The sequence below is a fragment of the Podarcis liolepis genome (genome assembly GCF_965112155.1).
Source record: "Podarcis liolepis genome assembly, chromosome: 14".
Lineage (NCBI taxonomy): Eukaryota > Metazoa > Chordata > Lepidosauria > Squamata > Lacertidae > Podarcis > Podarcis liolepis.
This window is the reverse complement of record NC_139569.1, coordinates 25,746,077-25,889,540: the sequence shown is the minus strand read 5'-3', so window position 1 is coordinate 25,889,540 and position 143,464 is coordinate 25,746,077. Positions and strand designations below refer to the sequence as shown.

Genomic DNA, 143,464 nt, shown 5'->3' with positions numbered 1-143,464 from the left:
ATTTGGAAGCGGAGGCAGAAAATCTCCCAAAGTCCACCCACTCTCTCTCTTGTGTGAATTCCAAAAGCAGCATCAGCAAACACTCTAGACAGCAAGGGGAGGAAGGGAAAGCTCAAATGAGGCACCTTGTGTTTGTGCCTTTTGAGAGAAGTAGGCTGCCAAGTTTTCCTTATCCATAAATTGCCAGGTAGAGTCTCCATTCCAGACCAGGACCCTTGCACCAGGAGTAGGTAGACTATGGTCCCAGACCACATCAGCCCCTTCCCTGCAATTTGCATAGGAAAAGATGACGCGAATGTACCATTTGGCCCTAAGTCAGTGCAAAGAGATGGCAGCCCCTCCCCTCCCCAATCTCCTTTGCGGCCCTCATAGGCTCTCGTGTCTTCAGCCCCTCTTATCTTTGGCAAGGGTCTTTCCCTCCAGTCTCTGCCTTCAGAGGCGTGCGTGCCAGGGCTTGGCATCCAAAGTGAGAGCAATGCCATGTGGTGCTTGTATATACATTGTGAGAGACACGACAACATATGGACCTCCCTACACATTGCAGGCAAGCGGGGGGAGGAGCAGGCACCAGCTGGGGAGAGAGACGCTGCCTGCACAACATCCAAATTGCAGGGAGAAAGGAAAGAAACCAGAATCCTCAGGTCGAGAAAAACGAGCTGCCTTTCAGGGGCAGAGGAAGGGGGTGCGGTGGGTGGGGGCTGCCCCGGGTGTCACCACTGAGGGGGCTGACAAAATGCCAGGCAGCACTGACCGTGGGGCCTGCAGTGCACCCAAGCCATGCGTCTCTCCTGGGAGAGGGCACACGCAGGCTTCGTGCTGCCCAAATGGTCCGCCCACTGCCTCTCCCCCCGCTGTAGGGTGGCTGAGTGGTAGGAGACAGGCAGGCTCCGGAGGCCCCACCCGAGCCCTGCCCCTATGGGTGGCTCGCCCCTCCCCTGCGTGCACTGCCCCAGGCGCCCTAGCGGCTTCCTCCACCGCTGCATCGAGGGTCCCCCTAAATCCATTCCCTTCACTGACCTTCACTCAGAGGCACCTGCTTTAGTCAGGGGAGTCTGTTTTGTTACCTTTTCTTGCTGGGTGCCCATTGCTGATGGGCTTCATGACTGGAAACCTCTCCCCAGCCCTTAGGATGGCACAGCCTTCTGGTGGAGGGAGTGAAAGAATTTGTAGCAGTTTGAAATTGGGCACAGAGGGAAGGATGGAGAGGAGTAGTGAGTCTGGGCCAACTAGGAAGCATTAGGAGGCCTGGGCTACTGTAGGGGCCCTGCAGGTGCTAGTTAGAGATTGGATATGAATAATGAAGAGCTAGGCTCTGGGCATTTGTACTTGCAAGATATTGCAAGAACTTCAGAAGTCTCCAGCTCTTGCCCTCATTACAAGGAAACAAACAACATGAAGAGGCTACTCCTGGCACTTGCGGAGCCCCCTGGTCATAACAATGGATTGAGTGGTTCTTAGCATTTGCTCCTGTGTCCACAAAGTGACACTCCAACAGGGAGAAGCACCTGTTGGCAAGGCTGCCTCTGTTGGCATGACAAAATCTGTTAGGGGGCATGTGGACCCTTTTAGCAGCAATTTTTAAAATGCCATTATGTATCCTGACTTGCTCTCTAAATATGTTGCAATTTCCACTTACTTTGCACGATTAAGAATTCTATGAAATCCAAAAGCTTTCATGTTCTCACAGTAATCCAATAACTTGGTGCAATAAAATATTTTAAAAATATCTCTGGGTATGGGGTCCATTGTGAACTCCACCAATCCAGTATCAAGGGGCCTGCTGTTCTTTCTGTAGTTTCCTGAAGTCTTCTGACTTCTCCATGTTCTGATGAATGAATATATATAATGAGAATCTCTCTCTCTCTCTCTCTCTCTCTCTCTCTCTCTCTCTCTCTCTCTCTTCCTCCCTCCCCTCCCCCTCTCTCTCTTTCTGTCCTGGGCTGCCCTCCCTCCTTTGTCTTACTGCCTTCAGAGAGAGGTCAAATGAAAGGTGAGGTTAATTTGAGAGAGAGAGCAATGCAGTGGCAGCAGAGGCCACGGGTGAGGGTCACTTTGACTCCAGCTACCTGGAGGTCCTCTGAATATTTATTTATTATTATTTCCAACTCCAGAGTCAGGCTCTTGGTGGTGCGAAGGCAGGCATGTGCATCAAACTACCAAAGAGCCGAGCAATTTGGATCCCACTTGAGCTGTAATGGGCACCATGGATCAACAGGCGCTGTGCTGTGATTTCTGCTGGACGAAGGCGGCCCTTTGCCAGGCCAGTGACCTGGCACAGAGAGAACGGAGATGGCAGGAGGATGCAATTACGCTGGAGCTGCTGCTCAGCCAAGACCTCTCTCACCTTTCCCAAGAGCAGGATTCATTTCTATGCAAATCCTCCTCACCTAAATAGCTCCCCCCAAATATCGGCTCCCCCCACGAATACTTGGAGGGTGGCCAGGGAAAAGAACAAGCAGATCAGGGGAGCCACTCACTCAAGCACAGCCCATGCGCTCTGCTTTATTCCAGTTTCATTGCCCCTGTGTGCCTGAAATCGCAGCAGAACCAAATCCTTGCTCAGCCTCAGTTCCTCATCCTTAAAATTGGTCTGATGCCAGTTACTGTGCCCACCAGTGAACTGGGCTCTCCTTCCCACTCACCACCACCATCTCAGGTGCTCATGGCAAGGCAGAAGCAGGCACACCACCATTGGAATGAGCCTGGGGATTCTCCAGAGCTGCTTGGTCAACAGCTGGGCCAGCTGCAGTCTTGTTGAGCTGGTGGCGCGGATGTGACTGTGCCTCCAGGGAGCCCAGAAAGGAGCTTCAGGAGAGGCCGGGGGCCTTGTAAGCATTTGGGATGGGTTGCAGTGCTGTCTATGGCAGATGCTGCTTGTAGGAGTGCATGCAGGAGCCAGGCCCTGTGACCAGTAGGGCTTCGCAGGACTGGGGCCTTCCTAAGTTTGTTCTGGAGAGGCAAGGCTTGGCTGCAAGGTGAGGCCACTTGGTAACTCACTGCACCTGGTGGCAAGAGCCAGGAAGGGATATAAGGTCAGCATTTCCCTTCAGCTCTTCACTACAGCAACACATTTCCTGCCTTGCTGCGTTTGGCTTCTTGCTTCCTGATCCTCGGACCTCGGCTACTTGACTTCTTGCTTCTTGACCCTCGGACTCTTGACTTTGTGACTCCTTGCCTCTCAACCCTCAGACCCTTGACTTCATGACTCCCTGCTTCCTGACCTTCGGACCCCTGGGTTCTGGACTCTCATTCCTACTTCCACCCCACCATCTTGCCCTTGGTCCTGACGTCCTCAGCCGGGACTTCAATTGCCTGTAGACCGGACCGTGACACTTATGGGAGGCTGAGGAGGAGACCTGCCCAGGACATTGCTCCACTTCAGAACAGCAGCAGGAGGAGGAAGAGAACGAGGACCTGAGTGCTTGGTAACCACTCCCCTCCATTTCTGAGGCTAAGGGGGGAAGAATCCAAGCACGTCAGAAGGGGGTGCCAGCATAAAGGCTGCATTTAAGCTTCCTTGTTGTAATAGGACTAGCCTTGAGTTGTCATCACATCTCCTGCCCACCCACACAGATTCTGCACTTCCAGAAATGGGGGAGCACAATGGGAATGTGAACTGGCAGCACTTTGCCCCTTGGACCACACACATAGAATCATAGAACTGTAGAATTGCAATGTTCTCTCTCTCTCGTGTTTAAAGATTCAGGATGGGTAAAAGAAAGTACTTCTTCATGCCGTGCATAACTATGGCACTCACTTCCACAGGAGGCAGTGATGGCCATCAACTTGGATAGCTTTAAAATAGAATTAGCACTCTTCTTCATGAAGGTGTCTATCGATGGCTACTAGCTATGATGGCTATGCTCTGCCTCCACAGTTGGAGACAGCAATGCTTCTGAATTCAAGTTGCGAGAAATGACAGGAGGGGAGAGGGGTCTTGTGGTTGAATCCTGATTGCTGCTTTGCCACAGGCATCTGTTTGAGAACAGGATGCTGCATTAGATGGGACATTGGCCTGATCCAGCAGGCTCTTTTTATGTTCCCTCCCTCTCCCTCCCCTCTCCCTGTGGTGCTGTGTCTGGGCACAGTAGCACAATTCAGGCACAGGGACGGAGTGGATGGCCTCAGGATGCCAACATCACTGCCATCTCTCTTCTCTGCAAGTGAGTGACATGGAGAGGGGCTGTAGATCAGTGGTGAAGCATCTGCCTTCTAAGCAGAAAGCCACAGATTCAGTTCTCAATGGCATCTCTAGGAAGGGCTGGGAAAGGCTTCCTTTGTGAAACCTTGGAAGCTGCCAGTCAGTGTGGACATTACAGTGGTACCTCGGGTTAAGTACATAATTTGTTCCAGAGGTCCGTTCTTAACCTGAAACTGTTCTTAACCTGAAGCACCACTTTAGCTAATGGGGCCTCCTGCTGCTGCTGCGCCGCTGGAGCACGATTTCTGTTCTCATCCTGAAGCAAAGTTCTTAACCTGAGGTACTATTTATGGGTTAGCGGAGTCTGTAACCTGAAGTGTATGTAACCCGAGGTACCACTGTACTGAGCTAGATGGACCTTCTACTACTACTATTAAAGACTCAAAGCAACTTACAAGCAGGGCATGGAGAGGAAGAAACCCAAAGGCCCACCAGTCATTTGTGGCAAACCCACTCTGCCTATTTCCCTCCCTGGGCACCCTTGCTAGTTTTGTGCTGGGTGCCTTAGTCTTAGAGATCCCAGGATTGCAATTTAGCATAGCTAAATAGCATATCTGGGCAACTCACACCACACACAACAGAGTGCAGCTTATTGGTTTCACTGGGCTCTTGCAGGCAGGCAATCGAAACCCCTCAGCTCCCCTCAGCCCAGACACACACGGCTGCACTGTTGACTTAGCCGTCAGCGTGATGGTTGCTTTCGGAGATATTCCTGTCTCATCTGTCGAGTGGAAATCAGGCGAAGGCTAGGAACATCAGAGGAGACAAAATGTAAAAGCAATAAACCATTCCACTGAAGAAAAACTCCTGGCTCTGCTTGAGCCCGGAGTCAGTCTGATGTGACCATGAGAAGTAGCTGGAATATTTGGCTGGGCTGGGCGGGTGGGGATGAGGGCTGAACAAATAACTTGGGGTTATTTATCAGCAGCTTCAGGGTTTAGGAGAAAAATCAGCCGATCCTTCCAAGTGAGCAGAAGCTGTCTCCCCACCTCGGCCTTGTTTGCAACCCATCTTAACCTGCTTTGGAAGGCAGATCGCTCCACATATAAAAGGATATTGTGGAGTTGGAAAAGGTTCAGAAACAGGCAACCAAAGTGATCAAGGGGGTAGAGTTACCTATGAAGAATGGTTACAGTGCTTGGGATGTTTTAGTTCAGAGGAAAGATGAGCAAGAGGCAACATGGTAGAAGTTTATAAAATTATGACTGGCATGGAGAAAAGGGATTAAGAAAATCCCCCCTTCTCTCATAACACTAAAACTCAGGGACACCCAATGAAGCTGAATGCTGGGAGATTCAGGGCAGATAAAAGAAGGCATTTCTTAATGCAGTGCATTGTTAAACTACGCAATTCACTTCCAAAGGAGGCAACCATGGCTACCAACGGATTAGACAATTTCATGGAAGAAGATAAGGCTATCAGTGGCTACTAGCCATGGTTGCTCTGCTTCCTCCACAGCTGGAGAGAGAGATGCTCCTGAATACCAGTTGCTGGAAGCCACAGGAGGGGAGGGTGCTCTTGTGATTGAATCCTGCTTGCTGGTTTGCTTCGGGGACATCTGGTTGACTACTGTGAGAGCAGGATGCTGGACTAGATGGGGCATTGGCCTGATCCAGCAGGCTCTTCTTATGTTCCCACCCACCCACCTCCCTGCCCCCTTCAAGGGATTCGCTCCTTTGTTTCCCTAATGCAGAACTTGTTGAAACTTGGTTGGCTCCACATGTAGCAGGTGGGATTGCATTTTGTCAGCAGTCACAGGGAATGGTTACATACAGTGCACAACACATACACACACACATGCCTGGTTTTCCTGGCATTCAGGCTTTGTTCAATGCATCGCTTGGGTGAAGCTTTTAGAATAATTGAGACTGAACAACCATCCTCCTTATTAATATTAACTCTGACATGCTTGGGAAACTTTGTCTCTTTGGGATGAATTTTTAATAGGCCTCATAATCTATTGCGTTGGCAGAAAAGCAAAGAGGAGAGACTGCAGCATGGTTTGGGGGCCCAGGAAGGCAGCTGGCCTCTGAGTCCCCCTTGGGAGGTGCTATCTTGCTCTCCTCCTGTTCCAAGACAGTAAAACGGGGAGGCGAGTGGGCAGCAAGTGTTAGTGCTGCTCAGCTACAACCTCTCTGCCCTCCCACGCCCCCAATTTCACACAGACTCTTCCAGGAAATTTTGGCTTCCTTGTGGCTAGATTAAGGCAGCTTTCTCCAATCTGGTGCCTTCCAGTTATTTTAGACTACAGTGGTACCTCTGGTTGTGAACGGGATCCATTCCGGAGGCCCGTTTGCAACATGAAAAGAATACAACCCACAGAGGCGCATCTGCACATGTGTGGGTTGCGATCTGCCACCATGTGCGTGACGTCATTTTGTGCTTCTGCGCATGCGCGAGTGGCGAAACCCAGATGTAACCCTTTCTGGTACTTCTGAGTTGCTGTAGGACGGCATAACATGAATTTGATGTAACATGAGCTATGACGGTCTTAGCTTCCATAAGCCCAGCAAGTGGTAGTTTCAAGAAATAAAAGGCTTGTTGCAGAACTAATCTGGATGGCTTTAAAAGAAGAAGACACAAATTCATGGAGGAGAGGGGTATCAATGGCCATGCTGGCCATGCTCTGCCTCAATAGCCATAGGGAATAATGCTTCTGAATACCAGTTGCTGGAAACCGCAAGAGGGAATAGTTCTAAGGCGTGTCAATTGATTTAAATGGTTCTACTCTGAGTAAAACCTAGTTGATTACAACCCCCAAAGAAGTAAGATCCATTCAAATCTATATTCTTAAAGGAGTGGGAGATGAGATCTTGTTCTTCTCCAGAGAGGAGCCAGTAGGGAAGATCCTTTCACCAGCTATCACAGGCAAGGATATGAAATACATATAGTAGCCTTTGCAACACTCAACATCATGCAGGAGGAACCAAGCTGAAATGTATCGAAGCCATTTCAACCAGGACTTGCATTTGACACTTCCAGCAGAGACTCAGTTCCAGTGGCAGCATCCAAGTCATATCAAATCTGAGAAACTTTATCAACAAAGAATCAAACAAAATCATTTTAGTGTGTAACGGATGACTAGTCATCAGTTGTAATAGGCTGTGAACCTCCTGGAAAAGCTCCGCTGGATGTGATTCAGCTGACATTGTGGAGGCGGAGAAGAAAGCTCCCTTGGCTTTATTTATTATTGTATTCAGGGCATGAGTTGTCTTAAAAAAAATAGTCTCTAGGTAAGAACATAAGACTGCTGAGGGATGAGACCAAAGACTCATCTAGTTCACGATTCTGTTATCATGGCGTCCACCCAGCTGCTTCTGTGAAGTTCACAAGGAGTATGTGAGAGCAAAACAAGTTTCCCCGTTTGTGTTCCCCAGCAACCGGCATTATCCAGAGGCATATTGCTTCAGAAACTGAAGGGGAAATGCAGCCATAGTGGCTAGCAGTCTTAACATTATCTTCCATGAATTTGTCCAAGCCCTTCTTAAATTCATCCAGTGGGATAGCCTGATAATGTCATCAAATTCCACCTCAAAGTAAGAAAGAAGTTGCATGTGGTTCCTTAAAAAATAATCATCAAAATTTAAAGGTGCCCGGCACAAAAGATCTAGAACTAATTTTATGTAATTTCTTTATCCATTCAGAAGGGGCTACTATGTCTGCAAATTTTATCCAATGATGTCTAAAGGAACAAAAAGTTATGGTCTTTTCCAGTTCTCAGTAGCAAAAGGTGGGATGGGGAACAAAGTAGACTTGGATGGATCCCAGTTCCAAAAAGGGTAGACCACAAACAGAGTGCCTAAGACCAAGACAGGCTGTTTTCTGAAGGATCAGAGGTTGTGGCTACTGCACAACCTAGTTCATGTTATACAGTGGTACCTTGGTTTATGAACTTAATCCTTTCTGGAAGTCCGTTCTTCAACCAAAGCGTTCTTAAACCAAAGTGTGCTTTCCCATAGAAATTAATGCAAAATGGATTAATCCGTTCCAGACTTTTAAAAACAACCCCTAAATCAGCTATTTAACATGGATTTTACTATCTAACAAGACCATTAAATAAAACGAAAGCAATAATCAATGTACTGTACTATAAAATAAATAAAACAGTATTGTAGATGATAAAAATAAAAATACTTTTTTTTCTTACCTGCACTGATGATAGTTATTGTTTGGATGGGGGGGGGTATCCATTTCCGTAGTCACTCACTCACTCACTCAGTCACTCAGTCACTCACTCAATCAGTAGCTGAACTGGAATCCACACGGATCCCCCTCCCACACTGCTGCAGGAAATGCTCCCAGTGCGCACCTCCCACAGTGGTATGGGGTGGAGTTGCGTGCCCACCAACCAGGTGGCTGGCTGGTGTGCAGCTTCCCTCCCTCGTTCCTATACAAACAAACAAACAAAACCCCACACAACCCGGAATACTCATTTATGGGTTTGAGGTGTTTGCGATCCAAAAAGTTCATTAACTAGGCTGTTCGTAACCCAAGGTACCACTGTATTGCTACAATTTTATTGTTATTTTAATGGTTGCAAAGTGCAATGGAAATCTGAGCTGCCCCCCTATCAGTAAAAGCCAGGGGGGATCTACCTTTCTAGAAAGCCAGGTCCTGAACTGCCTGTTGACAAATGTGTGCTGTGGGGGTGTGGGGTGGGGGGGGAGAAAGGTGTCTTCCTCCTCCTCCTCTGTACAGTATTGCTGGACTCAGTAGACGGATCTCCCCTATTCCTCTTGCTTGCCTTGACTTCTGTCATCCTGTACGTTTCATGGGACTGCAATGCTGAACACTCACTGCTGAGTTATGTGTGTGCTGGATGCTGTAAAGGTTCGACCCGCTCCATGTTCCACCCCAGCAGGCTACAAACAACCCAGATTACCTCTTTCTTTAGCTTCCAAGAGGACTAATCCCCTGTCTAGTGCTTTATCAGTCAGCTGAGAAAGAGTTAGACTCACCTGCCAATCCACACAGAATATATTGAGAAAAGTCATATTACTCCAATCCAGTAGTTGGCTATAATTCACCCAAGAGCAGCGCCAAGTAAAGTCAAATTCTGCCCCCTCCCAATAATGAGAAGAGACATCAATACAATCTCTTTCCCCCTGCCTTTATTTCTTGTGAAAAAGATGCAACCAAACATTGTATCTGTGGGATACAGTGGGGACAGGGGGAGAATAGAGGCTTCTTGAATTTTTGCTCCCACACAGCAAGGGCAAGAGAGGAAGAAAGGCAGGGATGGGGAACTTGTTTGGCCACCCAAATGTTGCTGGTCTAAAAATCTCATCATTCCTTACATTCTTCCAGCCTGGCTCTAGGCTAGGGGCTGATGAGGGAGTTGGGAATCCAACAATGACTGGAGAGCCTCACAACTGGTTCTCCATTCCCTGTTCTAACAGGTTTTCTGGGCTCCCAACTGGTTGAACTGGACTCAAGCAGTAGGACTTCATTTCTGCCTGTGGCCCCTCCATGGAATGAAGCGGGGGTGGGGGGAGCACAATTTATGACTTACTCTGATGGTTGGCTGGTTGTGACGCTGCTTTGTGTTTTATTCTGGGATGAGGGAGTACCATTGCAATTCCCCATAGCAGGCATTGAGAGGCCTGGTGCCTCTGACAGTGGAGGCAGGCCATGCCCATTGTAGCTCGTTGGAGGTGGGGCATTTAGAAGCACAATTGCTGCCCTAACCTGCCCCAGTTTCACTAGGAATCCACTTGCTAGCAGCTGCCCTTTCTCACCAACAGCGGGGGTAGTTTGAGCCATCAAGCTGTTCCCAAAAGTGGCATTTGAACCCCTGTCCCAGGCAGCCTGCCTCTGCACTCAGCCAACAAGGCTGGCCAGCCAGCTTGGGTTGCTGGGAGCTTTAATGCTTTATCAGAAAATGATAAGGTTAGAACATGTTCCAGCAGGCAAGAGGAAATTTATTGTTGCTGTGGCCCTGCAGCTCAGCAGCTCTCCAATAACCCAGGTGCCAAGAGAGCTATAAATCCCCCCCTGGAAATCACACAGCAAAGAGGACAAGGGGAACTGAGGCCAGTTAATATTTCTTCTAACACAGCATGAGACAATATTTAAAAAGGAAGTCCAGTGGAGACATGCAGAAGGAGAGGCAGCCAGAGCAGAAGGCTTGTCATGGCCCTGGACTTGTGCCCTGATGACACACCTGGCAGGGAGAGAGACGGGAAAGCACCAGTGATGTCAGAGACTCCTGTGGGAGGGGAACCCCAGGACTGCCTGGCAAAATAGCTCTGCCTTCTCCTCGGTAGCTCCATGGTCCATCAGAGCAGCAGGAGGCTTCTCAGGCCAGATGGAACTAAAGGCTAGAGAAATGAGGAATGGACTCACAGTGTGCAACAACTTCCCGCAGAGGGGGAGGACCTAGAGGCAGGCCTTTGGCTGCAGTCAAACTATAGATTCTTTGCCAGAGGAGGAGAGTACAGCAGCTACTGACAGGCGGCATCAAAAGGGAGTGAGACACTTTCCCAGAAAAATTAGTTAGTCTTGTGTAGGGCTTAGAGTGCTGGACTAGAACCTGAGAGACCAGGGTTGGAATCCCCACTGGGTCACCCTGGGCTACCAATTCTCCTTCCCCCACTCAAAGTAAAAACAGCTGCCGATAATTTGTTGCCTTTCATTTTTTTTTATAAAATTTTTTATTGGTTTTTCACAGTTTTTGTAAACACAAACAATACACAACACAGACACACAAGCACACAAACAAACATGTACAATTTCATATCCTTATTTCTTAAACCTTACTTCATCGACTTCCCCATACCTCCCCTTTCTACATCCCAATTTCCAAATTTGTTTCAGCAAATCCTAAACCTTGGTTTTTTCAAAATTTCCCCCTTATTCTTTTCTTTTACTTAATCTTTTACAGCTGTAATCCCTTTTTTCTCTAAAACCTCAACATTTTAACATTCATTAATTTTACAATATTTCTTAAGATAAATTTTAAATTTCTTCCAATCTTCATCCGCCGTCTCTTTCCCCCTCAATTTGTTGCCTTTCAAACCACCCCCCAAATCTGCTTCTTCTGGAGGCTGTCTCCTCCTCCAGTTCCCTCTTGGGGCTTTTATTGCTTTCCCTAGTTCCAGGGGCTGATCTTGGATCTTCTCTTAGAGGGTCATTGCAGTAAGAATGAAAGAACTGCAGGGCATCAGGAGGTTCAGATTGTAGCTGTAAATGCTCTTTGGTGACTCTCAGGTTGCCTAGGCTCTAGAGCAGTGGTGGGAGACCCTTTTCAGCATGAGGGCCACATTCTCTTCTGGACAACCTTCCAAGGGGCCATGTGTCCATGGTGGGTAAGTGGGCAAAGCAACAAATGTAAGTTTTACCTTTGTATGGTAGGGTGCTTTCTACACACTCTCTCACATACCCATTTCTCCATCTGGGCAAGCAAGAGGCATGATCAGAATCCATTGACACATTCAGGCCAGGTACAAAGCAGAGCCAATAAGGGATGGGGCCTGGGGGGAGTTCTGAGGGACACAGAAAGAGGTTCCACACCCCTATTCCAGGGGAAATGAAAAGAAGAGACCTCTACTAAGTTGCAAGCAGCTTTGGGTAGGGGGTCTTTTACTTTGGGTTGTGAGGGGGTTGGGCCCAGCAGGTCCTCCCAGGGCACAGTGTGTTCAATTAAAACACACATGAAAGGGTTTTAATAGGCCTATTAATTTAGCACCTGTTTGCTTAAGTGGGCCATGGAATTTCTGTTGGCTCAGCACATAAAGGTTTCCTGTTTCCCATGAATTGCTATTAGCTCCTGTCTGGGATGGTGATGATAAACCATTAGTGGGGATTTGTTTGAGCACCATTTGGCTGTAAAACTGTAATATTAATGACTGCCTTATTTATGGCCATATTACCCCATAGCAAGGCCTTGATATCATTCGGGGAAGAGCAAGGGGGGTTGTCTGCTTGGGTTATAAATCTTTACCTAGTTCTGAGTCCATGGAGATGTCTGTCTGACAACTGGAGCCAAGCCAAAGCAGGGGGCAGGCATTCATGACAACAGTTCACTTTTCACTCTCTCACACAAATGGACATAAGAACCTATTTTGCCAATCTTGTGTGTGCAGGGCTGACAATATTTGCTTCCTTTGAAATCCTGTTGTGCACTCCTCTTTCCTGTGGAGTGCTTTGCCAAGAGAAGGTGGTGGATCATGGTTGAGCAGTAGCAACAGCAATACAATGAATGGGTCCCCCCCACAATGAATCCTCCTCTTTTGCAGACAACTGTAACCCTTCCTGCCCCATAATGGCAGCTTCCACTGTGAAAAGTGAACCCCATCAAAACTGAGTGCAGCTTTTTTATACAACACAGTAGCCTTGTAATGTCTAATCCAGTCACAGGGGCTCTCCAGAGTGTGTGGCAGAAAGAGGAAATCTTTCACAAGAACGTAAGAACACAGTGGCCATCCAGATACCCATTATGGAAAACCTCCAAGCAGGAACTGAGCACAAGAACAGTCTCTCCTGTGGTTTCCAGTAACTGGTATTCAGAAGCATCATAGGCTCAGCCCATGAAGGCAGAGCATGGCCAAGGAGGCAGACTATAATGGTTGATCATCACCACCACTGACAGATAATAGATTTCATATAACCTGTTTCCCGGGAGGTACTGGAGGGTGGGCTCAGGGTTTTCTATATGTAAAAAACATGACCTGCCATTGCAGAGCTGTGGGCCCTGTGTGGGTGGGCTACTTGGGCCGCCATCAGGTCCACAAAAGAGGTTTAAAGACTGTCTCAAAGCAAATCTTTAAAAATGTAGTATAAACACTAACAATTGGGAAACACTTGCCTACGAGCACTCCAATTGGAGAACTGCCTTTACCAAAGGTGTCATGGGCTTTGAAGACACTCAAACTCAGGACGCAAGGGAGAAACGTGCTAAGAGGAAGGCATGCTTGGCAAATCCACACCGTGACCAACTCCTGCCCAGAAACCAATGTCCCCACTGTGGAAGGACCTGTGGATCCAGAATTGGCCTCCACAGTCACTTACGGACTCATTATTAAAACTGTGTTTATGGAAGACAATCTTACTCAGCAATGAGTGATCGCAAAAGAAGAAAGAATGTAGTAATGTGTGTGCTGCAAGGGTGCTGTCCCGGGTCCTGAAGAGCCTGCCTCTCACGTGTTAATTTTAACTGCAACAATTTCCAGCTATGTTAGGGATCATCCACACATCCACTTGCCTGCCACTGTCTCCATGGGAAACCCATTGTTTACTGCTGAATTGGAGCAAACTTCAATTGGGTTTTCTCTGGATTGACATTTGCTCCGATTTAACACTAAAGAGTGGGTTTTTCCAGGGGAAAGGCCTCTCAGTCCACACCTAGAAAGCATGGAACTGCTCCAACCCATGCTTTCTGGACACAGGACAAGAAGAAGTGTAAACAAGCCCGGAGTCTATTGCCCCCAAGCAAGAAATACCCTGGCTGTATATTAAAGACCACCACATTGATTAGCTGTGATTCCTGCATTGCAGAGGGTTGGACTAGATTACTCGTCTGATCACTTTGAGCCCTACAATGCTATGATCAGGCCATCAGATTTCATGGACTACAGTGCAGTTCATCAGATGCATCTTATGCCATGATACCATAAAATACCCAGTTTGACATTTTGGGTCTTGCTGAGATCTTCTATAGGCTTCCCCTCCAGCATTACTGAGCAGCTGCCTGTTTCTCCTCAGCCCAGCCAATCTGCCAAGCGTTGCCACTTTCTGCCCTGTCTCTTCACCCCACCTGTATCTTCACCCCACCTGCATGTCCTTTTCTAGGGCCAAAGTGAAGAACTCCCACTCTAGTAGGATCCCCTGATAAATGGATTTTGCTATCAAATCTCAGCCTTTCAGCGTTATGAAATGGGCTTGGGTGTGTGGTGTGTGGGAGATTGTTTGGATTTCAGTCCTGTGGTTTCTTGAAGGAACACAGAAACATGAGAAACTGTCATCCTGAGTCAGACCATTGGTCTATCAAGCTCAGTACTGTCTACCCTGTCTGGCAGTGTCTCTTCAGGGTTTCTTTCAGGCAGGGGTCTTTGCCCAGATCTACCTGGAGATGCCACTGGGGTATTGAACTTGGGACCTTCTGCATGCAAAGAAAGGGCTCTACCACTGAGCTTTGGCCCTTCTTCAGGCAGCTCTCCCCCACCCCAAGCCAAAGAATCTGACCTCAAACACCCTCTACCCCCTGGTGTGCTCAGCACAGCAGCCAAGTCTTTTCATTGAAAGTTCCAGTGAAAATCGATAGCATTTGAAACAGTCCGGACTCTGCTCAGTCACACTTTCCAGCCCACAAATTAAGAATCCATCAGTGAGCAAATTTCAGAGAAGCATTTTCACCTTAGGAGCGGGGGTGGGGTGGGAAACATAACTGGAATTTGCTCAGAGACAGCTTTGCTCCCTCCCCACATCCCCACATTGAGGATGACGGCTGCCACTCAGCCAAGTATGCCATCTTTTTTTTTTTTTAAATCGCTGTGTGCAAATCCTGCCACTCATGAGTTCAGAGTGAGGGATTTTCAGTCTAATCTGTTGTTAACAGAGCTATTAAAGAAAACGTTTAAGCTGCGAGGATCTAACTGATTACAATATTTAATCATCTTGCTCCGAGACATCTTTAGGAAAACAATCCCAGTGAGATCCTGAGCTCCCTCTGCTTGCCTGCTCCCTCCCCTCACAGCAGGGAGAGTGTGTGTGACAGCAATAGATCTCGGGAGGCTCTGGCAAGGGAGGCTGAAGACCCTTGACAGAAGCAGGAGGGCGCTGTGGAGAGCCATTGAGTTGGGTCAGCAGCAGGATAATCTTACACCCAAGAGAGAAGCAAGATGTTCGCACTGCACATATTGAGAGCATTTTGTTTTGTTTTAAGGTAGTCGTGTTGGCCCATGAGAAGAGCTCCTACAAAAAGGCAGAGATGGCCACCAACCTGGGTTAGAAGAAGACTGGCAAAATGTATGGAGAATAAGCCTACAGGATCAGGTCAGTGGCCCATCTTGGCCAGCATTCTGCTCTCACAATGGCCAGCCAGATGCTCATTGTTGAAAACCGGCAAGTTGGACCCAAGCACAAGAGCAACACTCTCCCCTCCTGTGGTTTCTAGCAACTGGTATTCAGAAGCATTTACTGTCTCTGACTGTGGAGGCAGAGGACAGGCATGAGGCATAGGCAGAGGAGCTTTTTTGGGTTGTGCAAGCTCTAACAGTCTCTAAGCAGACTCTTAACAGTCTGGCCCAAAGGAAGTGATAGAACTGATGGTAGCTCCCTGTGTCTTGTTTGCAAAGCATTTTGAGGACAAAATTGCTTGAATCCACCAGGATCTTGACTCTGTTATTACAGCAAATGATTCTCAAAGGGTGTCCAGAGCACTGTCTAGTTCTGTTGTGTTGGATGAGTTTCAATTAGTAAGACTCGAGGATGTGGACAAGGAGCTTGGATCCGTCAGTGTGACCACATTCACTCTGGACCCTCGTCCCTCTTGGTTGATAAAAACTAGCAGGGAGGGGAGACCAGGGAGGTACTGTAACCAATGCCTCCTTGTGAGAAGGAGTGGTTCCTGAGTGCTTGAAGAAGGCAGTGGAAAACCACCCCTCAAGAAACCCTCCCTGGATTCAGAAAATCTAAGTAACTACCAGCTCGTTGCCAATCTGCTCTTCTCAGACAAGGTTCTTTAGTGGGTGGTCACAAACCAGATACAGATGCTCTTGGAGGAAACTGATTTTCTAGATCCATTTCAATCAGAGTTTAGACCTAGTTTTGGCACAGAAACTGTTTTTGGTTTCGGTTGCCCCATATGAGCACTTCTATTGGAAGAGAGACAGGGGAAATGTGTCCCTGTTAATTCTCCTCAACCTCTCAGTGTCTGTTCTTAGAGACAGATGAGTATTTGGAAATAGAAGCCAAACTGCAATGTTTGAACTGAATAAGGGCTCTGGAAGCAGAAATATTTTTTGGCCAACAACTCCCCCAAATCTTGCGCAAGAGGCCCCCAGTCTGGGTGGGCAAGCAGAATGAGCAAATGCATCTCAAGAGAAGGTGAACTCAAATAGGGGGAAAGGAGCCCATAGCCCTTAGCTGCTGTTTGTATTCTGTGAGAGATATTAACTGTAGAAAATCTGAGGTCAAGGCAGTGTCATATAATTTCATGGTTGAAGACGCTGGGCCTTAGCAATGAACTCGCTGACAAGGTGTTCTGCACTCGAGGGGAAATGTCAGGTGACAGTTTCTGAGCACATCTGGGACCAAGGAACAAAGCCCCTAATGCGCCAAGCTTTGCTCCTCTGTAGGATTTGGGGGAGGCAGAGGAAGGAGAAGGGAGGGGTTAGCTCAGCAAAACACCCAGGGGAGGATTCTTTAGGGAAAGCCCAACTTATTGCCAAGCTCCTGTTGCTGTGCAAAGGGAGATGTTGGCCTCACAGGAGCTACAGAACACATCAGGGTCCCCTTTGGCATGGAGTGTGTGAAGAAAGTGTGTGTGTGTGTGTGTGTGTGTGTGTAGCTTCTTTGTGTGTGCGCTCAGTCAGACTTCCAGCAACTTTTAATCAGAAGCATTACTGCTTCTGACCATGGAGGTTGAGCTGTGCCATCATGGATAGTAGTCATGGATATCCTTACTCTCCATGAATTTGATCTTGCAGCCTTGCTTCTTCAGCTGGGCTTAGAGATGCTGCTTCTCCACTTTCCAAAAGAGACAGTTTTGTGTCCTGCTTCTCCCCCTGTATTTGCCACCGGGAGATACCTTGCCATGGTAAGTCACCCGGTTTCTCTCCCTTCTCCTCCCTATCACCAGCAGCCTGTTTAAACTCTCAGCTGTTGCTTTTCATCTCTCTCTCCACAAGAGCTTGCCATGGGAGGAGACCAGAATCCATTAAGGAGTGAGTCTCTGCATGTCAGGCTATGTTTAGTATGACGGGGCTTGCCGACTCAGCGGTGTGTTGGCTTTGCTCCTTATTGGCAGCTGTGGCTCACCTCTGGCTTTTTTGTGCTCAGAATGGATTTGCGTTGCTCAGTTCCATGCAAGTGAAGCACCAGCATAGGGGAGAGCTCATTACTTATCATGCGGCATTACACACTGAGCACATCAAATAGTCCAGTTTAGGTTCAGAAGCTGCTGTGAGTGGGTAGTTGGATATCCAACTGTCCCCATTAGAATTACTGTGGTCAAAGAAGGTCCATGCACCCTGTTCAATTCCCACTCACAGGCTAGGTAGCAGGTCTAGAAATTCTCTCTGGATCTGTTGCTTCCTTCAGGGAATCTCAACTGGAACCCAGTTAGGTGCCTCTGGAGCTGCTGATGTTGAGTCTGTGCAGGGGAAAATGAAAAGTCAGTGAACATCCCTGAGAAAAATGATATGATTGCAAAGAAGAGAGTGCCTTTGGGCATCTTCAGAGTGCCCATCACTCATGCAGTAGGATCCGTCAGTAACCAATCTTCACAAACGCAGAATTTGAGAATGGTGTCCCCAGTCAGTATATGTCAATCTGAGCAGGCATTATCCTGCATTTTAAAAACAGATTTTCGAAATGCACCAGTTCCTCTTGAATGGTCTGGGGCTGTAAAGGCTGTGACCCGCCTTGGCTCACTTCCAGGAAGCAGAGTCCTGCACTAGGGTTTTCTTCCTGGCACGACCTGGAGCCCAGAATTTAAAGGCTCTTACTCAGAGCACTCAGTGCAGCAGTGGTGGGGTGGGGGGCTATGATCCACATTATCCCACCCCCTGCAGAACATGGTTGCAATGAATCATTTGACCTGAGGCCCCCTTCCAATGTCATCTGAGCGGAACAAACATTATCTTTCCAGCTGGCCCTTCTCTTTCCCTGCCTTCATTCCCAAAACATGTCCTTCATTTGTTGGCTAAACATTCTGTTTATTCTGTTTTCATGCCTACAGAAATGCAAACAAGCAAAATAAAAACACAAGTAAGTAAAAAAATAAATAAATGCCAAGATCCAAAACCCTCCAAGAGTCGGAGAAAACCCAGCTCTCAGATTCGTCCTGAAAAGGAGTGGGAGAAGAGGAAAGTGGGAGGGTGCCTTCCTTCTGGGAATGCCACGTACAAGTCAAATTGAAAGGCAGAGTCAGAGACTATAATGGATTAGCTCCTCAAGAGATAGGCAGACATGCAAGTCTTGAAGGCTTTCTTCAAAATGGGAACTGTCATTCCAAACAGAATCCAGTCTCTGTCATTTCCTCCTCTTCTCCCCCTTGGTTTGCAAGGCAATTTGGCCCACAATTAACAAGTCCCAGACCCTGCCAAACTATCAGTGAAGAGAGGGGAGGTTTTGGCTCCTCCACTGCACACACAATTAAAGTGTGAAATACTTCAGTTTCTACAGATTCACAGCTCATAAAAGAGGGACAGAAATCCATGATTGCAGTAGCAGGATAGGGAAGGGGCGCCACCTCCACCACCCCATGCAATTCAGATTTGGGAAACTTGGTTGCAGGATTCACATCAGACACAATTTATTTGCCAATACTATAGGCCAAGGGAAAACAATACCACAGCGCAAAATGTGAGTAAAGGCATCTGTTTTCTTTGCCACTGTCGGGTCTCTAATTCAACTCCCATGGTAGCAGCACAGGAATGTGGCCTACCTACCTACCTAATATACTTGCACACATAGAAATGGAGTTGGAAGGGATCCCAAGGGCCATCTAGTCCAAGCCCTTGCATTGCAGGAATCACAGTTAAAGAATATAATAATAATAATAATAATAATAATAATAATAATAATAATAATAATAATAATAATTTATTTATACTCCTCCCTCCCATCTGGCTGGGTTTCCAACAGAATATTAAAATACAATAGTCTATTAAACAGGGTTGCCTTCAGATGTCTTCTGAAAGTCTGGTAGTTGTTTTTCTCTTTGATACCTGGTGGGAGGGCTTTCCACAGGGCGGTTGCCACTACCATGAAGGCCCTCTGCTTGGTTCCCTGTAACTTGGCTTCTTGCAGTGAGGGAATCGCCAAAAGGCCCTCGGCACTGGACCTCAGTGTCTGGGCAGAACAATGGGGTTGGAGATACTCCTTCAGGTATACTGGACCAAGGCCGTTTAGGGCTTTAAAGGTCAGCACCAACACTGGCAGATTATCACCCAACCTCTGTTTAAAAGCCTTTAATGAGGGAGAGCCCACCACTTTCCGTGTAAGTCCATTCCTTTCTTGAACGACTCTTTCTACCAGAAAATTCTTCATAATGTTGAGTCAGAATCTCCTTTCTTGACTTTTGAATCCATTGGTTTAGGTCCTCTACTCTGGAGCAGCAGAAAACAAGCTTGTTCCATCCTCCATCGGACAGCCCTTCAGATATTTGAAAATGGCTCTTCTATTCCTTCTCAGTTTTCCCTTCTCCAGGCTAAACACCCCCAACTCCCTCAAAACACACACACCATTGAACTCCCACTGTTTTGCCCTACTTTTGTAGCAGGTATTGACGAGCGAGTGTTTCTCCTTCTTACAGTTTTGACTTTCATACTGTAAGGTGTTTGGGTTCTCCCCCTCCCACCTCCCAGTGTGCTTAAATCTGCTGGAGTTTAAAATTCAGCTCTGTTTGTAGGAATTCAATTATCCCTGAAGATTACACAAAGATTATCAAAGCTGTAAACAGCCGAAGATGCTCTAAGATCAATGAAGCACAACAAAGACCATATTTAACGGGAGGCATAAAAGTGCGAACGTGCAGACAGACCCTGACAAGCGAGCAGAGCGCCTCAACATCACCAGGATGAAGGTTAGAGAGTCACAGAGATCTTGGCTGCAACCTAAGCCAGGACAGGGCACAGCACTGCTGCCTGGGAGCCCAGATTTCTCCTTCATAGCTGAGCAACAAATTTGCTCCAAGAAGGGGCACCCATTAGATTATTGTGCTCCTATTATTGAGCCTGAAAGGTGAGGTTCAAAGTTAGAGTTGCGCAGAAGCAGATGAGAGGAAGCGGCAGCTCACTTGAGGGGGAAATGTTAGAGAGGGAACCTGCAAGCGAAGTTTCTGCATTTTAGTTGAGGGAAAGCTCAGCTGGTAGAACATGAGACTCTTAATCTCAGGATTATGGGTTTGAGCCCCACATTGGGTGAAAAATTACTGCATTGTTGAATTAGATGACCCTCATGGTCCCTTGCAATGCTACAAATCTGTGAATCTGTGATTCATTATCTTTGCCACTGATTCATTAATCACCTTCTAAACCACAGTTTCAATACATTTCAAACAGGACTAAAACCCTAATAAGTAGACTCTCATGATAAAGACCTATTTGTCCAGCTCAGAGAGGCTTAGCCTACAGCCTCTACCCTGCCATATCCCAGTTCAGAGGGATGATGGTCTTGGCATCATCCAGTCTTAGGCAATGAGACTTATTCCTTTATTGGGATCACCGGGTGGTGCAGGAAACCCCAGTTTCAGAGCCAGAATCAGTTTTCCTTGCATGTCCTGCTAGACGTGGCACAGGGTGTTCCAAAACAGAAGTTCTCATCTCATCATTCTCATCTCATGTCCCAGGAACTGAGCTGAAACAACCCAAAGGCAGCTTTCCACACTGGAGTCTCAGTATTGCTTCTTCTGCCTGTATACAGCAACCTGTTCACCATGGCAGCTTGAGCTGACTGAGTCTTCATATAGGTCCACTTTAGATGTTCTGTTGTGGGGTGCCACTTATCTGTGAGCACCTCAACAGAAAGACTTGCACAAGAGATCCCCACCCCCAGAGTTATGGCATTGTGGGATGGGGTGGGAAACACAGCCACATGAGAATGGCTCCTTTTAAGCAAGTCCTGTGTGGATCAGAGAAGGCAACTGGAAGTCTGTGTGTCGGGGAAGGCTTAGAGTCATGGGTTGAGTGATGCTGTGTAATCGACGGCCTCAAAGGATCAAACTATTCAAAAAATGACCCAAACTGCAATTCTGGACTATTTGACAGGCATACGTTCTGCCTTCTGGAGTCAAGAAGCTTTGTTTGCTGGCCCCACAGACTGTGGGGTGGGTAATCTAATCAGAACACTGCATGGTGCATCTCCCCACTGCCCCTGCACCAATATTTACCGGTACCTGCTGGCCATCCTTCTCCATCCCCAGTGCGATTGCCTCCCCCTAACACTTTTTGCCTTCCAAGTCCTCCCACTCTGAACAGGATCCAGCCAGCTGCTTCTCCTTCTCATAATATATTGTCGCTATAATACCAAGCCTACCAGAACAATGAACTTTACAGGATGGAAATACCGGCCTCCTGTTTTGCAAACTAAACATTATTTGTATTAGCAATCAGATTTGTGGTTGCTGCAGCTGGTGAGTGATGATGGAAGCAGAGAGAGGAAAGGCGGGAGAACACTATGCAGGCAGGAGTGTGTGTGTGTGTGTGTGTGTGTGTGTGTGTGTATAAACACAGCTTCCTGGATGTAGTCACGTCTTTGGGGGTATCTCAGGAGCACATTATCCAGTAAATTGAACTGTCTGTGTCGAGCCTTAAGGAGAGGAAGGTGCCCAAGGCAAATGGTTGCAAAAAGTATTTGGGATGGATTGACCATGTGGGGTGAATCAGAAATGGATTTTCTCTTCCTTTCCCTAGTTCTAGTCCCCACCCCAGCAGGAGGGTGTGAGATGCTGCTGGGAGTTGTTAACTGATAATAAATTAGGCAAGCACCTTTTGCTAGCAATCAGTGTAAAATCCCAGAGCCATGGCTTTTACTTCAGTATCTGCACTCTGTCTTCCCCAACTTGGTGCCCTCCAGATGTTTGGAATGACAGCTCGCAGCAGCCCCAGCGAGCACAGCTGTATGAGGCTGGTGCTGATGGGAGCTGTAGCCCAAAACATCTGGCTGTCACACAAGGCTTGGGAAAGCTGACTGCATCCAGCCTCCTTTTTCATCTCTTTCCTGACATTGGCATTCCAGTGGTGTTTCCCTCTTTGTTTCCTTGCTAAGTGCCAGAAGTTATTTGGGAAGAGTCTCTTCCTGCTCCAGAAGACTTCTGCCTGCCTGACCCCCTTCCCCTTCCCCAGGCCTGTGGTCTCATTCTATTTCTCCCCCTGCCAATGCCTTTCCCCTTTATTTACTTCTGCTTTAATCTGCATATTATCAGCCAGTGCAAAAGTCCTCCAGAGGAATGCCTGACAAATGATGCCGGTTTTTACAAAACCCTCCATACTCTCCTCTCTTGCTGCCTTCTAATTTGTGCTGGCATTATAACTATGCATCAATAGACAGGCAATATTATGTTAAGAACATGATAAAATGCCAGCAGCTTCATAATGGCACCAGCCAAATGGTAATTTCTGCTTCAGAAATTGGTCATTTATTTTGCCTGGTCCGTTCCTATGTTCAAATTAGATGAAGTTTAATATACTGTAAAATTGAATGTATTCTATCCTTTTCAACCAGCCTGGCATGTGTGCTGTGATTTATGGTCCCCACAAACCTTCAAATGTTAAATAACCTCCTTTTTGAGGTGTTGCCTCTCGTGCCAAACACTTTAAGTAACAGGCAGGCACAATTTTATGAGCTTCCTCTGCTCAGCCGCCACTTTCCTTGGCCCACATCTCAAACACCAACACCACCAGGAGCAGCATTTAACACACGAGATGGAGTTTTAAAAGCAGCTATATTAATTGGTACATTAATTTTCTCCTATTAACTGTAATTGGGAGGGAAGCAATTCTTTCCCAAGCAAGGGCTGTGATTTGTGATTTACATGTTTAATGGTGTCACGAGAAAATGGAAAGTGCCTGGAATATGTGAGTTCTTTCCCCCAAGAACTGGGGGTGGGAAGTGGGGAGGGATGTGAGGCTTGTAGCACTTTCCCCAGGTGTGCCCTTTGAGCTTTCTTCACTCACTGTAGGTGGCACTACTTGCCCCTGGGCAACCGCTGCACTTGAAGTGCCATCTAGGAGAGGCAAGCGGGAGATGGAAGCGAGTGGAAAGAGCATGTGTGGGATAAAGTGGTGAGAAATAGCAACAGTGAGCATCCTGCCTCTTTTGCTTCCAGCAGAAGATGGCTGCAAGGAGATGGTGGGGAGGCTCCCTCTTCTTTTGTGGAGATGCTGTGCCGTCAACTCCCCTCTGCTGGACCAGGCAGGTCAGGGCTTGCGCTAAAAGGCTGTCTTTCCTTTCCCAGCAGGATGGGAGAGATCTGGGTGTGTGCACAGTCCCTGCCACCCATGTCAAAACTAACTAACAAACATCCATCCAAGTCCACTTGGAGGAAACCCTAATGATGCCTATAATTAACCCACCTGGTGTTCAGGAAGGCCTTACACTATGGCCTTCTTAGCAATGTGCTCCTCAACTTATTTTTTTAGCATCCCTTCTTGCCTTCTTGCATTGTGCTGGCCATAGATTGGGCAAAATGTCATTCGGACAAAATGAATGAAGCCTTCTTGGCTCAAATAGCTTATTTGCCTCTGCTCATCAACCACACTGACGTCCTCTTGGCCCTGGTGGTACTTTTCCCAATCTGTTGTTTCCTTTCCCACTGAGCTGCTCTTATTGTGGTTTGGTACAACACCCAGGCATTTGGGAGAGATTTGTCTGTCTTTCTCTTTCAGTTTCCTTTTTTACCGATCCCCTCATTTCTTTTAAAGCAAAATGTAAGCACACTGGATTTTCTTGGCAGTTGACATTTGCATATATTTGGGTTTGATAGCAGTAAATATTGCCTATTCCCAATTGGATTAACAACACTTACATCTTGCACCAGGTCCTGGGCACCACTTAAGATTAAGTCCAATGTCACTGCCCCTCTGGTGAATTCTAGGGCACAGCCATTTATGGTATTCAGAGACTTTACCTCTTTGTCATCACTGGAACACATAAGTAGCCAGTCTATGCGAGGTCAACTGAAAGACTGCTCTGTGAAGGTACCACTCCTCATTTCCCTTGCACAGCATCAACACTGCAAAGTAGGCTAGCCTGAGAGACAGTGAGAGGCTCACAGTCATCCAGTGAGCTTCATGGCTAGGAGAGGATTTGAGCTCTGGTCAAGGAGGGGAGACTACTGGGGTTCCCAGGTGGGGTGTGTGTTCAAGGCTGGCTCTAGAAGAGCCCCACAGGTTGGCACTGTGGACACAATCTACTCTTGCTACAATGCATGCCTGGTCTGGTGATCAGCCCACCCCCAGGAAGACTCCTCACACTAACAGGTAAATCACTGGGGGATTGCAAGACCTTCGTCCCCCCTCAGGCCTTCTCAGTTGTGGCACCCAAATCCTGGAACTGACTCGACCACGAGACCCTTCCTTGCCTGTCTTTAGAAAAAAGATTACGCTCACCCTCTTCTGATGGGCTTAACACTATTGGATGACATGCTCCCGTGACCATTGTTTTCCTGGTCCCTTGTTTTTAGTGTTCCTTTCATTGCAATCATGTTGTTTTAAATTATTATTATTATAGTATCATTGTGAATGCACATTTTAAAACATTTGTTTATTTCTGAAAATGACACCTGATCCTTACCAGGGTGGTCCTCAAGAGAGTGAAAAGACCGTTGTCCACCTTCCCCCCATCTAAAACAGCAGGAAAATAGAACTCCAGGAAGTAGGCATTCAGAACAGTGCAGGAGAGTTAATAAATTAGCATTGCTCACAGGCCTGGGGGAGCGGGGAAAGAAAAGTCTTTGCCTGGCCATGCCATGGAGGCAAAGTGGGCACCAGGAGCAAGAAGGGCATCACCACAGTTGGGAAACCATCACTGCAAAGTGCCTCTCCCTGTCTGCCACCCTCTCCCTGTCTGCCACCTGCTTTTTAAAGGTAAAGGGACCCCTGACCATTAGGTCCAGTCGTGGCCGACTCTGGCGTTGCGGTGCTCATCTCGCTTTATTGGCCAAGGGAGCCGGCGTACAGCTTCCGGGTCATGTGGCCAGCATGACTAAGCCACTTCTGGCGAACCAGAGCAGCTGTTTACCTTCCCACCGGAGTGGTACCTATTTATCTACTTGCACTTTGACGTGCTTTCGAACTGCTAGGTTGGCAGGAGCAGGGACCGAGCAATGGGAGCTCACCCTGTCGCAGGGATTCGAACTGCCGACCTTCTGATTGGCAAGTCCTAGGCTCTGCGGTTTAACCCACAGTGCCACCCATGTCCCTCTACCTGCTTTTTAGGGACACCCTAAAAAGAGCCTCAGGTGTAGTTCTTGTCACACAGGGCAAGGCAGTCCATCACATACCTGATTCCTAAGCCAGGCCAGTCTTTAAAGGCAAGCAGAACCAATATCTTGAACTGTGCCATAGTTGATGGTGCTGAACTCAGCTGAGGGAGCCCCTGTGCTGCTCATAAGAACATTGGAAAAACCTGGTCACAACTGGATCAGGCCAAAGAGGGAACCATTGATACCCTTATCCTCCTCCATTGTCTAATTCATATTGGGCTAAGTTGGATCTTCCCTTCCCTTCCCTTGTCCTTGCACAGCCATCTCTAATTGACCAGATTTAAATGCCTTGAACTTACAAATTGCAGTAAGCAAAACGTCCAGATAGGAATCTCTCTGCATGAGAGATTGAAACAAGACACCTCAGTCCAGCAGGAATTAACATGTGCATCAAGATAAAGACAGCACAGGCGTCAAATGGGGTTTACGAGAAGACAAGGGGGAAAGATGCAATGCCAAGAATTAAGCAATGCTGCAGCCTTCACCAAGCTGATCCCCAACCTGATAGCAGTGGATTACTACAACTTCCATCAGCCACAACAAATAGGACTTCATGATGCTGCGGCTGATAGGCACACCAGGTTGGGGGAGGCTGAAGTTGGTTTCCAAAGGGGTTCCTCAAAAAGCAAAGGCAGCCAAGTTGCTCCCTCAGAAGGTGTGTGTGTGTGTGTGTGTGCGTGCGTGTGTGTGTGACAAATCCATCATCAGACAACATCTTTATTAGGACCATCTCAAATGTCCCAGAATAGTGAGCAAACTCTTCCAGTGACAGTTTCACAGTGATGCCTGCTTGAGTGTATCATTTCTCTGGGCCAGGTACACATTTAGAACAGGGGCCTTTCTCCTCCCTCCCTTGTTTGTTTTGAAAAATTGGATAATTGATTGGTGACCTTTACCTGCTTTTTGTTCTGTTTGTTCAGGCTCCTCATATTTCTGGCTGCCTGATTTGTATTTCTAGCCAGACTTGGCTGTGTAGCATGTGCCTGTATGTTGATTTCCACCTGAGTGCACTAGCAAATGCCCTTTTGGGTGCCCCACCCTGTCCCTGGGGACAGTTCCCCAGTACACCATTGCATCCTAGAAACCAGAAACCAAACTCATTTGTGCACATGAGATGGGGCCTGGAAAGCTCCTGTTACTTTATTGGTGTCCCTGGGACTTCAGGAGCTCTGGTTGTTGAGGGGCTCCTCCCTCCCTCCTTGTCATAACAACCCAGGAGACCAGCAGTGACCAGGAGCCAGAGTCAGAGGCTACAGTGATCCTGGCTAATGAGCTGGTTCCTGGCCCTGATCCTGATGCTCACAGCCTGAGGCTAGTAGACAGGACCCCACTTACATCAGACCCCACAGCACCCAGGCCCATAGAACTGGGGTACAGACACCTAGGGGAACCTTTCCCTGGGCCTTAAGGTGCCAAGTACATCAACACTCCTGTGCCAGTCCCTGTGCAGGGAACACACCAGACAAGAGGTCCTTGAGCACAGAAGTGACTGTCCTTAAGCCAGATTTTAGTTTGCCAAATGTGGTCAGAGCTTGAGGCTGAGGCTTAGAAGGGCTCAGTTCACTTCCAACCCTTGTCAGAGGAAGTTGCTCTCTTGGAGCTCTCCAAGGTTCTGCTTTGCTGCTACTGCTGCTGCTGCACTTCCTTGACCTTCAGCTGTTCCACTGGATTAGAACCGGGCACTCCTGTTGCACTCCTCTCATGTCTCCTTCTGCCTCTGCACAGGCAATGCCAGCAGGAACCCAGAACCACACATACCATTCAAAGTTCCAGTCCCAGAGCTTCCTTGGTCTCTCCTGTGTGTTCCCCGCCACCTGAGATTCTGGGCCAGCAGCTGCTTGTTCAACCTCTTCCTAAGTTCTGTCCTGATGCTGCTTCTGTGCAGCTCCAGCAAATCTCACAAGACCTGGGGGCCACATATAGAAATGAACCACCAGGCAGGTATGATTCCCCCCACTCCCCTTGTGGTGTTGGGCTTGCAGCCCCAGCCTGGCTCCCTGGATTCCCCCCCTTCCCCCTCTGACCAGCAGAGTCATTTGTGAAGAGAGAGAGAGTCCATGAGACATTTCAAGAGAGCCAGTCAAGTATTGTGGTTGGACTAGTGTGTTAGACTTGGACTTCAAAGACCAGGTTCAAATCCTCTCCTAGCCATGAAGTTCACTGGATGACGTTAAGTCACTCACTGTCTCTCAGGCTAGCCTACTTCTCAGTGTTATTATAAAGGTAAAGGTAAAGGGACCCCTGACCATTAGGTCCAGTTGTGGCCAACTCTGGGGTTGTGGCACTCATCTCGCTTTATTGGCCGAGGAGCTTCTTCCCTAAGGGATATTTGGTGTGTGTGCATGGGATCTTCATTGGCATTATGGCTGGGGAGGGAGTGGGTAAACCTCCCCTATCCCTGGATGGTGGTCCCAATACAAATTGCCACCTTGCATCAAAAGGATCCTTTTCAGGTATGCCCCTCCTTCTCTTGTGGTTGATCCCACCAGGTTCCAGGACATCCATCTCCTCCACTCCCCACATGGCCAGGTATGGGGCTGTCTATGGGCCCTGAGCTGGAGCTGTGCTGGGTGCCTTCACAACCCTTCCACAGAAACATCTTGCATCCAGTTAGTAAAATATGCAGATTAGCTGCATAACTGAAGAGCTGCACATTAATTAATTCAGGAGGTTCACTGTTCCATAACATTAGAAAACCCACACGGCAAGACGGAGCTCAAAATTAGCTGCTGCCGAGAAGTGTTTCCTTGGGGGAAAGGAGACAGCGCGGATGGACTAAATATTTTACAAAAGATCAAATTTGTCCGTTGCTCATCTCGAAAACTTTCAAGTCAGTTGCAGCAGCTGGTTGAGTTCCTCTGCCCATCACCCCCCCCACACACACTGATTGGATAAAACTGCAGAAACCTCATGGGTGGAGAGGGCTGGTTGGGAGGAAGCGGGTTTTGACTGAAGAGCAAGCAGCCACCTCTTGAGGACCAGGAGGCTAAGAGGCACACTGCAGAAAATGATCCAGGGGCAGAGTTGGAAAAGAGTTTCCTCACACACACATACCCCCCCCCCCAGTAAAGCCTGGGACCCCTTTCCTGCCTGTGTTGTTTCCTCCAAGCACTCTCCTGGATGGGTTTTTAAAAATGTTTTTAATGCAATAAAATATCCACGGGGTGATGGCAAGGATGAAGGGCAAGAACCCAGCTGCCTCTGACAGCTCAGCTACTAGAAGTCCAGGAAAAATAGGCTGCCAATAAATGGACATTTGGAGGGGCTGCCCTCCGGCACAGAGGGCTACATCTTGAGCAAGCCAAGGAGAAGCAAGCCCAAAGCAACTAGGATGGGTTCAGGGGGTCAGGCAGCACCAGTTCTAGGTAAAGCCTCTCTCTCATACCCCCCAACATGCCACAGAGGAAAATCACAACGTACGACTTTGGGGCTGTGCTCTTTTCTGGAGCCAAGTGACTTGCACAAGAGTATACCCCCCCACCCCCACCCCCCACACATGGCTTTTGGGACTGCACTCCCACACGAGTTATGTAACTTGCATGATGACAACACTCTAGCAGGGGCTAGGTGACTGGTCCATGGGCCCAGACCAGAAATGGGCATCTTTGGGGACCATCCAGTCAGAAACTGGGATGGCTTCTGTAATTCTGGGATTACCTGCTAAAAGTAGGACATTTGAGGGGTATGCTCTCTTGACCTCTCTGCTAGCAGGCTGGAGGCAAGAGCTGTCCCTAAATTCTCACAAGCAGGAGAAGGCAGGAAGGAGACTCCCCCCCCCCCAATATCAGTATAACCCTGGGAGTGATGGAGCACAGATGAGGGCCACTGTATGCCCCCCTGAGCCAAGTACTCTTATTAATCCCTGGGCAACTCACCGGCAGGCCCTTCTCTAACAAGAGGACTCAACTTACTTTTTTCTAATCAGTAGCCATACCTTTCACTTTGAGTGCCAAGTTGCCCCTTTGGGCTCACTGAAGTGATCGTCGTCGTGAAAATCCACCTGCTGATCACGCAAATACGCCCAATGATCAGCCTGGCACCCCCCCCAGCGGCTGGCATTTGCACCCCCTGGTGAGTGGTGCACACATGCCTGGCATGCGGTTTTATGCAATCGGCGGTCAGATCTTCACCATTGGCAGTGGACGCGATCTGTGGGCAAATCTGTTTTGCGGCCAACCCTCCCTAAAATAAATTGGGTTAACCTAAAAAAAGCTCAACAACTCTGGACATCATTCCCAAATATTGCAATGTGGGGGGTGGTGTGACAAAAACATGGGGTTGGCTCCCATCAGACCACCCTCTGGTGCAGGACACACCGATCAGCTGCACTGGCTAGGAGCACCAGTCCATTTCCAGGCCCAGTTTAAAGTGCTGGTTTAAACTTTCAACACCCTGTCTGCACAGCTTTGAGGCCAGGGGATCTTCTCCCGAATGAACCTAGCCAGATCTTAAGATTTGCTGCAGAGGTTCTGCTCCAGGGGCCACCAGTCAGTGAAGTAAGGCAGATGACCACCAGGAAGATGGCCTTTTCAGTACTGGACCCCAGTTATGGGACAGCTATCCCAGAGACTGACCTGGCACCTTCCTTGGAGTCTTGTTGGCTCCAGGTGATGAAGACCTTTCTATTCACTCAGGCCTTTTATAAGGGTGGTATGTATATAGATGCAGGTATCATATTTTAATATAACTTCGTCTTGCTGGGTGGTTGACAAATGTCACAAATAAACGAACAAAAACTGGCCTTTCAGACTGCAGGAAAGGATGCCTGCCTCATAACAGTAACTTGGAGCTGGGCTTCCAACACTGACTTCCTCAGTTCTGTGGAATAGAGTTCCTGATGAGATGTGACAGGTGCCCACTGTCTGTACATTCTGGAAACAATTGGAGACATTGATGTTTTGACAAGCTTTTCCATGTGGATGAAGGCACCTGCCATACCTGTTCATTTTTTATCGTTTAAAAACCCCATTAGTTATTTTCTCTACTGTTCTTATCACACATTTGTTAATAGCCTTGAGATACATATAAAACGGGATATGTTGTTGTTGTTGTTATCATCAGTGCTTTTTTTCTGGGGGTACGCAGGAGTACACATTCCCCTAAACATTTTGTGAATCTAAGTTTGGCCTCATTGAGGGGCAGTATTTCAATATGAGTAGGAAAATGAGAGTACCCCTAAACATTTTTTTTAGAAAAAAAGCACTGATGATGCTGATGATTATAATACCTGCCTGCCTGCCTATCTATCTATCTATCTAGGGAAAGAGGGTGGAGATTTCCATCTCTCCTCCTGCCTCATGGCTCCCTGCAACAAGCTAGCCCTTTAGCTTCCTGGTTGCTGGGGTTCCTGAGGGCAATGATAGCCCTAGCTAGTTCAGAGGGTCCTTTAGAAAAAGATGAAGGTATTGTAGGATCCCTTCTGGCAAAACCAAGGTGAAAGCCTTTCTGTTCCCTGAATGTAGGCACAAGACGGTTCTGTTCCTGCTGCCTCTGCTATGGTACTTAAAGCACAGAGAGTAGCTTGTTGGTGTTGCTTTACAGGCTTGCACCTGCTGCATATGCCCCCACCAGGGGCTGCATCCATCTGGCCACTCATGTATGGAGTCAATGGGTTTTTGGGGCTCGTGTGCCTGTCTTGGACTGCAAAAACTGAGCAGGGGTGTCTCAAGATTCTGGCAGACCACATCCCATGGAGACAGGGATGTGTTCCATTTGGTGCATCACAAATTGTGCAGATCTGCTCTTTAAGAAAATCTGCAAAGATGCTTGACACAACTCCCAGAATTCTTTGCTTTTCTCACAAGCTGCTTTTGTTTTAATGCTGTACAGCAGCAGACAGCATTTTCCCTTAGGCTCAAGTTCAGGGGAGAGTGGAAATGCCCAATCAATCAATCATCATAGAGTTGGAAGGGACTTCAAAGTTCCTCCAGTCCAACCTTACCTGCTCAGTACTTGTGTAAATCTGATGAAGCTGAGTATTATAAAATACAAGACAGACAAAAGGAAGTACTTCTTTATGCAGTTCAGAGTTAAACTATGGATCTCATTCCCACAGGAGGCACTGAAGGCCAACAGCTTTAAAAGAGGATTAGACAAATTCATGGAGGGGAAGGCTATCCATGGTTATTGAGCCATGATGGCTATTCTCTGCCTCCATGGTCAGAGGCAGCAGTGCTTCTAATTACCAGTTGCTGAAAACCACAGGCAGGAGAAAAGCTCTTGTGCTCAGGTCTTGTTTACTGGTTTCCCACAGGCAACACATTGGCCACTGTGAGAACAGGAGTCTGGACTAGAAGGGCCATTGGTCTCATCCAGCAGGCTTTTCTTGTGTTCTTAGTTCATGAGATCCACTTCCAAGGCATTTCTGATAGAACGCCTCTACTTACAACTTCTGAAGAGGGAGAATTGGCCAACTTCCCAGGCCTTCCCTGCTCCACTGCTCCACAGCCTGTACCATTAGGACTTCCTTCCTCCTGTTTTGCCTCAATCCCCTTCCTAGCAACTGGGACCCTCTAGATCAGGACCTGCCCTCTGGAGCAGCAGAAAACAAATTTGCTCCTTCAACTTCCTGACATCCCTTCAGATTCTGAAGACGGCTATTGCACCTCTTAATCGCCTCTTTTCTGGACTAAATATACCAAACTCTTTCAACCTTTTCACATAGAACTTCATCTCCAGATGAAAGGGAATAGAGAAATCTTGTGACTCACCACCCTATTAAGGAGAAAAGACACTATTTCTGAAAGGAATTGTCATTTGAAAGCTTATTAGGCAGGAAGCACGACCAGTCCTGCTCCATTTTTGCAAACTCTAAATCAGGGGTAGCCAATCAAGTGACTTCCAGATGTTTTGGACCACAACTCCCATCATCCCTCATGCTTACTGAGGCTGATGGGAGTTGCAGCCAAGCCTGCTCTAAATCAAAGGCAGATTTAGGGCAGTGTGAGCCTACACCAGGCATGCAGCTGAGGAGCGTGCTTTCCTAAAGCCCAGTAAGTGCTTGTCTGGCTTTGGAAAGGAGGCATGGTGGTTCTGACAGGGTCCAAAAGTCTTCCTTCCTCCTTTCCAAAGCCAAGCAAACACTTTCAGGCTTTGGGAAGGTGGTGTGAGGGCTCTAGACCCCTGCCAGAGCCTCATGACTCCTTCTCAAAGTCCGGCTTGGCTTAAGCCAGGGCTGCAAGGGCTGTGGGGAGGGCATCAAATGGCCTCGCACTGGGTGGCATATTATAAAGGTCTGCCTCTGCTCCAAATGCTGCCATTGTGAAGAATGCCAAGCCATGAGGGACTCCTACCATTTCCATTCTACGCTTTTGCATTTGGCTCCCAGGCCTGAGATTCCCCCAACCCTGATCTATACTGAGGCCTCGATTATCTGAGGCTTATACCATAAGCATCCGGCAACGTTCAAATGGAAAGAAAGAGAGGGTGGTGATGTATCTGCATAGGATAGGACAAATATCATGGGAAGCATCCATCCCAGTCCTGAATGAGTGACCGAGCAAGGAATGTGCCTCTTCATAAGTGTGGTTCATGCCATGCATGAATCAATTCAACGGACATTCTGAGTCTTGTGGCCTTTGTCATTCAAGCTCAAATGTACACAGATTTCACTTTCCGCTTCTCAGGACTCTGTTGCTGTCTCACCCAAGGCTGGTGCTCTTTGTGGGTGGTGGGGGAGAAGCTTCCCTTTAATAGCAAGACCCACACTTTATTTTGGGCAGTGGCTCCAACTGTGGGACACCAGCCTAGGCAGGAGGGGGAAGGGAGCCAGCTTTCTGCTTGGCACACTGATGGCAGAGCCCTGCAAAGCTTTCAAGGGAACAGCAGGTGGGCACAGCCCTCTGTCTGATTATCTAAAAGTACAATGGCCCTTACATCTTCAAAGGGCACACAAAGAGGAGTTTTCTGCCTTTTCCTTGCTTTCATCTTAATTCTGGTGATTATTTTGTACAGCTGCAAGGATCTGCCTAACTGAAGCTGAAAACCTTACTCAAAATATTTGCCTGTTTGCCTAACACAATGCCACCACATCGTCATTTGATATCTAATTGAACCTCTGGTGACTTTTTTAACGTCTGGTGGAGGCGTGGAGTGGCTGCAAGGAGAGTGAGTGCCCTCAGAGATGCTTCCTGAGCAGGAAGGGCTTTGGCACCAAAACCTTTCTCTTTTGCCTAATGAATATTCCACCCTGCTTTGGTAACACCCACCGCTAATAGTGCTTAATGGTGCCTGTAATTGGTGTCTCAAGTTATTCAAAAGTAAATTTACTAGAAAATAATTAGCAATTTTATAGTTCACTACTTCTTCATTTTGTTGATTAAAAAAAAGAGAGAGGGGGAAAAACCCAGTTGCTTTTTATCAGATGACACAATAGCATGAGGTTGTGAAATAGCTAATCCCAGCTTCCTGAACTGGGATGAGTGGATGCCAGACAGGAAACCTCCAAACCTATTTCCCTTTGGGGTCATTATGCAGCACAAGGGGAGGATTTAACAGACCTGACCTTACCCACTTTCCTTTTAGCCAGGAAGTCCAGGCAAAGGCATCACCACAGCTGCATTCAGATGCCCTGCAAAACCCAGCTGTGGAATATCTTGCAGGTCTGAACTTCCATCAGCTTCAAAGTGGACAGTTCATGAAGGACCTGCTAAACCACAAGCTGGTTGGCAGGTGGAGTCACAGGTCACCATTATGGCCATGGCTCCTCCTCACATGGATTTATGAAGCTGAACAGATGGAGAGCAAAAGCAGGCAAGCAGCCACCACCATCTACCCATTGCACTCTGGGAAGCTCAGATCATGCAGAACTGTGGTTAGTGCCAATCATAGCTTGGTGTGATGTTAGAGTTGAGCCTCACTGAGATGAGGGGCCCTTTCCTGTGCAGGGCAAGGAGACAGGCAGCTCCATAGCTTACATCAGGAGCTGAAGAGGCAAGATAAGGCAGCTGAGAGGCTGGGGTGGCTGGGACTGGGTTCTGATCTCCACTTGGCAATGAAGCTCACAGTGCTTCCGCCAGTTTCAAGGGAGTGCCAGTCTTTCATTCTTGCTGCCCTGTCTCACAGGGTTAGTGGCAAGAACGAAGAAGGAAACTTTCCTGAGCACTTTTAGAATGTAAAAAGAGCCTGCTGGATCAGGCCAAATGGGCCCATTTAGTCCAGCACTCTGTTCTCACAGCGACCAACTAGATGTCTGAATGGGAAACACTGTTCCCCCCCCCCCAGTGGTTTCGAGCAACTGGCATTCAGAAGCACTGCAGACTTTGGGAGAAATAAGAGGATGGAGACATATGTGGGATAAGTGCCACGGTTCCTCCTTGGACCTCTCCTCCTGCCTCACCCCACACCTGTAGTTCTCCAATCAAGGTCCAGCTCTGTCTAGCAAAGAGGCAACAAAGCTTCCTTCTGTTGACACAAATAGCCCCAGCTAAAATTCCAAGGGTGTGTGTGTCTGTTGTGCTTTGTGCTCTTTCACAACCTCATATTTAATCCTCCCTTCCTCAGGTAAAACAGAGAGTGGCTTTGTCAGGTTTCCTGCTGGCCGATCAAATCCCCCCTCCCCGGAAACAACAGTGGCAAATGCAGCAAGCCCAGCCCTCCCCCACCCCCCTGCCCACCTCATAAAGGGAGCAGAGAAAGGCAACTGCCATGACAAGGTTTTTATTGTTTAGTCAGGTTTGGCTCCAGATTCACGCTTGGTATTTCCATATCTCTCAGGTAGAGGGTGATGACACAGAGGGGGGAGGGGAGGCGTGAAGACAGCGAATGGATGGAAGAGGGAGGCAGCTTAAGCAATTTAGCTCCTGGGCGATGAATGCTCCCATTGTCAATCTCTGAACTCCCCCCTCCCCCAGCTTTCCAGGACAATGACTCATCCAGTCTCTGTGAGTAGAAAATTAAATATAATTTATGCTTTGCTAATTGAAATCAAATACAAAATTCAATCTTCTGTGTGCTGGGAATGCTGACATTTAAAGAGGGGAGGCAAAAGCCCAAATCCAAGGGAGCGCTTTCTGAGCTGGTGGCGAATGAGGAGGTCTTCTTGCGTAGCAAAAGCGGATGGGTGGAGCTGAGGACTTTCACCAGTGTGGCTGATGCAGGCTAACTGCCAGGAAGAATAAATCCCCCAGATGCCATCAGCTCTTTGCACTGGGAGCTCACCAGTATGCTGAGACTCCAGGCCAGCAACTTCTCCACAGAGGTGGAGGGTGGGTCACATGAACGGTAAAAAAACAACACACACGCACACACGTAAATAGCCCCACTTTTTTGTGCTTGGGAAGAACACTGGGATGCTAGTCAGATTTCCTGAATCTCTGGGTGGGCGAGACCCAGGCCTTCCCTTCCCTTTGGCCTTGTGGGGCCGCTCCCGAAGTCAGTCTCAGGGGTTCCACCCATATCAAAAATAAACATCTGAATGTATGGTGCAGGGTGCAGGGTGTGTGTGGAATGGCTCTTGCCCTTCACTCACATCAACTGGGCATTTCCCCAGCACAGTGGCCACCTCCTGCTGCAAAGGGACTCTGGACAGAAAGAAGCTCCTAGCATCTCTTGCTAAGGTCTCAGTCAATCCTTCTTCCTCTCTGGATGCACAAAGAGGATCAGTTGACTCCACCAAGAGTGGCCAAAGAGGGTCTTCCCTCGGTGTGTCCTTTATGCTCAGGATCCTGCTGGTCTGGAAATGTGGGGCGGAAGGAGGCGATTGTCCAGGTGCAAAAGGGATGGTGTTGCCCCCATCTTTGTCCATTGAGCAAATTCCCTTCAATTATGGTGGCCAATTCTGGACCCAGATTTCAGGCTAGGCAAGTCCGGCCCTTTCCCCAACTCAGGCAGATTCTGTGTGGAGCGAGGAGGAGAAAGGCAGCAGTTAGAGACAGCCAAGACATAAAATCATAGAACTGTAGAGTCAGAAGGAATCTCAAGGGTCATCCAGGCTAACCCCACACAATGCAGCAATCACAGCTAAAGAATCCCTGACAGGTGGCCATCCAAACTCTGTTGAAAAACCTCCAGTGAAGGAGAGCTTCCACCACCTCTTGAGGGAGTCCGTTCCCTCTGGGAGCCAGTGTGGTGTAGTGGTTAACCCTGAACTGGGTTCGCATCTCCACATGCAGTTGCTGGGTGACCTTGGGTTAGTCACACTTCTTTGAAGTCTCTCAGCCCCACTCACCTCACAGTGTTTGTTGTGGGGGAGGAAGGGAAAAGGATAGTGATATCGGGTAGTGATAAAGCAGGATATCAAATCCAAACCCTTCTTCTTCTACTGTTGAATAGCCCTTACTGTCAGAAAGTTCTTCCTAATGTCAGAAACTCATTTCTTGTCATTCAGGCCCTAGCCCAGGCTTCCTCAACCTCGGCCCTCCAGATGTTTTGAGACTACAATTCCCATCATCCCTGACCACTGGTTCTGCTAGCTAGGGATCATGGGAGTTGTAGGCCAAAATCATCTGGAGGGCCGAGGCTGAGGAAGCCTGCCCTAGCCTCTGGAGCAGCAGAAAACAAGCTTGCTCCATCTTCCATGTGATAGCCTATCAGGTATTTGAAGATGGCTATCATACCATGCTCTCAGTCTTCTCTTAACCAGGCTGAACATCCCCAACTCCCCCAACCATTTCTCATAAGGCTTGGTTTCCAGACCCTTTGTCATCTGGGTCACCCTCCTCTGCACACCTTCCAGCTTGTCTATGGCTCCAAAGTCCCACACATGAGGATCTCTTTGGCTTTGCAAAGAGCTATGGCTACTTTGCTGTAGCTCATGTGTGGGTTTAGTTTGAATAGCTGTGGCTGGCAGGCCACTCCACTTTTTAAGTTATTCTCCTATTTGTTTTTCTTAATGGTCCTGATCTTGGCCTCTTGTAACCTGAATGTTCCCCCTCCATCAGCTGATCTCCAATTGCCATTTCTCACCTAGAGGAAGAACCAAAGAAACTTTGTCACTGTTTTGTTCTGGCTGGTGCAAGATGACAAAGGAGCAGCAGGTGAGTGCCATTGCTCCAATTTTACAGCATATTCCCAACTCCCACTTGACTAGCAAACTGTCTTGGTCCTGAGCAGAGGGGTGGCTACACGACTTCCACTGTATTTATCCAACATGCTTCATTTTACCATGGGGTCAGGATTGTGGGGGTAGGGAATCATGCTGAGCTGCATGATGAGGACGCAGTTGTGCCCAGTGATTTCCCCTCCACTGAACACTGGTGTGTTTTTTTCAATGAGGGGCATCCCCCAGCTAGTCAATGAGGAGCTCAAATCTGGTAAGAGTTAAAAATGAGTCCTTCACCTGAATCCATTCATCACTGTGAATTAAATTGCACAACAACATGGCTCTCATTTAGCAGAGGAAATGACAGTTTAATAACATGTGAAACAATTTAAAGTCAGCCCTGGTGCAGATTTCCAATTTTCATGCAATAATAATTTGAGTGGGGGGTGGAGATTGCGGGGGGGGGGGGGAGGAAAGAATGTTTTATGTCAGATGCTGTTTTTACTCCTAATCGGGCTAATATGAACCGACATTTACTTGTGTGGAAACAAATGGTCCCATCCTGGAGCCCAGCCTCCTGCCAAAAGTTGACAAATGAATTTAGCACCTTTTTCCTGATCCCAAGCTCGGGGGCCACTTGACTGGGTAATGAAGCGCATGATGTGCTCTCAGCCCCGGGGTGGCTTTGCCTCGTTACGGAGCCATAGCTGCCTTCCATGGCATTTCCAGTATTTAGCTTGATCAAGAGGGCGTCTGCATGCCAGAATCAAAGCTGAGCCTGGAGTTTGGCAACAGGCATCATACACGTGCATCTGTGGCAACGAGGCCAGGCTGACAGATGCGGGGAAAGAAAAACAGCTGCGAAAATGGCTCTCACTCTCATTAAAAAAACCAGAGGGGGACTAAAATGGGCTGATGTGGAAATGAACTGCTGCAAATACCCCACCCCCCTAATACATGAATGGCAGTGGAATGGACTCCCTCGGAAGGTGGTCAACTCTCCTTCCTTGGAGGTTTTTATATGGAAGTTGGATGGCAAGCTGCCGTGGATTCATCACCATCATCATCACCACCATCATCATCATCATCATCATCATCATCATCATCATCATCATAAATTTATATCCTGCCCATCTGGCTAGGTTTCCCCAGACAATCTGAGTGGCTCCCAACAGAATATTATTATTATTATTATTATTATTATTATTATTATTATTATTATTATAGCAATAAAACACCAAACATTAAAAACTTCCCTAAATAGGGCTGCCTTCAGATGTCTTCTAAAAGTCAGATAGCTGTTTATTTCCTAGACACCTGATGGGAGGGCATTCCACATGGTGGGCGCCTCTACCAAGAAGGCCCTCTGCCTGGTTCCCTGTCACCTCACTTCTCACAGTTAGGGACCGCTAGAAGGCCCTCAGTGCTGGACCTCAGTGTCTGGGCTGAATGATGGAGGTAGAGATACTTCTTCAGGTATACTGGGCCAAGGCTGTTTAGGGTTTTAAAGGTCAGCACCAACAATTTGAATTGAGCTCGGAAACATACTGGAAGCCAATGTAGGTCTGTGATTCCTGTATGACAGGGGGTTGGACTTTGGGTCTCTACAGTTCCATGATTCTAAACTTTCTTCTTTACAAAGCTTTGTTTTCATACCCACTTACATGGGCTGAGGGAAGACCAGGGAGGTAGCTATGACAGGCAAGAAACTGAGCAGCCTGGCTTGAACTTAGGAAGGCTAGAGGAAGTGGCCTTACACTAAGCCAGACCACTGGTCCATCAAGCTCAGTGTCGTCCACAATGGCTAGCAGCAAAGGCTCTCCAGGGTTTCAGGCAGGGTGTCTCTTCCAGCCCTACCTGGAGATGCCACCAGTGGGGATTGAACCAGGACCTTCTTCATGCCAAGCAAGTGCTCTACCTCTGAGCTATGAGGCGCCTTCCCCAGAAGCGGTGAAATTTCAACTAACCCTGGCAAAAAAACTTTCTCCGAGGGAAGGAGAAATTCTCCAACTGTGTCCTGGAGCCCCTCCCTTTCGTTGCAGTCAATAGAAAGTGAGTCACTGATGGAAGCCCTAAGGCAGGGGTAGCCAGCACAGTGACCCCCTTCAGACATTGCTGAACTCCCAATTCTCATCATTCCCAACCATTGCCCAGGCTGTCCACTGGGGCTGATGGGAACTGGAGTCCAACCACACACCTGGTTGTCTCCCCTGCCCTAAGGAGTGCATCTGGAGAAACCCCAGGCAGAATCTTAGAGGTTCTTTTCCAATGGGAAAGCCTTCCAGGAACCCAAAGTCCAGTTTTGCAACCCTATCAGGCCCTACAGAAGTGTTCCATCACATGCACACACACACATACTGCTGATGACAATTCATTTACCTCTGGATAGGAGACAACTTCTTTCTGCCTGCCACAGCATCACTTATCCCCCTCTTCCTGCTCCCACTGGAAATCCTGGCCCGTCATTTGGTAAAACATGACATTGAAGGGCTTGTAAAATTTCCGGAGCCTCTGAATTACATCCCGATCAATTTTGGGGTGAGTTCGGCCCTTGGACTTGCCCAGGCACCGGGGGGCGCTGCTGTCCTCCGGCTTCTTCAGGCAAGGGAACCCCTTGGTCTTATTGAAATAGAAATATTTCTCCGACACCACCCTCTTGAGGCCCAGGAAATCCTGCACTTTGGCCATTTCTCCGGCAGGGTCCGTGATGAGCCGTTCCCCGCTGACAAAGTGGATCTGGGAGAGCGGGAAGTACTGGAGCCAGCTCTCCAGGTGCAGAGCATAGATCCCAATGCGGATGGCGCTCCAAGAGGCATCGATCAGCCCGAGAGTCCGGTTCTTGAAAGCCAGCACCTCAAAGGTGGGGATCTCTGGCTTCTTGGAGAGCGTCTGGGTGTAGTCGGAGATGGCCCTGGTGACGGGGTTCCTGACCACCACAATCAGCTTGGTGTCCTTGGCCATGGAATGGATGCGCTTGGGGGCCTCATTGGTGACAAAATAGCTGGGCGTCTTCTCCATGGTGAGCTGGCCCTCCAGAGTCTTGGGCATCACATCCCTAGAGGGCAAGAGAAAAGAGGAGTTTTGTTGGCCACAGACAAAGGCAGTGCCTGGATGTCCCACCCACCTGCCAAAGGATCAGCCTGAGCACAACATCAGAGTTGGAAGAGCTTCAGAAAAGGGCAACTAAAATGATAAAGGGGATGGAATGGCTCCCCTATGAACAGCATTTGGGGCTGTTTAGACAAACGGTGAGTAAGCGGTGACCTCATAGAGGTTTATACAATTATGCATGGCATATCTCCTGACACTAGAACTCTTGGACATGCAATGAAGCTGAAGGTTCAGGACAGATAAAAGACCTTCTGAACACAGCACATAGTTAAATTGTAGAACTCAACCTTCCCCAGGAGGCAGTGATGGCCACTAACTATTTGAATGGTTTTAAAAGAGCATTAGAGCAATTCATGGAGGAGGGGGCTATCAATGGCTACTAGCCATGATGGCCATGCTCTGGGTCCACAATCAGAGGCATTAATGCTTCTGAATCCCAGTTGTTGGAAACCACAGGAGAGGAGAGAGCTCTTGTGCTCAAATTCTGTTTGTGAGTTTCCCATGGGGGCGTCTGGTTGGCCACAGTGAGAACAGAACGTTGGACTAGATGGGTCATTGATCCAACCGGCTAGTGCTCTCAGCCCTTCACTGCAACAGAAGATAGAGCTTGGCCACCCCTTGCCTTTGAGCTCCAGGACATGGCAAGTGTTAAAAGTGGCCTCAGGAAGCCATTATACAGTCAATTTGCCATAGGCATATGTAGACAAAAGTTAATTGACAATAAACCTGTCCCATACCTGCCTGAGCAGCAAGCCATCTGCTCAATTAAGCCTATTCACTTCAGAGCCTTGTACCAAAGTGGTACATTTAGGATTACACAAGACCTTTTTGTTATGATGACATGCTTTTAAATGTCTCTGCTAATAAAACTTAATACAGACGAAGATCCCCTGCCTCTTGTCCCATAATTAAATTTATTTACTATCTTGCGTGCAAAGGAGGAATGACTTTTCTTTTATCTCTAATTCACATGCTCTGTCAATAATTAACTGCTGCTGGGTTTTGAGGTTCCTCTGCAAAGTGTTTTTTATGAGGCAGGAGGAACTTGCTTGCCACTTCACTAGTCGCGGAGCTGCATGGAGCTCCTTGGCAAGGCGGTTGCCTGCGCACCATGGCAGCTGCAATGCAAAGGCTGGCCCAGCCCACCAGGGAAGGGTAGAGCAGAAGGGGGTCCACCAGCATTCCAGATGCCCCTCTGGAGGGTGTAGCAGACTGGAATGTTTATGATGACGCTCTGTGGATTCCCATTTGGACCTAGTCAGCTGCTCAGATGTAATTGGGCAACAACCAGAGAAAATGGCTACTGGCATGGCCAGTTTGGTGTAGTGTCAGACTAGGACTTAGGAGAGACCAAGGTTTGAATCCCCACTCAGTCATGAAGCTCACTGAGGGCCAGCCACTGCCTTGAAGCCTAACTTACTTCACAGGATTGTTGTGGGATTAAATGAGGAAGGGGAGAACTCCTTGGAGAAATAGGTGGAATATACAGTGGTACCTCGGTTACAGACGCTTCAGGTTACAGACGCTTCAGGTTACAGACTCCGCTAATACGGAAATAGTACCTCGGGTTAAGAACTTTGCTTCAGGATGAGAACAGAAATCGTGCAGCAGTGACGCGGCAGCAGCTGGAGGCCCCATTAGCTAAAGTGGTACTTCAGGTTAAGAACAGTTTCAGGTTAAGAACGGACCTCCAAAATGAATCAAGTTCTTAACCTGAAGTACCACTGTAAATGGAAATAGATAGATGGACAGATGGACAGATGACAGACAGGCATCCCCCAGATCCAGCTCTGCTCTGGTAGCTTCTGGGGTTGTTTTTTGGGGGGTGGGAGGTGGGGGTGGGGAGCCTAAGCTGCAGGATAGGAGAACCCTCAGGACTTTCTTGAAAAGTGAGGTGTTATCTGGCTCCGAAATGTCCAGCATTTTTTCAAGAGGAAGATGATGTAGAGGCATCCATATGAAAGGCATTTTGCTACCAGAGGCTGCTTCTGCTGCCACCCATCAAGCTCTAGCACCCATCACAGCTGGCTCTTCCATGCTCCCCCCCCCACCTTTTCCCTATCACTGCCTCCACTATGTTTCTGTCCACCTCAATCTGAGGCTCTCGGGGTCATTGTTGATCACATGTCTTTGTGCAGCACCTCTGCCATTTCTGCAGTGGCAAATACTGTTGGAGGTTGGATTAACTGTTTGGTTTTAGATTATTCATATACTTCTGGGCATTTCCAAAAGGGAAATCTCTAAGTGGTCTGGAGACATCACAGCCAGAAGGCAAAACCCCATAGATTAAAACACCATAAAAAATTACAGATAAAAATCAATGCCAGTCAATAAATAGCAGAAATCCCATCATTTAAATCAATGCAGTCAGGAACCACAACAAAGTGTGAAACTTTGAACAAGTGCTGTCTGTGGCCACCTCGCCTATAATGTCTCTTTCTGGAGAAGAACCCTCGGTGTTAGGAGCACTGCAGGCATTTTACTGCAGTGACAAAGTGGCAGTGGTGCTCCTGGGGAGCCTCTGCTGGCCTGGGGCCTTGGTCCCTGTATAACTGGGGTATCAGCAGGGTCAGCAGGAGCAGCAACCTCTAGCTGGGTACAATGGAACAGTGGCAGGCAGCAATGACAGCATAGGAAGCAATAGGCCAGAGACAGCAGAGGGAGCCTCTAACAGGTGGTCCTGGAGGAGCCTTGCGAGCTCAGCATTTCCTCCCAGGAAATCTTCCCGCTGTCTGTGATGCAATAAGAGGAAGGAGAGGGAAGGACCCTCGCCAACATCAAGGGATGATGCTAATGCCAAAGACAAAATAATTTCAGTCAGCCACTAAGCAACATTACAATAGGGAAACATGGGCAGCAGCCATTTTTCAGTGAAATTAGCCGGGGGGCTTAGTTCCTTTCCGTCACTATTCCTTTTGAATGTTGTGGAGGTCTGGATCCCATATCTGTTTGCAAACAGCAAAGCCACCCAAGTGAGGTCCAGCTTGCTCCCTTGCTCCCCTAAATGAAGCCAGTGCTTCCATGCAAAAGGGAGGGTGCCACCCAGGAGTGCCAGCTTGGCCCCATAACTGTGGGTGCCCAGGGCTGTGGGTGCATAGCTGTCACCTTTTCCCTTTTCTTGCGAGGAATCCTGTTTGGAATAAGGGAATTTCCCTTAAAAAAAGGGAACAGTTGACAGCTATGCATGGGTGCCATGAATCGTGCAGGGCCCTGGCACCGAAATTTGTGGGTTCCCAGCCCTTTCGTGGGGAATTTTGTGGGTGCTTGGGCACCCAGGGCCCCAGAAAGTTGGCACCTATGCTGCCACCTTTTCCAGAAAGGGAGCAACTGAGCTCAGGCAAGTCATCTTGGCTGTGCATCTTGAGGACTGATGCAAGGAGTGTGTGTGTGTGTACGCCTGGGAGGGCATTTTGGGGGCCCATTGCACAGTGTCCCACCATGTCTGCCTCTCTCTCCCTCCCTGGGCCACAGAGGCAGGGCTCATGAATAAAAGGGAGAGGCCAGCAGAGCAGAAAAAAACCTCATGCTCTTCCGTTCTCACCGCATCCCTCCTTGTAATTTTCATGAGTTATTGGAGAAGGTCATTGGCTGCTCTGGCTGGCCAAATATTTGATTAGCTGGCACTGCAATCCAAATGCAGGAGCTGGTGGGCACTCAAGCCTTCCCCTTGGCAATCAGACCTCCCCACAGCCCTCTAGGTCAGCTGCACCCATTGCCTGATGGTGACGCCCCCAGATGCTGCTCCTCCTCTGCATCGAAATGGGGCCCAGAAGTCTCTTGGTATATTGGGGGTATTCCTGGGGTGCTGAGAGGGGCTGACGGTGCCTTCATCCTCTATATGCGAAGCTCCAATATCCTCCCTGGATTATGACCCTGCCTTAGGCAGGAAAACTTGATGGGATAATTCCTCTCCTGTCGGAACAGCCCACCTCTCTGTTCCATTTAGGGCACATATTATTTATCTGCAAGCGGGAGGAAATTTGTCTCCCGTCCCTGGTTGCGGCAGTGAAGGCTGGCTCCGAAATGCCTTTGAGGGGGGAAAGAAGGTGGCTGAATAATGGCTCTTAACTGCTGGCTTCAAACAAGCTCTTAATTCTGAAAGGATACATTTTATAAATTTGCGAATTTGCATGTTGCCAGCCCACCCCCCACCCCTTTGTGACTTATTTAAATCCAGATTATCCTGTTTATTCCTTCAGTCACAGCTGTCATTTATCTCTGCGTAGGCTGCTTGTTCATTATACGGGCGGAGGCTTCCTGCAATCCTGCACGGAAAGGCACCTTTTGTTGGCTGTGTTTTGATGCTTTTGCTGCAGAAGTTTAACAGGAACTCCCGCAGATCAGGGCCACTGAAGCGAAGGTGTCCAATGGGTGCCTCGCCAGGGGTGGCCTCTGAGCAGCAACCGTCTCCTCTGAGTGGCGTGGAGCCAGCTGCTCACCAACATAGCATGGGAGAAACATCTGTTTTCATCTTTAAACAAGAAGCTTGTGGCTTCCTCCTCCTCCTTCCCCATTTGTACATTAACACATCCGCCTGTAATTGCTTGGCCTCTCAACTGTGCCCTGTTAGTATCCCAGTCAGACAAGCTAGGAATTTTCAAGGGGATTGAGCCTGCCTGCCTGCCTGCCATTAAAGGCAGCAATCTGCATGAAAACCAAAGTCTATTTGCTGTAAGCCCTCGAGTCAAATCTCTTGTTGAATTTGCTCAACAAAAAAAGAAGAAAAAAGAAAGAAAGAAAGAAGGGAAATGGGGGGGGGGGAGAACCCACCCTTGGTTTCTGCTGGAATTTGCATAGAAGTAATGTCTTGTAAATCTCTTTCTGCTCTCTGAATCCATATTCAAGACCAAAAGCATTAACTTTGAAATGTTGTGCTTAATGCTGAAAATAATTTTAATCTCTCCAAAGCCCCATCACCAAAGTGTGCCCTCCAATCCCTTTGAATAAGCAACGCAGACCCCACAGCTGCCGCTCCATAATGGGGGCATATTGCTTTAATTCCCTGGGGTTTTTAACAAACCTTAAACACGGCTTGTAAAGAGCTTTACTGAGGAACATCCTGGTTGCCCATATGCTCCTCATGGAACAGGAACTAGCCCACAGCAGGGAAATGGGGAAGCCATCTTCCGCAGGGTATTGGTGTGCACTGAAGGTGCTTGACGGGTTGGGTGGCAGCAGAGGGGGGCCTGTAGATGTGGCAGGAAGGAGGGGTACAGCCTGGCCTCCAAGGAACTGCCATATGTGGACAGAAGGTGATCCAGGTTGTATGGAGGTGACCTCAACACTGGAGGGCAGCAGAGGATGCCTTGTGTGAGCCAGACCAATAATTCAGTGTTGTCTGCACTGACTGGCAGCAGCTCTCTGAGGTTTTAGAGAGGAATCTTTCTTGGAGATGCCATTGGGGATTGAATTTGGGATCTCCTGCACACAAAGAAGAGGCTATTCCTGCTACAGGTGAGAGCAAGGAACATCCCACCATGGAGAGAGGCTTTGCAGTTCAGCCACCACCCCTTGCAAGAGGTCAGGGGCTGCCCTGTGAGTGAAAAGTCATTTCCCCTCTAGGTGTCTTTTGCTCTGCTTAAGGGAAGCATTCCTGTGTTGGAAAGAAGTCTGTCCTGCTGCTCAGCAGGTGCTTCCAAGGAAGTTGACACAAAATAATAATCAATGTCTAACATTAAAACATTAAAGTATTTTTAAAACAGCACAATAATAACAAAAACAGCAGTAAGAGCAGCAATAAAGACCGAGAAACTACAGGAATAAAATTAACCATCCATGAAAAGCTATGGGGATTATTGTTGTCTTCTTCACTATCCTCCCAAAGGCTGTCCATCACAGGGAACAGCACTTCTGAAGTCAGAGGAACCGAAAGCAAGATTCCTGCCACAGACCTTAAAATCTGGGCAGGGTCGCACAGGAGTCCCAAACTGCAGAGGGCAGTTGTGCTTCCAAAACCCAAAGTAGGTAGTTCATGTCCCCTGGAACAGAATCAGTGGTGTGCCATGTGTTGCCAGTGTCCAGGGCCACACCAAGTGGAAACGGATGGAGTATGCATGCACATTCAACTGCCTAATGGTGTCCACACCACCCAGAAGACTGCAGTCACAGATATAAGAAGAGTTGTTCCATTGCCTGGAGAGGTCACTTCCTGGTTCACATGGAGAAGCTGTTTTCACCAGAGCCCAGTGATGGAAACATTCAGCTGTATTGGGATAGCATTGGGTGTTGAAATTTTGTGCCCCTAACAATTTTGCACCCGGGGCAACTGCACCTGTGCCCCTCTCCCAGCTATGCCACTGCATAGAATAGAACATGGGTAGGCAAACTAAGGCCCAGGGGCTGGATCTGGCCGAATCGCCTTCTAAATCTGGCCCACGGACGGTATGGGAATCAGCGTGTTTTTACATGACTAGAATATGTGCTTTTATTTAAAATGCATCTCTGGGTTATTTGTGGGGCATAGGAATTCGTTCCTCCCCCCAAAAAAATATAGTCTGGCCCCCCACAAGGCCTGAGGGACAGTGGACCGGCCCTCTGCTAAAAAGTTTGCTGACCTCTGGAATAGGACCTTACAACAAAATCATACATATCTTTACTCAGAAGTGATAAGCTTTCATACTGATGGGACACCCCTCCTAGGAAATCCTGTTTAGGAGTGCAGCCTCCAATCAGCCAAGGTCTCCTTGTCACTGCCACTCAGAACAAGCACCGGTTTATCCTCCTTTCCAAGTTCAACAGTTGTAGCACTGGTGGGGGAAATAGGGACATTCAGGGATCAAATCTGTGTGGGGGTTTGATTTCTTTGGGAGAGGCAAATATCCAATTTTTCCAGTTTTGAAAGGTGTCCACAGGCCTCTAAAGGCACGTGCACACACACACACACACACACACACACACACACACACACACACACCTGGCTGAAGGCAGGAATCTAAGCCTGGAGCCCCCGCCCTGAGCAAGGGTTTCTTTTCAAACAGGGCATCAGGGCAGCTTCTTTTTCTGTGACCACCTGAAACTTGCATTTGGTATCCTTCAGAAAAGTGTGGATGCTTCTCCTCCCCTCCTGCCCCCCCCATAATACCATGTCAATGGAATGTGTTTGTGAGTATTACCATAACAACCAAGGTGCCAACGTCAGCTACAATCTGATAGGATCAGGAGAAGCAGAGGATGGAAAGAAAGGAGTGAAGTTGCTACAGCAACCAGACCGTGGATTTGGAGACTGTGTCAACAGGCAAGTTACAGAGGAAATCAAATGGTATCTCCACCCGCCACCATCTGAACAGCAGTGTTGCTGCTCAGGTATTCAAGGAACATGTGCAGAGGGTGAAGAGGGTGCATGCGCTGTGGTGTGTTTGCGGCACCTCCCCACAACGCCCTGCTCCTGGCCTGCAATGACTTCCCCAAATTGAGCAGGAAAGGCTGAGGGCGGCTCACCAGTGTATCCACCTGAACATGCTTAGAAGCCCTGGCCAGGGTGCAGCTCATAATGCAAGGCTCCTGATTGTGTGCCGATGTGCATGGGGCATGTGTCTATATGTGCATTTGGGTTTCTCCAGACCTGCACTCTTGAATCCATTCATTCAGCTGCCCAAATATTATTCTTCCCCATACAACTTCCCCATCCCTGCCTCAGCTCTGAGCCTTTGTCATAGATGGATTTCCCTTAGCAATAAAGGCTGCCCTGCATCCTCCAGGATACCCCTGGAGCATGGGTAGGCAAACTAAGGCCCGGGGGCCGGATCCGGTGCAATTGCCTTCTAAATCCGGCCCACACACGGTCCGGGGATCAGCATGTTTTTACATGAGTAGAATGTGTGCTTTTATTTAAAATGCATCTCTGGGTTATTTGTGGGGCATAGGAATTCGTTCATTTTTCTCCCTCCAAGATATAGTCTGGTCCCCCACAAGGTCTGAGGGACAGTGGACTGGCCCCCTGCTGAAAAAGTTTGCTGACCCCTGCCCTGGAGTATCCTCAGTGCTGGTGAGTTCCAGACAGGCACTTTCTGCAAGACCAGGATTAGGAATAGGTTCTAAAGTGCTTGAAGGCTGCCTGAACAATGTGCCCAGTCGAGGACATCTAAAGAATCCTCCATCCCTTTTAATCTGGCTATGTGACAGAGACAGCATCCCCAGTCCAACACCCTATAACCTCTCACTAAGCGAGGCAAAGAGGTCATTCCCGACCCCTCCCAACGGATGCCCAACTTTCTCAATCACTCTGGCTGCATCTTTCCCTCTCCCTGCCTGTTGCTTCTGCCAGCAAGGCAGGGGGACGATCTCAGCAGAGCAATTCACCCAGATTGCAAAGAGGCCACTCAGAACTCCCCTGGGGTGGGGAAGGAGTTCATCAGTGGAGAGGAAATAAGGAGAGTGCGTGTGTGTGAGAGAGAGACAGAGATGTGACCAGGCAATCTGAAGAAGTGTCAGAGATAACAATCATCAGGGCCTCAGCAGACACTGTGGCTCCCTGTGAGGCAGCGCAAGGCCCAAAGGCTGCTCTCCACAGACAGAGCTCAAGAGGTCTCTGCTGCATGGCAGGAAGAAATAAAGGAATGTCTGAGAATCGGAGGGGGGCTGGTCGAGGTCAAGGAACTTTCCCCCCACCTGTCTCCTCCTCCCCTTACTTTGCTCCCAGGGATGTGGGTGGCGCTTTGATCTAAACCACTGAGCCTCTTGGGCTTACTGATCAGAAGGTCAGTGGTTCAAATCCCCGTGATGGGGTGAGCTCCCCTTGCTCTGTCCCAGCTCCTGCCAAACTAGCAGTTTGAAAGCACACCAGTGCAAGTAGATAAATAGGTACTGCTGCGGCGGGAAGGTAAATGGCGTTTCTGTGCGCTCTGGCACTTGTCACAGTCCTCTGTGTGCCAGTAGCGGTTTAGTCATGCTGGTCACACGACCTGGAAAACTGTCTGCGGACAAACATCGGCTCCCTTGGCCTGAAAGTGAGATGAAAACCACAACCCCATAGTCACCTTTGACTGGACTTAACCATCCAGGGGTCCTTCAACTTTACCTTACTTTGCTCTCATCTCCAAGTGAGGAGGTAAAGACTGTCCCCCACCCCAGTCAACAAGTCGAGTGAGGGATGGAATCAAACTCTGCGTTTGTGTGTGTTCTAGGGTTGCCATATTTCAAAAAGTGTTGAGCTTTTTTTTTTTTTACACTACCAACATGTGCCGCCATATTTCTGGATTTTCCAGGACATTTCAGTGATTACTGCCCAGATGCTGCTTAAGAGGGCTGAATACCAGCTGTGCCCAGAAAATTCCAGACATATGGCAGCCCTAGGTGTGTTTGCAGGGGGGGGGGTGCATTCCCAAACAAACCCTTCTCCCAGAAATCAGCTCCAGAAAGGATGCAGTGGTCATCTGAAAAGCAGCCCCAGTTTTGGGCACCGCCATCCATGTTCAGAGGAAAGTGCATAAATGGCCCAAAAACATCAAAAACATTTAGCAGAGCTGCTGACAAATGCCCCTCAAAATAATTTCAAAGTGGTATTTTTAAAAACAAACCTTCAAGAACTTCCCCATGTGAGGGAAAATGGAGACAAGCATGCTGAGCATGTTCTCCTTTCGGGAGAACACCACAGTAGATCATCAAGGGGGAGCATCCCACGTTTAATCCCCATGGGTGTCATCTCCAGGCTGGCTGGGAAAAGACTCCTAGCTGAGAAACTTGATTGTAGGACAACCCTAAAGGCTCTCTATTCAGTCAGTTTTGGACACTTAGCTCTGTGTTCTCTCTCTCTCTCTCTCTCTCTCTCTCTGTCTGTGTGTGTGTGTGTGTGTGTGTGTGTGTGTTTGTGTCTTGTGCTTGGGTCCTGCTAGCAGGTTCCCCACAGCCATCTGGTCAGCCATTCTGTAAGAAATATGGCCTGACCCAGCAGGCATCTCCTGTTCTTATATTTTGCTGGTGTGTTTTATTTATTTTTTTACATGCCTCGCACTTTACATTACGAATTTATGATTTTTTTGGTCCTTAATATTCTGGGTTTGAGTACGTTCTATTCTGCCTTGGAAGGGACCCTCTAAACAGTGAGATACAAAGTAAACACAATAAGGAGGGTATTATGCTGAAAGTGGTTCACAGAAGACAGTAAGTCGAATAGCCATAACAGCTAAAAAAAAAGAGAAAGATGTCCTGCCATGTACCATTGACATTTCAACCATTACAATTCATTTAAAACATAACAACAGTTTAAACAAGGATGAAGCGATATCCCCAACACCAATAATATCAACATTATATCCACAAGGAGCAATTCATTTAGTGGTTCCTATTAAGAGACTGAACAATCAGATAACTCACCCACGCCAAACTACCAGCAAAAGAGACCCTCCTACGGTTTTCAGCAACTGGGATTCAGAAGAATTGCTGCCTCCAACTATGGAGGCAGAGCAAAGCCATCATGGCGAGGAGCCATCAGTAGCCCTCTCCCCCTTGAATTTGTCCAGTCCTCTTTTAAAGTCATCTAGAGGTTGGCTGCTATTACTGCCTCTGGTGGGAACGAGTTTCATCATTTAACTATGCACTGTGTGAAGACTCTGTCCTGAATCTAGTAACCTTCAGCTTCATTGGATCTCCATGAGTTCTAGTCTTTTGCGAGAGCAAGAAAAACTTTGCTTCCATCCACTTTCTTCATGCTCTGCATAATTTTATAAAATGAAGAAATGGAAATGGGAGGAGGAATTGCAGGTGCTCACTTATTTTCCCCCCCAGGCCCAGAATGGAAATTGATCCAGTGAGTAAGATTGGGATTTGCTGTTTCTGTTGTTTTCATTCTGTAAATCAAATGCAATTTATGAAGTTTCCCCTCCCACATTTGCACTGTGTTTTCTTTGTGCTGAAATGGATGGTGTGGAGTGTAACAATAATGTAATTAGTAACATTAAATTTTACCACAACAGACAGCGAGATGAATCAAGTACGTTTTGTCAGAAGCTGGACTGCAGGGGAAGAGAAACAGTGCTGCTTGCGAAGGAGATGGATTCGAATGGAAACTGATGCCTTCTCCCATCTCAATTTCCGGTCCCACATTTTTACAGCTGAGCAATGCAGAAGCTTCCCATTTCTGCCATCTCAGCCAGGTAGGCCCGCCCTGTGAGGTAGCGAAGAATGGCTCTGGAAAGCAGTACCCCCTGCAAATGCCTCAAAGGCTTTGGGGGAAGAGAAAGACACTATGGGGAGGCGAAAAGCAATGCAGCTCCAGGTTGCACAAGCTTCTTCAAACTCAGCCCTCCAGATGTTTTTGGCCTACAACTCCCATGATCCCTAGCTAGCAAGACCAATGGTCAGGGATGATGGGAATTGTAGTCGCAAAAACATATGGAGGGCTGAGTTTGAGGAAGCCTGCTGTTGCAGCATAAGAATGTAAGACCCCTGCAGTAGGATCAGGACAAAGAGGGACCCCCAGTCTTCTGCTCTCACAGTGGCCAATCAGATGCCCCAAAGGGAAGCCCAAGCAGGATCTGAGATCCTTCTTCTACTCTTTTTCTCCAGCATTCCAAAGCAGACTGGCTCTGTCCATGGAGGTTCCATTTAGGAATAATAAGAAACTAAGAAGAGCTCTGCAGCAGCTCAATCAGGCCAAAGGGCGTGCGTCTCATCCAACATAGTCTTCTGCTCACAGCGGCTATCCAAAAGAAGCTCACAATCAGGGCCTGAGCAAAACAGCAGCAACTCTCCCCGCTTGCAATACGCAGCAACTGGTATTATTCAAAGGCATTCCCCACTTCCAACAGTGGAGGTATAGAGTACAGCCATCAGGCATGCCTCCCCCCAGTGAACAGAAAGAGAGGAGTTAGGGGAAGGCACTCTTGGCCTCAAATAAGCTGTGCGGATCAGCTTGCATTGTGACTAAGGGTGTGTGTGGAATGCAGGGAATCCGGGCTAAGAGTTTTTAAAGCCCGTTCTCTTCTTTTGTTAAAGCTCTAAGGAGCTTTGAGAAGCCTTCCTGCTATCATTTGCCTGCATCGGTTTTGGGTGGGGTGGGGCTGGGACTGAGCAGTGCGTCTCGAATGGGGTATTCTCTGCCTTTTAATGCCATCTCTAAAGGGCCTGGAGGAAAATGCCTTGACCGTCTTGATCCCTTTGCTCCCTGGATGCTCCCTTCTGGGCCCATTTCCCAGCTACTCATAAGACAAGGACATAAGAAGAGCCCTGCCAGATCATGTCAAACGAAGCCCATCCCTTACTCACAGAGGCCAGCCAGATGCCCATTATAGGAAACTCTTAAGCAGGATCTGAGCCCTCTCCTTTCCTGTGATTTCCAACAACTCGGATTCAGAAGCATTGCTGCCTTCCACTGTGGAGGCAGAGTGTAGCTATCAGGACTAGTAGCCATCACTTTCCTCCATGAATTTGTCTAATCCTCTTTCAAAGCCATCCAAGTGGATGGCAGCCATAACTGCCACCTGTGGGAGTGAGTTCCATAGATTAACTCTGCACAGAGCCTAGGACTTGCCGATCGGAAGGTCGGCGGTTCGAATCCCCGCGACGGGGTAAGCTCCCATTGTTCGGTCCCTGCTCCTGCCAACCTAGCAGTTCGAAAGCACAAAGTGCAAGCAGATAAATAGGTACCGCTATGGAGGGAAGGTAAATGGCATTTCCGTGCGCTGCTCTGGTTTGCCAGAAGTGGCTTAGTCATGTTGGCCACATGACCCGGAAACTGTACCCTGGCTCCCTCGGCCAATAAAGCGAGATGAGCACCGCAACCCCAGAGTCAGCCACAACTGGACCTAATGGTCAGGGGTCCCTTTACCTTTACCTTTATGTGAAGAAGGCCTTTTTCATCCCAGATGCTCCCTGCAAGCCCAAGTCCAGTCCTTGGCACTGAGGGGCATAAGTTCTCTTTGGAGCTAAGCTGAGGGTTTATGCTAAAGGAAGAGAGAACTGCGTAGGGGTCACAGGAGGGGAACCTGGGATTTCAGGGAGCAGAGAGGGAGAAACAAAGATGGAATCCATTTTCCTTCCTGGGGAACGGATGCCAGGAATCACAAACCTCCAAGAGAGCTGCCTTCCTCTGTGGATCCTGCAGAAGTGTCAACGGGTTTGCTAATACCCAATATTAATATTATGGGTTTCAATTGCCGGTGTGAATCTGCAAAGTGAGCCAGCAAAGGGAAACCAGGCGGCTTCAGCCAAACCAAGGGAAATAAAAAATTGACTCATCTGTGCAATTTAGGGCTATCTCTCCCTGCACCCCCCTCCCCAAAAAAGAGAGCAGTTGGTGTTTCTGAGGAAGAGAGGGAGGCTGTCAAAATGGAATGTTTAAAATATAATGCAGTAGGTCTCTCTGGTGACGAGTTCAGTTTCATTGCTGGGGGAATTTACTCCCACCCAAAAGAGCAGATGAGAAATAATGGTCCTCTAAATGAAACCCCCACCCCCCACTGGATCAGCTTAAAAAGCTTTTAGGAGGAAAAAAGGTAAATAAATTCCACTGCTGAGCTGTGGATATGGATGTTATCCTAACCCAGCACGAATAGCCAGAGCGATAGTAATGGGGGAGTCATCAACAGCTAAGAAGATTGCAACTCTTAAGGGAGAGTGGCAGCTATGATTGAGCTGGAGGAGAGGCGGGGTGGGCAGGGGGACTACATGCACACACACATCCTGCTCCCCCCTCATTGTCTTCCTATTTCAGGAGGAATTTAGGCAGGGGTGCTAAATAGAAATTTCCTATTTATTGGCAAAGGGGAGGAAGTATCACCCTGGTCCTGGTTTCAAAATCAAATCTGATGGGCCCTGTTCATGCATTATTCATAGGTTGGGCATCATTGTGTAGTCTGTGGAGTGGGTCCTGATGCTGTCTTTACCAACCTGGGAGCACCTGGGAGCGTCAGTTCGGAGGGGATCCCTGCATCCGGGATGCCCACAGAGCCAGGTGCCACCATGATGTGGGAGACCCTACTTGGGAGCAGGTGCCTGCGTGTTGTACTTTCTTTTCCGATCATCTGCACACAGCACAAGGTTGTTGAAGGAAGATGTGATTTGGAGGCTGTGCCGGAGGCTGGTCTATGCAGCTATGCCACATGGTTGAGCAGAGTGTGAGTAGGGCTGCTGTGACATCATGACACTGGTGCCAGGATCACTGACTGGCTGGATCACACAGCCAGCAAGAAGGGCAAAACTCTTAAGAACCGCAGCAGCAGCAGCAAGGTGGGCATGGTGGCGAAGTTGGGTGAAACAAGATGAAAATGGCAGTGTTTGGAAAAGTCATCTGGATAATGTTTTCAGGACCCAGAACTCTCCCTTTAACCACCTACAAGGTTCTGCCTGCAAAAATGTAGCTTGGTCCTCCTAGCAGCTAGAGAGAGAGTCACTCACAGTGGTGGGTTTTGCACCACAAAGCTCAAACAGCAAAATGACACGGCCCTTATAAAATATGTTAGGTTGCAGAGAGAAGAAGAGGGAGCATGTGGTCCTCTCCCTTTGGCCTTGAAGGGAATTCCCAGCCATTTCAGTGATTGCAGGTAGGTGGAATATAGAATCATAGAATTCTGCAGTTGGCAAGCACCCCAAGGAGCATCTAGTCCAGCCCCCTGCAATGAGAGGATCAGAGCTAAAAAATCCCATCCAACCTCAGTTTAAAAACCTTCCAGGAAGGAGAGCCCACCACTTTCTAAGTTAGTCCCATTCCACCGTTAAGCAGCTTTTACCCTCAGAATGTTCTTCCTAATGTTAAGTCGGAATCTCATTTATTAGTTTGACTCCATTGGTTCAGGTCCTCCTCTTTGCCTGCTCTGGTCTCTTGCCAGCCCACAGACCAGATGCATACCCCTCAACTGTACTGATTAAATTGGGAAATCCAATTTTTTGGGGGGCATGCTCTCACACGGGTCATGTAAGTCATGCAGGAGCATGGCCCAAAAAGACAGGTGTCCAGGTTTTCAACTGCAACATGTTGGAAGGTATGCAGATGGACCAGACCAGCCTACCCAGAGCACCCAGGAGGCTTCATTAAGAGGACTGAGAAATGGTCTGGTTGTGCAATGCTCTTTTCCTGGGAAGCACCCCCTCTTTGGGCACTTGCCCTGCACCAACGAAGAGCAGGCTGCCTGCTCCCTTCACACCAGAAACTGCTCTTGTGGTGGGAAAATGGATCAGCATTGCTCAGCTTGCCAGTGCCTCTTCACCACCACCAATGTCATCTGTGCATACAAAAGATCCCATCTTCAGCACCCAATGGCACCTCCAGGTAGACCTGGGTAAAATCCCTGCCTGAACCCCTGCAGAGCCATTGCTGCCAGTCAGTGTAGACAATACTGAGCTAGATGGAGCAAGGCAAGTTCCTATGTTCTCTTTTCTGCAGCTGCAAAGTTTGGTGTGGCCTCCCACTGAGTTGCTTGCCCCCACTCAAACAGTCTGCCCTTTGACCTTGTCATGGGCCAAGCAGGATCAGAGCCTGCCCCGAATCTTCCAACATTCAGCTTCATTGGATGTCATGTGGCAGTAAGCTCAGTATCATGAGAGAGAGAGAGTTCTGCTACCAGCAGCCTGGTGGTCAGATGTGCTTTAGAGCAGTGTTTCCCAACCGGTGTTCCGCGGCACACTACTGTGCCGTGAGACATCGGCTGGTGTGCCGTGGGAGGGAGGCGGGCGAGAGGCGGCGGCGGCGAGGATCCGGCGGGGGTGGGGGGAGCGGGGGCCGTCGCGCGCAACCGAACTCACTTGGCGCGCTGCCGGCTTGTCCTCCTTCAACCCGGGTCGGGCCAGGCCTGCTCACGTCCCCGGATCCCCTAGCAGCAGCCGCACGCTCTCCAAAAGCGCAACGCTGCGCGCAACCGCTCGGCCAGCTGGTGCTCTGCGACTCCGCCCTTTCCCCTCCCAGCGCCGGAGGGTTCGCGCGACCGCAGCTGTTCCCTTTCGCAGCGCGCGGGAAACAATTCCAGGCCGATTGCCTTGTGCCGAAAAGCACCGCCTCTCCTTCCAGCTCAGGCCCGGGCCGCCGGCTCCCCGAATGACGTCACGGGGGCGGGGCTTTAATGGTGGTGTGCCGCGAGATTTTTTTCCGGTAAACAGGTGTGCCGTTGCCCAAAAACGTTTGGGAAACACTGCTTTAGAGAACCTTCCTTCTCCTCCCCATTCTGAGTACTAGCTATGAACAAGCAAAGGTTGCCACCCTGAGCCAGGCCACTGGCCCATGTGGTTGGCAATAAATCTTAACAACAACAACCCCTTTGCCCAGCACTGACTGCTCTGAGTTACGTCAGCTCTCAAGGGTGGGAAGAACTTGTAAATCTTCCTATCGCCTAAGGCAGTCAGTTGACCCTAAGGACACCACAACTCCCACCCACCTAATATTGAGCCAGAAGGAGGCAGCTGTCACCCAGGCCAGCACCCAAGGGCAGTCCTGCTGTTTGTGCCTTCCCTGCCTTTCTCGTGCCAGGGCTGAATTTCATTCATTATGCATGCAACTATGGTAATTCCCCCCTCCCCCCTGCATCTGCCTGTGTAGCATCCAGCATCCTTATTATTCCAAGTATTCCCCCCCCCCATCATTTACTGGCTGGCCTTATTATGGTCCCTGCACCCTCCCTGTTCTGTAGGGTGCTTAATTGCAACAGAGGTGCAATCAGAGCCAGCCATGTGGCTGGTAATTGACTGAATTCTAATAACCGCCAGCCCAGCAGAGCCACAGTGGCAGGCAGAGCCGGTTGGAGGGGGCAAGGGGAGAGCTTCCTGCCCCCCAGGCCCACGGGCAGTGCCTGGCTGGGAGTGCCAGCAAAACAGACCTGCTCACGCACTGGCATACCGGGTGACAGTTTGGGCATTAACATAGATAGAGTGCTATTTATATCAGTTTGTACATTTAATCAGATTTTTTGCAGTTTTCAGCAAGATGTGGACTCCATCCCTGTCCAAGGCATTTGGTTCAAATCAGTTGAGACAGAGAATAATCAAGATTTATGATGCTCATTCTGAGTCCGGATCACACAGTCAGTGCAGCTGGAACGGCTCCGGTGCTGCCTCTCCCAGAGCCTGGCCGGCTGGCGAAGACTTCGCTCTCCCTCGTGCAGGAGATTTAATGTCCATCTTGCAAACTGTCAAAACACGTCAGCTGCTGCAGATAAGGGCAAAACAACCCACACACACACACCGTTTCTGATCGGCACTTTCTCTCTGACTAAGGTGGGCATCTGTGCCCAGGAGCTATTTACCTCCAATGCATCTAACAGAGGCTGAGAGGACAATAGAGTCTTCCTGGAGGTGATGCTTTTAAGAAGCAAAGCCAGTGGGAAGTATCCAGCTCACCTGACGTCATCACAGAAATGCTGCTTCACACATCATCAGGCTACCTGTCCATCTGGGTCAGTATTGTCTACACAGGCTGGCAGCAAAGCCTGTCCAGTGTTTCAGGCAGGGACTTCCCCAACCCAACCTGGAAATGCCAGTGGGGACTTTCCATATGCAAAGCACTTGCTGTATTATTGAACCATGCCTCCTTCTATCACAAGTAGCTATGGCGGTCTCTGCGAGTTGTGAGCCAAAACTGTGCGGGCCATCACAGGATGATAGCAATGGCTGGAGGGAAGGGGAGGTGCTGCAGGTCTCCACTTCAAGATGCTTATTGCCCCCCAGAAAGGCCAGGATTGACTTGGCGGGGGAGAAAGAAGGGAAGCTCAGTGAAGCCACTTTTCAGACCACATAAATGCCATTGAATTTCCTTTTAACGACTGTGGTGGTAGTGGTTTTTATGGTTGTTTTCACCATGAGGTCCCTGGGAAGGGTGTAACAATTTAAAAAGACAATATTAAAACAAGGGAATAGGATGGGCCTTTCCATCTCTTTCTCTCTCTCTGGTGTCCAAGGCCAGAGGAAAGAGATGTGTCTTCAGCAGATGACAAAAAATGACACACAGAAAGTGCCCAATATCTCTTGGTGAGGAGGAAATTCTACAGCTCGGGGTCTGACACAGATAATGTCATTTCCTGGGCCACTCCCAAAAAACTTATGAGGATGCAACTACCACCAACCTCATGAAAACAAAACCCCTAAACAGGGCTATCTTTAGCATATGTGCTGCCGGGGTGCAAAGATCCGCCCAGTGCCCCCCAATTTAGTTTAGCCCCCAAATTAACTTTTATTATGCTTATGAACTGTAAGTGATGAAATTAAAATGCTGTGATGGCCTGGGATTTGGACTCAGAGGCTGAACCTGAGGAATCCCAGCCTGCACAGGAGTCCCCGCCTCCAGAACCAGCTGAGCCAGGGCTGGGGGCCTGAGCCTGAAGGGTCCTCACCTGTGCTGGATCCTCAGGTGCAGGCACCAGCTGAGTCTGCTCTGGCTCCTGAGGGGATGGAGGACCCATTGCATGCAGGTGCTCCACTCTCAGCCCCGTCAGGGGAAGAGGAGGCTGCCTCTGGGTCTGGTAACCCTCCAGCCTCTCCTGAGCTGCGGAGGCTCAGGGCAGAGAGGTGGAGGGAACTAAGTTCCTGCAGGAGGAGTGCTCCCCTCCAGGCCAGGAGAGGCAAGTCACCTGTGGAGCGGGGCCACCCTATGCCTTGGGGCAGATAAAAGCCAGTCAGCCCCAGTCCCAGGTTGCGGAAGCAACATTGTTGCTAGCCTGTTTCTGCCTGCACCCTGTCCTGCTCTTCTGCCAGAGTTCCTGACCCCACCCGTCTCCCTGCCTTGGACCCAGCTACAGCTTTGACAGACAGCCTCCAAACCGCAGCCCCTACCTCGGACTGGACTCGGACCTCACCTCTTGGTAGCCCCCAGGACCAGCACAAATGCGATTTGCAATGTTTCACTCGGGGTCAGCGACACCTTTGACACGACTGATCTTGCACTGCCTGCCTGCCACGAGATCAGTCATGTCAAAGGTGCTGCTGACCCCACTGCCGCATAGCAGTTCAATACAATACGTAACATAATATCTTGATGTAAGAGTTAATTTCGCGTGCATGGTGCCGTTGAGTCTGACAAGCGCCGTCATTGTGAATGACAAGCGCTGCCACTGGCGCTGGCGCAGCGCGGCTTTGGTAAATAAGTGCACAAAGTCGAAAGTCCTTTAGTGAAACAGTAGGTATACATTTTGGTAATACCTAGGTATATATTTTGTTTTTCTAGCTTGATCAGATTTATTTATTATTTCATAACAGGTAGATAGTTAAGAGCTTAGGTGGCTTCAGTGGTGGGCGCCTGGTGCCCCCCAGAATTCGGCACCCGGGTGCACCACACCCCTTGCACCCCCAGGTAAAGATTACCCTGCCCCAAAACTTCAGAAAAACCCAGTGGTGGCAATTTTATTTATTTATATAATTCAGACATTTATATACCATTTAATGGTATATAATGGTTTGCATTTCTAAGCAGTGAACATACAAACAATCCACAGCAAGTGGCACAATAAAACAATAAGAAATTATCATAAAACTGAATGGGGCACCACCCCACCAGTCCCAGTGTCTCCTCAGCCAGCCTTCTGACTCCTATCTAAGGAATGGTGGTCCTGGCTGTCAGCTTTCACCTCCTCAATCTCAGCAGCGGGGATGAGGATGTGGACAACATCCACTCATCATTGGTTCTGGTTCCACCTACTACGGGGCCCCCTGCTTCCTGGCTTCCTGACTTCCTAGTCCCTTTGGGCACCAGCTACCACTGGAGAAACCCATGCAAGAAATCCCTGGGCCCTGCCCTGGGGTGGAAAAGGGCTCAGCATTCTTTAGAGAGGCAGCCAGATGAATGCAGTACCTGGAAAGTCTTGGGCACAGTCATCTTAATTTCCTTCCTTAGGAATGTAGAAAGCTGCCTTGTACAGAGTCAGAACCTTGGACCACGTAACTCAATGCTACCTACACAAAGTGGCAGTGGCTGCCCAGGGTTTTAGATGGGGCATCTTTCCCCACCCTGCCTGGAGATGCCATTGGGGACTGAGCTGTGGTGGTGTAGTGGTTAGAGTGTCAGATTAGGACCTTGGGAGATGGGTTCAAATCCCCACTCAGCCATGAATGAAGCTCACCTTGGGCCAGCCACCACCTCTCAGGCTAACCTACCACACAGAGCTATGGGGACTGATGGAAGAGAGGGAGAACCATGTTCACCACCTTGAGCTCCATGGATAAAAGGTGGGATATAAATGCAATAAATAAAAAACATGCTAAGCAGGTGCTCTACCATAAAGCTATGGACCTTCCCACAAATCCTGCCCACCCTTGATGCTGGTGTGCGAAGCTGCTTGGAATGAAAGAGGGTTCAACTCACAGCTTCCTCCCAGTGTGTGAAACCCAAGAGCAATTCCCCATCAAGTCAATAAGGTAAACAGAGCCCAATTTGGGTAAACAGAATTAGTGGTGCTGAAGAGCTGTGGGCATTGCTGCACATACTGATTAGCATAAATGCTCAACACAAACCAATTAACACTCTCCAGTCAGCTTATCCCATGTCACTTTGCACAAACACAAAGCCCGACACTAAACACACATTGATTTCCTCGTAAAGCCCAGCCTCACGCGATCCCAAACTCAGCAAAACTGAAGGCAATTACTCCTTCCAAAGCTCACATTTCCTGAGAAGCTGATGAAGGTGTGCTGAGTGAAGACCCAACCTGCCTCGAGGGGGTAGACTGCAGCACGTGTCTCCCCTCTCCTCAAAAAGGATGTTCAGAAAAGGGCAACCCAAATCATCAAGGGGAGGCAGCGACTCCCCTATGAAGGAAGGTTGCAGTGTTTGGGACTTTTTTGTTTAGAGAATGGACAGGTAAGGCAACATGGTAGAAGTTTATAAAATTATGTATGGCATATCTGCATAGAGTCTGACACAGCAGACTCTCCTTATGTTCTCTCTTCCTGCGGCTAGTGGTAAATCACCTTCAAAAGCCCAGCCCCAGAAGACACATGTTGCTTTCTGGCCAGGGACCTTGCTAAAGAGCCTGTTGGCATTCCAAACAAGGCAGCACTGGCTGGGAGCCTTATTGAAAGGGGTTGCTGAAATCATCTCCCCCACCCCCACCCTACGGATGGCTCTCAGCAATGGTTGCATTAAAGAATGTGGGTCCCTGAAAATGACTCATGTTCAGGTGCCCAACAACTTGAAGTCCCTGCTCCCTCTCACTAAATCAAGCAGTCCGGAACAGCTGCAGTGGTTGTTTGTTTTAAGGCCCCTATGTTCCAAAAGACGATCCTAGGGCATTTTTACACAAACCCTTTAGCACAGAGCCTCCAAGTGCCCCTGTTTTCCAGGTATAGTCCCAAATTGACAGAAGCCGTCCTGGTTTCTGATTTGATCCTGGAATGTCCCACTTTTCCTTAGGACGTCCTTATTTTCATTGGAGAGGTGATGGAGGGTATGATGGTAGGACATCAATTATTGCCCAATAGCTTGTTAGGGGAGGAGAACTTCCTGAGACCAGAGTATGGTACTGAGGATAGCCTGGTGGAGTAAAAGATGATCAGCACTAGTTGGTTGTTGGAAAAGACAACAGTGGCCTGGAGAGCAGCATTGCTCTCCTGTCTCCACAGTTTCTTCCAGACATTTAGTCTGGAATACGAATAATTCATTCACTCAATTTTTATGGAGAATCCAGATGCTGTTGCTGCCAGGTTATTGCATTTCACTCTGCTTGTGTTGTCTTTTTATATATATATAAAAAATCTAATTTGTTGTGGTCTTTTGTGTGTTGTGTGTTGAAATGCAGCTGCAGCACCAGCCTGCCCACTGTGGCCTGCAAAGCAGTACTGAGGCTTTCCAGGGCTACTGTCCCTTTAGTTTTCTATCCCTTGATTTGTTTCAGCCTCTTAACTCATGACATTCCTGAACCAGCCCCTTATTCAGTAAATTCCTGGGATGGTGGCTCTAATTACTAGATGCCTTTTGCGTGGACAGAGCAATTACTTACTTTTTAGGACTAAGCAGAAATCCCCCATCTGCTTGTGTGGTTCCATTCATGGACCATGAGAGGGGAGGGCATTTTTTGCTATTTTTGGTGGGTGGTGGCATCAAAACACTGTTGCTCCCCTGCCACCTTGGTTGCTGCTGGCTGACATGTTTAAACCTCTACAGTGGCTCAGGAATGCATCATCCACAAGGAGTTGGGGAAGTGGCAGTGAGCCTCACCCTCAAAATTCAACCCCACCCTTGAAATATGAAAGTGGGGAGGCTGCTTTGCACTCCCCTTTCACCATGACCCACCCCCTTTCAGGATTCTGAAAGTTCAGCCCAACACTATTTTATTTTATTCGTAAGGATCAGAGCTGTACAACTGCAATTAATTTTAGAAATGCAAAGAGGAAACTAGAATTTAAAGCTGCCACTGCCATGATCCCCCCTGGGAAGGAACAGGAACTGACTAAGAGCTCACCCACACTTACCTTTGCTTCACGTTTCTATGCACAAGTCCTGGCTTTCCAGGTTTGTGTCCTGGGTTTGGTTTTGTTTTCTCCCAATGCTTTGCCTGCAAAAACCCTCTCTTTACCACTGAATCAGAGCAAACAGCAATCCGTGAAAAACCTGAATTGCTATTTGCTCTAATTCGATGGTAAAGATCAGATTTTCCTGGAGAAAGCAGTGAGGCAAAAAAAAGTGTCGATCTGTGCCTAGAAAGTGTAGGGCAAAAGAAAAGTGTGGATGAGCCGGGATTAAGAACTGGATGCAAGAACACTGCAAGTGAACAGGAAGCACTAAAATAGCAGAGCTGATTTCAGAGAAAATGGAGATGAGAGGGCAATGAATACACAGGGACAGTTGCAAGGAGAAGCAGGATGCGAGATTACTCCTACATTGCAGGAGGTGAACCAGATGACCCTTTGGTTCCCTTCCAGCTCAACAGTTCTATGATTCTGTGGGAAAGATGGTGGGGTCTTGCTCATGGAGAAAGGGTGCTGCTGGATTTGTAAGAGGAATTTAACACTCTATTAGGGGCTTTCTGAACTGCTGTTTTAATTCTGCTTCCAGCTGTGTGTGGAAGAGCAACACTTTTATCAGTGCTAACTGCCCTCCAACATTTCTCCAATGAAAATAGGGACACCCAGTGTCTGTTTTTCTAGAAAAAGAGGTGCTGGAACTCACCATGAACACCTCCCTTGTTCTAAGAGTGTGCAATGGCACTCACCTGAGAGGTGCTGGAACTGAGTTCCAGTGAGTTCCAGCTGAAAAAAAGCCCTGAGGTTTGGGTCCAACCTGGTGGGGCAGTGCCTGAGCTGTTCCCCTTTCAGAGGAGGGGCAGGACAGTGAGATGCATGAGCCGAGAGAGCCATCTGCGAACATGCCTAATTGCACGAGCTAATTCCAATGCCATCCAGGTGTTGCCGCCATCAACAAGGTTAATAAAAGATGAGGGGGGCACAGCTGGCACTGCGGCTTGCAAGGTGGACAGGCCAGGAGAGCCAGCTTGGAGCAAGGCGCAGACAGTTTGGCTCCAGCCCTCAGCAAGCACTGATTAAAAATAAATCTCCTTTTCGTTTTGGAATCTGCCCGTCAGCGCCTCCTTGTAGGTGGAATCCATTAAAAAATTATCCTTTGCAAAGGTGCTCAAGTCTTTTTGACGGTTAGCAGCAGCAACAGCCTGCATCAAGGAAGGTGGAGGGGGGAGAGTCAGGGGAGCTAATTGGTGCCAACCTGCCTCCATTGTGGGCCAGCATCAATAAGCAAGGCTGTGCCAACAGGCCGCTGACTCAGGCAGAGCCCATTCAAGCTCTCCTGCTGTGGTCGGGAAGGAACGACTTCTGCGCTTCATGCTAATGAAAGGTAATTGAAGCTCCAGTCATGACTGCATCTTGCCAAGCAAAGTCTGGCTGCTGCAAACTCAGGGTGGGCCAGTGAGTAAGTAGCTAGCAAGGTCTCATTATCTCCGCAGAACCAAGCTGTGGAGGGGGGGGAGGGGGGAGGAGGACGAAGGGAGAGAGAATTCCTCTCCATAAAAATTAACACTTTAGCAGGAAGCCAAATGGTGACAGCTAATGCACTTTTGAGCGAGATCTAAATTTTATTCATAAGCTTCGGTGTCAGGCCTAAAATAACATTTTTACAGACACTCTGAGCATAAACAGCCCCGCTGACTCCAAATCAGGGAATCTGGGCCTGGGAATGAGGCAACTCAGTCATTTGGAACAAGGAGAGGCGCGTTTTGAGCCATTGCTCCCGATAACAAAGGAGGCCGATGTGCTCCTCACACCATCTGCTTGCCTGCAAGGGAGCCCGTCTGCTGGAGGGATGGCAGCCCAGGGCTCCAGCCGAGGAGGAGGCGGCGGCAGAGGCAGCAGCACGCTAAGACTTACACAGGGTCCTCAAAGGGAGCTAAGCCCACAGCAGGTCCTGAGACTCTGATGTCCAGAGGGGCACCAGCCAGCAATCCAGCCATGGCATCATCCCCACAGCTCTGGCCAAAGGAGGAAGCCATAGGCAGGAGAGCAGCCACATTGTCCGGAGCTGTCTTCATGCACCAGGAACTCTAAAGCAGCACTCTAAAGCCTTCAGACTACAATTCCCTGCCAGCACAGTCATTGGCCATGTTGACTAGGGCTGATGAGAGCCGTAGTCCAAAATGTGTGCAGGGCACCAAGCTGGGCATGGCTGCTCTCCAGGCTTCCAGGTGAGGGATGCTCAGAGTCCATTCCAGCTGCTCCCCAGCCCTGGTCCATGGCTTAACCAGGAATAGGTCTTGCTTGGAGCCCCTCTGACTTCATCTCTCAGTGTCTTGGCCCCACAGCAGGGATTACCTAAGACCATTTGTGGAGACAATACCCTCAGCACACTGGCTTGAGTGAACCAAGAGTGCCCAGGATGGAGGGGGAGCCTTTGGAAAGACTTGGGCCCCACTCCTTTTAACTCTGGTCCCTGCTTCAATATTCATAGATTTATTTTAAATCTATTTATTTAGAGCAGCTGGCCAATCTCTGTCATAACGAAAAGGTTCAAGGGGCAGGGAAGCGTTCTCGACAAATAGGAGACACCTCTCCTGGGAGACAAGGCACCCCAGGGCTTCTTCGTAAGAAACATTGAGCCCTCCCATTTGGCAGCTTTTCTGCCACTCAAGTCTGGAATGGATCAAGCTGGGGAGGGACGCACACATACAAAGAAAACCCAAACAAACGTGGGAGCAGAGACAGGCAGAAGGGAAGCCCAGCAGCACCCACAGCACCCAGCTCTTCCTGCCAAACTAAATCTGTCTCCCAAGGAAGCCTGGGTCACTCTACCAAGCTGCCACCTACAGTTGCCATTGGGATGTTTCCCAGAAAGGGCGGCGATGGGTGGGCGGCCACAAGCCTTCAATAAATATTTACTCAACACGTAGGCTACCCTTTGGAGACCCTTAATTGCAAATTAATCATCATTAACTGACAGTAATTGAATTTGCTTAAAGGCAAGTCTCCCGCTTGCTCCCATCAGCAAACAAGGCACTCGGGATGCTGCTGCTGCTGCTGCTCTCAAGGGTCTGCAGAGGGACATGGAGCCTTCTGCTGAGTCAGACAATTGGTCCATCCACTTCAGTAATGTCTACACTGACTGGCAGCAATGGCTGTCCTGGGATTCAAGCAGTGTTCGCTCCCAGCCCTACCTAGATATGCCGCCAGTGAGGACTGAATGGGGGACCTTCTGCATGCAAAGCATTTGCTCTGGGATTGAGCCACAGCCCTTCCCCAAACATGGAGAGTCAGCAGGACCTGGACCAGGCAGACACCCAGCTGAGCTCAACTTAGACTAAGTTTGAACCCTTGCCTTGTGGCTCCCTCTCTGGCAGCCACCTTGCTCCAAAGCATCCCAGGGAACTCAGAGCACCAAATGAGGAGGAGGAAGAAGGAGGGCACATTTTTTCTAGAGGGACTTGTGCTTCAAAAGGCACCTCCACCAAACAAGTCGGGGAGCATTTCAAGGGAGTCCCCATGGTAAGGCTGCCTGCAGAAGGACCAAGATGGGACTCTTGATCTGGAGAGACAGCAGATCAGGGCTCTGTGAGCTGATGACTGAAGCCATGAAGATGCAGAGAGTTCCTGTCTCATGTCAGCACTGTTAGGCAGAGGCACTGAAATGGCACTTTAGCCAACCAACCACCCACACTGATAGGGAACTTGTTTTTCCTGCCATGCCCAAGAAACAGAATGTCTGTGTCACCAGTCCTCATGGCAGGTTTGGCATGTAGAATCACAGAATTGTAGAGTTGGGAGGGACCTCAAAGGCCATATAGTTCAACCCCCTGCAAGGCAAGAATCACAACTATAGAATCCCTGACAGATAGCCATTCTGTGGGGAAATCTGTAGTTAAAATGACAATTAGGTTGGCTAAATAAGCATACAAAGCGGTTGAGACTTGCAGAGTTCCTGTATTCCTGGTGAAGACAGGTCTGTGTGATGTCATTTCCCCTACTTCCTGTGGCAAAAAATGGAACAAATGATATTAATATTTTCTCCTTCCTCCTTGCCTCACTTCATCTTTTTCTTTCAAGCCAGCAGTGTGAGCAGACATCCATGCCTAGGGTTGGCTCAGAACCCAGACTCTATTTTGGAAACTAATTTTGTATTTTGCAAATAAGAGGGATTTTTACCTGTATACTACTTTAATATATATGCTGCCTGCATTGGAATGTAAGTAAACCTTTTAGTTTTTGCTAAAATGTGTGGTTCATTCTTAGCAACGGGGACAGAAAGGGGAAAGGTCAGCAGACCACAAATAAATAGGGATAATTCCTAGCTTCCAGTAAGCTGCAAAAGCACATAAGTGTTTTTACTCTGCTAAAAGGGCTTCGGAGCCTGCTTACTCTTGTATTTCTACCACACATGTGGGACAGGAGGTTTAAATTTTAATTTACAGATTTAATCCTCAATCCATCTCCATCATATCTGACCTCTGTTTAAAAGCCTTCAATGAAGGAGGGTCCACCACCTTCTGAGGGCATCCATTCCACCAGCAAACAGCTCTTACCATCAGAAAGTTCTTCCTAATATTTGATCAGAATCTACTTCCTTGTCATTTGAATCCATTGATTTGGGTCCTACCCTCTGGAGCAGCAGGAAAAAAGCTTGCTCCATCCTCGAAGGGACAGCCCTTCAGATATATGAAGGCTGCTGTCGTATCACCTCTCTGTCTTCTCATTCCCAGGCTGAGCTTCTGCAACTCCCTCAACCATTCCTCATAAGGCTTGGTTTCCAGAAATGAGAGATCCTGTCTCCTCTAAGTTCAGTGCAGGGGTAGCAGTCAACATCTAGCCCTCCAGGTGCTGCTGTTGGACTCCAATGCTTATAAGCCCCAGGAGCCGGCATGCACAATGGTCAGGGATGAGGATGGGAGTGGGAGTTGCAATAACATTGGGGTGGGGGGTGGGATCAGACTGGCTACCCCTGATTTGGGACAAATACCTCTGGGGATACCTGGCCTGCTGTGGGAGAAATGATAGAAAGCAGGGAAATGTGCAGTTCTGCTTCACAAAACAGTCAAGGAGCAAACACAGCCTCACAGAGGTCCAAGCAGCAGCCAATGGTCCTTGGGGCTGGTAGGGAGGAAAGCAGGGAAGCCAATTGTAGATTGCACCGGAGCAAAAACAAGCAAATCATGTGTGTCAAAATGAGATAAATCTCATTTCTTCTTTTGATGGAGTTACAAGCTTGGTGGATCAGGGAAATGCATTAGTGTCTCTTGATTTCAGTGAGTCTTTTGATAAAGTCCCCCATGATATTCTTGTGAGGAAGCTGGTAAAATGTGGGTTGAATGAGGTAACTATTAGGTGGATTAGCTGGTTGACTGACTGAACTCAAAGAGTACTTACTAATGGTTCCTCGTCATCCCGGAAAAAAGTAACAAGTGGGGGTGTTGCAGGGTTCTGTCTTGGGCCCATTGTTGTTCACTGTCTTTATAAATGATTGAATCAAGGAATTGAGGAGATGCTCATCAAATTTGCAGATGACACCAAACTGGGAGGGGTAGCTAATGCCACAGAAGACAGAATTGGGATTCAAAATGACCTTAACAGATTGGAGACCTGGGCCCAACCTAAATGAGATTAGTTGTGATTCCTGCACTACAGGGGTTGAACCAGACGACCTTTAGGGACCAGCCACCAGTGGCTCCAAGTGTTTTAGAAGTAAAGAGCCAAGTGTGGGCAAGATCCCCAAAGCACAGGTTGGAAGAGCTTCCAACTCTTCTCTTCTGAGCCAAGGACTAAGAGGCTGAAAAGCCATTTCATCTTGGCCAGCCACTCAGCCAGCCACTCAGCCGTTCTGCTGATGATCTGGATCCCATCCTTGGCTATAGGCAGCAGAAAGTCTTCTCTCTCTCTCCTCTGCTCCCTGGATGGTGCCCTTCCACCTTTGCTTAGGAGCTGTTGGGGCAATGAATGATTTACATCTGAGCCAGGAATGGAGCCTTGGAGGATCTTCATAAATTCTCCCCACCACCACCACCACCACTGGAGTGACTGCCATATGTCATCGGGGAGGGTGTCATCTCTGTGTCTTCTCCTTTGTTGTGATCCACACAGAGCCCCAGCAGTTGTGTGATGTGGGCGAGGAGGGCAGCTCCTCCTGCGTCTGCCTTTTTCCATGGGGCTTGACAATGTCATTTCAAAGGGAGCAACCACTGTTTAAAGATGAGGCCGCATGTTTTTCGCCAGCTCTCGCTCTCCCTGGCAAGCTCGTTTTATTTTTCTGAAGGGAAGCGACGGCTAGGAGATATCAGCATGCAGGCCTCTGCACATGTTGAGCTAGGGAGGGGAGGGAGGGGTGTACAGGGGTGAAAGGGGAAGCTGGTTTGCATGCAGCAATGGCAGCAGGAGCCAGCCGGAAAGCAATCGCCTCCTCTGCCTTTTGTAATGTCAACAAAGGAGCCCAGCTGCAGGGCAGCTCGAGACAAACTGCTGCTCCTGGGAGGCGTGGAGCACCCAGCCAGCCCCTGAGCCTCCAGCAAGCCAGAGGGACATAGAATAATAGAACTGTAGAGTTGGAAGGGAATCCAAGGATCATCTAGCCTTTGCAATGCAGGAATCACAGCTAATCTTACATACACCCTTCTTACGCACAATCAGCCTAGAAGGTCGCTTCTTTCTCCTTAGCTTCAGTGTTGTCATTGGAGACTTCAGAGGAGAGTGGGGAGGAAGACAAAGTCCAAATCCATGGGCTCTGCTTAGAATCTCAGAATTGCCGTTGGAAGGGACCTTAAGGGTCATCTAGTCCAACCCCCTGCAATGCAGGAATCTCAGCTAAAGCATCCATGATAGATGGCCATCCAACCTCTGCTTAAAAAGGAGAGTCCACAACCTCCCAAGGGAGTCTGTTTTCAAATATCTAAAGGGCTGTCACATGCAAGCATATCATATGTCCTCTCAATCTTCTCTCCTCCAAGCTAAACATACGGTTCAGTTGGGCAGAGAGGGGCTATTGCCCGCCCACCTTGCTCATTAAATTACCAATCTGATGGCCAGAGAATGAGCAGGTAGCAGCACCATAAGAGTGCTGGGCTCTGCCCACCGCCTCAGCCTGGTGTCTATCCTATATTCCTCCCCCCCCTTTTTTTGCTGCCACAGTTAAATTCAGGGGTGATACCTCCAGGTAAATCTGGCCTGGGAAAAGACTCCCTGCTGAAACTCTGGAGAGCCACTGCTGCCAGTCAGTGTAGATAATACAAGATGGATCAATGGACTGACATGGTAATGGACAACTTCTGATGTTCCTATGTGCTTAGCAGGCTGGGTCAGGCTCCCAAACTGGGTAGTTAACCAGGGGTAGCTCTGATACAAGGGTAGGGAAAATTTTTGGTCCCAGGGGCCGCAAACCTTCCTGGGGAACTTTCTCAGGACCAATTTCTATGCTCCATCCAGGCAAGAAAGAGCAGTCCGGATGCCCCCTGAGGATGTGTAGGAAATCAGAGGACAACTTCTGAGAATTCCCACATCATGACTGGCTGCTGATACAGAGCTGCCTGGAGCCTCCAGGCATCTCTGCAGACGGGCAGGTCAAGTGGACCTGGGGAAGCAATAGTCCTACCAAGTAAAGGTAAAGGTAAAGGTAAAGGGACTCCTGACCATTAGGTCCAGTCGTGACCGACTCTGGGGTTGTGGCACTCATCTTGTTTCATTGGCCGAGGGAGCCGGCATACAGCTTCCGGATCATGTGGCCAGCATGACTAAGCCGCTTCTGGCGAACCAGAGCAGCGTACGGAAATGGCGTTTACCTTCCCGCTGAGGCAGTACCTATTTATTTACCTGCACTTTTGACGTGCTTTTGAACTTCTAGGTTGGCAGGAGCAGGGACCGAGCAACAGGAGCTCACCCTGTCACGGGGATTTGAACTTCCAACCTTCTGATCGGCAAGTCCTAGGCTCTGTGGTTAACCCACAGTGCCACCCGCGTCCCTTAGTCCTACCAAGTAGAAGGGTGTAAAAAGAGCAACTTGCCTCCCTGGTCCTGGACAGAGCAACCTTGAGAAAAGCAAACCACTGCCTTTTAGACTCTTATAATCTAGATGGTGGGGGTGGGAGTGAAGAGAAAGCCCAGAGAGCAAAAAGTGGCTTCTAGGTACCAAATGCCTTCTTTAAAGAGATACCCAGATGCCCTCCTGAACCATTTTCTTGCCCCTCACCTCTGTCCTGGAAAGGCAACTACAAGGGAGCCAAATCTCCTCAAATCACTGCAGAGATTCCCTTTGCCTACCTGGGCATGGAAGCTGCAGTTTACCTGGGAGCAAGAGCAGGGCTCTGGGGTGAGCCACAGCTCAAGTGCCAATGACAAATTAGACCTTCCCCCCAAGATGAAGCAATCACAGATTTACGGTTTCATCTGCAAGGGCCTCAACACCTCCTTCTGTGCAGTTATGTGGCCATTATGAGGGCGATTTAGCAATAAAATGTGACTGACTTCATTAAGGGCAAAGAAAAAGAGCATGGCGGCTCTTAAATCACAGGCAGGCCACACACAGGAGGAGCGGGACACCCACGCTGGCTTTGCGCAAGGACCCTGGTGCTGCAAGGGTGTGGGGTGTGTGTGCGCGCAGTGATAGTACTGCATTTTAAAACAAAAAACCAGTTCCTGAATTATGTTCCCTAGTCCAGACCCCAAAGGAGGAAAAGGTTCTTCCTGGGCAGAGGACTGCCTCAGGCTCTGGTGTGTGCTGTGCTGGATTTGAAATGGCTACCAATGGCTACTAACCACAATGCTTTGCTTCCACAGTCAGAGGCATCAATGCTTCTGAATACCAGTTGCTGGAAAGCACAGGAGGAGAGAGGCCCCTTGTGCTTGGGGCATCTGGTTGTTCATCAGGGACCAGATAGCCCATTGACCTGATCCATCAGGCTCTTCTTATGTTCTTAAGGCTGGGGGCAGGGAGTGATCACTGTCAGTATTGTGCTAAGGCCACCTCTCCCCACTCCAAGCCCAGAGCAGGAGGAGAGCAAAATCTGAAGGCTTGGCAAATGGGGCACGGGGCACAAGATCACAGCACAGGAGGCCACAATAGTGTCCTGCTTGTGGGCTTCTTCCCATTGGGGCATCTGACTGGCCACTGTGAGAACAAAGGTTGTGTCAACCAAGGACCTGATGCTCTCTGTGTAGCTGACGCAGCTTCATAACTGGGACAGAGCCAGAAAGGGAAGGGGGGTGCAGATGGGGAGACCCAGCAAATGTAGTAGGCAGAGCCCACAGGAGGAGAACAGTTGGGTGAGAGGCTTTCCTGCAGAGATGGCAGGCTGGCAAACCACTGTGCACCCAGCAGTTTCAGCTGAGAAGTGGCTGTTGAGGCTGCCTCCTTTTTGCAATCCCCGCTGGCTTCCCTGCTGTGCTTGGAATGTGGGGGTGTCAGGATTTCCACCTGGCATTCCTGGAAGCAGCTACCAAATGGGCTGGAGAAGGGATGCCATCTGCCCAGCAGCACTCTTGCCGCCTCCTCCTCCCCATTCAGGGTTCATTAATAAAAAGAGCCGAGGATAGAGGTGGTTGCCAAGTGGGGAGAGGCTCCAGCATCTCTAACCTATCAGCTTCCAAAATGACACCCAAAAACCCTTCCCAGGCAGCAAAGACAGGTTGAATAAATATGCACAATAGGCTCTGCCCAGCTCCTTCTGCCCCATCCTCTCCTGCACTGCTAAGGGTCATCTGGACAGAACTGCTGCCTTCTCTCTCTGCATTGCAAGGGGTTGGACTGGATGACTTCTTAGGTCCCTTCCAACTCTACAATTCAGCTGGGCTGCCAGCATACTGAATACTCCTCCATGATTATCTGAAAGGGGGCAGGAAGGGAACTTGAGATGGGGGAGGCAGAAGACATCTGCCAGGCAGGAGACACCTGCCCTTCCCAAATAGCAGGTGCACATCTTGAGACAAGGGAAACTCCTCCCTCTTGCTCCCCAGGCTGGGAGAGGGGAGATGTTGCAATGAGCAGCAAACCTCACAAGAGTAGTGGAGTGGAGGACAGTTCCCAAAGGAGCAAGGTGAACTCTCAGGGCAGGATGACACCAAGGAAACTCAAGAGAGAAAGAGAGAGAGAGAGAGAGAGAGAGAGAGAGAGAGAGAAAGAAAGAAAGAAAGAAAGAAAGAAAGAAAGAAAGAAAGAAAGAAAGAAAGAAAGAAAAGAAACCCTCTGATCAGGAGAGTGTGTGTCTATGTGGAGGTGGCAAGATGAGTGAGAGCCAACCCTGCCTTCTCAAGGCATCCAAGGCAGGAGGCAGTGGCGTAGCATGGGTTGCCAGCACCCAGGGCCGTGCAGAGGGGAGTGGAAAGGAGGAAAATGCAGTACACATGCACATTCAACTGCCTAATGGTATCTGCATCACTCAGGAGATTGCAGCCACAGAAATAAGAAAGGAAGAGTCATTCTATTGTCTGGAGAGGTCACTTCCTGGTTTGCATGGAGAAGCCATTTTCAGTGGAGCCCAGTGATAGAAGCACACAGCTGTAATGAGGCAGCACTGGGGATTGAAATTTTGTGCCCCCAACAATTTTGTGCCTGGGGCAACCACCCCTGTGGCTTCCCCATGCTACACCACTGGCAGGAGCAGAAAAAGCCTGCCTAGGCCATTATTTTCACACCTGGACTCCTGTGATGGGGATATTGAAGGAAAAGGGCTACTTGCTTCTTTGTCCCCTCCCTTCCCCTCTGTCTTAAGCCCGCTTTCTTGAAGGAGGATGGCAGCTCAGTGGCAGAGCATTTGCTCTGCATGCAGGAAGTCCCAGCTCCAACCCCTGACAGCATCTCCAGGTGGGGCGAGGAGAGGAAACCCTGGAGACCTGCTGCCGGTCCTAAGAGCATAAGGCAGGACCTGCTGGATAAAGTCAAAGGGGGACCAAGCAGATGCCTCTTCCAGGAAGCCCACAAGCAGAACCTGACTGCAGCAGCAGCAGCAGCTGCACTCTCCCCACTTGTGATCCCCAGCAGCTGGCACTCAGGGACACCATGCCTCTTACAGCAGAGGGAGGACACGGCCATGGGGGCTACTCAGCGTAGACGATGCAATGAATGTTCCGACTCGGTACAAGGCAGCTTCTCGGCTGCTGCTCTGTTCAGTGCCCATCTGTGCCGAAAGCACAACCAGGCACACAGAAGCAAGCAGCCCCCAGCCTCTTCCCCGCCTCTCCTCCGCATTAAGAGCTGTGAAATCCTAAATGTGCTTGTTAAATGGAGAGCCTTCTCTGCACTCGGGCAGCTCCGCTGTTATCTCAGATAAGTCAGAGCCAAAATCAATTTTGCTTGACAGGTGATGCACTTCAAGTAAACCTGCTCTACAGGCCTCGGGGCGCTGCTGACTAGCTGAAGCAACTTGGCTTCTGTGAAGAGAATATAGAGTGGGATGGGCTGCTGCGGGCACGGAGGCAGTGAGCAGGGTTGGAGGGGGCAAAGGGGGCCTTAAGCGAGCAGCAGAGCACCTAGAACCAGCCAACACTCTGCAAAAAAAGAGGAGGGGAGTGGGCGCTGTGGACTGTGCCCTGCTTTCCCAACCCAGGAGCGTGACCTGGCCCTTCTGCTGCAGAGAGAGATGTTGAATCCAATCTGCAGGCAAAGGGCAGGGCTGGTGCAACAGGAATGCAGCTGGCTTGTGCAGCCACATAGGGTGTGTGTATGCATGAATAAGGTAGTTCTTTCAGATTATGGGGGGAGGAGAATGCACCAGAGGGTAGAGGGGTTCCCCAGAGAACACCCCACTTGAATTCTGCCTAGGGCCCCCTTTACAGCTGCTTGCAAGCTCCTGGTTTTTATCAGGGTTAAATACCAGTGGCAAGGAGAACATAGGCTGGAACTGAGGCCCGAGCACTGAGCCCAGCAAAAGGGTCTGTGTCATTTTCCTGCCCTTAGAATCAGCTTGCACATTGCTGCCTGGGGATCAGGGGATGCTACTGGAGGGCTCAGCTTTCCCTACATTTTCCAAATCAATAGTGCCTCTGTTCCTGCAGTGAGGCTCCTACAAAACCAGGAGTCTGCAATTGCATGTGCTCCAGTGAGTCTTCTGCTGCCCCTGGTGAGGATTAGGAGGCCACAGTCCTTGGCAGTGCAAGGCAGAAATGGCAAACTTTGCTGGCGATGTGCAGGGGAAGAGCTCTCTTTGGAGCTGCACTTCCAAGGCACTCCATGGAGCAGGGGTGGGGATCCCCTCCATCACTGTGCTGTGCTCCAGAAGGGCTCCATGCTAGAATCAAAGGAGGGGAGTTGGCAACGCTCACTGCCCCCCTTGCACTCCCCTCTTGAGGCACAGAGCAAAGTGAGGGAGATGTCTTGGTAACACAAAATGTTGTTCAGCTACCAAGGCTCCTGCACAACACCTTTGCATGACATGGGCCTGATTCAGCTCTTGTGTAGGGAAGGATCCTGCCCACTCAGAGCCTCAAAGCAGCAGGTGCAGGGACAGTGCTATGGAAGGAGCAACAGTCACCAACTGTCAAGTTTCCCTGTCGGTTCCCCTGGATCTCCACTAGGGATGGGCAGCAGAGCTGACTCTGCCATTAGGCAGACTGAGGTGGCTGCCTCAGGTGGCAGAAGCCTGCAAAGCATCAGCCCTGCAGGCCCCCCACCTGCTCTGCCACCGGTGCAGAAGCGGCACCAGTATCGGCTGAAATTGCATCCAAAATCACATAGGATCCCGCAGTGCTCAGAGATCTCATGCAATTTAGGTGAGATCTCACCAAAATAGGTGGGATATCACCCCAAATTGGTGTCAATGGAGGCAACACTTCTCCACCAGCAGCGGAGACAGCAGGGTGGGCGGAGAAATGGCGCTGGCCCCAGCAGGTATGGTGGCAGTGGCAGGGCAAGGTGGCACTTTCATTTCAAGTGACATGCCATCACTGGTGGGCAGGGCTTGTCTTCCAGAACCCTCTGCAACCAGATCAGCCCCACCATGAGGCAGGGAGAGTCTGGGGTGTGATTGAAAAGCAGCAAGTAGTTATTTAAAACTTACTGGTAATTGTTTTTTATATCTTACTGTTAATTGAAGGGACGTGGGTGGTGCTGTGGGTTAAACCACAGAGCCTAGGACTTGCTGATCAGAAGGCTGGCAGTTCGAATCCCCGTGACGGGGTCAGTTCCTGTTGCTCGGTCCCTGCGCCTGCCCACCTAGCAATTTGAAAGCACGTCAAAAGTGCAAGTAGATAAATAGGTACCGCTTTGGTGGGAAGGTAAACGGCATTTCCGTGTGCTGCTCTGGTTCGCCAGAAGCGGCTTAGTCATGCTGGCCACATGACCCAGAAGCTGTCTGCAGACAAACGCCGACTCCCTCGGCCTATAGAGCAAGATGAGCACGCAACCCCAGAGTCGGTCATGACTGGACTTAATGGTCAGGAGTCCCTTTATCCTTTACCTTTACTAGATTTCTTAGTCACCTACTGCAAACAATTCCTCAGGTGACTTGCAGAAAATGCAAAGCATACAAAATGTAAAAGGAAATAATATTCTCAACACAGAATCCGAAAAAAATGACGACATCTTATAATGTGGCAAAGACAAGTGTAGTCAACAGATATGAAACACAGCTTGATATCCATCACTCAGATACCATCAGATACCGCCAAATGCCTTCAATGCCTGGGAGGAGAGAAAAGTCTTATCCTGGTGTTACAAAGACAATACGTTGGCACCAGGCAGACCTCTTACTGGGAAGGACATTCCACCAATGTGGTTCAGAGACAACTGCAAAGGCCCTTGAATTTTTACTGCCAGGAAGGGGAGAGGTACTTGCAATATTTTCTGCCCCACGGGCCAAAAGAACTTGGCTGGCCACTTTGGGTACTAACATGCACCTTGATCAGGGGGCTGGGGATCATTTGCAGCTCTGCTTCAGGCAGCACAATGTCTTGGGTTGGCCCTGGCACTGCCCATTTGATACATGATGCTCTCTCCTCCCTGGTCCTTGCCCTGATTAGCCTAACTTAGCCAAATGCTGGATGCTCTGCTCTCCAGACAGCAGCTGGGTGACTTTGCCATGGGACAACCTACTCCCTTTCCAGGTGATCAGACTCTATATAAAAAAAGGTAGGCACCCATTGGGGTGAGGCATTGCTTGGAATCAAATGTGCTTCTCTGAACAGCTAAAAAGGAGCAGAATGATAGCAGCCTCTCTTAGGGCTACCCCACAGCAGGTGCTCTACAGTAGCAGAACGGCTCTGAAAGTGTGTTTGTGTGTGTGTGTGTGTGTGTGTGTGTGTGTGTGTGAGAGAGAGAGAGAGAGAGAGAGAGAGAGAGAGAGAGAGAGAGACTATCATCCTGGCACCAATTTGCATCAGTGAGAGCAACCATTTGAATCAGGGGCATGCAGGTTTTTATCAGCAGTTATTGAGAGGGGACACGGGTGGCACTGTGGTCTAAACCACTGAGCCTAGGGCTTGCTGACAGTTCGAATCCCTGTGATGGAGTGAGCTCCTGTTGCTCGGTCCCTGCTCCTGCCAACTTAGCAGTTCGAAAGCATGTCAAAGTGCTAGCAGATAAATAGGTACCACTCCGGCAGGAAAGTAAATGGCGTTTCCGTGTGCAGCTCTGGTTTCGCCAGAAGCAGCTTAGTCATGCTGGCCACATGACCCGGAAGCTGTCTGTGGACAAACGTCGGCTCCCTCGGCCAATAAAGCGAGATGAACGCCGCAACCCCAGAGTCGTTTGTGACTCGACTTAACTGTCAGGGGTCCTTTACCTTTACTTTTTTATTGCGAGGTGGGCAATGATGGGTCCAAAGAGGCAGAGGCCCCTGTGGTGGTAGAGAGAGGTTTAATGGTTCCCTCTAGAGCACCACCTCAGTGGAAGGAAGTGCTGTCACATGGAAGATGGAACAATCTGCTGCTACAGAGGGGAGTACCCAAACCAACGAATTCAAATTGCAAGAAAGGAGTTTCCAGCTCAACATTAGGAAGAATATTCTGACAAGGAGAGCTGTCCAACAAGGGAATGGACTCCCTTGGAAGATGGTAGACTCTTCTTTCACTGGACATTTTTAAGCAAAGGATGGATGGATGGCCATCTGCCAGGGATTCTTTAGCTGTGATGCCTGCCTTGCAGGGGGTTGGACTAGATGACTCTTGGGGATCCTGACTCAGCAACTCTATTATTCAATGGGGCAAAAGGGTTTGGCAAAGGCAGCCCACGGCTTATGAGGGGTCTGTGGCAGCAGCAGCAGCAGCTAAGCCCCACTCCCCCCACCCCACCAGAGCCCTCTGAGGAAGAAACCCTTCTTCATATCAAGGGCAAAAGGAGCCCCAAACCTTTACAAGCCAATTTGCCAATGACACCTCTGCCTCCCGCAGCCGTAAATCCTACCGGCACTGCGGGGGAACAGCTGGCTTTGCCAGTCAGATTTGTAAGTCACTTTTATAGTAGCCACAACTCTGATATATCTGTTTTACTGCGGCTCCATTTCTACCTCCTTAAGGCAGGCCTGACTCAGCACTTCCCACCTGGAACGTTGCTGCTGCTGCTGCTGCTAGGACTTTATGGCTCAGGAATTAACCCTGGCAGCAAAAGGGGGGAGGAGGAGGAAGGAGCCTGGATCCCATCCCTATCCCCCATAATAGTCCACTGTGGCTCACACAAACTGCCACTCATTGCACCCCACAGAGGCCACTCCAGCAGCAGGTGAGCAAGGCAGGACTGGGAGGCTCTTTCTTCACTGCCCCCATCTGCTCATTCACCCTGTCCCAGTCCAGGCACAGTTGCCCCCCTCCCAGCTTTGGGCTGCGGCCTCTGTCTCCCTCTTGACCAGGGGTCTGCAACCCGCGGCTCCGGAGCCGTATGTGACTCTTTTACACCTTTGCCGCAGCTCCGGGGCGGATACTAGCGAGGGGAGGAGGCGCATTGTGCGCCCCGACACTCCCCACTGTGGCGGGCGCTGTACTGGCTGTGACGTCGCATGGGGGTGGTGCGTGCATTAGTCATGCACCGTCCCGATGTCACCTTCCCACTCGCCCGCCCACAACATTGTAAGGGGCATGTACGCTGGTCACTGCATTGAAAGGGGGGCATGTACGCTGGTCACTGTTTTGAAGGGGAGTGAAGAATACACACACACAAAAAGGTAACTTGTTAATTTAACGTTTATTTCTATGAGGAGGAGTAATTCTGAGGGGTCAAACAAAGAAATAATAAAAAAGTGAGAAAAAAGTTATTTTTATAATGACGAGTTTTGCGGCTCCCAGTTGTTTTCCCCTTTGGAAACGGGTCCAAGTGGCTCTTTTTGTCTTAAAGGTTGCAGACCCCTGCTCTTGACCTTTCTTCCCTGAGTCCACCTAGGCAGATACTGTCATTATGCAGTTTAGTCCCTAGGTGGCACTAGGCTGAGTTGCTCCTAAATTGGGGTGTTTTGTTGGAGTGGGAGGTGTTGTTGTTCTCTCTCTTTTTGGAACCTTTATTTTATATCTTGTTGTGATTTATGTTGAAATTCATAGAATCATAGAACTGGAGAGTTGGAACGGCCCTGGGAGTTATCTAGTCCAACCCCCCGCAATGTAGGAATCTCAACCAGGTCATATACAGTGGTACCTCGGGTTACATACACATCAGGTTACAGACTCCGCTAACCCAGAAATAATACCTCGGCTTAAGAACTTTGCTTCAGGATGAGAACAGAAATCGTGCTCCAGTGGTGCGGCGGCAGTGGGAGGCCCCATTAGCTAAAGTGGTGCTTCAGGTTAAGAACAGTTTCAGGTTAAGAACGGACTTCCAGAATTAAGTACTTAACCTGAGGTACCACTGTAAATGGAATCCATTGGTTTGGGTCCTTGCCTCCGGAGCAGGAGAACACAAGCTTGCTCCATCTTCCATGTGACAGCCCTTAAGATATTTGAAGATGGCTATCATGTCTCCTCTCAGTCTCTTTTCCAGGCTAAACATACCCAGCTCCTTCAACCTTATAAGGCTTGGGTTCCAGACCATTGATCACCTTGCTGCCCTCCGCTGAACACATTCCAGCTTGTTCAGTTTGGTGTATTTTTTTAATGTCTTATTTATTGTTTATGACTGCTGGATACGTATTTTTTTCATGTTGTGACCCCCTTTGAGCATGGTTTGAACTGTGGAAAGGCACAATACAAATAAAATTATGTGTGTATGTCTATATGTATGTTATGACCCCCGGGGTGGTCATGCCGAGCGAGTCCCAGCCTTTACTCCAGGGTCCATGACTGCCCCCATAAGCAACTCTTTTACACCTGGCTCTGGTTGCTGGACTTTTGGGTTGTAGCAAGAAACAAAGTAGACCCTGCAAGGCAAGAGCCTCCCCACTACTGGCTTAGAAGGCAGCCCAGTCAGGAGGCTGGATAAGGACTTCATACCCAACAAGGGTCCCATTTTAAGTGGGACACTCCAGATCACAGAAGCCAATCCTGGCTTCTGTTTGGATCCTGAAATGTCCCATTTTTTGGTCTGGTACTCTGGCGTGAGTCCTCATGCAAGAACAGCAGACAGAAAGATGTTTGCTCTGGCATGAGTTAGCAGGGTCACTCCAGCTCTGACTTGCCCCAGAGCGCTGGACCAAAAGGTGCTCTGGTGTGACCATGCTGAGGAGCACCAGAGCTCCTTCTGCTCTGGCACTCTGGCGCAAGTCAGCAGGGTTGCACAGAGGAGCCTCCTTCCAGCTCCCTGAGATGCTGCTGCAGACGATCAGCAGAGCACCGGACTGAAAGGCACCCCGCTCCTGACAGTCTAATTGGGAACGAAAATGTTGGGAGGTATGTAACTTTACTGTCTCTTCTTAAAGGAGAACAGAACAGATGGGCCACCCTCTGCATGCAATGCAGATACTCTGTAAATGAGCTATACTGCCTTCTGTTTAGTGAGGCCATTGCTCCATCCAGCTCACTACTGTCTGCATTGAATGACAGTGGCTCTGCAGGGCTCCAGGACACTCACAGTCCTGCCCAGAGGCTGAACCTAGGATCTTCCGCATGCAGTGTGTGTTCTCTGCCTGTGAGAACACAACCCTTCTGTTGGCTGATGGAGGGTGTGTGCCTGCCCCACCCGGCCCCCATCTAGCTGACAGGGCAGCTCTCCAGGCTGGTGGGGGTGGGGGCAAGAAAGCCCCCATTTTAGCCAAGTGTAAGTCTCCTCCTTAATGTGCTTCCTGGAGGGCAGGTGTTTGGCAAGAGCACTGCCCAGTAAAGAAATCAATGGCCTTCGACTTTCCTTCCTGTGGCCCACCCTCCAGGGGGATTTGACAATGATGGAAAACAGATTTGTGTTAAATACTGCCAATAGGGCTTCATTGTTCAAGGTTACACGGGCTCTGCGGGAGCACCAGCGGCTTCTAATCCACTGTATGCTCGGGAAAGGCTGCTTTGCACCATCAATTATAGCGGGGGCGGGGGCGAGGGGGAAGACTCAGAAGCTGAAAGAAAGACAAGATGGATATCTGTAGAGCCCAGCTCTCACTCCATGCAGGAGGCTAGGTGTGTTGAGGATGGGGTGGTCTGCAGCACCTCACTGGGACCCAGTCCACCTGGAGAGGCACAAGACCTATGTCTCATGGATGACACCAAAGCTCATCCTTCTGCAGCACATCCTCGAGATCTGCATATTTCAGATCAGAATTTATCACCACCTGTTCCGGAAAAGCTGATGGGTGTCAGGCCATTTCTCTCTGTGTGTTCAGTGAAGTCCAAATTACAGGGTTTGGATTGACCAATTTAGCCTGGATTTTCAATAGTCTCCACCTCCAAATTTCTCAGTTTGCTAAGTGCCCTAAATGCCAGCTCTGGTCTCGGATAAAAAAAACCAAAACACCTCGATCCTGTTTTGAAAAACAAAGCTAAAATGGGAGGGAGTGGATTTGGCTTTCCTATATGCAAATAGCAGCTGTGGGGTGGGGAGTGGGGATGGGGATGCCCACAAAGAACACCAGAAGACCTCTGTAGTGCTGGATTGGGCCAAAGGGAGGGCATCAAGTCTAGCATCCTGTCCTCACAGTGGCCAGACATATGCCCTAATGGGAAATCTGCTAGGGGAGCAGGATGGCAATAGAAACCCTCTCCTGACTGGTAGAATAGAGCCATTATGACTAGTAGTAGCCAATGGCTAGTAGGAGGAAAAGGTGCTTTGCAAGCCCTCCTCTGTTTCAAGACTGCTACCACCTTGGACTGGCTCCATAAGGGGAATGAGATGGGGACAGGACAAAGGGGTGCTTCAAAGGCTAATGCAACTCAGGACAGGCCCATTGAAATTAATGGACATGATTAACTTAGGTCCATTCATTTCAACAGGTCTAGTAAAGTTATATACAATCCCAAATCTCCAGACGATGGCATAATGCAGCTGTTCCAGGAGTTGGTGACAAGGAGAACTTCACAGCTTCGTAGGCCAGATGCAAACGCTCCCATTGCAGGCTGGCTCAGGACCACACCAGAGAAGGTGCTCAGCAGGACAGTTGCTGCCCCCACAGGACTCTTCTATACAAGCCAGAAAGGTCACCCAGGCACCACTGTAGCAGCCACAGCTTCTTCTGGTTCTTCAATGGAACAGAGAGCTGGGTGCTCAGCCATGAGAGAGTGTCACTGCACCATGCTCCTAAAGGCTGAGCACCAGAAAATGAAAGGAGCATCAGGAGATGCCTAGGAGTGTGTGTGTGTTGGGGGGTGGGAGGGCTGGAGCATGCAGTACCAAAAACCCACAAATAATTTTTGTTTGAGAAGCTCAAAACTCGAGGAGCGATATTTGCACCAAACTCCATTTACACAAGCCAGAGAGAAATGAGATGGGTGCAGGATCCACCTGGCTGCAATTTTTTCAGACAATTATTAAATGTTGCATTTTAAATTGCTGTGACCAGCCCTGGGACCTAAGGGTGAAGGGCAGGAAATAAACTAAATTATCAATATCATTAATATTAATAATAGCAATACATTTACTTTACTTATTATTTATTTATAGTTTATAAGGTATATGTTTAGATGGCCCTTCAGCCAAAGTTTCTCAAGGTGGGATACCAGGAATACAAAACAAAAAACAAAAACATACCAGGAATGCAAGTTTCTCAAGGTGCGATAGACACCAGGAATACGAGAAAAGACAACTAAAATCAACAATACAAACCCTGCAGAGAAGGCACACAACTGCTCCCTTGTTCACATCACAGGAGGTGTCTCCTCTCTGGCCAATGGCATCTCTGCCCACCCACATGAGTCTCCCCAAGGCCTTACAGAAACTGGCTGCCGGTGCCCTTTCAGGCTCAGTTCTCAAGTTGGAATAGAGAAAGTAACACGGAAAGCCATTTTATGGGACATAGAAAGTCAGACCGTGGATCCTTCTTGGCAGGGAACTGCCATCAGCTCAGAGGCGAGAGGTGGAAGGGCAGTTGTGTTATAGGGAACCTCCGAAAATCTTGTGAAGCAGTTCCTGCTCTGGCGCGGAGCAAAGCCCCACCTCCAGTGGAGAGGAGGTGCAGGGACCAGGGGATGCTAGGGAGAGCCTCAACACCAAGTCTGAGCAAACCGGAGGGGAGGGAAGAACCCCTTTGCCAGCGCCCATTCTGCACAGTAGGTTTTGGTGCAGGGAGGGGCGGAACAAGGCTGAGGGTCACGTGACTGTTATGCTGGGGGAGGTACAAAGACTGACCACTCCCAGATTCTGCTAGCGATTGAGCCAGACATGAACTTACGACACTCTTCACTGTAAATAGTTTTCACTAAGAATAAAACCTGGAAAAGACATGTCGGAGTCTTGCCTGTTTGCTGTCGAGCAACCACACCAGCACCTGACACTTCTAGTTCAGTATTTAGGAACAGAGGAAGCTTGGTCCATCTGGCTCAGTGTTGTCAACACTGACTGACAGTGGCTCTCCAGGGGTTCAGACAAGAGAAATTCTGAGCTTTCCCTAGAGATGCTGGGGATTGAACCTGGGACATTCAAGGCAGGTGCTCTCCTTCCCTTTAGGAATATAGAAATCTGCCTTATATATCAACCATTGTCCCATCTAGCTCAGTATGGTCTACACTTGCCTGGCAGCATCTCTCCAGGGTTTCAGGCCCTTGCATCTCTGTGGATTTAGCCTGGCACCTTCTGCGTGCAGAGCAGGTGTTCTCTCGCTGAACTCCAATGTCTCTTCCAAAACGCTTTGTCCTCTGAGCGATCACAAAAAGCCTTGTCCCCATCCAAGCCACTGTGTCTGCTTTGCCAGGGCCTTTGTGCTGGAGCTCATAGAGTCCAAGTTGAAAGCACTGGCTGCAGCAGCCCAGCACCAAAGCCTCATTAGCTCTTGGGTGGAAAATGGGAGCCAGTGGCAAAAGGATGCAGAGCCAGATAAGAGCAAGCTGTGGCAGCCAAGACCAGCAGGAAGCCAGACGCCCCCAGTCTCACTGCAAGCTACCAATGAGGGAGATCAGGGTTATAGCAACAGGTCCAGAGAGTGGGGTTTGGTGGAGGTGGGGGTGGGAGGTGCTCTTGCCCACCACCCAAGGAAACCTCTTAGGGCATAGCTTCTTAATCCCCCTCTGTGCTGCCAGATCCATTATTTATTTGCTCTGTTCCTATGAATAATGCAGGCATATCTATAACAAGCAGCAGCTGCTCAGAATAAGGAAACAGAGCAAGGAGGATTCAGAGCAAACTTAGGTAACAGATCCCTTTGAGCTTAGCTTCAGCTCTAGTGTGTGTGTGTGCGTACGCATTCCTGCACTCACATGGGAATCTAACTGAAGAGAAATCCCCTTTTGACAGAGACACCTGCCCACGCATGAGATTACCCATGGCTAGTGTCATCCTGGTGGCCAAATTGCTACTTAATAAATGTAAGAAGAGCCTGCTGGATCAGGCCAAAGGGGGCCATCGAGTCCTACATCCTGTTCTCACAGTGGCCAACCAGATGTTGCTTCCTTAAACACCAGAAGCAGGACTTGACCACAGCAGCAGCACTTTCTCCACGCTCAGAAACTTGGATTCAGAAGCATCCTGCCTCTAACTTTGGAGTAACCCTTGATAGACTCCTCCTCCTCCAAGGATTTTGTTGGATATTTAAAATGCAGTCAAAATCAACCATTCATGTTTTGCTAGAAAGGCACATGATAGGAGTTGAAACTCACAGTGTTTTCCTGTAAACTTACTGGAGAAAACTCTATGAGAAATACTCCCACTGTGACCTGACAGTTGGAGGCCAAAGCTATATATTGTCCTACCTTCCTGGACAACACCCTCTTACTCTTTCCATCTTTTCCCGCTCTGCCAGCAGTGGATGAACACCAAGCTCAGTCCACTATTTTAAGCTAGACTTAAGTACGTCTTTGTAACCAAATTACCATTTTACGCTTGCCTGAACAAAGCTGCTGTATCTGTTTCTCTTCAACAAGTATTCCGAGTGAGTAAATGTTATTTGTACCTTTTACAAGTCTGTTTGTGCGATTGTCGTTTTAAGGGGGAAATAGCAGAAGAACCCAGTCTTTCTTAAAACATTCTGGATTACTAAAACTAGCCTAAGTTCCCTTTTAAGATGAAAAGGAATGACAATCTGCTGAACTCACAAATGTGAGACAGGAAGGATATTTATACCGAATAAATATATCCACTCCTAACATCTATTCTATTCACATCCCAACAGATTTGTCTAATCCTCTTTTAAAGCCATCCCAGTTGGGGGGCAACAACTGACAAGCTTCCCTTTGCTCTCTTGTTCTTGGTCTGTGGGGCCTGGTCTGTGGAGGCTGAATGGGGAAAGGACCAGCCTTTAGATGGTCCTGCCTGCCAGCAGGGATACAGAAATACAGCATGGTGTGTGCTATAGAACTGTAGGGCTGCAAGGAACCCCAATGACCATCTTGTACAACCCTCTGCAATGCAGACTAAAGAATCCCAGACAGATGGCTATCCAGCCTCTGCTTAAAAACCTCCAAGGAAGGAGAGCCCACGACTTTCCAAGGGAGTCCATTCCACCATCAAACAACTCTTAGTACCAGGAGATTATCCCTAATGTTCAGCTGGAATCTCCTTCCTTGGCACTGAATCCATTGGTTCAGGTCCTGCCCTCTGGAGCTGCAGAAAACAAGCACGCTCCATCTTCCAGGGGACAGCCCTTCATCACCTCTCAGCCTTCTCAACTCCCAGCTAAACAATCCCAACTTCCTTGTATTTTGGGAAATAGAAAAGACAAAGGTAGCAGCAGCCCCCTTTCTGCATCTGACCTGCCTGCCGCACCTCCAAGCCTTCAGCTCAGAATATGTTTAGTATTTTAAGAGTCAGGAATGTGTAGCAGGCAGCTCAGTGGAAGCTCAATGGCCAGGATGTCTTTCCAGGAGATTTGGGGAACCTCCAGAGAGGGAATGAAACCTTCCCCATTCTGCACCCTCACCCCTTGACCATCTCTAGCCTTTTAGCCTGCTAGCAAATCACAGATGTAGCTAAGAGGCAGGGAGACAACATTGAACAGTTAAGAACAAACTGTGGGCGTTGGAAAGAGTTGTTCTGTGAATGGGGGTGGGGCGCAGATAGATGGGGAAGCCTTTCCTGAGTGCTGGGGTGGAGTTTGTCTCCTTTGCAGCTTAGAATCCTCAGGTTGATATTAATTAGGATCAGATGAAGCATTTCCACAGCCACTCCAATCCCCAAGGATGGTTTGCACTGGAAAGGTGGCAGAAGCCTTTAATAGGGGGTAGGGAATTCTGCCCCACAGGATGAGCCGGTGACTTTGACCACCCCCATCCCCCGCAAAACTCCCATGGCTTCTGTGCTGGCTGCAGATGGAGTGGTCTTTCTTCCTCTCTGCCCAACCCTGGAGCTAAGAGAGCTGCCAGGAGATGCTCAGGATGATCTACGAGCACCATTGCAACCACCTGGGGGAACAGAACGGCCTGGAAGCGCAAGGACGGCTCTGCCACTTAGCTTATCACATTCAGAGCCCAGTGGGAGAATTCAGGCAGTGGAATCCGATACTTTGAAGCCCGTTAACTTCAGCTGGCTTCCTTCCCTCTTAGGCAAACCTCGCAGACTTGAAACTTCGAATTCCTTGGCTTGAGGTGAAGGGGCAGTGAGAGAGGGTGGGGGAGATTATTGGGGTGTCTCATGCTTTTCAAAATTCTGCATCTTTATATATTTGTTGCTGTTAGAGTCTTGTCTCTGAGGAACATTTCATTATTGATTGCATTTATATCCAATCTTCTTCCTCCAATGAATTCAAGGTGCCATACATGGTTCTCTCCTTTCCTCATTTAATCTGCACAACAACCCTGTGAGGAAGGTTAGGCTGACAGTTACTGGCTCAAGGTCACTCAGTGAGCTTCATGGCCAAGTGAGGAGTCAAACCCTGTTCTCCCAGGTCCTAGTCTGACACTTTAACCACCAGGGGTGCCAACTTGAATAAAATATTGTGGGGGCCCAGGTAAGCCCCGCCCCACATAATCACATGACACAGTGCACAAACACCATTTGAATGGGAATGCCCATCAACTTTGTGGTGGTCCAACGCCCTCAAATATTTTATTGTGGGGACCAAAGCCCCAATAGATCCTAGGAGTTGGCTCCTATGTTAACCACTATGCCAAACTGGTGCTTAAGAGAGATGTGAGTTGATCAGATGGACAGAAGACATTTTGCTGCTGGATGCAAAGGACAAGAGGGGACCCCCCTTCCATCACCCCACAGGCAACTTGGCTGGCAGCTGAATCTTTATTCAAGGGAGGAGGGTTGCTGTTTTTGACAGAACAGCACCCCTCCCCTCCCCAGGGGGGTAAGAGTGTGAAACTCGTGGCTAGTCCCTCCCTACCACCTGAGAAGAGCTGTCCCAATACATTTTGGTCCATTTTGAGGTGACTCACAAAGTGGCACCCCCTCTCCCACCAGGGAAGAAGCAGTGAGTGGAGGTCAACATCAGGAACAAAGGCAGGGAATTAGATCAACTTTGCCTGATGGTTGAACTGGGAATCAAAAGCCATCGGAGGGGAAGAAGTGGCCTGCTCTGAATCATGTCAGGTGAGGGGCATAGACTAGGAGAACCAAGAAGGCAGCCCCCCCCCATTCCTCCCTAGGGGTGGGAGGCGACCAGCAGTGCCTCCTATTCACTGAGGCCACTGTAGAGGCGACGTGGGGGCAGGGGCTGCCAAGGAAGAGGCAATTCTGGCTCCAAGGTGTGTGCCACAGCAGCAGCAGGCAAAACATTCCTTGGAGGCCTGATCTGCTGCCCCTGTGCCCGAGGCATTTGCTTCACTTTGCCTCATGGGTGGGCCGGCCCTGCACCTGAGTCAGCTGCCTGACTTTACTTGATGTTTTTGAGTTTAAACGGTTCTGCAGCAAAGTTCCTTTTTTGTGGAGAAGCAGAGCGATTCCTGGCAACACATCTGCACTTGCTCCTAGTCACCAAGACCCTCATTTCTGCTATCCCAGAAGTCTTGATGGGCCACATGTGAGGAAGAGGACACCAGGGCCAAACCAGAACTGTTCTCCCTTTACCCTTCCCTGCACTTAAGGTAGCCTAAAGTGCATATTGATGAGCCTTATCCCTCCCCCTCAAAAGGTGCTGCATGGGGGAGAATGATTCACACAGATGCAGCAGAATGCAAATGAAGAAGAGGCAAAGGAGAGGGGTGAAGCTGTGCTGGGAGGAGAGAAATGGTGGCACCTTAGAATATGCCCAAGATGTTTCCAACATGACATGCCTCGGGGGTGAGAGAAACTCGCTCTCTCTTGTTCTAATAGTGACAGCTCAAAGAGTTCACTTGCAGAACTCACTTCCTGCGAAAGTGAGATTGAAATGCACCCGGGATATGTGGCAGTTCTGTTTTCAGTCCAAGGCCTGGGTTGGGGCTTTGCCTCTCCATTAGCCCCAAACAAAATGGACCCCCAGAAGCCCTTGGAGGCCTCCCCCCATCTCCAAGGCTCCTTCTCTGACAAATCCTCTTTGCAAACTGGAATAGAGGAGGGCAGGAGCAGCTCCAGGGAAGGGCAGCAAAGTGCACAAGCTCTGCAAAGACCCGGTGTGGTTGGCACTGGCTGCATTGCAGGCTGGCACTGGCCCCGGTGTTTCAGCCGCGCAAAGCCTCAGAGTCACTTTGGGGTGCTCGGCTCAGCTCCAGGCTGCGATGTTCAGCAGCGTATTAAGGGCCCATTAGCATTAAGCCAACTGATGAGAATCAGCTCAGAGGCTGCTCCTGTCTTTATCTCCTGCAGGCTAGATTACCCTAAGACTTTGCAGCTTGCCAGGAGGACCAGCATCTCCAGCTTTGCCTTTATTAAAACCGAAAGGGGGAAGTGCATATTGATTATACTCTGCATCAGGGGCAGAGACCCACTGGCCCATGGGCCAGCTCTGATCCACCACACATTTTCTGATAGCCCCCCAGCACTCTACCCAACTTACTGGTGGCAGCATTGTCAGCAGCTGCCATTGCATCAGCAGAGGAGGGGCATCTGCAGTGGCATCAAAGGAAAGAAGCAGCCATCAGATGCTTCCCCCAGTGCCATGACCCAACGTATCACTAGCAGAGCCGCATAGAGTCCAATGGCCATGGCCAACACTCAGAAATATTGCAGCAGATCAGCAGTTGGAAGTTCAGTGTCTGATCAAATGGTTCAGTTTGGGGACCAGATCCAAAGTCTGGGACCCCAAATACAGTCATATCTTGGGTTGAAGTAGCTTCGGGTTGAGTGTTTTCGGGTTGCGCTCCACAGCAACCCGGAAGTAACGAATAGTGTTACTTCTGGGTTGCGCTGCTTGCGCATGCACAGACGCTCAAAATGACATCATGCACATGCACAGAAGCGGTGAATCGCGACCCTTGCACATGCAGACGTGGGTTGCGTTCACTTCAGGATGCGAACGGGGCTCTGGAACGGATCCCGTTCACATCCAGAGGTACCACTGTATTCTCAGCAACCACTAAAACAGATGGGGCATAATCCATCACACACTTGGTATTTTTGGCAGCCATTCTGAGCTCAAGAGCATCTTCAGAGTTTCATAAGGACATAAGAACAGCTTCCTGGATCAGGCCGGTGGCCCATCTAGTTCAGCATCCTGTTCTGACCGTGGCCAACCCTGTGGGAAACCAACAAGCAGAACTTGCACACAACAATCACATCTCCACTACGTTCAGAATTGGAGGTTAAAAACCTTAACCCTCCACTTGAGAGTAAATTGAACTTGCTGGGAACTTCAAGACACCGGGAGCATGAGAGGGGCCTTTTACCAACAAGACGACTATATGAGTTCCTACTGAACTCACTGTGGGGCTTCCACAGAGGGCAAGAAGAATGCTGGCTCTCCTTCCAAAGTTTCTGGAAGAATATGATGGACAGGAAGCACTTAGCGCTGCATAAATTCTGAGCAGTGTTGTTCTTGGGGCCCAGGACTCACCCAGCAGGTTACATCTGCTCAGAAACCATTTTTGGGTTCATTCAGCGGGAGCTGGCAAACCGGCGCGTGAATGACAGAACCAAGATGAGTTGAAAAGGAACGGAGGAGATTTAATAAAGGAACATTTTCAAATGCATAATTTACACACACATGGAAGATGTATCGTGATGAGGCCAAATATCTCATGTCAAGCAAATCGCTTGGCAGCGTCAGCTGTCATGCCTTCAAAACGGAAGATGGCAGGAGCGATACCCAGAACAGGGAGAAGATGAGGAGAAGGGCTGCTGGGGAGCGTGTTCACATTTCAAGGGCTGGCCTGGGCTGCTGGAAAGGGGAGGACAGGCCCGCTACATAGACATACACAAAGAGAACTTCTGGGATATGACGCTTCCTCAAGCTCTTTGTCCACGAGAGAGATTTAGCCAAAGTCCTTGCCACATGCAACTTGACTGATTTTCTCAAATCTTTTGGAGTGATTGTTTGCATTACAGGGGAGGTTTTCAGGCAGGGTGGCAACTTGTTACTTGGATGAGGGGACCTCCAACCATAGTGGCAGAGCTTAACCACCAATAACCATCTCTTCCACAAATTCATCTATTCCTCTTTTAAAACCATCCAAGTTGGTGGCCATTACTGCTTCCTGTGAGAGCAAGTTCCCTAGTTTAATTATGTGCTGCATGAACCAATGGGTTCAAATGACAGTAAAGGAAATTCCAACTAAACATTAGGAAGAACTATCTGACAGTAAGGGTTGTTCTACAATGGAACAGACTCCCTTGGGACTCTCCTTCATTATTGCTTTTTAAGCACAGGGGGTTGGACTAGATGACCCTTCAGGTCCCTTCCAACTCTACAATTCTATGATTCTATTATTATCTCTCAGACCGGCGCTTGACTTCCTGCTGTCTTTGCAACAAATCCAGCTTTTTGCTTTCCAGATCTCTCCTTCCCCAGTCACCACTCTAATAAATTTCTAGCTTGTTTCTACAATCATTAGAATTGTTAGTGCCAAGTGCTCTAAAGGGATGGTAAATTGAGCTAACAAGTCAGTTCCAAGGAGACAAAACAGCCAAGATAATGGTGGCCAATCCTGAGTGTGTTGTGAGTAAATTGAGGCCGATTTGACAAGGACCCTGGAGAGGGACCTGCCTGGTTATGAGAAGGGCTCACTGTTTTCAGGAGGTCCTCACAAGGAAATCAAAGGAATCAGTCAGAATCTAGGGTGCCCTCCAAGTTGAGAGGCAGGCAGACACTGCACTGGAGCCCTGTGGTGGGGAGGGAGTCTGAATGCCCAAAGCCTGGGTAGAAAATGAAATAAAAAATTAAGGTCTTATATATATAATAAATGTTCAGAAATGTACCAACCAAGCACGTACATAGATATGTGGACCACATGTCTGGAGCAGCACAGGAAGACCGTCCTGAAACCATTTGGACTCCCAAACTGACCAAATGTTTTCTCTGCAAGGAGGGAGAGGGTGAGGGAACCTTCCCATTGTCTCAGGAATTGGGAAATCACCATCTCAAAGGAATGGCCAGACTACCAGGAAAGACAATCAGATAAGGCATTATCAGATAACCTGGCAGACAGGAAAAACAGCAACATTCAAATTCCTGTTGTAGACTACCTTTTCTGTGATGTAGGCATGATCTTTGTGGGGGGTGGTCTTGGGTTGCACCCCTTCTGTGATGTATGTATGATGTATGGAGAGGTGGTCTTGAGCTCCAGGGCAGGAAATTTAAAATGTCTATATAAGGGAAGGCACACCTTGGTTCAGGGTCCTCTTCCTTTCCTGGGTGTGAGGGGAGCACCCTGTTGCAACAGTTCAATAAAGATCAGGCTTACTAGCTGCTTTGCTTCTCAATATTCTCTGGCTGGCCTCTGTTATTTTCTACTACTGATGGAGAACCTACAATAGACTCTCTAAGGGCTCTTGTGTCCCCCATAAGGGAATAAGGGCAGATTTTGTTTATTACAGAAGAGGTATGGGTGTAGCCAGGATTTTTGTTAGTGGGGGGGGGGACAGGACTTTGTTGGTGGGGCAGGATTTTTGTTAGGAGGCGCAGAACGGATGTGAATTGTCAGTTTGTTAAGTATTTTTTATTGTTTTACTTGATCTGGGGGGCGGGGGGAGAAGCTGCCCCCCGCCCCCTCAGCTATGAACCATGAGAAGAGGTGCCTTCAGTGCTTGAGTTTCCCATGAAGGATATTGGGTTTACCCTCACACCATCCGTATGGTGCTACAAAAGAGCTCTGCCCCACCACCAGTCTAAATTACCACCAGGCACATGTACACAAGTCACACAGTAACAAGAGGAGGAGAATTCTCTCATTTTGCACAAGGAATCATAGAATTGTAGAGTTGGAAGAGACCTGAAGGTTTCATCTAGTTCAACCCTCTGCAATGCAGGAATCTCAGCTGAAGCATCCATGGCAGATGGGCATCCAACCTCTGCTTAAAGACCTCCAATGAAGGAGAGTCCACCACCTCCTGAAGGGGTCCCTTCCACTATTGAACAGCTCTGTCTCATCTCTGTGTGCAGCCAATGCAAAGGCAGATTTCTGGCACATGAGAGCTGCTGTAGAGTAGAGCTGTATCATCTGTGAACAGGTGTGTGAATCTGAACTTATTTCTATGGTTTATCTCTGTAGATCATAGCATAAGTGAAAAGATTGACATAACTTAAATATGACATGAGATTCTCCATTGTGGACCACACTTGACCCTGTTACCAGCTTCATCTCAAAATGGGTCCTGAAGGCATTCAGGGAGATATTCTGAGTTCCTCACACCTTATAAAGGTCAACATGCAAATTTAGTTGCCAAATACAGTCTATTCAAACTTCTAAATGGGGGCCCTCAAGGTAATGGTCAGGCAGACAGCAGACAAAGAGATGACGAGTTTCAGTCAATAGCTTACTAAGGTCACAGTCTTTCACCCTTTTATTAAGCAAAACACCAGAGTGGGAAGCAATCAGCGTGTCCAGTTTTAGTCATTTTCTCACTAGGAAATTAAGAGTTCTTCCAAACTCTTAATTTGCAAGATGGGCAGGGTTAGAAATGGGCAGGAATTGCTTATTTCAGAGCCCCTTCCTTCCCCACTAAGATGGAAAAAATATTAGAAAACTCCCTGATTTTCAGTAGTGAGTTGGCTGTCAGTAGCTATCCTAGCTCCAATGAGGAACTGTCTCTTTCTCAGCCCTCTCAAGAAACAGCATGAACACACTTTGCTTTAAGGACAGGTATATTCTTCCCTTTCTATTTCTTGATCTTAGCACAGGTCCTGCTGGCAAAATGGTCCCTGTAGGCTTTTTAAAACAGGGAATCTTTCACTCTACAAATCAAGGTTGTGTGCATTGTAGGAGTGCAACCTGCTTAAATTGTGATTTCGCTATCGGAAACAGCATTTCTATATTCTGTCAGCTCTATTTTGTATAATAAATCAAGATTTCTTTATTCCTTTGGTGTGATAAATTCTTGTGGGAATAAGGTTAAGGGTTAACATGTATTCATAACAAGTGCATGTCATAACTCGAGGAAAAGACCCCCAACCTCTTGTTGGTGTGCGCGCAACCCTGCTCCCAGAGCAACTGTACGCACAGACTGAGAAACACTTTTCATTGTCGTTAGACGCATTTCACAGAGTGGCACTGAAATGACAGATGATGGTGGCAGCCCCTTATTCTCTGATGCCACAGCCAAGTCAGGTGGAGTTGAAGGTTTAAGCTTTGGGACATCTGGGTGGACAAAGCTGCCCATCTCAGGCTCCAGGATAAAGCTTTCGTGATATATAAAGCTTCTTCTTGTTGCTTATTTTTTAAAAAACACTTTGTGGGTTGTTTTTTCATTCCAGAATTTGGCATGGAACCAGCAAGGCTTGGGGAGATCTTAAGCAGGGCAAATGTTAAGATAAACCATTAGGCAGAGAGAAGCTTCTAAATCCAGGGTGGGAGGCTTACCCTCTCCAAATGGCATGCGGGCAGCAGTGGAGGGGGGGGGGCCTGTCAGGTACAAAACACACTCAGAGAAACGCAAACGAAACAATAGCCGGGACGGAAGGAACCTTTCCAAGAGTCCACAGTGGCAAACCGTTTCAATCAACGCCCTTCAACGTGTGAAAAGAACTGAAAGTGGGGTGTGTAATTATTAATTAGAAGGATGGGAGGCCGAGGGGGAGTGGGGAACCTGCTACTAGTTTGCACAAAAGCAACACTGGAACGAAGGCACCATCAAAGGCGTGGAGAACAAAGGGCTCCACTTGATTGCTCAGCGCTGGAGGAGGCAGGACGAGGCGGAGGAGGCAGGGTGTTTAATGAACAAGTGAGGGATGGCTTAAAAGCATGCAAGAGAGTAATTAAGTGGATCCATGTCCACATTAACAAGCTATCAGTTAAAAGGGGGCTGGCGAACACAGGTCCAATTCATTCGGCTTTCCAAAGCTGAATTCCAGAGAAAGTTGCTCAAACAAGGAAGAGGTTGTGGTGGACTCTGCCTTTTATCAGGATGGATGAAAGAAAGTCCTTCACTCAGAGCATCATTAAACTATGGAACTCTGCATTTGAAAAAGGATCAGGAAAATGCATGGTAAAAGTCAAGGGACCCCTGACCATTAGGTCCAGTCGTGGCCGACTCTGGGGTTGCAGCGCTCATCTCGCTTTATTGACCGAGGGAGCCGGTGTTCAGCTTCCGGGTCATGTGACCAGCATGACTAAGCCGCTTCTGGTGAACCAGAGAAGCACATGGAAACGTCGTTTACCTTCCCGCCGGAGCAGTACCTATTTATCTACTTGCACTTTGACGTGCTTTCGAACTGCTAGGTTGGCAGGAGCAGGGACCGAGCAACAGGAGCTCACCCCGTCGCAGGGATTCGAACCGCTGACCTTCTGATCGGCAAGTTCTAGGCTCTGTGGTTTAACCCACAGTGCCACCCGCATCCTTTAAAATGCATGGAGGTGAGGGCTATTGATGCGATGGCTCTGCTCTGCCCCTGTAGTTGGAGGCAACAAGCCCCGTTGCTGGAAACCACAGGAGGGAGAGTGCTCTCATGCTCAAATCCTGCTTGCAGGTTTCCCATAATAGGCATCTATTTGGTCACTGTCAGAACAGGAGGCCAAGCTAGATGGGCTCCCTTTGGCCTGATGCAGCAGATGCTGGTTTAGATTGCTGCAATGCATTGTTTGTGGGGCTGCCTTTAAAGATGGTCCAGAAACGGCAGCTTCTAATGGATGTCTCCGCAAGCGAAAGTGCAAGAAGAACTTTCTTTCCCAAATAAGTTACTTTACACACAAAATACTTGTGCATGAAGCTCAAGCCTTGGGCAGTTTGAGAAAACTAGATGCCAGGCACAGAAATAAGCTTCTCTGGCCCCATCTCCCCCCTGACACTGGATTTGCTTCATCCTCTAAAGGAAAAACTCACATTTTACTACAAAACGGCCACAACACCCCCGTGAAGCAGTCTATTCCTGCAGACAGGGTTGGCAGCAGCTTGAGTCACTGCAACCAGCCTTAAGGGGAGATTGGTGCTGGATCCGAGGCAGGAACAAATCTTTAACAGGGGGCAGAAAGGAGGACCAGCTCTAAGAACTCAGCCTCAGCATTTTCCTGCTTGGGAATCCATAATCCATCACAGTCATATCAATTCCATCAATACATTGGATCTTTTGAAAAATGGCTGCAGCAGGATGTGCATAACTTTCAGCAAAAACAGCACCTGAAAGACTAACACATTTATTTTGAAGCAAGCTTTAGCAGACTCCTGATGAAGTGGACTGTAGTACATGAATGTTTGTGCTGTAATGAATTTCCTAATGTTTAAGTGGGGGGCAGGGCTCTTTGCTGCTTTTGCAGCTAGTGGCTAACAGTCACTGACACCTCTCTGGAAATGATGACTTTAAGACAATTGTCACTGCTAGCATTATAATATCACACAGCACAGATGCAAATTGTGTTTGGGCTGCAACATAAATTTTATATTCGGTAAACCTGCCATTGTATATATAATGATATTGTGCTCTGCTTGTGGATTGAAGCAAATACATAAATAATTTTTTTAGCTATCAAAAGAAAAGGAAGGAAACTAGTCAAGAGGGGCAGAATGTGAAGAAAGAGGCCACCAGGGAGAGCTACTGACCCAAGAAGAAAATTTGGAGCCTGGGGGAAACTCAGTGCAAGGCTTGCTGCACCACTGAAGAAGGAAAGTGAGGAGCTAGGGGGAGAAGCAGAGGCCCCCAAGCCAGCAGCCTGGAGAGAAACAAGAGCAAAATTGCTGCCTGAAGAGTCTCTGTGGGTCAGGTCTTCCCACTCAACCCCAGTGCCCAGGAAACCCTGGGCCAAACAAAGAAGCAGTTTGGGGTTCAGCGCCCACCTGGCAGGACGCAACCTCTGGGTGCCCCATGATGAGGGAGGAGGGCCCTGACAACCCTGCCCCCAAAGAGGAAATGCAGGGGGGGTACAGATTTGCATATGGCTTGCATGTGCTCATTTAGATGTACAGATCCACAAGTAGAACTAAAGACTAGGATTCAAACAGAGATGCTAGCGAGACAGAGACGCAACACAGTGGAAGCAAAGTGTTTGCTCACTTTGCTTTCCCTGGGGATGGGCAACTCCCAAGCAGCCCTCCTGTTCTCCCTTCTGATGGCTCTTGGACCAGAGGACTGTCTTCTGCAAAGCAGGGCGCATGGCTGCCTTTGCCCATGGCTCAGTCCTGGTCTAGATTAGTTAATAGCTCTATGGATGCCTTGGAGGCACTGAGAGTGATGTGGAGGATCTCCAGCAACAGAGCTGGTCCCCAGCCACTGCAACCCCATATTCCAGCATCCCATTATCTTTTCTACCATCTTTCTGGAACCTCCTCCTCCTTTGGGGTTCCCATCACTCAGCCCTGTATTTCAACTCCTGGGAAAGGCAGGCAGGCAGGTGTGTGTGTGTGTGTGTGTGTGTGTGTGTGTGTGTGTGTGTAAGGAAGGACCAAGGCTGTGCAAAATGGCTGTGCCTTTATGCTCCTGCAGGAAAGAAGTAGGTGCTTCTAATACAGTCTCCCCTTCTCACGGCCCCCCCTCCCCTGTTCCAAACTCCTCCCCCCCCCAGCTCTCCTTCCTCCTTCTGCTCTGTGTCAGGTGGGTGGTTTGCCTTAGACTATTTTCTCCACAAGCACCTGCAGGCTTTCCCAATTAGGCATTTGTTCTGTGCCTGTTTTTTCTTTTTTAAAGTCTACTCCCCCTCCCCTTTTTCACACACTAAAAAAAGCTCAGGGTGAAGAACATACCCTACAACATATCTCTGATGAAAATAGGGACGTCCTAGTCCTCCTCCTTCTTCTTCTTCTTCTTCTTCTTCTTCTTCTTCTTCTTCTTCTTCTTCTTCTTCTTCTTCTTCTTCTTCTTCTTCTTCCCCCACCCATCTGACTGGGTTTCCCCAGCCACTCTGGGCAGCTTCCAACATATATAAAAACATTAAACATTAATAAACCTTCACTACACAAGGCTGCCTTCAGATATCTTCTAAAGGTTGTGTAGTTACTTATCTCCTTGGCTCAGGGGTCACACAACTCCATACCCTACAACATTTCTCCAATGAAAATAGGAACATTCTAAGGAAAAGCGGGTGGCGGTGTGGGTTAAACCAAAGAGCCTAGGACTTGCCGATCAGAAGGTTGGCGGTTCGAATCTCCGCGATGGGGTTAGCTCCCGTTGCTTGGTCCCTGCTCCTGCCAACCTAGCAGTTCAAAAGCACCTCAAAGTGCAAGTAGATAAATAGGTACCACTCTGGCGGGAAGGTAAATGGCGTTTCCGTGCGCTGCTGTGGTTCGCCAGAAGTGGCTTAGTCATGCTGGCCACATGACCCAGAAGCTGTATGCCGGCTTCCTCAGCCAATAAAGTGAGATGAGCATCGCAACCCCAGAGTCGGCGATGACTGGATCTAATGGCCAGGGGCACCTTTACCTTTACCTAAGGAAAAGCTAGACATTCCCTAATCAAATCAGAAACAGGGACGGATTAGTTTTGTGATGACTGACACAAAGGGACAGCCAACCGGTGCTGGGCAACACCCACTTTCCCCTTGAACTGGAAAAACAGGGTCCTGTTTCCCCACACCCACCCCAATCTCCCCACCAGCATGCCACCCAGAAATGCAGACAAGGACATAAGACCATTAGCAGAGCCTGCTGGATAAGGTCAAAGGCGACCCATCTAGTCCAGCATCCTCTTCGCACAATGGCCAACCAGATGCTTGTAGGAAACCCACAAGCAGGGTTCAAGGGCAAGAGCATGGATGGGCAAAATGAGGCCTGGGGGCCATATGCAGCCCACTCGCCTTCTCAATCCGGCCCGCGGACGGTCCGGGAATCAGCGTGTTTTTACATGAGTAGAATGTGTCCTTTTATTTAAAATGCATCTCTGGGTTATTTGTGGGGCATAGGAATTCATTCACCCCCCCAAAAAATATAGTCTGTCCTCCCACAAGATCTGAGGGACAGTGGACTAGCAACCTGCTGAAAAAGTTTGCTGACCCCTGGACAAGAGCAACTCTCCTTTCCTGTGGTTTCCAGGAGTATTGTGGCCTCCATACAGGTTCCATGATAAGTCTGCTTCCTAAAATGATCACGTGGCACAAAACTAAACTACACCCAATGTGGGACAAAACACCCTTGAAACCAGTGGTGTGTGGTCAGTGGATTAGGGGAACTAGTTTGGTCCCCAAAATGTTCCCCTGGCACCTTCTTCTCAAAGGCTAGGAAGCTTCTGCTTGGCTTAGGAAGAGAGGCACAATGCTCCAACAGGTTCAGCAGTCCTTCCACCACCTGCCCAAAACCTGCCTGCCTTTGGGAAGGAGCCAGGAGGTCTCCAGCATTCTGTCAAAGACCTGGCACCTCTTTCCTTTAAGCCTGGGGAGCTTCCGCCCAGCTTAAGGAGAGAGGCATGATGCTCACGTGTGTGGTGTTATGATGTCACGTGTGTGATGTAACCCACCTCCCCATTGCCCTCACAAACTAGTGCTTCTGTCCCAAACTGTGCCCTACACAAAATTTCGCCACACGCCACTGCTTGAAACTATCATCTTACTTGGGTCCCCAGAGGTGAACAAACCTGTCCATTGGATTGCCAGGATTGTAACTCCCTCATGCCCCTGTGGGGGTGAGGGGGGAAAGAGAATTTGTCCCATGCCAGGCCCTTCCTTCTCCAGCCAGCTTCCACACGTCCAATATAGGTAACTCCCTTGGCACTGAGAAATTAAGTAGGGCTCCAGCAGTCCTGCATTTGTAAACAGGTCGCATTTCCCAGCCTGCCAATTCTTCCCTACAACTGGATCTATTCGGTCATGTTATTATAGATTGCAAACTCCCTTTAAAGGTCAGATAACACAATACAATTGAATCATATTAGGGGGCAAAGCGTATTTCCACTTGGTATTTTACTGCAAAACCCTATAAAGCAGGTGAGTGGCTGCGGCGAAACATACATCGTATAATAAAGTCGGCATAATTGTCTCAAGAAACAAACAATCAGTTTATGAGAAAAGCCGGCTGTAATTGCAAGCTCCCCCCCCCCGCCACCTGCACAGCTGCTTTTGGCACCAGGGGGCCGGGAGGGAGAATATCGAATGCAGGAGGTGATATTCCACAGCACGCATCCTGCAGAATTTAGGTACAGTGCCGAAACGCCTAGCAGAAGGACTAGCCGGGAAATAAACAACTTCCAAGAGCATTGTTGTGAGACAAATATTCAATATGCAGTTTAATGTATGGATTGCTGTTAGCGGTTAATTTAAGACAATGGGGACAGGGGCTCCTTCTCTTTCCACGCAGGCAGCTATTAAGGAAATGCAGAATTGATTGCAGGAATGATTGAAGATTTCGGAGGAGGGCAATTCCCAAGCCGGCCATGCCCTGCATGGCACTCCTGAAAATTTGTCTGTAATCTGCTCTAGCAAATCCTTTTTATCACGTTTATTTCCTTCCTACGTTCCCATCGCTTTGATTAATTGCTTAACTTGGACGTCTTTCTCATCCCATTCTACAGTCTAATTTTTCATCTGGCTGTTAAACGGTTTTCCATCCTAAATGGACATCATTTCTTTGTGGGCTTTGTCACTCCGTTAGATTATTAACAGGAGCTTCCAATCAGCTAAAACCTAGTCCTAAAGATAGTACTGTATTGTATCTGGGGGAGTCTGCGGGAGGCCAACCTAATTTGTCACTGCAATGTCTGTTACAGAAGGGCTTGCACTCCTTCTCCGTATGTGGTTGGGCTCTTCCTAGATCCAGCGGAACACAGACTACAAAGCACAGCCCAGCAAGGGTCCCACTCTGGAAATTTTCAAGCCAGGCCACAAGAGAGGAACAAGGAACACATGTCTACACCATGATTATTGGCCTGACCCTTCACAATCGCTCAGTCGGTAAAGTGGGAGACTCTTAATCTCAGGGTTGTGAGTTCAAGCCCCATGTTGGATAAAAGATGGTTGGACTAGATAATCTTTGTGGTCTCTTCCAACTCTACAATTCTATGATTCTGCAATAAAAGGCATAGCATAGCTCATATTCACACACTGCTCCCCTTGGCAGACACGGGTGTACATAGAAGGCCAACAGCTCCGCACAGAAGGCCCCAGGTTCAGTTCCCAACAGCATCTCCAGGAAGGGTTGGGAAAGATTCCTAGATTTTAATTGGACACGCAGTAATAAAAAGATATAGAATAAGTAGCTGCAGAAAGGAAGGGAGGGAAGTCGAAGGGAAAGCAAATTGGATTCGTAAAGATTTTGTTTAAAATATTTGTAAAATGTGAAAACGAAAAATTCAGTTATAAAAAAGGAAAGTATTCCTATATGAAACCCTGGAGAGCTGTTGCTGCTGACAGTCAGTGTAGACAATACTGAGCTAGATGGACTAATGGTCTGACTTCCTATACTCCTGGCACAGGCAAACCATTTTACACAGGGAAATGTGGCTAGCCTAAAGTACAGTGGTACCTCGGGTTAAGTACTTAATTCATTCTGGAGGTCCGTTCTTAACCTGAAACTGTTCTTAACCTGAAGCACCACTTTAGCTAATGGGGCCTCCTGCTGCCGCTACACCGCCAGAGCACGATTTCTGCTCTCATCCTGAAGCAAAGTTCTTAACCTGAAGCACTATTTCTGGATTAGCGGAGTCTGTAACCTGAAGCGTATGTAACCTGAGGTACCACTGTCAATCAAAGCATTCTGCATGCATTCACTTAGTGATCTCCACAGCAACCTTCTAAGAAGTGTTTTCAAATTACAGACAGGGACTTGGGTGGAGATTGTGGCTGGTCAAGTCTCAGCTTCGTACATGTCTCCCAGGACACTGACTCTGCCAAGTGAGCCACCTCAACAACTGTAAATGGCACACCTACGGTGGCCCCTACACTGCCACACCTTCCCATGCACAATGTTGAAGGTTCACCCAATAACCTCCATGGTGTGCTAGCAGAACAATGCAATGTGAAACTGCTTTCCTATCTAGATGTGAAAAATACGGGGGTCAGTCTATTGGATCACCCAACGTCTTATCCTTTGCTATGAAGCATCAGATGCTTGGGGACCTGAAGCTTTTCCCTGACAGGGTCACTTGCAGCTTTGGGGCAGGAGATTCCCCTTGGGCAAGCAATGCAGGTGTGAGGGGGAAGCCTTTAAATAAAATAAATGGATGAGCCCACTATCAGTTTCGACCAAGGACTCGTTCACACCTCCATTTGCCCTACTGCTTCCCCCACCAAATTTGAGGTTTATTGTTGAATTGGACCAATCAGCAATTGGGTTTCCAGTGATATTTTCCAGCTGCAAAATGGCTTGGACCCATGCTTTCTAGGCACAAGACAAGTGGAAGTGTGGATGAGCCCCAAACTCCTCTTTAAAATTGTAAAGTAGCCTTCACAAACATGATTCCCTCCAGATGCTTTGGACTACAACTCCCATGAGCCCCCACCCAGTGTGGTCATTTTGGACTACAACTCCCATCAGTCCCAATCAGCACAGTTATGTAGCACAGTGCGAAACAGGAATTATTTATGGGTTGCCTAAAGCTGTTCGGTGCCTGCTGATGCCACAGATCTCCTAAAATGGTAAGTGGAAAAGGAAAGGCTGTTAGTGGCTGGCGGGAAAAGACCTTTCATTGGCCTTGCAATGCCATTAAACCCAAGGAGAAGGTGAGGGGGGGGATGGGCATTATTCCCTAGCCTGGATGGAAGTCATGTGGCCCTTTGTGAAATCACATTGTCTTGCTGCAAACCCTACTGGAGACATATGACGAAAGCGAGTGGCGCCAAAGAGATGTTTGCATTAAATGACACTTCCTCCCCTCCCTTTCTCATGCAGAGGGTAACAACTCAAGGTTGCCTTTCCCAAGACTGTCTACATTACAAACCAACACTTTGTTTTCTAATGTTCATGATGAATTAAAATAAATTTCATTGTAGTGTTGATTCAAGGATTTCATAAATAGAACACCTCCCGTCCACACACACCTTAATTTGCTGACACCCCTTTGGATTCTTTTTAATTCCCATAATAAACTAAAATAAATTAAACTTAATTAATTCATTATTACTACATGCACACATACACAACCCAACATTGATTGGCTTCCTAAAGATCACATGCATGAATTAGGCTAATTTGCATTATTACAACACAGCACCCCGACAGTGATTAGCTTCGTAAAGATCACGAACACATAAATTAAGCTAATTTGCGATTTTCCAGTTGAGAATTATCCGATAAAAACCCATATCAGTGCCACCTTCTGAGATGGCCCCTCCAGGAAGGGCCACCTCAGCCTCATCCACCTCCTAATAAAAACGTGTCCACGTGGTCCAGAACAGCAACATGGCAGATAGTACAGAATGCCACTGAGAGGCCACAGAATCATAGAACTGTAGAGCTGGAAAGTACATTGAGGGTCATCTGACCCCCTGCAATGTAGGGACCACAGCTAAAGAATCCTTGACAGGTGGCCATCCAATCACTGCTCAAAAAGCTCCAATGAAGGAGAGCCTGCCACCTTCTGAGGGAGTCTGTTTCACTGTCAAACAGCTCTTACTGTCAGGAAGTTCTTCCTAAAGCTTGGTCAGAATCTCCTTTCTTATAATGTGAATCCATTGGTTTGGGCCATACCCTCTGGACCAGCAGAAAATGAGCTTGCTCCTTCTACCATGTGACAGGTCCAAGGGAACCATCAGGGCAGCATCCATTCTACAGTATAAGCCTACAGCCCAGGTGACCAAGGCAGTTTCCCATCGTAACTAGACCTGGATTGAAATGTACCCAAATGTTCCGAATCAAGTTCTTAGCTGCTTCAGACAATACTTTTTGATCAAGCTAAATATGAAAACAACAGAACAAAGTCCCGAGAGATACTCTGCTGGGGGGGCTACCTCACGGCAGAGAGTCCCCGGGGCTCTGGAGAGTCAAAGGCTGGACCTGTTTTCCTGGAGGTTCTGCAAGACATTCACCTCCAATAGCTAAGATAAACAACTCTCCCTCACCCCACTGTAGTTGCTTAAAAAATAATTGGGTGAAGTTGAGTTGTAGGTTCAGCTCAGTTCCCTGCTCTGAGCGCTCAAAGAAAAGCACTTGCAGTCTCAGGGGAAAACGCCTACATGCAAATCCACATCTCAGAGGTCTGGTGGCTAAAAGCAGTCTCTAGAGAAAGACATTTAGAACATTTAGAAGGTGCCCTTTTCCAGCCAGCTGTTTCTCTGCCCCAAATCGCACACACACCGCAATGACTTCTCGCCATTGGTCTTCAATTTGCCTGGGGAAGTTTTGCTTGTGCCTTGCAGGGTGGAGCCCATCAGCGGCATGAAGGAAAGGGTGCTGCGACCTCATGTGTAAGGCTGCATGCACATCATACATTTAAAGTGCTCCCCCCAAGACTCCTGGGAGTCATAGTTTGTTAGGGGTGCTAGGAGCGTATTTTAAAATGCAGCCAAAACCAATGATTCATGCTAGATAGGCACATGATAGGAGCTGAAACTCTCAGAGGTTTCCTGTGCCCTGACAGTGGGATAGTGCAGCTATATATATTCCCATACCTGCCTGGGCAAACACTCTCTTTCTTCTCTTCATCTTCAACTCATCACCAAGCCAGAAATGTGAGGAACATCTGCTGTGTCTCAGCTCCGATGCTCAGACACCATTTTAAACGAGACTAAAGGATGTCTTTGGAACTGAATTGCCATGTTAAGCCTGCTTAAACAAAGCTGCTGTATCTGCTACAAATATTCTAAGTGAGCAAGTGTTATTTTTACCTCTTACAATACTGTTTGTGTGATTATTGTTTAAAGGGGGAGAAAAGGGGGAGATATTGGGAGAAAACAGTCTGCCTTAAAGCATCCTGGATTACTTAAACAAAAAGGCTAAAACTAGCCTACCTAAGCTTCCCTTTCAAGCTGCACTCTGCTGAACTCACAAACGTGAGCAAGGAAGGATAATATCTGATAAATATGTCCTCTCCTAGCATTTATTCATATCCCTACAAACTATAGCTCTCTGAGGAGTAAGCTACCGTTCCCAGGATTCATTTTTGAGGAGTGTGTGTTCTTTCAATATAAGGAGTGTACACAGCCTAAAATCCTAAAACTGAATATTGGCTAGTTAGAAAAATAATGTTCATGTTTATTTTAGGGCACCCTCCACAGCTGTGCTGAGCTGGACTCTTTTTGGGGGGTGGGGCAGCAGCCTCCAGGGCCCACACACTGGAGTATTGTTTGCTTAGAGCAGGAGTGCCCACCCCCACTGTGGCTCTTCAGGGGCTCTTGAATTAAAACTCGCATCAGCCCCCCAAAGTCAACAGAGCCAGTGGGAAGGGCTGACTGGTGCAACAGTCCGGCATCACCTGAAGGGACACAACTGCACGCCCACATTACCACATATAGCACCACACACTTATAAAGGAGCTCAAAACTGCTTACTAAGATCTGGAGTAAGACAGTCCCCGTCTTCAGGCTTGAAGTCTAAAAGGCACACAAGAAAAAGGGGATCTGGAGGGTGGAGGAAAAAAGTGAGCTCAGGCTCTTGTTCTTAAAACCGCAGCTCTTGACTGGCTGGGGTGGAAACAGTTCGAGTTATTTTATATACCCATTAGCGTTTATAGCCTTACTCATGCCAAAGTTTTGTGTCCTGTAACAGCGAAGCAAAAACAGGCACACAAATCCTGAATCAATCCTTGAGTTATGCTGGATAATAAACTCCCCCATCCTCCCCTGGCTTGCACTAGCCCAAATGGAAAGGTCTTGCAAGACTCCCAGAGGGCAGGCAGGCTCAGGCTTAGGTGTGCTTTGAAGGAGGAAGGATGGGGGGGGACCGCCCTCAAGCTACCCACCCCTGCACACACTGGCTGCTTTCTCCCCCTTGGGCAAAGATGGCACTGCCCAGAGGGTACTCCTGTTCAATCCATCTTGAAGAGTCAGTTCTCTGGAGCCAAGAGCCTTCTCAGCAGTAAGAGCCGTTCAGCAGTGGACCGGGCTCCTTGGGAGGTTGTGGACTCTCCTTCTTGGAGGTTTTCAAGCAGAGGTTAAATAGCCGTCTGTCATGGCTGCTTTAGTTGTGATTCCAGCATTGCAAGGGGTTGGACTACATGACCCTTGGAGTCCCTTCCAACTTGACAATTCTATCATGCCTATTCCTCTCACTTGCTTTACCTAAAAACCATTTGAGAAAATACAGTATCTTGAAATACAGTGGTATCTTGGGTTAATAACTTAATTCGTTCTGGTGGTCCGTTCTTAACCTGAAACTGTTCTTAACCTGAGGTACCACTTTAGCTAATGGGGGCCTCCTGCTGCAGCTGCGCCACCAGTGCACGATTTCGGTTCTCATCCTGAGGTAAAGTTCTTAACCCAAGGTACTATTTCTGGGTTAGCGGAGTCTGTAACCTGAAGTGTCTGTAACCTGAGGTACCACTGTAGAAGCCTATGGTTGGCCGACTTTGTGCTATTTCAAGATTAGTCTCACCAATGTGCCTTCACTGGCTTGGGTCCAAGCGACAGGTTTGGAAGGAGAAAAGAACAGGAATAGCAAAAGTGCATTTGGCTGGCAATGCCCAGTGGGCTTGTGGAGCATTCCTGACCTGCCCTCAGGAAGTCTCGTAGCTTTGTCTTCAAAGTCTGTGGGAGATCCAAGAGAGGATAGTAATGATATTTACTTAAGTATTCATATAGCGCCCTTCATAACTCTTTTGTTTAATTAGCAAAAATATTTTTTTGTTGATTTATGGCATGCATCGGAGCAGAGAGTACTTCTTTGTCCAAGACCCTTCTCCCGTATTTAACTCTCCTGCTACACACCTTTATTGGCCCTCCCTCCTTCTTCTCCTATTAAGCACTGGTGGAGAAGCCTGCAAGCTGCCTCCACCTCAGGGCCTCCTTTCCCCACTTTTAAAAAAGTGTAACGTGGAGCCAAATGAAATAATGAGAGAAGCTCATTTTAATGCCACAGAGGGAATTGTTTTATTACTAAAGCAGCAAATAGAACTAATTGAATCCGCAGTTTAAGAAGAAGAGGAAGAAGAGAGAAGAGGGGGGGGGTGAGGAATGAGGATGGCACATATATGGAGGGAGCAGCAGTGCTGGGGGAGGGAGGGGCAAAGTGGGTCCTGAATATTCATCGGCCGAGAAGCTGCAAATCTCGGGATGCAAAACATCTTCATAAATGGGAATGTTGCCAGAGGCGAACCATGCCGAATCCGCAGAGGAAGCAAGTCTGTCACAACTAAGGCACTGTTAAGAGGAATGTGCAATGGTGGGGGGAGCCCTTTCCCACCGGCACAGAGATGCCAAGCTGCAGGGAGTTCATGCCCTTGACTCAGAGATCAGTGGTAGAACATCAGTGTTGCATACAGAAGGTCCCAAGTTCAATCCCTGATGGTATCTCCAGTTCGGGCTGAAAGACACTTCTGCCTGAGACCCTACCTCAGTATTGTCTACACAGACTGGCAGCAATGGCACTCAAAGGTTTCAGACACTGGGATCTCTCCCAGTCCTGCCTGGAGGTGCCATTGGGGTTTGAACCTCAATGCATGTGAAGTGGATGCTATACCCACTGAGCTATGGTGACCCTCCTTGTGCCCACAGAATGTCTAGGTCTTAGGAACTCCTTGGAAAGTGAGGTGAGCAGCAACAGGTGAAAGACCTGCACAGCTGGGCTGGCACAGGGCATTTTGGCACCTGAGGCAAACCACAAAATGGTGCCCACTCGCCATCAGGGAAGAAAAAAATATATCTACTTCAGGATCTGCTGTCCCTGTGAATCCTGCTGCCTGAGGCAGTCACTTCACCCTGCCTCATGGGTGGGCCGGCACTGCTGCACAGGGGGCGCCAGCATGAGGCCAGGATTCACCCACTCAAATGGGACAATTCGGAAGCTCCATGAGGGAGCCACAAGAACATAGATCCCAAGAGCAGAGCCACACTGCCCAACTTCCTTTGGCCGAGCCACCACAACTCACCATGGAGAAGAGGAAGGAAGAACAAGGACTTCCCGTGACATGCCACGGATTTTGCCACAACATGTTTTAGCTGTCCACAAGAGCTTGGGCATTTTGTGACAGTCTGATAGAAAAGAAGAGCTGCCTCTGAAACCCCAGAAGCTGTGCTCAAATGAAGGGGAAAGACCACCTGCACTGTGCCTTGCCTGTGTATTTTCAAAGGTGCCTGACTGGAGACTTTTGGAAACAGAACCTGGACTGGGTCACAGCTGAGCCACAAAGAGGAAAGCAGGTCTACAGAAGAGTCAGTGGCATGGCTTGCCAGGGGCTGGATGAGGCTCCAGTGGGCAGTGAAATTGCAGGCAGGCAGCAACAACAGCTTAAGAGAGTCCTTAGAAGTGAATTCTTACCTCAACAGCATCACAAAATTGTAGAGTTGGAAGGGACCAAGATGGTCATCTTGTCCAACCTCCTGCAATGCAGGAATCTTTTCCCCGAGGTAGGATTTGAACCCACAACCCTGAGATTAAGAATCTCATGCTCCACCAACTGAGCTGTTTACATACAGGCTTGGAGACTGACTGTTTTTGCAGCCTGGACAGTTCTCTTCATCCAAATGGATCCTAACTTTCTTTTCTTTCTTTTTTTAGCCTCTTCAACTCTTGGCTTTCATCTCAGTGTAGGCAGACCTTTGGTCTCATAATGGTAGTGCTTATATGTCAATCCATAAGGTAAGGTAAGGTAAGGTAAGGTAAGGTAAGGTAAAGGACCCCTGGATGGTTAAGTCCAGTCAAACGCGACTATGAGGTGCAGCGCTCTTCTTGCTTTTCAGGCCGAGGGAGTCAGTGACAGCTTTCGGGGTCATATGGCCAGCATGACTAAACTGCTTCTGGCGCATGGAGGACTGTGACAAAATACACAGAAATGCTGTTTACCTTCCCGCTGCAGTGGTACCTATTTATCTACTTGCACTGGTATGCTTTTGAACTGCTAGGTTGGCAGAAGCTGGGACAGAGCAACGGGAACTCACCCCATCACATGAACTGCCAACCTTTTGATCAGCAAGCCCAAAGGGCTCATTGGTTTAGACCACAGCGCTGACCGCATCCCTGCAATTCAGTTCACAGATGTTCCCAAACCCAGATGTTCCCAAACACAGATGTTCCCAAACCCATCATGGTTGCCTGGCAAGGATTATTACTTACTGTAAGTGACCAAGACAGGGGTTATATTATATACAGATTGGTACTGACGGGCCTACTCAGGTCCTTAAAGAAATTGCCTAGCAAATCCATGTCTGCCCTAGAGCAAAGGTGGCAAACCCAGGGGCTGAATGCAACCTTCCAGACCTCTCTGCCTGGCCCTTGGAACTCTCCCCAGGCCCCATCTTTCATTGGCCCTGTTTTGCACCCTGCTTGAGTGTTTTTGCCAGGCTGGAATGCTGCCCATGAAATTCAGTGAAGCCTCTTGCTTCCCTGGATCGAGGCTAGAAATGGGTATGTGGGTGTTGGTGGGTGTGTAAACTAGGGTTGCCATACGTCCAGAATTTCCCAGACATAGCCGGGATTTGGTCATTGGTCTTGGAGCTGAATTGCCTGGGGAAATCTGGACGTATGGCAACCCATGTCGGAAATGTAGAATATGGCAAATTTCATTAAGAAAAGCTCTAAAAGCCAGTGTGGTGTAGTGGTTAAGAGCGGTAGTCACGTAATCTGGGGAACCGGGTTCGCGTCTCCGCTCCTCCACATGCAACAGCTGGGTGACCTTGGGCCAGTCACACTTCTTTGAAGTCTCTCAGCCCCACTCACCTCACAGAGTGTTTGTTGTGGGGGAGGAAGGGAAAGGAGATTGTTAGCCGCTTTGAGACTCCTGAAGGGGAGTGAAAGGCGGGATATCAAATCCAAACTCTTCTTCTTCTTCTTCTTCTTCTTCTAAAACTCCACCCACTTTTTTATCTGACACTGCCCACCACTGGAATGTGGCCCTTGGAAGCTTGCCCAGAAGGAAATGTGGCCCTTGGGTTGGGAAAGTTTTCCCAACCCTGCCCCAGAGGGAGCACTGAGCCTCTGCTTTTGGCCTTTTGTGACCAAACTCCCCTCTTCATTTGCTGGTGGGCAGGGAAATAAAAAGGGGCCTGTCCCTGGGTGCTCTAGGACTTCACACCTGGGGTCTGGAGACCACCAAGATTTTAGCACCTGGCAAAATTACTTCCTGCCAACTCTACCTGAGGCTGACCTGGTGGGTGGAGGAATCCAGCCGACCCCATCATTCTGCAGCTGAGCGTTTAATGGCTCCATCCTTTCAGCACTGCACGCAATTCAATTAAACTTGCCCTGGCTCTTCCCTGACTCACCACCATTTCCAATGGCAACACAAATATTAATTACAACACAAAAACCTGCATTAATGTAACACCGAGGTTATTCATTAAATGCCGAAGAGTCAAGCAATAAACACGCACGGGGGCTCACACATGTTAACAAAGAGGAATTGGTGCTCCAGGAGGTCGGAGTGGCAGAAGAGCGTTGCCTGCACTGAGGAATCTTTGAATGCAAGGAGGGATCGGGAGCCTTGCAGGAACAGGGTGACTACCTAGGAGAGTGAGGGGCAGCCAGGCCAGCACAGCCATTATGGCACACAAGGGACCAGTGGCGTTCAGTCCAGCCCCCATCCTCACTTCTTTGCCTTCCAGCACCCAGGCAAAAGGCTTCCTGATAGCACACCATGACTGGGCTCACACAAGCATTTCACAGAATCATAGCACTAAGAAGGAACCCCAGGGATCATCTAGGCCAACCCTCTGCAGCACGGGTATTTCACATCCCATCTATCAAACCCTCCACATGTTTTAGCCAAGGGGAACCAAACCAGCACAGGAAAGAACAGATTCTCTCCCTCCTCCCTTTAAAAAGTATTGTGCCACACTTCTGAACTTGCCCATGCTGTGCTTGCAAGTGCATCTTGGGAGATCACCCATAACCAATGCTACACACCCATTCCCCATCCCAGAGTCTTCACGGCTCCTGCCTTCAGAGGCTTGTATTATTCTATTTTACTGATTGGAAAGCATCTCTGTCCCACTGCTCCATGCTGGGACATGAGAAAACAAAACAGCAACTTATTGCCAACGTAGCAATATAAATAAATACAGATCAGAAAATATATGAAGCAGAACAGCAGGCGGTAATGAACAAATGCCAGGGTAAAGAAATACGTTTTTACATTGGCAGTGGAACATAAGATTGTAAGATAAGCCTGCTGGATCAGGCCAATAGCTCATCTAGTCCAACATCCTGTTCTCACAGTGGCCAAACAGATGCCCCAATGGGAAACCTGCAAGCAGGATTCAAGCACCAGAGCCCTCTCCTTTCCTGTGATTTCCAGCAACTGGTATTCAGAAGCAATGCTGCCTCCAACTGTGAAGGCAGAGCCCAACCACCATGGCTAATAGCTCACCAGGGCAGATGCCGACAAGAAAAGATGCCATGCTATAACTGGGGTGCCTGGCCAGTGATGGGAGGTGTGACGCCCCTCGGTCTGTGTCACCATTAAGAAAAAGAGGTCAGAATAGGCCAGTATATATGTGGACTGTCCCTGGATGAAGTGACTTTTCTTCTTTCAGTTCTCAAAGTTCTTAACCTAGCTCAAATATGTCATCTGAACTAGCCAGATGTTTAACTAATAATCAAATACCATTAACCCATCATCTAAGAAACAAGAATTTAGAGCTGTCTTGCCCCAAAATGACAACTAGACATTCTGTTTTGGCTACTGTAACCTTGGTTTATGGAGCCATTTGGTGCCTAGCTTATATCTCTGAGTTTCTAACACTGCCTGGGGGCCAGATAGGAAGGCTTAGAGGGCCAGCGTTGGTACCCAGGCCCAGGGCTCCCCACTCCTCATCCAGACATGATATCACTGCTTTTTAAAAGTGATGCCTCAGCTCTGGACTTGCTGCCGAGACCCCAGGGACAGTTCAGTTCACGTCAGCGCGCACCCAGCGATGATGTGAGACCTACTTCTGTGGACCAAAAAGAGTGCAAAGCAGCCCTTGGTATGAAACTTTAACAAACCTTAATGGAGAGCCTAACAACATTTGCTCTAACATCATCTGTACAATTTAGGAGCAATAAAGCATCAGGCCCAAGTCTGCACAAATAAGCTTTCAGCTCAGGTTGCAAAGTTCAGCCCATTAAACAAGGCCAGCCATCACCTCCCTGCAATGAGTAATGATGCCGAATAGCATTTAGAGAGATAAAAACCCTTTTTGCATAGGAATGAGCTGCGTGACTCGCTGGATCTTCCAGCTCTGTGGCCGGAGGTGCTGCTTTGCCAACGAAGTCGTGGCTCCAGGCACTCCTCTCTGGCGCTTTGATTTGTTCAGACTTCCAGAGGATTTTGAGCTGAGTAAGGAACCTTGGCTCCTCTTCATCTAGGTGTGCGCAGAGGGTGCCCATAGCATCAGACATGCCCCTTTTCATCCGCAAAGGGGCTGGCTGATGAAGTTCAGGCACTGCACAGCTCCACAGACCCCCCCCCTCTCCCCACTTCCATCCAAAGGCAACTGCTGGGAATTATCATGGCTGTGTGTTCATGCATGCATACACAAACCAGCATACATTTTCCCACTGTACATCTGACAAAGAAAGAGAAGACTGGTACAAAAGCTTTCTTTGACAACCAAGCAAACTGACACTGTGACAAGTTTTCAGAAATGCCAAATTTTCAGAGCAAGGCAGCAATGCATTAGTAATGGCACTGGGCTGAAATTGCTGAGAATGTTCTCAAAATACAGTCATGTAAACAGAAATAATAACAGTCCTTCTCCTCCAGCCATTTACCTGCAGTGGCAGTGAGCGCGCCTGCCTCTTCACTTATGCTCCTCTCTCAGTGAAGTCATAATGTAGCATAAAGCTGATTGGCTACATACCCTCATGACATTGGCCCTTTCATGGTGTGATCCCCAATTGGCTGGGATCAGCCAAGTGACTATTCCTGAGAACATGAAAGCAACACCAGCAGCAAAAAGCATCAATGAAGGTTTGATTAACCAGATTCAAGGCCTTTTCAGGAAAACTTCTTCCCCCTACCCTGCACTATTTCCAGTCAAACACAAGAGAATATTTGGTGCAGTCCTAGTAATTAACACATCAGTCTCCAAGATAATAGTGACAAGACAAATTGGCTCCTGTGATCTTATGCAAATAGGAAAACAAATCGTTAACCACTTTAGGACAGAGTGCTCTGGGCCCTTTGTTTGTTTATAGAGATTTGCTTGATCTTATTGTTTTAAAAGTTGTCTTAGGTCATCCTTCCTCAGCTTAGCGCCTTCCAGATATTTTGGACTACAATTCCCATCAGTCCCAGCTAGCCTGGCCATAAGATGGTCTGGTGGTTGGGAACACGCTCATGGTGGCTGGGGGCTGATGGGAGTTGTAGTTCAAAACATATGGAGGACAGCAGGTTGGAGAAGGCTGTACTAGGCCAGACACAGCTTTGGAGATGGAACCCAATGCAAAAGGTACCATAGACACTAGAATTCAACCTTGGACCAGCCCTTAGACCTGCCAAGGCCTCCTGGGTTTCTTGACTCCACTTCCAAACAGCTCCAGCAAAGTGGATTTCACAAGCTGACAACTCTATTTCTTCTGGAAGGGGCACTTCTTGTGTGACATCATCATACCTATGCAGGGAGCAGCAGGACAGACAGAGAGCCCCAATTTTAGCAAAAGCCAATTTCATTTTACTTTAAAAAAAATGGTGGGGGTGCATGACTCTCTAATAGCACAGACATAAGAGGAGGAAGTGGTGGCAACTCCATCGCTACCTTCCTCTAGACTTCTCACATACCCAGAAATGGACCAGCAGCCAGCATGGAAAGGAGCATTCAACGCGGTTGATGATATCACCCAAAGCACCTACAAATCCAGTCGCTCTTAAGTATGAGAGAGAGCCAGTGTGGTGGTCAGTGGGGGATCGTGGGCCAGTTACAGCCTCTCAACCTAACCTACTTCACAGGGTTGTTGTGAGGATAAAACAGAGGGGAGATAAGTATGTACACCACTTTGTTGGATGAAATGTGGGATGTAAATGTAGTAGTAGTAATAGTAATTCTAGAAGAAGCAGGTGGTTCCTGGAAGACCAACCAGGAATCTGTTCAATTCAATGGGATTGGATTGAGTGCAGTGGGATTTTTCTCACTCTGCATGGGAAAGACACCCTCTTGAAATAGCAAACATCAAATCAGAGGGATGCTCCATAAGAAAGGAATAGGAAGGAAAAAGTGATGGCAAACACACCAAGACATCCAAAAGAGTAGCAGAGGCTTCCCTGGATTAAGGATGGATAGTGTAATGTGTATGGGTTGCTCGTGCGTAAGTTGCCGCCTCTCCAGGCTTTGTTGCCTTGCTAAACCTTTCAGTCTGGGCAGCCCTTCACTTTGTGGCTGCCTCAGTCGCTAGCAGAATCCGTCAGTGGGCGTTTCTTAAATCTTTTCCAACATAAAAGTTGTTTGACACCCAGTCTCCTCCTACTCTCTCTGCGCGGAAGTCTTCTGCGCAGGGTGGGCGTGGGTAGCGGAGGACCCGTGCTCTCCCCGCTGGTGTCCGGTGAAGAGTCCTGGAGCCCTCTCGCCGATTCCCCCATCAGCCCCTCTATATCCCTGGTGTTGCGCTGATTTGCTTCCCCATCTGCGGAGCTGCCTCTCTCCCTGCTGGGCCCCTCTCCAGCATCATTTGAGAGCCTTCCCTCCGCCTCTAGTTCCGATGTCAGTTCCCTGACAGATAGGGACAGAGATTTCCTTGTAGCATTTCTGACTCACTCACCTAAAACTATTGAGCCTGGAAGCAGGGTGTAATTCAGGCAGGGCACTTCCCTTGTGGGTGGCAGCAAGGATCTGCACAGCAGTTACGGCAACTGTTCTCTGGGTCAGTGCCGGAATGGGGCTTGCCTGGGCTTGTGAGATGAAGACACTCTCAGCCCAAGTGAGCCTCCCACATCTACACTGTGGGCTGAAGCCTTTAGCCTGATATCGATCCTTTCTCAAAATGGATTGGAAAGCCATGGCCCTGTTTGGTGACCCAATCCTATAGCTTGTCTCCTTCTTCCCTGGTCTGGGTCCTTTCCTGTAGGCCCCTTCAGCCAACAGCACACCCTAAGGCACCCGGTAAAACACCTAATGAAAATAAGTGGCTGAGGCGTGTTAAACGTACGTGCTGAGAGGTCCTGAATGAGGCTTGGATTCATTTAGTTCAAATAAATAGTCGGGAAATTAGCCAAAAGGGGAGAGAGCTGACTTTGCATGCAAAATAGGGCAGGATCGATGCCTGGCTGTATCCTCTGAGGGAACAGCCCATCGTCAATCAAAGACCTCCTCCAGGAGAGCCAGAGAACCATCTGGAAGCTACCAGCCCTTTTTTTGGGGGGGGGGAGAGCTTACACAGCTTAAATGGAGCTGGAGGGACACACCAAACTCTTCCATGGAAGGACTGGTGGACTCCCCAAGGAGGAGGTTGCACCAGGCAGACAGGTGGAACTGTGGGGCCTCTTTAGGAAGCTGGGATTGAGGCAGGGACTATTTTATTCCTGGAAGGGGCCTCCCTGATCTCGGCAAACAGATCTCTCTCCTCTGTTCTATGACTTTGCATGCCAGGGGCATGATGAAGGGTCAACACTGTGCCTAGGTGCTGGAGACCACCAGCCCTAACCCATTAGCAGATTCACTGCGTACTTAAATGGACCAGTTGTTAGCTCTTCCATCCTCATCACAAAACACACCCTGCACACCACTTCCATATGACCACACACCCTTCAGTCAGCTCTTTCCCTGAAGAATGCACACAAAAACACACGTGAGCCCACACTTTTTGTTGGTGGCGGAGGTAGAACTCCAGACATGGAAGAGGGTTATATATTACCCAAGCATGTAGACTTTATGCTATCTTACTCAGTTGAGTATCTTGACCAACAGAGAAGATGATGCCATTTATATCCCTTTCTGCACATGGCACCCTCCATATATTTAGGACTACAACTCCCATCAGACCCAGCCAGCATAGCCTAGTTGGGGAAGGATGGTCAGGTGCAGAGGCCGGAGCCTCAGGCCTGAGGGCCAAATGTTGGTCTCTATCTGGTCCTTGGGACTCTGCCAAGACCACCACCTCTCTCCTAGCCACCCCCTCTTTTGCCAGGCCACACCCCTCACTGCCCTTGCTTCACATCCCCCTTGAGTGTTTTGTCAGGCTGAAATGTGCCAAATTGGGCTCTGGCCTTGCCTCGTGCTTGCCTGTATGAAGGACAGAGAGGGTATGTGTGAAGAAACTAGCCTCCTTTACAAAGGTAAAATTTACATCTGTTGCTTCACCCACTTTTGCCTTGGGCCCCACCCATCACTGGCATGTGGCCCTCAGAATGTTGCTCAGAAGAGAATGTGGCCCTTGGGCTTTAAAGGGTTCCCCACCCCTTATCTAGTGGGATTCCAACTCTCTTTGTCTGGCTTGACTTTGTGGGTGTCTTTGCTGCTCACCTCTCAGCCCCCTCCCCTCAAAACTGCACATGCACCACAGCCTTGAAGGCACACATGGTTTTAACGCCTACAATGAATTTTAGGTACACTCTTCTCCTGTTTATGTAGCAAAATAAATTCTTCAGAGAAGCTGGCACACTTCATGGGAGAGCTTGTGGAGGTAAATACCTTCATTTGCATAAAATGTGCCTGGCGATTGTAATGCTGAAGTCATAAAGAGCTGAGGGGTTTATGATCCATACTTTGATGCTTGCAGGATGTAAAATCTGACATGACGGAGGGAGGAGAGAGAGACAACATTTACCAAACTGGTTCTAAGGAAAGGGGAAAATGGAAGATTTACAGAAATAGCCAATTCTTTTTATATAACTACAAATTCTGTCTTCATCTTTCAAAAGAGTTTTCCTTTTTTTAAAAAAGGAAGGGGGTTCTTTCTACCACTTTTGAGATAAATTACATTGAAAGGAAACAGCAGCGTTAAGCATGGAACAAGATTGAAATGAAGAGTTCCCAGGATGAAGACTGTGGGAAGGAGAAGGGTCTGCAATGGGCAGGTTTGTCCCCAGGAGCTCAGATTCCTCTGAAGGTGCAGAAGGTTTTGCAAAGCCTGCTGCAGCATGACAGCCTTCTGGTGCCTGACAGAAGCCAAGAGGAAAGGTGTGCAGGAGGATCCCAGCAACATCATAGAATCATAGAACTGTATGATTCTATGGAAGAGTTGGAAGAGACCCCATGAGCCATCTTGTTCAATCCCCAGCAATGCAGGAATCACAGCTAAACTATATCTGACTGATGGCCACCCAACCTCTCTTGACAAACCTCTAATAATAATAATAATAATAATAATAATAATAATAATAATAATTTATTATTTATACCCCGCCCATCTGGCTGGGCCTCCCCAGCCACTCTGGGTGGCTTCCAAAAGAATATTAAAATGCTATAATACATCAAACATTAAAAGCTTCCCGAAACAGGGCTGCCTTCAGATGTCTTCTAAAAGCCTGGTAGTTGTTGTTCTCTTTGACATCTGGTGGGAGGGTGTTCCACAGGGAAGGCGCCACTACCAAGAAGGCCCTCTGCCTGGTTCCCTGTAACTTGGCTTCTCGCAGTGAGGGAACCGCCAGAAGGCCCTCGGAGCTGGACCTCAGTGTCCGGGTAGAACGATGGGGGTGGAGACGCTCCTTCAGATATACTGGACCAAGGCCGTTTAGGGCTTTAAAGGTCAGCACCAATACTTTGAATTGTGCTCGGAAACGTACTGGGAGCCAATGTAGGTCTTTCAAGACCGGTGTTATGTGGTCTCTGCGGCCGCTCCCAGTCACCAGTCTAGCTGCCGCGTTCTGGATTAGTTGTAGTTCCCGGGTCACCTTCAAAGGTAGCCCCACATAGAGCGCATTGCAGTAATCCAAGCGGGAGATAACCAGAGCATGCACCACTCTGGCGAGGCAGTCCGCAGGCAGATAGGGTCTCAGCCTGCGTACCAGATGGAGCTGGTAAACAGCTGCCCTGGACACAGATTTGACCTGTGCCTCCATGGACAGCTGTGAGTCCAAAATGACTCCCAGGCTGCGCACCTGATCCTTCAGGGGCACAGATACCCCATTCAGGACCAGGGAATCCTCCACACCTGCCCGCCTCCTGTCCCCCAAAAACAGTACTTCTGTCTTGTCAGGATTCAACCTCAATCTGTTAGCCGCCATCCATCCTCCAACCGCCTCCAGGCACTCACACAGGACCTTCACCGCCTTCACTGGTTCTGATTTAAAGGAGAGGTAGAGCTGGGTGTCATCTGCATACTGATGAACACCCAGTCCAAACCCCCTGATGATCTCTCCCAGCGGCTTCATGTAGATGTTGAAAAGCATGGGGGAGAGGACAGAACCCTGAGGCACCCCACAAGTGAGGGCCCAGGGGTCTGAACACTCATCCCCCACCACCACTTTCTGAACAAGGCCCAGGAGGAAGGAGCGGAACCACTGTATAACAGTGCCCCCAGCTCCCAGCCCCTCAAGATGGTCCAGAAGGATGTTATGGTCGATGGTATCAAACGCCGCTGAGAGATCCAGCAGAACTAGGAAACAGCTCTCACCTTTGTCCCTAGCCCGCCGGAGATCATCAACCAGTGTGACCAAGGCAGTTTCAGTCCCATGATGAGGCCTGAATCCCAACTGGAAGGGATCCAAATGGTCTGCTTCTTCCAGGCGTGCCTGGAGTTGTTCAGCAACCACTCGCTCAATCACCTTGCCCAAGAATGGAAGATTTGAGACTGGGCGATATTTGACTATCGTGGCCGCATCTAAAGATGGTTTTTTAAGAAGCGGTTTAATAACCGCCTCTTTCAGTGGGTCTGGGAAGGCTCCCTCACGGAGGGAAGCATTCACCACCCCACGAAGCCCATCGCCCAGTCCTTCCCGGCTAGCTTTTATAAGCCAGGATGGGCAAGGATCAAGGAGACAAGTGGTTGGTTTCACTCGTCCAAGCAGCCTGTCCACATCCTCGGGGGTAACAGATTGGAATTGATCCCACACAACTTGACTAGACAGGACTCTAGGAAGGAGAGTCCACACTTTTCAAGGGAGTCCACTCCACTGATGAACAGCTCTGACCATCAGAAAGTTCTTTCTAAGGTTTAGTCAGAATGACCTTTCTTGCCATTAGTTTGGGTCCTACCAGCAGAAAACAAGCTTGCCCCATCTTCCATGTGAAGGCCCTTCAGATATTTGAAGACGGGTATCATATTGCCTTCTCCAGGCTAAACATTCCCAACTCCCTCAGCTGTTCCTCACATGTCCAGCATTCTGTCCTTACAGTGGTCAAACAGATGTCTCTTCTAGGAATCCCACAAGTGGAAAGCACTCTCCCCATCTGCAATTCCCAGCAATGGGTATTCAGAGGCATTTACTTCTTCCAGGTGTTTTGGGTGACAGCTCTCACTACCACACACTGGCTCACTTAGATGAAGGAAAGCTGCTTCCAGTAGGGTGACCAGAAGTGGCTAAGGGGGCAGAACCTTCTCTCCACTGATTTCCTCATTCCACAGCAGTGGTTTTAGACCTGCATGGGAAATATGCAAGATCATGCATAGCTCTAAATTATTCCCATTTTGCAGATGAGGAACAGAGGCTAGGAGAATGATAGATAGACTGATCTTTGAGGGGCAATGGCCAAGAATGGGTAGAGGGGTTCAAGGCTCCCAAATCAAAGCCTACCTCTGCATCCACCAGACCTCAGTAGCTCTCATGGGGTGTGGAGTGGGACGGAAGCAGGTGTCTCAAATCTTTATGTGGAAAGGGCTGCAGGTACCCCATTGGCACATAATGCTAAAGATTTGCAGCAGGCAAAAGGGCCAGCCTGTCTCCTGCATGGCTGGAATGAGGCAGAGGCCATGGACTATGGGACCCACCAGTAGGGGAGGTCCCCAGGTGGCACCATCCTCAGGCACCTCCTTTCAGTGGGTTGGGAAATCTCTTTCAACCTGAGGGCCAAATTTCCTCATGGGCATGATCCAGGAGCCACATGCCAGTGTTGGCAGGGTAACAGGTGTGACTATACTGTAGCTGCAGTTCATCCATGCAGGGCACAGAGCTCCCTTAAGTGTACATCTCTCTACCCAGGCAAGCAGGATTGTGACAATCCAAGGACACATTCCAGGCAGGCAGGGACACTGGAGGAGCATGTGGAGCAGGACCAGGGATTGGACATGGTCTGGGAAAAGTCCACAAGGCTACAGAGAGGGCCTGGAGGTCTGCACTACAGCCCCCTTGCCCACTCCTTGAAGATCTAAGGCAAGAGGCAAGTCCCCAGCTCCTTACAGCCTAATCTTTACAGCAGCAGGCGGAAAGGGCTTGGATAACAGGATGAAGGTTAAAACTTTGGATAGCAGAAATAAATTGCCAATGAAACTTTGGGGGTCATTGGGGACTCCATGCAATACATTACAAAGAGGATAGAAAAGCAGATTTCAAAGAAGATTTTAAATTACGGTGGCCCGCTGCCTATTTATGTAGTGCCAGCAAAATTATAATATCCACAGTGAATGCTCGAGGAAGTTTGATGGTGTGTGTCCCTCCGCTGGATTCGGTGCTAAAAGCTTAGCTGTTCATTCATACTCATACCCTTCTCAATTCATTGAAACCACTTCAAGCAAAAATCATTTGAAAGAAATTACCACTGCACCATGAGCAGTGAAAAATGTCCCACATGAGCCCCACCAGCCCCAAAAGCAATAAAATTTCTGCTGAAGTGCACAGTATAATAACTCAGGGAAAAAAGGGGGAAGGTCCCCATGACAACAAGAGGAAGGAAGAAAGCCACAGAGCAACTCAGGAGATTCAGTCCTCCCTCCATACAAGGTGTCACCAATTTGTGCTGCCGCGTGCCGCCGCCACAGCTCTCACTTGGAGCCTTCAAGGCCTTCGCCTCCAGTTCTCCTAGGAAGCAAGTCATTTGGTTGTTTCCAGGGAGCAGTGAATGCTGCTCTTTCTGAAGCAGGCAAAGGGCATGGAAGGGGCCCTGCTTTTTGCATATCTATAGACCCGTTAATTCACCTAACTGCACCCACTACTGACTTTCCTGTTGCCTAAACCAGAGAATAGTCTTTTTATTTAGTGCATGACTATTCCGCCCTTTTGGAAGAAAAGCAATGACAAACCTAGCATCTTAAAAAGCAGAGACACCACCTTGCCAACGAAGGTCCGTATAGTTAAAGCTATGGTTTTCCCAGTAGTGATGTATGGAAGTGAGAGCTGGACCATAAAGAAGGCTGATCGCTGAAGAATTGATGCTTTTGAATTATGGTGCTGGAGGAGGCTCTTGAGAGTCCCATGGACTGCAAGAAGACCAAACCTATCCATTCTTAAGGAAATCAGCCCTGAGTGCTCACTGGAAGGACAGATCCTGAAGCCGAGACTCCAATACTTTGGCCACCTCATGAGAAGAGAAGACTCCCTGGAAAAGACCCTGATGCTGGGAAAGATTGAGGGCACAAGGAGAAGGGGACGACAGAGGACGAGATGGTTGGATAGTGTTCTTGAAGCTACCAGCATGAGTTTGACTAAACTGCGGGAGGCAGTGGAAGACAGGAGTGCCTGGCGTGCTCTGGTCCATGGGTTCACGAAGAGTGGGACACGACTAAACGACTAAACAACAACAACAACAATTCTGCCCTTCCTCCTGTGGGAGCCTATGAATGATGGAGTAGGAGGTGCAAGGGGCGTGAAAATGGGTGCCTGCTACACACTCAAGGTTCCTCTCACAGTCGCAAAAAAGGGAGCAGGAAAGCCAAATTGGACATGCAGCTCAGCCCACATGTGAAATTTCAGATTTCCAATTGGGTGAAGCTTCTTTTGGCCAGTTAGGAACTCATTGAGCTATCTCTACTGCAGTCCCAAAACCTTGGTCACTGCCCATAAGTGTCTTTGGCATGACATGTCCCAAACCTTGGTCACTGCCCATAAGTGTCTTTGGCATGACATGTGCCATACTGGGACAACAAATAAGCCCTAAGATTATCTAACTCAGAAATTAAGACAGCCAGGGCCAGCTGGCTGGGGCTGATGAGTGTTGTAGTCAAAAACCCCTGGCTCCACGTAGGGGACAGGGGCAATTCTGGCCCAACTGCACTGGCTGCCAATTAGTTTCAGGGCCTAATTCAAAGTGCTGGTTCTGACCTGTAAAGTCTTAAATAGCTCAGGGCTGCAATACCTCAAGGACCACCCCTCTCCAAATGAACTGACTAGGATCCTGCTGAGATAATCTGAGGCCCTTCTTTGTGTGCCCCCTCCATGAGAGGTCTGGAGGGTGGCAACACGAGAATGGGCCTTTACTGCAGTGGCTCCCTACTTGTGGAACGCTCTTCCTTGTAAGACTCAACAGGCACCTTTGTTACATATATGTCAGTGCCAGGCAAAAGCATTCCTCTTCTCCCAGACCTTTGGCTAATTAAACAATCTATGGCCTTTTAAACTGTGTATGGGGGGATTATTGTTTTTGTTTGCTATTATGTTATGTATTCGTTGTCTTTTTATATTGCAAACTACCCCGTGGTCTTCAGATGAAAGGTGGTAGAGAAACTTTAATCATCATCATCTGTTGGCATTGTGTCTGGTTGCCCATTCATAAGCAAGGCACAAGGGGAACAACCTTCCCCTGCAGCTGGTGTTCTTCAAAGCATGGGCCCTGGCAAGGTCATGGCCAATAGGTTGGAAGTTTGGTTGCAACTCAGCTTTCAGAAGAGGGCATGGCATGGGGTTAAGACAGATAAAGCGAGGGACCTCCACATTCCTAGAATATCCTTGTACAGTGGTACCTCGGGTTACATACACTTCAGGTTACATACGCTTCAGGTTACAGACTCCGCTAACCCAGAAGTAGTACCTCAGGTTAAGAACTTTGCTTCAGGATGAGAACAGAAATCGTGTGGCAGTGGTGCAGCGGCAGCGGGAGGCTCCATTAGCTAAAGTGGTGCTTCAGGTTAAGAACAGTTTCAGGTTCAGAACGGACCTCCGGAACGAATTAAGTACTTAACCCGAGGTACCACTGTACCTTTAACCTGCCACCTGTCTCTACAGACTTGCTGTTTAGACTGATGCAGTGTATCTTAAGTTGCATTATGCTTACAACCTCCACCTCCTGCTTCTCTCTTGGACCCAAAGATGAGTTGGTCCTTAGATGAGGAGACCTCACTGAAAGGAGCCCCACCCTAGCATCACCTTGAAGAAAAAAGGTGGGATCAAAAGGTAATAAGTAAGAGCAGGGATGCACATGTGTTTCCATGGATCTTTGGGGCAGTTTGTTTTCCTCCACAGCTCAAGACATGCTCAGCGCAACGGATCCACGATGCACCTGAAAGCCCCCCCCCCCCCAGCGATACGGAACAGCACTCAGCAGGAGCCAAGAAAATCAATAGCCCTTCCCAAAGATATAAGAAGCGAGCGGATATAGAACACACCTTCCCCCTCCAGACGCACAAGAAGCATCCGCCAAAACGCAGGAACTGCCAAGGGGTTGGAATGGTTTATATCACCAGGCAGGAAGAAAAACACACTGCCCCAGTGCAGATGCTTTCAAAATCTCTCCCATGTTAACAGGAAGGAGCAGGCGTTGCGGATGCCAGCTCTCCTGGCTGCTGAGAGCCCAAAGGCTTCCAAGTCTGTCCTGCAGCCCAACCCATCAAAGGGGGCCTGCAGAAAATGGACTCCATTTCGCAACCGCACCCACTGCATTTCTATGTTTATGACTATATTCAAGGTAAATTATCCAGTCAATGAATGAGAGAGTCATTCAGTGAGCCAAGCACACAGAGTCCGCGAAGCAGCATTTCAGGGACTAAGGACTGGTTGAAGCAAGCTTTCAGATCGCACAGGGTTATTCTTTAAGACTGAAGGCTTGGAGGAAAGAGATGTCCTTGTGCCAGGCAGGGGTGGCACTTGCCCAGTTTTGTATGACGAACTTCTGTAGTTGTTGCTGATATAGCAAACAGAAAGGGTAAAAGGTTTTTTTTTTAAAAAAAAAAAAGCCAGCTTACATTAACAAGAAGAACTTCCCATCTGTTCTAATTTAAACAAATAGATTAATATAAGAAGTCCATATGTCCAAATAGGCATCTCAATGAGAGTGATGATTATAAGCTGTAGAAAGGGCAGGGAGATTTTCTGACCCCTGAGTAGGAGATGGTGAAGAGTGTGTCTTTCTGGCCTCACAGCAGAAGTTTCTTGGTCACCATAAAGGCAAGCAATATATATTTTTATTTTTGTTGTCCTCATACCACAAGGATGTAATTCAAGTGCAGGTGAACACTCCCAAATACTAGGGATTTCTGCAAAACAAATAATTAATCTCTTACCAGAAAGAAGATGCCACAGAACATGCCCACATCGGAGAGCATTATGTCACCAGTGTCTATCAGAAGTAGCCAATTCCTTCCTGTAGAGACAGTGTGGAGCCCAACATACCCAAAGTATCAGGATGGACTCTGCTGCTACATGTGCAGAGCTTTCATTCACGAAGCTGCTCTGCTCTATTGGGTGGTATCAACCACGAGGCAAAAGGGACCATCACACAGCAGAGCCTTCTGTGCAGATAACTCAGGACTGTCATCAGTCAGCAAGCACTTGGGCCTCCAAAACAGAGAGTTGTGTAGGCAGCTGAACTGATTGTCTTTTATTCTGCTCTTGAGTCATTCCCCCTCTGCCTATTGCAACCATCCTCTCCTAATTCATGTTCTCCACCTGGAAGCAACCTCAAGTGACTCCTACCATGCACACTTTCCCCTCCTCACCAAAATCTGAGCTGTGGGTAAAGCAAATGCATGAAAACAGGCCACTGGAACAGACATCAAAACTGATTGCCGCAGCCAACCTCACTATTCTTGGGGTGCTCAATATGCAAGCTGGTAGCACACAAACACCTTGAGATGATTTTGAGTAACAAAACACTCTAGACGGGAAGCGTTGTAGCCAACTAAGTCCTACTCAGAGTAGACCCATTGAAATGTGTCTGTCTCAGCTTAGCCGTGAGTCAGTGGTGTAGCCCACCCACCTGCAAGTAAGGTTGATCCATTGCTCACATGTCCTTAGACTGACATAACCTGACAGGTAACTTTAGGATTAGTAATTAAAAAAACTGAAAAAGCAGTAGCTTGAAAGGAATCTGTTGCAAGTTTGCATCAGAAGAACAGGTCTTACACATTTAACTAGCTTTGAATTAAAAGGTTGTGCATCTTGAAAAGCTGTTTTGTGATATTATAGGCTGCGCAAATGTGAAAGAAAGAGCTAACATTTACCTCCTTTTTCAAATTAACCAAGTAAATGTATTTGTGCCATCATTTGGATGGTGTCTGCCAGTGTGTGCCTTTGCCTGTCCTTTCATTGGGGTGAAATGGGGTGGGGTGAGGGACCCTGTGACGTCTACCATGGGGCAACACTTTCTTGCAACAACCTTACTCAGTGTAACAACCTTCTAAGCAGGTTGTCTGGTGACAAGGAGGGTGGCGGGTGGCGAGGAGAGAATTATTAGAGGATACAGCCAGTTCTGCTTTATCACATACACTAAGAAGCAGCCTGTTAATATGCATGGGTGGCACCCCAGCTTAAATCCCTGGCCCAGGCATGACACTTTGGCACAGCAAGCCCAAGGCTCCCACAACCCTTGGAAAAGCATTGCCTGCCGAGAAAGGGACTCCATTGATTTCTCTGCAACGTGCAAGCAAAGCCATACAGACACAATCAGATATCTTAGACTCGGAGACACCCAATTATAATTGGCTCTGAACTGAACCGGATTAGCCACACACAGAGCAAATGACAGAGAATGTGGGATCAACAGCCTGGAGGAAGCTTGGTGTTCTCGTTGCCCAGGCGGGGCTGGGGGAGGGGAGGAGGAAGAGGAGGGGCCGGCTGCAGAGCCGATCAGGCAGCTTGTGGCTCCTCCATCCACTCCGTTGCGCAAGGAGAGCAAAGGGTCCTTCTGTGCAGCAGATCGGTGGAAGGGGTCTGGGGGCCGGAGTTGCAAACTACCATTCCGAAGAGATTCGCGCACGCCCGACAGAAAGACACGAGCCTCCCCTTTACATCTAAGGCCGGGAGAAAACCCTCCTGGAAACACCAACGGGAGCATCGTGTCACTGTAACGCTTCTTCCGGGGCACCCACCAATTGCTCCTGTTCTCGGATGCCCCAGAGGAAGACTTCAAGTTGCCCAAGAGAAGCGGGAGCTCAGGCACAGCTGCACCCGCGGAGGGTCTGGGTGCCCTGGACCCCTCTGGGGCATTCCCACGCACGCACCCCCAGCTGCAATTGCTGCTGCTGTTCTGGCACCATAATCGGTCTAAAACCTCTTTTCATGAGAAGGAAGCTATCGCCGAGCGAGCCCCCCAGGCGCCCCCCCCATTTCTGGCACTCGCAAAGCAGGAAGGCCCCAGAGCAAAGCCGCCTCTGTGGCCCCCGCCCGCAACAAACTGGCTGCCTCGCACTGGCCCTTCCATCCCATCTATTCATTATATTTCTTAATGAACTGCATGCACTTTGCCTTAAGTTTTATAGTGCCTTTTTATTTAAGCTTTCAAATATGTTGCGAGTCACATGGAGACCTTTGTGCGTAACAAGAGACTAACGAACTAAAGGTGATAAGAATAATTTACACTTCAGCAAAAACACATGAGGGAGGCGCTCAATAAAATGAAGCCTTGGCTATTTGAGGACGCCCCATCGGAGAGGGTCCCCATCCCTGCTCCTGCCCGCTCCTCTCACCTTTACAGCGCAGGCAAGTGGCTGCGGGGATCTCCTTTCCCATCAGCAACCCGGTTCTCCTCGGACTCCTCGGCACCTGAACAAGGCAGGCTTAGCGCTCAGGCACAGAAACCCGAGGGGCTGCTGAAGCCTTCAAATCTCCCTCAGAAAACTTGCCTAGAAGCGTAGAGTCCCTGCTCGACAGGGCGACACCTCGCGCGGAGCTCATAACTCTGCCCTCAGCCTGCCTTGAGGAATTTCTGCTTTCTGCCCCAGGAAGGGATTGAGAAGAGCCCGTTTTGGAGAGCGCACCTTGGACAGCATTTTATTGCAAAACCCGGTGGTGATGCTAATACAGTACTCAGAGCGTTTCAACACAAAGTTCTTATCCCAGGGGGTCAGGATTGAGTTTTCAGGGGTTCCCTTCAATTGCACAGGGCCACGGGGCCGCTTTCCAACCCCAAATTCGACCAGGTCTAGGACTTTGCTGCTCTTGGAACAGGGGTGAGTGGGAGGGTGGAACGCAGCATGACTTTGTTTGGGGACATCTCCGAAATATTGTGAACAGCTTTGAATAGCTGGACAATCTTCTTAAAATGAAAGGGACACGCGCAAGCGGCTCTCAGGAGGAGAGCTGAGCTGAGCTGAGCTGAGCTCCCCTGTGGCACTACAAGGACTCCTGACTCCCTAACTGCGTTTTGAGAAGCAAGGAGCCACCTGCGGCTCATGGGCAGGGAGAGTCGCTCCGGTCTTTTGGCCCGTCACAAGCTTTGCACTCGGCCCCCGGCTCTCCCAACCATTGCTGGTCCCTTCTCCACAACGGGGCGGCTTTCAGGACCATGGACAGCGCTGCGCAAACAAGCTCCGCGCCTCGCTTGCTTTGACACCCTTCCGCGGCGGGAGCGGCTCTCAGACCACATCACCTAGCCTCTCGGGGAGGTGGTCTTTTCCCAGCCTAGGTTCCTGGCTTGCAGGGTGGCACGTCTAAGCAAGTGGAGGCGAGAGGCTGCCCTAAAGCGCCGGGAGAGAACGAACTTTCTCCCTTGGGATTGCCATGCCAAGGGTGTAGGGCAACACGTGGCGGCAAAAGCCCCGCCACTCGCGAAGGTGAACTGCCCCAAGGAGAAATCGAACCCTCGGAGGCCAGATTCCTGTCCCGGAGGGACGGAGCCCGCCACCCACCACCCACCCAGGGCTAAGCTTGGTTCCGAAGGGGGCAAGCTCCAATCGCCCTGGCCTAGGGTCCTTTCGGCGACATGGACAGCCCCGCTTTCTGGCCACTACCAGGAGGCTCAAGGCCGGCCGCCGGAAAGTCCTAGCCATTACTTCGTGCCAGAGCAGAAAGGCCCCGTTTCAATCCGCGGCAGCATCTCCGGATCAGGCTGCTAAACGGACCCTGTCTGGATCACCGGAGATCCGCCGCCAGCCCGTGTGGACAATACTGAGTGAGGTGGACCCCCATGCTCGCTCTTCCTCGGTGCCAGCGCAACCTCTGGGCGCCTTTACCCGGCGAGTGCCCCCTTCCCGCGCCCGCGCGCTGCTCACCTGTACCAGTCGAGGCCCTTATCGTAGTTGCGGTCGAAGAAGTGGGGTTCGGTGCCCACGGCGCGGACGTCGGGGTGCGCTCGGAGCGCCTCCAGCAGGGCGCGGGTGCCCCCTTTCTTCACGCCGATAATGAGCGCCTGCGGCAGCCGCTTCTCCCCGTAGTCCGGCGTGGCGGTGGCAGCGGCGGCGGCAGCTTCGGAGCCCGCGGCGGCAGCAACGCTGGCGCTGCTACTGCTGCTGTCGCCGCCAACACCGAGGTCCCGGTCCGGGGCGCTGCTGGCTGAGGGTGGGTCTGTCTCGGTCCAGGCGCGGCTGGGCTCGGTGGCCTCGGAGACAGAGGGCGGCGAAGGGGTACGTAGCCACGCGGGGCTCCCGTTGCGCGGCGGAGGGGTGTCGGCGGCAGAGGGGCTGAGCGGGGAGCCCTGCGGGGCGAGCGGGGACGAGGGGAGGGCGCCGGGGCCGCCCATGAGGCTGTAGCAGGCGTAAGTGAGGCAGAGCGAGAGGCTGCACATGCAGAGCAGCTTGCGGGCGGGGGGGCCCTTAGGCGGGGGGGCCATGCCGCCTGCCCGTGCCCAGCCCCGGCCGCATCCTGTCAGCCGCCCGCCGGCCGCCGCCCCCCCGGCCGCACGGCCCGCCGCCGCCGCTGCTCCTGCTGCTGCTCCTGCCGGCCCCCGGCCCCCCAGCCGCCGCCTCTGCTCGGGGGGAGCCCCGCATGGCACAGCCGCCCGGGCGGGCCCCGCGTCTGCCCAGCCGAGGCTGCTGCTGCTCCTGCTGCTCCCGCTCCTGCTGCTGCTGCTTCCGAGCGAGGGAGTCCCCGACGAAAGTTTGTGCTGGGTGCTGAGCAGGAGGCGGGGCGGCGGCGGGGCGGGGCGGGACGAGGGAGGGAGGGATGGACGGAGGATGGACGCGGCGAGGGCTGTCTGCTGGGGCGGGGACGAAGCAGCGGGCCCGGCAGCTACTAGCTCCGGCAGCCCACCCAGAGAGCCCCTGACCTGCTGGGAAGGGTCTACCGGAGCTTTCTTGGCTAGCCCGGTCCCAAGAGGTGCCTACGGAGATGGAGGCTCAAAGACAGCCAGCCGCCTCCGCCTCCGAAGCCGGACGCAGTGAGGGAGTTCAGAGCCGTTTGCCTCTAGAATGGGGTACAGCTGGTCCCAAAGCGCCCAGCTTCTGCCTTTCGATTCGCTGGTTGGGTCGGACACGTGGCTTCCTCTCTGCCCCAGTTTCCCCCTTCGGAACAGCAGTGGCCTACCTGGCCTGGGTGCTCTGTGTGTGTTTGTGTGACGGAATTAGCGATGTCACCTCTGTGTGATGCGCCTATCTGATCCTTGGGCCGGACATTCCGTGAGCAATGCTCTGGCCATGCTGCGTCGGAAGTGGCATTTGGACGTGCCCCACCCCTGCTCAGCGCTCCCGCTCTTGACCGCTACTCTCCTCCGGGCCGAGGCAGGTTGCACGGCCCATAAGTTGAGAAGGGAAGCCAGAGACCCGAGTTCACGCGTCACTTGGGAAGAGGCTCCTTGCACGGAGGAGGCTTTCCCTCCGCGGAGCTTGTTAGGTCCTGCTCGTCTAGCCAGGCGGCGGTGACGGCGCTTGCGGGCTGACTCTGAGCATCTGACAGGCGCGTTGTTTGGAGAAGGGAATTGTGGCGTGTCCTGATCCGAGGCGTCCATAAACCCTTCCCAGGATTCCTGTCCGGCCTGGCTGCCCAAGAGCAGCAGCAGCAGCGAGATTTCAGCTCGCTGCTGCTCTCCGCTGGACAAGCGGTTCTGCTCGCAGCTCCAGTCCAGATAAAGATTATTCCTTTCTAATATATTTTTATGGTCCACATGAGACCGCTGAAATGGAGAGCCTGGGCGTTCCTGTAAATCATTTTCTGTAACTGGTGGATTCCCCCCTCGGCTCCCTTACGGGCGTTAGGCAAACGCGAGACTGGGACAGACAGGCGGAGCAAGGAGGCTCTTCTCCGGCTTTGACAAGTCCTGGAAGAAGCAAAGCAAGCCTGGCTCAGCCTGGTGTTTTTGCAGAGGTTATTCCTGGGAAGTGTGTGGTGTATGGGCGTGTGCGCGCGCCTGTTTGCATCTTTCTCTTGCCCCTCTTTCTCTCTGCAGGACTGCCTTGCAAAGGGACAGCACTGCTCCAGCTCCCTTAGCACAGATTAATTACTCCCTTGATACCCTTTTCCTGTTCTATTGTGCCAGCCTGCACATTACAGGTCAAATGCTCATTTAGCCCAGCATCCTCTTTTCACTGCAGCCAGCCAAGTGCCACCTTCCACTGGGAAGTCCCCAAGGAGAATTTGAGTGCAACAGCAGCAGGAGGACTCTTCCCACTTAGGATTCTCACTCAGAGGCATATTGCCTCTGATAGGGGAAAAGGTCATTGTGGCTTGGAGCCATCAATAGCCTTGTCCTCCAGGAATTCTTCTCATCCTCTTTTGAAGCCACCCAAGTTGGTGGCCATCACTGTCTCCTGGGAAAGTGGTTTCCATAGTTTAACAACACGTTGCATGAACAAGGACTTTATTTTATCGTCCCTGAATCCCTCCTAGAAATGTTAGGTGCTTCCCCTCAGAGGGTGTTGCTCATTTGGCCCCAAACTCATTTGTCAACCACTTTTCCCGGGCCTGAACAACAAGGATGCCCTTGGGCATTCAAAGATTGCTGAGGCCTATTTGGGATTCAAGAACTGCCGGAGCCCCAGCCTTGCTCAGATCCTCCACAGCTGGCAATGCTGTGGGATGGGAGGGAGGGGTGTGGCTCCCAGTCCAGAAGAAAGGCAATGGGATCAAGCCATGGTAAGGTGTGGTGAGCAATTGTGGTTTGGAGGAGCCATAGCAAAGGTCTGACAGCCGTGGCTGTCTCCCCCACCCCTGCTGATGGCCGTTCACAGCTTCACATGCAAATGGGCAAAATATCTTCCATTTCCATGCCTCAAGGCTGCCATTTCCCAGCTCCCTTTCATGGTGAAATGATAAGAGTGGCCCTGCTTGGCATTTCCTCCTCCATGATATGCTGAGCGACAGATCGTAAACCTGAAAGAACATCACTATTAGGGAAGAAAGCGAGATGCACCCGCCACCTGGAAATGAAGAGGAATCAGGCTAGGCTTGGTGCCTGGTGATTTGTGATTCCCATATCCATCTCACAGGGAGCTGGAAGCCAAGACCCTTCCTAATAAGCTCAACTAGGCCCATTCTGGCTCAATCCAGACCCTCCTCACTTGGAAAGGTAGAAAAGAGAGCGCTAGCAGAGAGAGAAAGAGAGAGCGAGGGAAGGCGGGCTGTGATGGAGAGCCCCTGCCTGGCATAATACGATGGAAATAGATAGTGTAAGTTATTCCATCTCCTGCCTCAGAGATATCAGGGCGAGAGGAGGCAGGTCATTTGCAGAGAGGGCTTGGCTCCCAGGCCTCCTTCAGCTAAGTGGATTTTGAAAGTTTAAATGCGGCATAAATCAGGAAAATAGGAAGATCTTCACACTCCAATAAGAAGCTATTACTCACCAGCCCAACGCATCGCAGCTCCTGGCCTGAACTTGCCAGCGCGTGGCAGCTGTCCGGGGTCAGGGAGAGCTGAGAGGCAGGCAGGAGCTGAGTGGAGAATTGCTATCTGGGGGGCTTCAGGGCAGCCCCCACAGGCTGATGTTTTGCTCCGTCCCCGTCCCCCAAATCGTCCCATTTTCCTTCCTGAAAAGACTTCCTTTGAAACAACACACAGCAAAGCAAAACCTGAGATGTACAGGACAGGAAGAAAACATGGCAACTGCAAAAACTAAAGACTACTGTTGCACACCACCCCAGTCTCTGGTGGTAAAAGATTCCAGGGGTTCCAGGTTCAGTTTCCTTTGAATTAAGGTCAGCAGAGACTGTGGTGTCTTCAGGATATGTGGATTTGTTTATATATATATAATACCCAAGCACAAGATGCAGAGACTCACTGCATTAACTCCCCAACAGATTCCCCCCTTCTTCCTCCCCCCATCTCCTCGATTCTCTCCCTACAACCTCACAAAGCTCATGACATCAGTGTCTCACACCGAATGTAACTGACCTGTAGAAAGGATTATATGAATTGAAAACAGAGATGTTGTGTATACCTTTGTTACCCCAGAAAATATTTCAATGAAAACAAATTGCATTGAAGTATTTGTTGCCTGCATTGAAATGTAAGTAAACTTCTTTGTTTTTACTAAAACATGTGGTTCATTCTTAGCAATGGGGACAGAGAGGGGAAAGACCAGGCCACAAAAAATGGGGATAAGCGATGTAATTGCCTCATTCCTAGTTTACAGTAAAAACTTATGCAAAAGTACATAAGTGTTTTTATTCTACTAAAAAGGGCTTCACAGCCTGCTTACCCTCACATTTCTCCCCCACACACGGGACAGGAGGTTTATATTTTAATTTACAGTTTTAATCCTCAATCCATCTCCTCCTCGTGGTAAGCTCACAATCAGTACCTGCATGGAGGAGCCTTCCTGTGGTTTCTGATATTCAGAAGTATTGCCACATCCAACTGTGGAGGCAGAGCATAGCCATCTGCCCAGACACTGAGGTCTAGCACCAAGGGCCTTCTGGCAGTTCCCTCACTGCGAGAAGTGAGGTTACAGGGAGAGGGTCTAATAGCTATTGATATACCTCTCCTCCATGAATTTGTCCAACCCTCTTTTACAGCCATCTAGCTTGGTAGCCATCATTGCTTCCTGTGAGTGCATGCCCCACAGTTTCAGTGCCAAATTGAATAAAATATGGGGGGACTCCCGCAAGGTAAGCCCACCCCATATAATTGATCACATGACACAGTGAACACACACCATTTGAATGGCAATGCCAATCAACTGGGGGGTGGCAGCCCCATCAAATATTTTATTGGGGGGGCAAAGACTCCTCAGCTCCTATGTACTGCGTGAAGAAGGACTTTTCTTTTGTCTGCCCTGAGTCTTCTGAAATTCAGTTTTGTTGGATGTCTATAAGTTCTAATGTTAAGGCACTTGACAGACACACACACCCTGGAGACATGAAGTATGGCTGTAAATTTTTCTTGATTTTATAATTTTCTCTTTTCGTAAACTGATCTGAGGGCTTTTCTTGCAATCAAGCGGTGTATAAATTCATGAACCAAACTGACAAATGAGGAGGGGGCAATAGGGTGGGAGATGAGCCATGCCATGGCGCTGCCTAAAGGAGGGGAGGCATGTTTGGGCGGCAGGCATGCCAAGCGTTGCGATCTGATTAATTTTTCCTTAATGCAGCGATGGCTGGCTGCTCTTTTCGCCATCCCAATAAATATACAGAAGCCTTTCCCAGCTCCAGCAACGGGAGGGAGCCTCACTAAGTCTTGTTTCTGCCTTTGATTTATGACACGGCTGGTAATTTAAACATCTCTGGAGGTCTCTGCCTTTCCTGAGTGATGCTGGAGTTACTGCCTTGATGTGGAAGGCGAGGGAACCACTTTGCCTCGCGCAGAAAACAAGGCAGCAATCCGGAATGCGAGGGGCTGCTGGGCGGGGGGCTGTGAGCTGGCAGAAGCAGCCAACACATGACGTTAATCACATTTTAAAATGGGGAGGGGATGTGTGTGATCATGCTCAGCACTACCAGTTTTGATTTGAAGGGAAAGCAGCAATAAAGGACCCTATCCAGCTCTGGAGTGCAGGGCCAGATTTTGCTTTTCCTACAAAGTAAAAAATTAAGCATGCTTTTAAAAAATAAAATAAAAAACAGTATTAACAATACATGTTGGGTTGGGGCTACAGAGGAAAACAAACATAAGAAGAGCCTGCTAGATGAGACCAATGACCCAGCATCTTGTTCTCACAGTGGCCAACCAGATCCTATGGGGAACTAGCAAGCAAGATTTGAGCACCAGAGCACTCTCCCCTCCTGCAGTTTCTGTGGGAATGTTCAGGGAGGCAGGAGAGGATATATCGTTTATTAATATCCTTCCTAACTTGCACTAGCAAATTCTATAACTTAGCAGAGTTTTAACATTCCCCTCAATATAGATTCCTGGTAAGATCCCTTATTTCCCTCTTAAAAGAATGAACACACCACAATCTTATTTAAGAAATATAAAAGTAGTTTACTCACAGCATCATCAGTTCACAGATGGATCCCTGAAGGCAGACTTAGTTACAGATACATGTGATTCTATCCCATATGGATATATTCTCTTTGTCCTCTGTTGGCTGAAGCCCAACAGTGCATCTCTGGCTAAAAAGTTGCTCCAACGAAGAGAGGAAATCAAAAAGAGAGAAAGATGGCTGCATGCCTTGTGTTTTTGTTACCTGCACAGGTAAGGTCACGCCCACCTCTAGACACATGCAAGAGGAAGGATGCTCCAGGACAGGAGGAAACAGGATGTTTTCGATTGGCTGGAACAAACATCCCCTTTTCATGTCCACTTTAGGAAAACAAGGATGTTGTACTTGACTGCTACTTATGTATCACATCCCACAGTTTCCAGCAGCTGGTCCAACCCTAATAGCTACTGATAACCTTACCTGCCATGAATTTGTCTAATCCTCATTGAAAGCCATCTAGGTTGGTTGACATGGCCTCCAGTGGGTGTGAGTTCCATAGTTTAACAATGCACTGCATCACAAGCTGGTTGTTCCTTTCCGTACAGTCATCCTTCAGCCTGGCAATCTGGGTGGAGTCCCTCTCCCAGTTGTGTGTTAGTTAACAAAACACAATAGCAGAGTTGGGAGGGGAGGTTGCCAAGGTTACAGGGGGGCATGATGTCACCACAGGAAAAAATAACCTTTGGTGTGAGGCACGGGTTGCAATTTTAGCAAGGGTTTTTGGAAGAAGGGTGGGGCAATAGGTCATACAGGCTGAGGGATGGACGCACTGTGTGGAGGAGACCCAGAGATGGCATTTCGGCTGCTTTTGAATCCAGTGCTGTGGAGAGGATGACTCTCTTGAGATGTGGTGCTTGGAACCTTCTCTCCATCCAGATTCAGGGGTAAATATGTGTAAATAAACCATATTTCATAAAGACACTACAGTCTCCGCTGTGCCTCATTTTCCCCAAGGCAAACACAAACCCTGGTTGACTGACAAGACCCCTGCTCAGCACTGCTCAGCAAAGATTGGGGTGGCTGGTAACAATATGTTCTCAATACCCCCTGAATAATATCAGCACCACAGAGATACAATGTTATTTCTGTTCAGGCTATGAGATGCGGATGTGACCTTCATTACGATGATTTTTTGCCAGTCACTTTAAGAGCCTCTCAGGACAATAGAGCTGGATACAGGCATTCTGAATGAATAAATGAATGAATGATGAATGAATGAACAAATGAATGAATGATCCTAGCAGGATATGACTGGGAAGTTTCACCAAGAGGGAGGATTTACTTTAAAAAGTGCCCTATATTGAACAAATGTTTACTGAACATATTATGATTCATATGATAGGTACCCACAATTATGGAGAACAATGTTTAAAGCTTTGTAAAAAGGGCAGCTCTAGAACAGAGGAGCAGTTCCCAGAACCTGGGAAGCATCAGAATAGATCAGGCATGCCCAAAGTCTGTTTCAGGGGCCTAATCCTCAGTTAAATCCGGAAATCCGGCCCCTTTGGCAGTATATGTCCTGGGGTAAAATCCTTTAAAAAAGCTCAACAACTTTCAACTTTGGTCGGCCCTTTGGTCGGCCTTCATCAAATCTGGCCCTCTTTGAAAAATGTTTGGGCACCCCTGGAATAGATGACGAGCCTGTTGGATGAGGCCAGGGACCTATCCTGTCCAGCATCCTGTTCTCACAGTGGCTGGCCCGGGTCAGGCCAATATATTTTTGTGCCTGAAGTGAACTATAGTATGATTTGTTCCTCCCCACCAATGAAGAAGGGGTAAGTGAAGATCTACATGAGTAACAAGAGGGGAATAAATATCTCCATTGGGATCTACTGCCCCCATGGATCCTGTTGCCTGAGGTGGTCACCTCACCTTGCCTCATGAGTGGGCCAGCCCTGAGACAACCAGATGCCTGTGGGAATCTGGCAACCCAAACAGAAGAGCGCTCTCCCCTTCTGCCATTTCCAACAACTGGTATTCAGAAGCATTGTTGTCTCCAGCTGTGGAGGCAGATCAGAGCCATCGTGGTTAAAAGCCTTCAGTGCCCCACCCCCTTCATGAATGTGTCCAATCCTGTTCTAAAGCCATCTAGGTTGGCGGCCATCACTGCCTCCTGTTGGAGCGAGTTCCATAGTTTAGCTACGCTCTGCAAAGTTTCCCAACTGGGAAAATTTGTTTCAGGATGAATTAATGAGAGATAGAAAAGAAATGGTTGCACTACTAACAGGGTTTATTCTTGGCTAATTGGGAGGGAAACATGAGAGATCTCATAAATGAATCACAGCTCTGGACTCTGAGGAACCCCACAAGGAGGGAGGGGAGCGGGGTTCTTTGGCAAATGATTATAGTACAGCATCAGATTCTGCTCCCTCTTCTCTATTCCAAAGAAAAGAAATCTAGCAAAGGGTCTTTCTCCAGCAGAGACCAGAAACAACATCAGAAGAGCAAGAGATGTAAGAAGAGGACTTTGATTTACAACTTTTATGACTTTTTTTTTTTTTTGCCAAGCAGCCCTAGGAAGCCTTGAGCAGTCCTGGACCAACCATGTTTATTTTAAATTTAAGACTGAGAAAATAATTCACAGACTCTGTGAATGAGCTGCATGCCTGCAGCTACTCCTAAATGCAAGAGTCCCTAGAGCTGTTCCTCCAGGACTTGTGGGTGGATGCATAAAATACCCTTTCTGAAGGATGTGGATGAAGCTAAAAGGGGTTAGAGAAGATTTGCAGTCAACCTATTTCTTTAATTTTAGGGGTGTTTTTAGTGTTGTGTAACAATGTGTTTTAACATAAATGTTGTGTTTTAATTGTTGTAAGTTGCCCTGGGACCTCAGGGTGATGGTTGAGTAATAAATTGTAATTATAATCAAAGGGGAGCTTGATAGGTTTGGGCATGGAGCTTCTGGGGCACTGCAACTAGGAAGTCAGATTGCTCAGTTAGGTAGAGCATGGGGCCAATGACATCAAGGTCGTAGGTTCCATCCCTGTATGAGACAGCTGCATATTCCTGCATTTCAGGGGGTTGGACTAAATGATCCTCGGAGTCCCTTCCAAGACTACAATTCTAGAATTCTATTATTCTAATAGAAGGTGAGAGGTGGGGATGTGCCAGATTTTGGTGCCACACAGGGCACCACTTCAATTTGAGACACCAAGGTCCGACTCTTGTAATAGCAGTAATAACGTAAAGGTAAAGGGAACCCTGACCATTAGGTCCAGTCATGACTGACTTTGGGGTTGCAGCGCTCATCTCGCTTTATTGGCCGAGAGAGCTGGCGTACAGCTTCTGGGTCATGTGGCCAGCATGACTAAGCTGCTTCTGGCGAACCAGAGCAGCGCATGGAAACGGCGTTTACCTTCCTGCCAGAGCAGTATCTATTTATCTACTTGCACTTTGACGTGCTTTCGAACTGCTAGGTTGGCAGGAGCAGGGACCGAGCAACGGGAGCTCACCCCATCGTCAGCAAGTCCTAGGCTCTGTGGTTTAACCCACAGCACCACCCAGGTCCCTTCAATAGTAGTAGTAGTAATAATCATCATCATAATAATTTGAAAGATGGCTGTACTTGAAGATCCACAGCAAAGAAAGATGGTTTTCTTCTTAATACTAACCTCCACACTCCATATTTTTACATACTTCCAAATATTTCCAGGGGGCCTCCCTTCCTCAGCAAGGCTAACAGGATCTGGGTGTAACTCTGTTTTGGACCCATTGTTGAAATATGCTGGCATCTCTTTAAGGCTCTTTGTTCTCTAGTTGCTGTTGCTTCTATAAAACAAAGAAGACTCATGACATTGGCTCAAGTGACATCTCAGTAGCGTTTGATATGGTGCCACATGGCGACACATCAGCGTTCCCCAATGTGAACTGTTGGCAAGGATGGGAAAAGTGTTAAAGCCTAGAGAGAATGATCAGAGATCAGCTACTCCTCCTGGCAGGCAAGGAATGCATTGAACAACAAAAGTTTTTCCCCCCTTCCTCTTAGGACCAATTATTTTTAGCTAGTGCTGTGCCAAAAATTTCTCCTGCTTTTAAAATTCATTTCGGCCATTCTCTATCAATTTATGAGGGGGGGGGGATTTCACTTGGAAATTATGAAAGGAGGGAGGGTTTTCTTTGTGTGTGAAATATGCATGGATTGGGGTGCAGGGTTTTTGTTGTGCTTGCCATACTTTCAAGGTGGCTGTTTTGTGAGGTTCCTCTCCTTCGTCCTGCAGAGCATCTCTCCAGTAGGTTGCCCTCTGCAGCCTTCCTGGCTGTGGTCATTTCCTGAAAAAACTCATGACCTCCTCAGTTGGGCTTTTCTGTTGGGGTGGGAAGGTGGGGAGGCTGCCCACCAGTAGCCGTGATGGCCATGCTCTGCCTCCACTGTTGGAGATAGTAGTGCTTCTGAATAAGACCGGTTGCTGGAAACTGCAGAGGGGAGAGGGCACCTGTGCTGAGCCCTGCTTGCTTCTCTCCAGCTTCCCCTTTTGCACAAGAAGAGAGCAGGAAGCCAATTAGCCTGAGCACATCAGAGGAGCAGGGTCCCCTGGGCTCGCCACAAGCACACTCCAAACCTCAAAGCCAAATTAAAGAATGGTTTTTATTAAAATCCATGAACCAAGAAGCAAAAAGTCCCCCCTGAACGTTAAGAAAATAAGCATTAAAGAACTAGCAAACCTCTGGAACATCTGGGGGGGATGGCAGTGCTGTGCCAAAATCTGACCTTCAGCATCTCGGACGTTTTCTTCTCCTGCAAAAGAGGCTCCAATATTTCTGCTTCATTCTTAGGGCACTTTAGGATTTTATTTCATGTGGGGGTCTTTCAGCTCACCTTGCCCTTTTGAGGTGGCTGAGGGCGGAGGGATGCTTTTAATTTCCACTTATCAGATTTCCCTGCCCTCTTGCAGCCTGCCTGAGCTCCCTGCACTTCCTGATCTGATTGGAAAGCCTCCCTGTGGGAGGAGTTGGCTTACCATGTCTGGTTGCCTCACCTCGAAAAGGATATTGTAGAGTTGGAAAAGGTTCAGGGGAAAAAAGAGCAACCAGAATGATTAAGAACATGGAGTGACTCTCGTACGAGGAAAGGTTTGGGGCCTTTTAGTTCAGAGAAAAGGCAAGGAAGAGGTGACATGATAAAAGCATGCATGGCATGGAGAAAATGACTAGGGGAAAGTTTTCCTCCCTCTCTCCTAACGCTAGAACTCATGGGCATCCAATGAAGCCGAATGCTGGAAGATTCAGAACAGATAAAAGAAAGCAGCACATGGTTAAACTATGAAAGTTGGTGGCCATGACAGGAAGCAGTCATGGCCACCAACTAGGATGACTCTAAAACAGGACCAGACAAATTCATGGAGCAGAGGACTATCAAAGGCTACTAGCCATGATGGTTGCACTCTGGCTACATAGTTGGAGCCAGTAATGTTTCCGGATACCAGTGAAAGGAGCTGATGGCCAGCAAGGTGAGCTCTGTCAGGGCAAGCTGGCCTCACACGGTGGTGGCCTCAATTGGGCTTCTGCAGAAGGAAGGCTATATTATTATTACAGCAGCTCCATCATGTGACAACTACACCAAGTTATTTAAGCATTCCAAATTAGGCAACAGGAATACACACACACACACACATTTTTATTATTTAAAAAATGTGAACAACCTGATACTCTGGAATACTAACGAAGCCAGCTTGAGAAAAGCCCCTGCCACTGGCAAAGGCCCCATTCCATATGGTCTGACATAAAAATTATGCAAATCCATGCAAATGCAACTTGGCACCAAGAGGATACGATAGAACCAGTGGCACCGTATGGCAGTCATTTCAAAACGTTGTTTTGCCTTTGCTCATTAAATTACTCCTTAAAAGGCTGCTCAGATCCATCCGCTCAAGGACTTTCCTTTCCCACCAAACAGGCTCTGCTGCCCGCTTGGGGCTGGCAGGGTGGGGGAGGGGCTGCAGCCTGCTGGGGAGGTGTGTGTTTGTTTTGGGTGGGGAGATGCCAAACTGAATGCAAAAAGGGTTGCCTGCGGGTCCTTCTTGCTTTCCTTCCATTTCCACTCTTTCTTTCCACTCTCAACCACACAAGGCTAGACCCAATGAAGCTGGACATCTGAAGATTCGGAATAGACAGAAGAAAGCCCTTCTTAATTCAGTGCACAGTTGTACTGTGGAACTCACTCCCACAGGAGGCAGGGATGGCCATCCACTTGGATGGCTTTAAAAGAGGACTCTCCTTCCTTTGAGGTTTTTAAGCAGAGGTTGGATGGCCATCTGTCATGGATGCTTTAGCTGAGATTCCTGCATTGCAGGACGTTGGACTAGATGTCCCTTGGGGTCCCATCCAACGCTACAATTCTATGGTTCTATGAAAGGGCCATTGGTAGGCATCCTCAGTCAGTCAGTCAGCCAGGGCCCCACTCTCCTCAGCCAGGGGGAAAGAAGCTGGAAAGGAAGAGAGCAGGTCTTGAAGGATGCACAGCCAAGATGGTCCCTCAAGATAGTCTCTATTGCATGCAGAAACCTGGAAGGGGGGGTGTCAGGAGTGTGTGCAGGAGCCAGGCCCTGTGACCGGTAGGACTTTGCAGGCCACACAGGTGAGGCCAATTGGTAACTCACAGCACCTGGTGGCAAGAGCTGGGAAGGGATATAAGGTCAGCATTTCCCTTTGGCTCTTTGCCACAGCAACACGTTTCCTGCCTTGCTGTGTTTGGCTCCTTGGCTCCTTGCTTCTTGATCTTGGACCCTGGACTTCATGACTCCTCGCTTCTTGATCCTTGAACCCTTGGCTTCTGGACTCCTGGCTCCTGGACTCCTGTTCCTGCTCCCACCCTGCCATCTTGCCCCCGGTCCCGATGTCCCCAGCTGGGACTTCGATGGCCCGTGAACCGGACCATGACAGGGGGCATGGATCAGTGAGAGGATTTGTGTGCGTGAGGTGGGCATAAGCCAGCTGTTTGTGTACATTCAAGGGTATAACATGGAAGAAAAATACTTTGTGAATCTCAGATCCTTAGGTAGACTCACACTTCTTTCTCATCTGTGTTTGCCCCCCTCCCCATAACTGGGAAATGACTACGGCTTTGAGCACATGCTTTGAGGGCAGAAGGTCCCAGGTTCAATCCCCAATAGCATCTCCAGGTAGGGCTGGGAGAGACTCTGGAGGGCTGTTGCTGCCAGTTTATGTAGACAACCCTGAGCTAGATGGAGCAGTGGGTCTGGCTCAGCATAAAACAGTTCCCTATTTTCCTAAGGAGTAGTGGAGTGTGACTCACAGGAATACAAACCAGGACCAGCCCAAGACATTTTGGCACCTGAGGTGAACCACACAATGGCACCCCCCTGCCGGGGAAGAAGGGGTGATTGAAGTTCTTCATTAGGAACAAGAGTGGAAGAAAGATTTGCAGCCCCTGTGGATACTCCCTCCTGAGGCAGTTTCCCCACCACACCTCATGGGTGAACTGGCCCTTATAAAAACCCAAAAAGCAGTGGGCTCTGGGTTTCTCCTCCTTCCTTCGTTTCTCTCCTGTCTTCATCTCCAGCACCTGAACCTGCTCCCCAGCTGCATTTCTATCTGCTCTAGATAGGATGTGGGTTTTAAGGGCTCCTCCGGGCATCCTTTTTATTTCACGTTCATGAGGAGTTGTGCTCATGATGCTACTGAGGCGGTTGCACGCAATCCCACTTTCAATACACTTTCAATACACCTGCAAATGTTTTGGAGCAATCACACAGCTTCACCTCCAATCAGGGTATATTCCGTAACTTCCTGCTGAAATCCTCTAACTGTCCATAGCACAATTTTCTTTTTTTGGGGGGGGGGGAATGTTCCACTCCCATGGCACTACAGCCCCTCTGCACAGCAATCACATTTCGGCATAGTCAGGTAAGCATCACAGAAGCAGCTAAAACAGAATAAACCCACCACCAATACACTATTACTGCACTGTGTCAAGAACATGTCATGGGATTCACCCTAAGGAAGAGCCCTAGCATTCTTCTTGACCTATGCTGGGCACAGGGGGCATGTCGGTTTCATGGTGCCCCATTGAGTCTAAGTACCCCCCCTTTTAATACAGTGATATAAGGGTTGACTGTGATTCCAGTATTGCAGAGGGTTAGATCAGTTGATTCTTGGGGTCTCTTCCAACTTTAAAATTCCATGATTCTATTCTTCTCCTCAGAAGTCCCCACATTCCTTGTTGCTTTAAAAGTCTCATTATCCTTCCTAAAATGTGTGGTGTTTTCACTGAACCCAGAGTGCAGGCTCATCTCATCTCAGAGGCACTTCGTGTATTTTATCATTATTTTTTATGCTAGTACAATTCTGATTCTGTATTCTCTCCTTGACATTTCCTCTAAAAACTAGTTCACACCGAAACATCTAATCTAATCCAGGAGTTCCGCCTTGATCAAATATGCATGTACTACACTCGGCTCACAGGGGCTGACAGGCTGATCCAGCCATCCTCCTCCACTTGCTGAGTGCCTGCTTACACCAGCGTAACACCAGCACAATATTGTTATGAATACTTTGCACTTCCAGCAGCAAAAGGGAACAGTGAAAAATAAACCCACAGCAGGTAATGTAACAAGACCAGCAGGCCTCAAAAAGTATATTGTAGAGTTGGAAAATCTTCCGAAAAGGGCCGCCGAAATGATCAAGGGGACAGAGTGATTCCCCTATGAAGACAAGCTGAAGCGTTTGGGACTTTTTAGTTTAGAGAACAGGAGAGTAAAAAGTAACATGATAGAAGTTTATAAAATTACACATGGCATGGAGAAAGGGGATTGATAAAGACTTTCCTTTCCCTCTCATAGCACTAGAACTTGTGGAGATCCAATGATGCTGAATGTTGGAAGATTTAGGATGGATAAAAGAAAAGACAGTATTTCACATAGTGCAAAGTTAATCTATGGAACTTACTCCCCCAGGAGGCAGGGATGGCCACCAATTTGGATGGCTTTAAAAAAGAATGAGAAAAATTCATGGAGGTAAGGGCTATTAATGTCTACTTGCCATGATGGCTATGCTCTGCCTCCACAGCTGGAGGCAGCAATGCTTCTAAATATCACATGCCCTCCAACATTTATCCCATGAAAACAGGGACCTCCTAAGGAAAAGTGGGACATTCTGGGATAAAATCAGAAACCGGGATGGCTTCTGTAAATCTAGGACTGTCCCTGGAAAATAGGGACACTTGGAGAGTTTGACATCCAATACCTTTGCATTTGCATTTGAGTTTTGTTGTCATGCGTTTCAACCCAGCTTCCCATTCTTTCAAGAGCATTTTGCATTTCACTCCTGACTTATTCAGTCTTAGCTGTCCATCCCAGTCTTTTGCCACCTGCAAATCTGTTAAGGCTTCTCTTTACCCCTTCATTAAAATCATTGATAAAAACGTTGATGAGTACCAGGCCCAGTACCGAGCCCTGGGGACGCCACTCAAAGCTGCTTCTATAGTGTGATGATTGAACAGAGCTTCTTTGAGCATTTTTCAAACAGAGGAATATAGACCACTAGACATCCAGCTTTGTGTTGCTGCACTGGCCTAACAGATCAC

At 48.9% G+C, this 143,464-nt stretch overlaps 1 protein-coding gene and 2 long non-coding RNA genes across 3 annotated transcripts; 2 read left to right on the top strand and 1 right to left on the bottom strand.

The window, feature by feature from the left end:
* Positions 1-34,990: 34,990 nt before the first annotated feature.
* Positions 34,991-128,460, bottom strand: LOC310692795 (heparan sulfate glucosamine 3-O-sulfotransferase 4-like). The gene is made up of 3 exons (XM_083474058.1): positions 127,844-128,460; positions 39,709-40,384; positions 34,991-36,182 (listed from the first exon to the last, which is right to left on the bottom strand). The coding sequence occupies exons 1-2, from the start codon at positions 128,398-128,400 to the stop codon at positions 39,748-39,750; spliced, it is 1,194 nt and encodes a 397-aa protein (XP_083330184.1). The 5' UTR covers positions 128,401-128,460; the 3' UTR covers positions 34,991-36,182; positions 39,709-39,747.
* On the top strand, positions 35,091-40,163 carry LOC310692801. The gene is made up of 3 exons (XR_014518900.1): positions 35,091-35,230; positions 37,229-37,324; positions 40,029-40,163. It is a non-coding gene; the product is annotated as an uncharacterized lncRNA (long non-coding RNA).
* LOC310692802 lies at positions 46,298-47,930 on the top strand. Its single transcript, XR_014518901.1, has 2 exons — positions 46,298-46,400; positions 47,418-47,930. It is a non-coding gene; the product is annotated as an uncharacterized lncRNA (long non-coding RNA).
* Positions 128,461-143,464: the final 15,004 nt, after the last annotated feature.

What these genes read in the sequence shown, in the direction of transcription:
- LOC310692795 (XM_083474058.1), bottom strand. Translation starts at nt 128,400, where the DNA reads ATGGCCCCCCCGCCTAAGGGCCCCCCCGCCCGCAAGCTGCTCTGCATG. An exon ending in AAGGGCCTCGACTGGTACAG is followed by an intron (nt 40,385 to 127,843) that starts GTGAGCAGCGCG and finishes CTTGCCCTCTAG; the next exon opens with GGATGTGATGCCCAAGACTC.